The sequence below is a fragment of the Pleuronectes platessa genome, chromosome 15 (assembly GCF_947347685.1).
Source record: "Pleuronectes platessa chromosome 15, fPlePla1.1, whole genome shotgun sequence".
Classification (NCBI taxonomy): Eukaryota; Metazoa; Chordata; class Actinopteri; order Pleuronectiformes; family Pleuronectidae; genus Pleuronectes; species Pleuronectes platessa.
Genome location: NC_070640.1, coordinates 2,999,666 through 3,109,838, shown reverse-complemented (window position 1 = coordinate 3,109,838; position 110,173 = coordinate 2,999,666). Strand labels below are relative to the sequence as shown.

The window sequence follows — 110,173 nt, the reverse complement described above, 5'->3', positions numbered from 1 at the left end:
TGAGTGATGGGCAGAGATTGAATCAGAGGAGGCCTACGGGAAGGGTTTGCAGTTTCCCTAATTGGAAGCAGACCTCGGCCACGTTTTCCTGGTCTGTGTGAGCGGGCTCGGAGTCACCGGTGAACGTTAACCTGTGTTTATCAGACTTCAGTCACGCTGAGATAAAAGAGAATCGTGTTGTAGCTGCAGGACTGAGACACGGAGCTGAGTCACTGAGGACAGAAAGTGAGAAGAAAGGGAAAAGCAGATTCGTCCCGTCGAGTCTGGGCCACAACTCAAAATATTGTTTTAGATTAACTTTAAATAAAGATGGACGATATTTCTCTGCTTCTTCCCACTCTGTGAAAATGAAGTCATGATATCTCAGATACAGGTGCTGCCATCGTTTAGTGGAGCTCAACCAATCACGAGTCAGTCTCACCTGTCAATCATAATGTTTCACAGCATTTGTTATGATTAAATAATATGTATTAAAACCAAAGGTAGTCGAAGAATCAACATTTGAACAAAGTTGGATAAAAACGACCTAAAATGATAGAAACTTTCGTAATATACTGTATATAAATATAAAATGTTTTTAATGTGCTTTATTAATAAGGTTTATCATCAATCATAATGACTTGATAAGAAGAAGAAGAAGAAGAAGAAGAAGAAGAAGAAGAAGAAGAAGAAGAAGACCACAAAAGTAAGCAAGTAAAATATTAAATAAAAGATATTCAATTCAGTATATATAAATAATATAATATGTCAAGAAGACTTATTTTGGTTTTATGGGTCATAAATTAAAATAAGACACAACTCTTTTTTGTGGAATTGTTGTAATTTAGTGATGTGCTTGTTGGTTGTGTGTTGTTTTTGTCTTGATCTTCTTCTTGTGAAGTTAGAAAAAAATTAACGAAGCTCAGCCGATGATGGAAATAATTGAAGTGCTTGAACATTTCAGTGGATAAATATAATAACAATAGACCATCATGGATAACGTCTCTGTTTCCTTCAGATTACAACGTCTTCCATCTTTCTTGTGAGACTCAGATGATTTAAACATGTGAGTGATCGTGGTTCAGTCTCGTCTCTGGTTCGTTATCAGTGCAGATGGATGGAGGACGTCTGTGTGTGTTTGTGTGCGATCGCCCGTGCCTTGCTCCGCCGTCTCCAGAGAGCAGACAGTTCATCCCATCACTCATCCACGTTAATCCCAGTGCTCCCACACAAGCGCTCGCTCACCAGCCCCGTTCACCGCCAGGGACCATGGGAAAAGGTCAGAGGTCACAGTTTGTTTTCCGTGGCTACATGAAGTTTAATTCCCCGCTCACTCCATGTGGATCGTGGTTTTGTTGTTGTTTGTGCCACTCAGCACAACAACAACAGGAGGGCAGCGGGGGCGAAACGTGAAGCCCGACTCGGGACAATGGAATCGAACATCTTGCATCTGCTGTTTCTCCAGAAAAGAAATAACAGACATATTCCCTCCACTTGCTTTGAGGTCGCTCCAGTATCTTCCGTGGCTGAGAGCACAGGATGAGTCACTTTGGACTCGGGCTGTTTGTTTTATGAGCAAACTCTGGGACATGTGGCCGTGAGATAAACTTCATAATCTGCAGAATTTCCCTTTTTATTGTGCACACACACGCTGGAGAGTTTATTTATCCGCTGCGTTGATGTCAGCGTGTGATTAGGCTCAAGGAGAACGGGATCACGTTAGTTTGTCTGGCAGTCGAACAGGATTGTGAAAGTTTCTCTCTCCCAAGAAGGAGGCCTGAAGTTTTACTGCTGTTGAGAAGGGAGGGTTGATCCAATCTTCAAAAAAGTAAAAAGGTTTGGTTTTATTTGTTCAGATTGGAGAGTTCCAGCTCAGAATAATTCATCCAACATCAAGATTTTAAGAAATAGGAATAGAAAAGACTTTTATAACTTCTTTGATGCCATCACACGTTCTCATGTTCCCCAGAAATGACTTTATCGACCTCTTGTCCGTTCGTCCAACATCACAGAGTCAAACTTTGCATTTCTCCAGTTCCACGCCTGAAAATCTAGAACTTCTCCAGACTCAGCATCAAACAGTAGACGAACAAAGTTAGAAACTGGTTCTATGAAACCAAAACAGAGAAATAAACTGAGCAAACACATGACTTGAAACTAGAAGGTCTCAAACAAGTCCTCACACAACTCTAGTGCAGATATAAAGGAAGTGGTCTGAATAGGATTTGTTATTTGACTCAGTCCTAAACTGTGGAAAACAATGTTAAATGTATTTCACCCTTAACTACGTGTATCTGCTCAAGAGTATAAACGTAATAGTTTTATATAGAAACAGAAAATATGTCACATTTGTTTGTTAACCCTTCAAAGTAAATTTCACCTTCGTGGAACAGGTTTCTCCTCCTATTTATCATTCAGGCTTTCAACCGATAAGAATATTAAAAGCTGCTAGATTTACCTTTCTATTTGTAGGCGGCTGCATATATGAAAAAAAAACACCTAACCTCAAAAAAATTCTAACAAAAGGTTTCTCAGCTATTTCTTGTAGTATTAGGTGTCCTTAGTAACATACTAAAAGTTTACCAAAGTTTGACCACTAGAAAGTTGTAAATTTCAAGATGGCTTCCAAGATGGGCAGGAAGTCCTTGAAATATCCTAACTGCTTCATTTTTTTACCTAGCAAAGTAATCTTGGTGTCTAATCCCATGTTTTTTGGGTCTAGGAATTCATTGGACTTGTTTAAATTGCCCTGGCATAATTATATACCTATGGAATACATGATTTTATGAGATTACTAGGGCTGTAACGGTACACCAATCTCACAATTTGGTTTGTATCACAATGTTTGACCCACAGTTCGATACATAGGCCTACCTTAATGTTTTTTTTTGTGAAAACACTCACCCCATTGTTAACTTCAATGCAGAGACTGAGTTTGTGGGAAGAAAGGATGATTTCCTTTCCAGATCTTGCAACAAACAAGGACTTATCCATCTTATGACCGAGGAGCTGGAGAAGAAGGGCTGCTCTGTTATCAATGCTCCAGGTGACGCAGACGTGGACATTGTCAAAGCTGCAGTCGAGGCCTCAGAACATCAGCCCACAACCTTGATAGGGGAGGATACAGATTTACTAATTCTTCTCCTCTTCTATGCTGGGACGAAAAATAGAGGCCTCTATTTTCGTTCAGACAAGTCCAAAGCTACTAAGGTGTACAACATCAGTGAGATGAAACAAGTCCTGGATAGTGACTTGTGTTCCCAGTTGCTGTTTGTTCACGCCTTCACAGGATGTGATACAACTTCACGCATTTTTAGTGTTGGCAAACAGACAGCATTCCAGAAACTCGTGAATGGCGAGTCAACCATCCAGTCCTGTGCAAATGTGTTTCTGCTCAAACATCAAGCAAGGAATGTCATAGAGGACCATGGGACCAAGGCAATGGCAGTGTTGTTTGGCGGAAAGAGTAGCGATTCACTTGCCTCTTTGCGTTACAATCTTTTTAGCAAGAAAATCGCCACTGCCAAATCATTTGTTGGCCCAGAACGTCTGCCTCCAACTGAGTCCGCAACCAAATACCACTGCCAAAGGGTTTACTTCCAGATCATGGTGTGGATTGGAAAGGAAGGTGACCTGAACCCAGTGGATTGGGGATGGAAACTGGTGGACAACCGATTCCTGCCAGTTATGACTAGTAAGACTGCTGCCCCAGAAAGCCTCCTGCAGATGATACACTGTAATTGCACAACTGCCTGCAAAACACAACGGTGCAGTAGCAGGGCATATGGACTACCATGCATGCCTGCTTGTGGACCATGTCAAATTGGGAATTTTGAGAATCACTATAATCAACCTCAATGGGAGGAAGAGTGTGACGACTAATGGTGAATTAAGGTCACACTGCAAGGTGTATAAATAAGAAAAGTATTTAAAAAATATATAAAAAACAAAGGACAAAAAAAAATGCATTATAAAAAAGGTAAAATAAAAATAAAACACACAAAATGAAAAGGGGTTAGCGGTACTGAGCCTTCACGTGGCAGCCCTGTTTTGACTAATTTTACAGTACCACACAGTTCTTATTAGTTTAGTGTTTATTGGAATAAAAAAAATGGTTATGTACCACAGAAACCACCAACACAAGGCAAAACAATATGAAAAAAAAGAAATATGCAATTACTTAAGTGGAATTTGACTTATTTTTCGCATATATGCTTGTAACCAATTACTTTAATATATAAATGTACTTGTTTTCACTCATCTATCATGCAAATATGCTAATTAGAATATTAAATGGCCAAAACATGTATCAGGCACCAGTATTCCTGGTCTAGGAGGTTAACAAAGGAGTAATGGTCATTTTAAAGGACCTGACGGTGGCCATTTTGAAAATGGGGCCTTTCTTGGAGTCAAACTTTGGTAAACTTTTAGTATGTTTTTAAGTACATCTGATACTACTGTAAACCACTGAGAAACCTTTTGTTAGAATTTTTTTGAGGTCAAGTCATATTTGCAGCTGACTATTGGATCATAATTTACTCAATGATAAATATTTAAACTAAGATCGATGCAAAACAAAATCAATTTTCAAGTCTGTTCAGTAGTTTTTGTTCAAACCGTCCATTGAACATGAAGACGGGTGGAAACACAACCTCCTTGTTGGAGCTAATTGAAGCTTGATCACAGACAGAGACGCCTCAGATTTCAAACACACTGAGACGTCAGGTCTAAGAACTCATTGTGACTCGTCTCTGTGTGTCTAACCTGTGGGAAACTTCCTGATGGTTCCACTGAAATAAACCTTTGTTTTGTTGAGACTAGACTTTTCACACAAGAGGAGCCAGTGTCTGAGAAAGAACTGAGAAATAAATAAAGACCGATCCTGAGCTCTCTCTGACTAACGGCTGGAATTAAATCAAGTCAAGTCGAAGGAATGCTGCTCCGGCCCCTGTGATGAATGTGTCGGAGGAAACTCCTTCACACAGTCACAGCTACACCCGGCGTTTTCCTACACAGGGATCGGGAGGAACAACACAAGCTGTCTCCTGGTGAAACGCAGCAGAGAGGCGTCAAGAGCAGCTGGACGTGTTTGGTTTCTGAGAAAGTTTCCATCAGCGGTTTTCTATCGATGAGAACATAGCAGTAGAATCCAAAACATTCCATTTACAGCCCAGTGACGGCCCAGTGACAGGCCCAGTGACGGCCCAGTGACAGGCCAGTGACGGCCCAGTGACGGCCCAGTGACAGCTCAGACTTCTGCATCAGTTACTTCCATCTCCTGAAATATTTGACTGCAACAGGAAACGGTTGTTGCACCAGTGGATTGAATTCCCTGCTGTGCTTCGGCTGGAACACGAAATAAACGATAAGTGAAGAGAAAGTTAAACTTGAAGCTCGACCAGACTCAAGTAAAGTTCTGACCTTTCACCTCCATCCTGCAGAAGTCCAGTGGGATCAGAACGAGGGAGAGGTTGATGTTTATGTTGCTTGGGAAAGAGAAACCCCACAGAGAAGCATCAGGGCCCTCAGAGAGTAAACACCTCCGTCGAGGTTAATGCTCCGTCCCACAGCGTTAAAGAAAGTCAAAAATAAAACTCCTGCATCGGCCTGTTTATGCAGATTTTGCTCCATAATGTCCCATCGCTCCAAAAATGTCATGGAAAGTAGTTTGTGAGTAATCCTGCTGACAAACAGACCCATGAAAACACCAGAAGACTCAGAAGAGCACAAACCTCCATCAAGGCTTCTTAAATTCAGTCAAGATGCACCGAACTGTAAACACTCGCAAAATATGACAGATTTTCCCCATGACTTATTCTCTGGGAAGTTGATGGACCCCAATGTTAAAGAAAAATAAATCTGCAACCAACTTTCTTGAGTTCTTTCTTGGTTAATTTCCATAAGTTCTGTGGAAATTGATTCAGTAGTTTTTGAGTAATCCTGCTGACAAACAAACATTTAGGGAACTGATATTTCTATAAGTGTTTGCAGCTGGTTTGAATTTAATGAGACTGTTTGAGCCTCGGTGAAGATTAAGTTGTTTGAAACATTAGTTATGATTCAACGATGTGTTCATATTGATCTATGGATACAGATGAATTCATTGAGTGGTTCACATCCATGTCTAGATTCACGGAATGAGCTCCAGTGAGTATTCTCACAGTTTTACATAATATTTCTATTTAATTTAATTTGGATTCTGTTTCTATTCTTGCACGGTGACTTGTTTCCCCTGAGGGAGATGAATAAAGGTATTTTTTACTTTATCTTATCAGAATTCATCCTCTGGAGAACAGATTGTGTTGAATTCATTACTTTTAATTATTCTATTATACAGTATTTTAACTTTTTTGATCTGGAAAATGCAGATTAACTCTTAACTCAGATCCTGAAACACTGATGTGACACAGACTCTCTCCCCTCGTTTCTCAGGTGAGTCAGCAGAGCGGGCGGAGGCAAAGTGTGAAACCCTCTGGGACCCTGACACCATGATCTGAGTGGGGGGGGTGCAGGGCGGAGGGAGGCAGGATGGTAAGTCAGCACGCTCCTAAACAGAGCCACATGTTCTGTGGCCGATTCCAGCCAATCAGAGCCCGCCGGCCCCCAGGAGCCCACTGGATCACTTTCAACACGAGGAGAGAAAAGTGTTTGTGAGGAGCTGGACTCGACCAACGAGTGTGTGTGTATGTGTGTGTGTGTGTGTGTCTTTTTTTTTTTACAAGTGTGCAAAAATCCTACAACAGCACAGAGGCCAGTAAACATGAAACCTGGCTCACATGATCCTTATAACGCAATAAATATGTTTTTATATCTGCCAGTAGGAGCCAACATAAATTCCACAGCTCTTTTTGTCTGCCTGAGCAAATGTGAGGCCAAGTGTAAGTAGATATATAACACATGAACTGTGCGTCCAAAGAACAGCTCATGAAACTCTATAAACTCTGATGTATGTGTTTTCATAAACCAGTGTTATAGTTTGAGAGGTTTTTACAAGTTTGATCCCGAATGAAAAGGTTCTTTTACGCCTTAAATACTCAAAACACTCGATATCTGAGACTTAAATACAGATTTAAAAGGTTTTACATGGTTTTAAATGTTCTTAAAGAACAGCTAATATGTCTGTAATGAAAACATTGCACAGAGACCATGCAGTAATTATAATATTCTAGTGGAGAATTAACTTTTGGCTGACTGATGATTTCAGATCCAGGTATTGAAAGTTGAGTCTGGTTCCTTTCATAGTGAATATTATTGTTTTTGTCAGGAAAGTTTCCTCTAAAGACCGAAACCGAAGCTAAAACTTGATCCTGATAACAAAACGCATATTAACGTTCGATAAGGATGAAACCACAAACATTTTAGAGAATAACATCATCTTAAAGGCTTCAGGTAAATTTTGAGAACTTCCTTTAAAACCAGTAAACAAACAGACAGGTTCTACTGAGCCGATTTATTGTACAGATTAAATGATTCCTCTCAACAAGTCGTCTAGTTCGAAAAAGGTATAAAAGAAATGCATAGTTCAAACTCTCTATGCAAATTTATACGTGGTGACGTTTTCACAGCAAACTTTTTTGAACTCCAGAATATATATTACAAAAGAAAAAGAAAAACGGTACATTTCCTAACTCATTGTATTTTTTTTTTTACACTTCAAATGAGCAGTAACACATAATGTTGGACTCGATGATTCCTCCGGGACTCGCCTGGGGCTCTTCCGGCTCCAGCTTCTCTTTCTACCAAAACTTTAAATCCACCGTTACAAAGTTCATCTCATGATTTAAAACCTTCGATTCGTCCACAGAAGAAAAACCAACAGCTGAGACACTTTCTACAAAAATACATGTCGCCGAGTTTTCTGGGTGACATGATTTTTTTTAACGTGAATTGAAACACTGGACGACCTCCTGCTGGTGGAAAGTGTGTTTGTGGAATGTCATGATTTGACACTGCACCAAACAAATCATTTTACAAACGTGTGAATGTCTCACAAAGTCCTGTGAGGACCGAGGTGAACACTCTGGAACCAGCAGGTCGGTTCTGAGAGGATCTGTCCACCCGTCGGATTCCTTCCACCTCCCTCCCACATGTTTTACGAGCAGCACGTCTCGCTGCCAATACAAACCACATGTGCCGTTAGTTGTGGGGAGGAGGAAAAATAATACTAGGCTTATTATGAACAAATTCATATTTTACATGACTGATAACATTCTCGCAGAAAAAACAACCAGTGGGCGTTTGTCTGCCGGGTCCGAGGCCTCAGTCGAAGCTCGTCTCAAGTGGGGAGACACTAGGGCTGGTCGGGGGGGCTGGCGGCCGCGGCCTCGTCGTTGCTGCTGTCCACCTCCTGCTCCATGGGGCTGTCCTCCTCCAGCTGCTGGCTGGTGTAGTTGGTGATCTCCAGGAAGCCACTGGGCTCCACCACCACGTTGGACTGGCTGGAGTCCGGCAGGATGGAGTACTGAGGAATCACCTGCACGTGTTAGTCACATCAAGGCTTTCAGTCACGCTTCAGCTCGGTCAGACACAGACGTGTCAGTGAGCTGATCATCTACTATATGATTCTATATTCATAGATCTATAGATGGTAACTAAAGATGGACACCGCGTCTCCTATTCCTACAGAAGTGAAGACACAATATCCTGAATAAGAACGCGGCCATCTTGCTCTGATGACATCAATCACGAGTCAGTCTCAGCTGTCAATCAAGAGGTTTCCCCCCCCCCCCTTGTTGTTACATCAAACTTTCACTTGAACAAATATCAGTGTGAGAAGAACCACCTAAAATGACAGGAGCCATATTTGAGAAAAATGCACTTAACGTGTAATTTGACTTTTTAGTTTGGTTCATGACCCATCTGCTAACATGGAGGAGGCCGGGTTTATGACCTAAACTGCAGCCGGCCACCAGGGGGCGAATGACAAGCTTTGGCTTCACTTTTGTGAGCTGTCACATCGTTTAATTGGTTATTTGATGATATAAAAACATGATTGACAGCTGAGACTGACTCCTGATTGGTCGAGCAGCTGTGTCGGGGGCGGGACTTCGATGCCACACCTCCACCATCACCTTTGTGCAGACTCCGCCTCCAAATGATGCCAAAAGCACAAAATGGCAGCGTTCGTATCTGAGATATTTTAGTTCAGGAGGAAGTTGAGACACGTCGTCCATCTTTATTTACAGTCAAAGGTTCGATTTTATCCAACATGTTTTATTAGAGGCTGAAGATGCTCATGAAACGTTTGCTCTGTGACGAGCAGCAGATCCACACTGAAAGTATCTGGTAGGAAACTGAACACATTCTGTAAACTGAGCTCTGTAATTTATTGCCGATAATAAATATATTTATGTGATACACATCTCACCTCGATTACCTCCAGGTCGGCCTTGCTCCTCTGTGCCGTGAGGCCCGGCATGCAGCTGAACGGCTGCGTCTTGGCGTGGGAGTGATGCATGGCGGCGCCCGAGCTGCTGATGAACTGGCCCGAGTCCAGCGTGCCGGACACAGCCTGCACCGCCAGGGCTTTACCCAGAGGGCCGCAGTCGCTGGAGGAATCCACCACCATGGGCTCCGTGCTCGGGTCGATCTCCGCCTCCATCATCGAGATCTTCAGGATGTCGGACACCGAGGGCTTGACTCCCGGGGGCCCGGAGCTGGACTCGGGGACCAGTTTGGCGGTGGCCTCTGCACTGCTGAAGACCGGCGATGAGTGGTGGGAGCTGCCGAAGGTGATCTTGGTGACGGTGGCGCTCTGTGTGATGATCGGCTGCTGCGGGGAAGACAATTCAATGAGGATAAACAAGAGATATATCGTTAATCAACTGTCAAATTATTAAAAATATACAGTGACACAATATATTGATGTATAATACTGATCAGTATCAGAATAATAAGCTAATTAGCTCTTTAACCTATAAGAGGAGAGGAGATGATTCGAGGACAAGAAGCATGTTTCTTGTTTCTAAGTTTGAAAAGAAGGAAACTTCAGCAGCAGTTTTCTCCATAACCGGAGAACATATGTTTCCTTCTCCCTGAGGAGGACACAGGATTCATGGAGCAGATGTTTGTCGGAGCAAACAACTGAATTCATTTCAGTGACGTTTCCACTTCTCATGCTGTGATTAATTTACATCCACATGTCAGAGACGTGAACAATACAGTGCAAAACACTCAGGCTGCAACAGACAGTTGTTGCATTTATAGTTTTATTAAAACCATATATCAGTCAGTTGTTATTAATTGCTAAGTTTATTAAACAGTGATGAATGTTCCTCGTGCGGCTGCTGATATTAATGAATTTGTTATTTTGTCAAATCACAGAGATGGAGAGCAGAGCTGCAGCATGAGGTAACAACATTAATCTTAGGGTTTGTATCAAGGTGAATATGAAACATGTTCGATTGCCGTGTGTGCACCCACAGGGTTTAGTGGTACGACCGCTCACCTGACTGGACACCGTGCTGACAGGGTGGTGGGCCTGCAGTGGAGGAGGGTGGGACATGGGCGTGTGCAGGGGTCTGTGGTGGGACGTGGGCGCTTGCTGGAGCTTGGGGAGCTGCGGTGTCACCAGGAGCTTGGTCGGCGTGCTCGGGGTCGTGACCTTGGCTACTAACTGGGCGGGTGCAGGCAGCGGCCGGTCCTTAGGGCTCTGGGTTAGGGTCTGGGGTTTGGGCAGAGTCTGCTCTCGTAGCTTGGGGAGATTCTTGGTCAGAGGGGGGGTGGAGGGGAAGGCAGTGGAGGAGGAGGAGGAGGAGGGCTGGCTCATCTGAGGTTTGCTCTGCAGCTGAGGTGGCGGTGGTGGCGGCGGTGCCTTGGTGGAGGTGGAGGTGTGCCGGCTCTGATCAGCCTCTGCCTGGCTCACAGGCGGCGGCTGAGCACCTACTGAGCTGGAAGTCGGCTTCACGGGATCTGCTGCTGGTTGAGAGGAGCGGTAGAACAAGCCGGTCTGAGGGTCCAAGGTGTCACCCTCCAGATCCCCCACCTCCAACACAGCTTTACTCTCAGACGCCTGGAAGAGTCACAAAGACGCCGAGTGAGGGAGAGAACAGAGGGAGGAAAGTAACACCATGAGAACTTCAGGGCATCAAGATAAAACACTATTTGTTCACATTATCAAATATTTAAGGCTCCAGATAAATTTTGGACTGATTAACTTAGATATCTTAGAAAAGTCCCACAAGTTGTGTCAGGACAGATAAGGGATGTTCACATGGAGATTAAAAGGACAAGTTGTTGTAATAATCGATTGTTCAAAACCTGGTTTCTTTTTCACTTCTGCACAACTGTCTCTCGGATCGAGAGTTTCAATCAGCTGACTTACTCCTCAGCTTTGAATTGAAACTTCATCTTCCTGAACTCTGACCCTCACCATGTGGCTGACGTGTGAAGCTGCAGCTGCTGCGGAGACGGCGGCTGGTTTGAAGTTGTGATCCTCGCCAACTCTGCTGACTTTACCTGGGGGGGGGGGGGAATCACAGTCCAGCTGTCAGGTGATCTTCACGTTACGATACAAAGCAAACAAGAGAGAGCACGGTGTTGAAGGGTCCGTCATGTGACAGCAGGAGCAGTCGTACCTGTGGAGAGGAACTCGGTGCTGGGCTCGGCCTCTGAGGTGGAGGGTCTGGACGACTCGGCGCTCGGCCTCTTCTCCTGGGTCAGCTGGATGGGCACGGCCAGCTGGCTCAGGTCGATAGTGTGCTGCCGCAGTTTGGCCTCGCCCTTCTCCTTCACTATTAAATAATAATACAGCAGCAGTTCAGGTCAAATCCATAAATGATGACAAACGAAGCTCAGCAGTTTCTACTGTACTGTTCCTGTTAAGTTACCCTGCACCATGTGATCCCTTGTATTTCTATGGAGCAGTGTTTTTAACAGAGGAGTCACAGTCCTACCAAAGGTTCCACATAATTACACTGATCCCTGTGATGAATAAGACAGTGAACAAGAAGAGAGCTGCTGAGTAAACAAGAATGTGAACAATAGAAAAGGAGAAGGAAATGCATTAAAAGGATACGTCATATGAAATCTAATGAGAAACACGGCCACTCCAACAACATGCGTCTGCTTACAAAACAGACACGTTGCACTTTTCTATTTTTCAGAAAATGTTTCCCATTAAAGGAAATGAAGGGAGGATGCTCTCTGAGTCAATGGAAGACTTTTGATACGAAACATCTGTGCAGGAAATGATGCATTTATTTGTGAGTCCTTAAAAATGGCGATGTCGAAGGTGAATTATTGTAAATTAGTGACTAACAACTAAATCACTGTTAAATCTTCTACTCGAGGCAACAGTGTGAAACGGCTGATAAACGTCCAGATGTGTATTTATCAAGAAAACTGGTAAATGTGCATGAAGGAAATTAAAATAGAAACAACAATCTAGGGAAACTGGGAATCTTCTTAACAAAATATGATAAAAAATGTCAAGATAAATGATTAAATTAGGAATAAACACGTGACACATGATCCCGTGTTGAATACTTCTCTCTGTAGTTCAGGTAAATAAAAAGCTTTTTACTTGATAAGATATTTGAGTGGTTAACACAGAGAGATCACAAGGTGTTTTTAAGGTGGTTGACGATAACAAACGAGGAAAAACTTCCATTAGAATAACCGGATCTCTCACAATCATCTCTTCAGGGACTTTACATTCAGAATCGGTCTAAAAAACCCTCCCCACCCTTAAATACTCCACTCGGCTCTTATCTCTGCTCATCAAACCCAGTTCTACAGGTTAGTCACACAATGAGCTCAGTGTGAGAGTCACACGGGAAAAACACATTGTTTTTTGGACTTTGCTTGATGGCAGCTCGGCTGGAAACTAAAAGTGGACGGAGTGTTTACCCCTCGAGGCTCTGGAGCAATCTGCCCGATGAGATCAGGTCGGCTGATGCAGACAAACTTCTATCGGAGACACTTTTTCCTTTTACTTTAATCTAAAACAAATCTGATTTATCTTTTAATTCTGATGATTTAATGACTCCCTTGTTTTAATGGCTGCCTGGTCAAGCTATTTGTAATCTGATGTTTTAAAGTGCTGTATAAATAAAGATTATAAAAGGTGGTTTCCAAAAAACTTTTAAATATTATTTGCTAAAGGCTGAAGGGCTAAGATTACGAAGGCGTGTGATGTATGAGGGTATTTTTGACAGATTCGTACGCTGGTGAACAGAAGGAACCTCTGCTCGACTCTGCAGAGCTGCTGTCGTCATGTTCACAGGTGATAACCAACCCCCCCCCCCCCCCTCCCTGGTTTGTTTACATTGCAGGTGTTCCCCGACATAGAGAGCTCACCAGTAATTTGTTGCAGCTCCAGCAGAGCTTTGATGGTGGAAGTCGCTGACTGGGATTCCCCGCCTGTCACCTCCTGGTAGATGATAGTGGGGCCGGACTCCACCGACACTTCCTGCTCAGTCCACTCATGCTCCCTGGTGGAGAACAGCTGCACTACAGGCTGCATTTCTGAGGAATGACGGGAGAAAACGTTTACAGAGTGAATGTTCTCGTGAAGGCAAAAGAAAAACACAAGGCTACAACTAATTCATCTCTGATCGAGTGCCCCAGAGGAGGAGAAGGAGAAGAAGAGCAGGATACCTTGACCGCTGCCGTGTGAGGCCTCGCCTGCCGAGCTGCTCCTCTCCGTGAAGCTGGCGACCTCGTCCTTCGCGGACCCGTCCGAGCAGGAGGCCAGAACATGACCTGCTTCTGCAGCTCGGGTCGCCTGCTGCAGCGTCTCAGTGACCAGCTGCCGGGTCTGCTCGCTCACCACCGCCGTCTGGAAAACGGGCTTGGGCTTGATGAGAACCTGGAAAGAAAAAACAGAACGTGTTTGTAAAGCAGAATTGATATTTTTACAATATTCATTTCATACAAGATACAGGCTGTAATGTGATAAACGTCCAAATTCACAATCCCTGTGGTTGCAGCTGACTCAGGTTGACAGGAGGCGGCTTGTTAAAGCTGCTTTTATTCATAATTATAATACAATTTATGTTTATAGAACTGTACATGTAAACTGTGTCAATAGAACCAAGTCACTGATCTTAATTCCTCTTCATGACTGAACAGAAAAGTTGAATTCAGACTAAATATGACAATCAATAGATGAGTTTAACTTTAAAAACAATGACTCACTGTTTGTGAATGGACAAGAGGAAGTTAACGAGTGTAATAAAATACTACGATCTAATGTCACGAGGCTCGTTTGACGGCTACGACCTATTTTCATCCCTCAGCGAAAAACCACCTTGAAAGTAGCACGATGGAATTAACTTCCTGAAAACATATATCCTGATAAGTTCCGATTCCCTAAAAGAGTCAGAGAGAAACGCTGCAGGGAGAGAAGCCGATCGTCTGAGATATAAGAGTTTCTACGGAACCATTCATCTCCTTGTTAACTCTCCAAAAATAGAAATAAAAATCCCCAGGAAGTGAAGACACGTCTGTGGTTTCACTGCTCAGGACATTCACACCTGACCTGTAAATAAACCCTGGAATCGAACCCACTGACTTTTCTCTGCAGTGTTTTTCTCGCTTTGCTGAAAGTTGACGTGTGAAAATCTAAACTACCACAATTACTACAATCCAACGTCTTCTCTGTATCGACTTTAGAAGGTGGTGGTAGGTCAGTGTGGTGATTACAGCTTGTTGCTTTGTTTCAAACAGGTCAAAAATACTATTGAATTCCAGGTTTAATGTCAGAAACACGATCGAGTTGCAGGAGACCGACGCTCTACAGCTGTTTGACCTTCAGTCTGCTCAGTGCTCAGAGTCGACTCTCTCCCTGAATGAGGGAAGTAAAAGAGGAGGAAGAGGAAAGTTCAGCCAGTAGAACGGGGGATTTCTCTCCTTTGTGTCAACCTGATTGCATTTAATTACAAACTCTCACTTCTCTGGAAACCTTCTCGTGTGCAGGTGTCAACAGGTTCGTGACTGAATGTGCAGCTCACAGAACGAACCTCACGTCAGTCGCTCGTTCTCATTTTCACAGATTTCTACAGAGTTTCCCCTGCAACTGTAAAAATGATCTATAAGATAAACTCGTGTTTGGTTGCTTCAGTAAACAGAAGCGTCCGATTGGCTGGTGGAGATGTGTCACCTGCGTCTTGCCCTGCTGGCCGTAGACGATCTTGGTCGGGATGATCTTGGTGGCGGTGGCCTGGGATCCAGCGCTCAGGCCTTTGGGCTGGGTGACGATCATCTTGGTGATGGGTCTGGAGGCGGTGATGATCGCTGGCTTGGTCCCTTGAATGGCCTGTAGGCTCTTCTCCCCCTGCATCAAAGCAGAAACACACGTATGTCTCTGCAATGAAAGCAGTTACACAGCACATGTGGGATTTAGGTTTTCAAGGAATTTGGCGACACCAAGTGGTAGAATCAAAAACAACAGGGTGAAACATTTCCAACATAAGATCTTTACAAACAAATGATCACAACCTCTGAATCATTTTAAAAGATTATTTAACGTGTCAATTTTGAAATGCATTATGTAATTTTTGTCTGTAAAAAGATCTCAGATAAAACATCCTATTAAAAACCTACTTTTAACATTAAAATACTAATAGAAAAACTCAAATAAAGCATTGAAAGTTGCAGCTACATTAATTTTCTCTGTAAATATATGAAACTAAGGAGTTTCAATGAGATCTAGAAATGATAATAAACACACAACAATACAATTTCTTACAGAGAACTCCCTCATTCTAATGTTCATGCTGTAATTTGGAAAGAAGAACTGATGATGAATGAATAATCTGGACCAAAGCTCTTAAATATAAAGTTTGACTGACCCCAGCATTCAGAAGTGTGGTGACCACGTTCTTGCCCGGCAGCCCCTGGATGGTGGCTCCTTTTCCCGTCGTCTTCTGAACCACGATGACGTTGGGTTTGGACGTCATGGGGATGGTGGTGATCTTCGTGGTCGTGCCTGTGGAGGAGGGAAAACAACATTTCATTGAACCACAACACGTCGCAGGGAGCGGTGCAGATATCGAACTGTTACAGAACTGTGCCGAACTCACCGGACACGATGTTGCTGCTGATGATTTTCCCGCCCAGAGTGGCCAGCGACTTGGGTACCACGGTGATGATGCTGCCGCTGGTGGTCTTCACGTAGGTAGCCCCCCCACCAGCAGCTGATATTCTTGCTCCGATGTTGGTGCCGACAGTGGGTCGGGTGTAGGTTCCCTGGGAGGCTGTGTGCAGAGTGAGCCCAGGTGAGAATACAGTAGTGAAGCAGACTGGTTTTAAATGAAGGGGACTAGATTTGCATTTTGCCTATCACTTTTTACATCTTTTATCTTTTATATATTTTTATTCAGAAATGTTTATGTCGAAATAAATGTTACTTTGTATAGATATTGGAAAAAAGTGAGTAAATAAGAAGTAAACAGTGAGTAAATATATACTGGTTTTCTATTTTTCATTGCTTTCCTATGTATGTTGTATTTATTGCGTTTTTATGTTTCTATGTTAATTGTAAGCACCAATTACCAGAGCAAATTCCTTGTAGGTGTAAACCTACTTGGCAATAAAATACTTCTGATTCTGATTCTGATTCTGATTCTGATTCTGATTCTGATTCTGATTGGTTTCTCGGGGGGGGAGTGGACCGACCTGTGGGCTGAGTGACCAGCTTGGTGGTCATGATGGCTCCGTTGCTGCTGACCACCATGATGGGAGAGGAGCTGCTGCCGGACAGAGCCACTGACGAAGGCTTGGGCAGGATTTTACTGGGCTGAACCTGCTGGGTGATGATTTTCACTCCTGCACACAAACAACACAGTTAATTAGAGTTGTTTGTCCTAAGTTACTTAAATACAGAGCTATTACAGATTAGTCATTTAAAATAAAGTATCCTACATCCAGAGACTCAAAGAATAACCTGATATCTAGTTAGAAATAAAGAGAAATTGAAGTGGAAAGAAGGAACCATCATGTGATGCATCCTTACCGGACTCCTGTTTGATCTGGATGGTCGGCTTGGTTCCAGGTAAGGAGGAGGTGACCTGGGTCTGACCGATGCCGGCGACTCCTAGAGGTGAGCCCTGCTGCAGGTGTTTGGGGGAGTGCTGTTTGGTGAACTGGGCCAGGATCTGAGTGGGTGAGCCCACCAGTGTCTTGGGTGAAGGAAGTCGGGCTGACGCCACCTTCACTGCAGAAGAACCAGAACCTACGACAGTGAACACTGATAATGAGACATTAGAGACGGTAGGAAAAAGCTCATATTATGCATCTGTGCCTTCAAGTGAAAACAAATGAATATATAAAGTTTCAAATATGAAATGCAGGTTCTTGGAAACCGAACACGTATGTTGGACCTACATTGTGAGACCGTTGACATGACCACCGACGGACTGGAGGACACCACTGATGTCACGGCGACGGTGTTGGCGTTGCTGGAGGGGAACACCACCGTCTGTTTCTGCGTGGGCGCGGTCAGCATGGTGGAGGCGCCCAGCTTGGACAAGGCGGCGGCGTTGTGGGCGTGAGACTTGGACAGGATGTTGGGCACAAAGTTGGAGCTCGGGGAAGTCGTGACGATGATCACCTGAAGGATCAGAAAGACGTTAGAACTCTGGAGCAGCGTGAGAAACGTGAGCGAGCGGCGCGACTCACCTTCTGCGTAGTGGTGTTGGTGGTCTGGATGGTCGGCTTGGTGAAGGTGATCTTGACGGGGGACAGGTGAGGCGGCAGCGAGTTGGCGATGCTCTGCATGATGTTGCTCATCTTGGGGCTGCTGCCCATTGGCACCGTGATGCTCTTGGAAACCTGCGGAGAGATCTTGGAAACCTCCTTCAGCATCACCGGCGACGAGCTGGACGAGTTGGTTCGCCGGCGCTTGCGAGGCTTCTCGTCTTCATCAGAACAACTCACACCTGGGAGGGAAGGTGAAAGGTGAAAGATCAGGATGTGGCTGGGATGAAATAATGATGAAGGATTACTCTGTCTATTACTTTCTTGATTCATTTATTCATTATTTGGTTTATTCACCAAGAAAATAGTGAAATTGTCCATCACAGTCGCCAACAAGTCCAAAAACCAGGATTTAGAAATGTACTATAATTATTTAATAGTTAATTTCTATCTGGTCTATTTCCATTTAATATAAGACCTATTATGAAGTTGAGACTGACTTTTCACATAGACCGTGCTCCCACTGGGCAGCACCACCACGTTGGACGAGGGACTGGGAGGTCGTGGTGACTTCACCGCTACTCCCATCACGCCGCTGGTGGATGTAGCGTTGGTGGAGGTGCAGGTGGTGCTTGTGTAGGAGTAACATACGACCACTGCAGGGAAGGGAATGAAACATGTCATTTAAGGTCTAATCGGTTTCAAGATGCCCTTAGTCTAAAAAAAAGGTGTTTCTGACCCACCTTCTTTGTTTCCTGTTTCAGCCGGCAACAGAAGGGAGGCGTTCTGATTGGCCGTGGCGCTGGCTACCGCGTTAGCAGTGACAGTAAAAGCTGTTTGAGGGACCAGCCTCGGCAGCAAGGGAACGAGCCGGCGTCCTTCGATGGACCATTCAGACGAGCTGTTAGGACCGGACATGCTGAAAAGAGGTGACACAACATTTAGTTCCTACAAGTCGCAGCCCAGAGGGGATCAGAGATTCAATAAGATCAGATTTGTTGGAGTAAACACAGCCTGTTTATTCTGAAGAGACCGATAGAAACTAACTTTTACTATTAGAAAAATACACAAATGTTTAAACGAAATATCTTTACAAACCATATAAATATCTAAAAGAGCCGTTATCATGTTTTAACCCCTTTAGGATGAATCAAAAATACAGCAGTTAACCTTACTTATGAACATTTCCCAAATTACACAATACACTCTGAATGTTAATATTGTTTTCTTCTCTTCCCATTAACATCTGAACCTGCAGATAATCAGTCAATCATCTCAGAGCCCATCTGTGCAGTTAACGACCACTTGCAACTAAATCATCTGCACTAATGAGGAAGCTATTTAGAGTGTTTCATTAGCTCACTGAAATTACACAAGAATAGAATTAAACACACAAGATAATAAATCAACCTGCTCATTCAATGGGCTATTTTACATAATGTTATGCACATGATAAATGACCCTCAAACATCAGCTGTTTACTCACTGATAAGCAATTGTAGTGAGGCGTTCATCATTGACGGCCCGGCGGACTTCTGCACGATGGCGCTCAGTTGAGATTCTAGGAAGACGGTGGACAAAACAACATTAGTGTTTAAAATCTGAAGAAACTGTTCCTCTCACTCATCCAGTTTTAGAACACGTGGGGGAACCATTACCCGAGGATTTTAGTGAGTTCTCCTAGAAGATCCTTCTTCTCCTTGGTCAGGTCTCCCTGGGCTCTCAGTGCGCTGATGACCCCGGCGTAGGCCTCCAGCTCTGGAAACACAGAAACACACGTCAACCACCTCGTTCCTCAGGAGGAGAAGTGACGGTCAAATATATCTTTTCACAAATCAATGATCTTACCCAGTTTACGGAGAATTCTTTTGCACTCATCCCTGCCCAGGTCAAGGATGGTGGGCCATACCACTGGCATGGTACCAGTCAGCACTGGCTTCTCCAGCTGAATCATGGGCTGAGTGGAGAAACGACAATAATGCATTTATGAGCAAACGAGGTCCCATAAACCATCGTGCTGCTGGTGGTTTCTTCTCCGAGTCACAGGCTCTGGGTGTTTATCCTTAAGAGCCTCACGAGAGGAATGAACTCTGTGTTTTCTGAAGGGGGAACCTCGATGCATTTTAATTAAGTGCACTTGAAATTAATTGAATCTATTCCCCCATAAAGACGCTTTTCCCCCCAGTGAACTGCTCGGAGTAATTATTCGGCAAATCAGCATCAATTATGCAGCTTTTAAGCAAAACCTGAGTAAAGGACAAATGAAACCTTGTTATTACTTAATTCATGTATTGCAGCAGTCAGTCAGAAAAGACAAACTTCCTCACTGCATCCGTTTATGGTTTAATGTTCTGGTTGTTTCCAGCAACATGAACAAAGTCTTGCTCAGCTCTTCAGGCATTGGAAGCAGTGCAGAGGCCTGTTTATATAAGTTATATTCAGGTATGTGTGATTTTTTTAAGAATTAACTAAATATTAAAGAATGTATTTATATATAGCCATCATTTGTCCGTGCATCTCAGTCAGAAGCATAGTCTGTTGTTGATTTACTGTGAAGCACATTAAACCCTTTCAGTTCAGTACACTTCACTTGTACATTACAGTTAAGTTACTAGAAAATAACCATTCATCAAATGATAAAATGTCGCACTTGTGTCTAAATTGTAATTCCACCACACACTAAAATGTTTACTTTAATCATACACATTTAATTATTTAACCATTCAGTATTTATCTACGCTCTTACATTGGTGTTTGGTTAGAGTTGTCATTTTACAGTCATATACACAACTCTCACTTTATACTGGTAGTGTGCTGCACTGAGTTCTAACTGTCCCTGGACACTGCACTGATGTCATCATTGTTTACTTTCTTGTTTTTACTTAGAATTTAGTATTTTCACTTTTTTCTGCATGACAGTTATACGAGGCGACACAAACAACTCCTGGTAGTTGGATCAATTCATTGTTGTTGTTGTTGTTCTTTTTTACATAGGAATTGCTGACAGCAAGACAAACATTATATCAGCTGAAATACACCTAAAAGAATGATGTCAACTGAATTAATGAATCTGGATTAATGGATCAACTGGGTTTACTGGGTTTTCGCACTGACAGCACCGCCCACCACTGGACACCCCAGTAACTACAAAACACTGGAGCAGAGGACAAGGCCAAGCACACAATAATAAAAACATTTAGCTTAGATAACAACTGACAGAACGATGATCACAGACGATCCCAACCATCACAGACCTCGAGTGTGTTTCTAATGTTGTTCTGCTATTAGAGATCATGGAGAAAAACATTAGGATCATTTAATCTGGCTCTGGGGGGGTGGGGTGGGGGGGGATTGACGGATCGTTCATCAAATCCTCCCTCGTCCACGGAGCAGCGACCGCACACCGGTAAAACACCCAGAAAAGACGCGGATCCTCGGCCGAACGACGGACTAACGTCGTGTTTTGACGGATCCCGCAGAGAAAAGCCCTTCGCGATGGAGGGTGTTAGCATAGCACGGCTAAGCTAGCTGCGCCCCTGTGGAGCTACATCCATCTCTTACCATCTGTTGGCAGCGCAGCTTCAGGGTAAATCCGAGATCCACGCGAACATGGCTGGATCCGAGGAACCGAGGCGGGGGTAGGGACACGAGTCACGGCGGGGGAATGTGTCAGTGTCCGCCGAGGTGCACCAGTGTTTACGTTGTGTGTTAGCTTAGCTTCGGCTGCTAGCTCTGTGGATGGAGGGGCGTCTTCTTCCTCGTAAGAATGTCGGGGTGCGTACATACAGTGAGGACGCGGTGCTGCCACCCACATGCGGGCGAGCGAACTGCAGCTGGCCAAAGTTAAAGGTCCAGTGTGTCAGATTTAGTTGAAATTATTTATTGTTAGAAAATATAAATACATTTTCACTTATCATTTTAATTGTATGAATTTTTGTTTACTTTACTGTAGATTGGATCCTTTATATTTAAATACTTTATGTTTAAATCAGTAAATAGTAATATAAAATGTAATCTACACACAATTATATTCATATTGTGAAATTAATGAATGTAAATAGTCACAAAAAAATCATTTTCAACATATATAAAAAAATAAAATACCATTATCTATATTAATAGAAAATGTACCAGTCTACATAATGAATTATTTTACAAAGGTACTTTTTCATGTTAAATGTTGCACCTGTAATGACCGAGTTCATGTTAAATTGCTGATTTAACCTATAAATTGTAAATATTTGGTACTTTTTCCACCACCAGTCTAAGAGTTTTGTGATGTACGAGCAGCTCCTGAACGCAACAGGATGGAAGGTGGGTTTTCCTCCTGTTTTGAGTCTTTTGGGGTGAGAGAGAGAGGGAGAGCGAGAGAGAGAGAGGAGTGAGAGTGAGAGAGAGAGAGGTAGAGCGAGAGAGAGAGAGAGAGAGAGAGAGAGAGAGAGAGAGAGAGGAAGCATTTCCTTTTTCCTTTTGCATCACACTGGAAAACTCTTCATTAGAACGTGAATAAACGGAGCTGGAGGAGGATGCTTCAGAAACTCTGATCTGCGGAATAACTCCGGACGTCGCGTCAAAAACAACCGGACGGATAAAGTTCATCTCGGATCCTGCAGCCAGACTTTGACGTAACTTTCCCTCGGACACCAGGAACCGACTGAGACTCTTCATGGAGGATTTCCCCGAGGAGGAATAGAGATTTTTGAAAGACAATAATTCTGGATGTAAGAAAAGTTTTTGGGAAACATTTCCAGATGTGTTTTCTGGAGCAAACAGGAGCTGACTGATGAAATATACTCACACCCCAAAGAGGAAAAGAAAAGTTCTCTTCATTCCTTGGATTTAATATATATATCATTATCGTCCTTATAATAAACTTTCGATCAACTTGACTATTTCTGCTCCTCTGGGATTGTTTTATTCTAACAACCAGCTGAATAACGGTGTTCCATTGGATGTAAGGACTCGTTCACACCGGAGGCGACAGAATGAAGGAGCCGTTTTAATTAATAACAGCAGGATTTTATGGTGAACATGTTATTCAGGTGAAATCCTTGGAAACTCGTCAGGGAAGCCCAATGAGTGTCACACAGTCCACACTCACTGACAGGTAGGTGAAACTCGCCAAACTCCTTTAAACATCTTCTAATTTAAACTTATTTTGGTTGTTGGAAAGCACTATTAAGAAATATAACATGACATGAGCTACGCTGCTCTTTGATTGAGTCTTCTGGTAAATTCGGCATTAACTTTATTCAATATAAATCCCCAGGTCTCCACAAGTTAGTGAATCTAAGAGTTTAAAACTGGTTATAATAGCTGACCCTCCTCATGCTGCGCTGTGGGAGGAGACGATGGCGTCTGAGGATTCTACAGGATGTTAGAAGTTAGATTTGAGTAAATGTAAAAGTTTTTGATGCAGTTTATTTAGGCCGAAACAAGCACAAGCCTTTTATATTTCACCTGGGCCCTTGAAGTATGTCCTGTCTCTAATGTCTATCTGGTAAATTCAAGGCAAGTTCAAAACAACACGATTTCTCAATGGACTTCTGAAAAGTCTCCTATCTAAAAACTAAAAACGGGAGTGAACGTGATTTGTTTGTCTGCTCAGTGAAGGATTTGATTAAATTGCTGTGTTGACTTTCTGACGGTTGAAGGATCGTTATGCTCCAGTGTTAACATGTCTGTTAGTATTCAGTAAAACAGGCCTATGTCCTTTGCAGGATGGATCCTTCTGGAAGGAGGAAACTATGACACCTCCATATGTTTCACTGACATTAAAGTGCATCGTCTGTGATTGTAAACTGACAGTTTGTCTGTGAACCGTCTGCAGAATTATACATAAACTAGTTTAACATCACATTAACCAGAGCACATCAACAGAAACTTGATTCTATGATCAGATGAGTTTTATTTCCTGCAGAAAAAAAAGGAATAACGTTTATTTTGAGCCTAATCTTTATCTCATACTTTATAAGTCTTGGACCTCTGAATTTTATTGATACCAACCTGAAACACAATGGCCAGTTTCCCACATTAGACCCAACATGAGGTGGAAATGTTGTTGAAAGGTCAATTCCTGTATTTCAGCTTTTCAAATTCCATCCCAGGTAACTTGTGTGTATTTGTACAGTCAGTAATCAGTAATTTCCTTTGAGGAAACGCCAGAATAAAGGCACACACGACCGCCTCGGAAACTCAAACAAAGTCATTTGATTTCTCGACCTTCAGCCTGCAGACAGCAGCGACTCTGCTGCTCTTTAGAACAATTGGCCTCTTCTCTGTAGTTTGGATTCTCAGTAAGGTTTCTATCACGAATTCCACATTAAGGCTGTATAAGGTTTTACAATCATAAACAACAGAGGGACAGTCAGCCGATATAAAAACTTTATGTGGACCACAACTGGATGAGCTGGTGGCTTCTTTAACATAGAGACTGGGAACACTGGAAATCCACGAATGATTTTACACTGAATCACACAAAGGCAGAGAGCTTATTTCTTTTCAGGGTCATGGGCTCGAGCAGAGTTTCCAGAGACAGTCAGCGAGCGAAGGCTTTGCTCTCCGTTCAAACACAATGATGTCAAACCTGGCAACCTCCCTGAGAAGATAAGACTTCAGGAAACTGGCTCTGAATGTGGTTTGTCATGAAATGGCTCCATCAAGTGACTCCCCCCTGAAACCACTTAGGGAATATTTATATCTTTGGCGTAAAGATAAATCAAACACAGGTTCTTGATTACTGAGCATCAGAAGTGTTGTTTGGTGTGTTTCTCAGCTTTGGAGAGAAACAGGGTAACTGCTTAACCCACATGACTGGTTTCAATCTTCTCAGCTCCTTTAAAGGCCCAAAGCTATAAAAAGAAGACAGAAGAAAAATAATAAATGGTATAAATGTTTCTCAAAGAACGATTCTGTCATGGCACTGTCCCCCCTCCCCCCCCCCCCCCACCGATCGCTACTGTGCAGGCTCTGGCTCCAAATTACGTCATTGGTGCAAGATGGCAGCATTTGTGCAGCGTCTTGGTTTCATCTGTTATCTGGTCCTTCCCTGAGTCAGAGACATCTCTTCCAGCTCAGAGGAAAAAGACACAACCACTCTTCACTTTGCATCTCTCGGGTACTTCCTGGCGTCGCTGCTCTTTTATGACACGTTGAGTTTGTTTCATTATTCAAGCAACACTCTTGTCTGTGGATTTTAAAGTTGTTGCTGCAGCCTGGTCTGTAAAAAAAAAAAAAGGGGGGTCCAGTTTCCCGGAGCAACATTTGTACCGGCTCCAGAAGTGGGGAGGTCACATCTTGGACGCCGGTCAAGGGTTTCTCAGTGAGAAGAATTCGGGGTGAGCAGCCTGCTTGGTTTCTCCTAACGTTTGAGATATGTTACTGTCAGGATGTGACGACCCCCAGTGGGACATGTCCTCCTGTCGGCCTGCACTCAAGGGACGGACTGAATCCTCTGTCTTTCCTGAGGAACGCTGTGAATGTCCTGATGGTGGGACAGACAGTTCCCTGCAGGACGGGTCTCGGTAGACGGCTTTTAGACCCTTTAAAGGAAAACTATGTCTCGTTGGAACCTGGGTTTAATTTTACATCGGCCGTTGCTTTTATCGGTTCCAGTAACCTTGGATTCACGAAAGTAATCACTGAGATCTGGGAACTTGGACATGGCTGAAAATGGGTAAAGGACAAGACGAATGAAAAGTCTTAAACTACGAGGTTAGTTTGTTCAGAAACAGCTTCACAGTGTATGGACCGATCTGTAGCTGTGTTACCACGTCGTTTTTGCTGAGACATAATTGAGTGGTAGTTTTTTAAATGAAGTGAAACCTTCGAAAGATAATCTGTCAATCACTTTACTCAGGAATCGTCCTGATGTGTTGAGGTGATCGAAACTAGACACGGTTTGAAATGTGTTTTCCTTCTTTTCAGTGTTCACACATCTTCACCCGTCACTTTTCACTTGTTCAACTGAAAGCAACTCGTCAAGAAGAGACCGTCAAAGTGTTGTTATTCCCACTTTGCACGATTTGTTGCGTTGAGACTAAAGCAGCAGACGCAGGTTGAGGCTGTTCTTCAGGTGCAGATGTGACACATTCTGCTCCAGATGTGCGATGCATTCTGCTCGAAGTTTGACTGTAACGGAGAACCACACAGGTTGGCCTCCACTTTATTTTGCAATCTTTTTTTGTCCGTGACCTTCAAAAGTGCTTTACATTGATCACGTTCACACACTGATACACTTACTACAGCTGTAGCACATCATCGACCACTGACCCCCCCCCCACCCTTACACGTCAGGGCTGCACTTTACAGACTCAGGAACTTGTTTGGTGAGAAGCTCGTGTCAGCCCAGTGCTCAGATCTGTGATGTACAGTAAACTGTGAAATGAAGCTGAATGGCTGCAGGCGGTGGAGCAGCTCTTTGTCACACAGTTTTGCTGATCCTTGTGTTTTCCCGCCGGCCGGCCGGCCTGCTCGCCCACTGACCCCCGCACCCCCCCGCCCCCCCCTCCCACCTTGCCCGGGCTCTGACAGGAAGTGGTGACATCACTGCTGAACAATGTCTGTCCGGCCCACAGGCCACCGGGCCGTCGCAGCTCAGTGACAGGACAGTGCTGCTGGTGTCTCACATCACTGCAGCGCGGCTAATAACTAACCAGACAGAGCCAGGCTCACGTACCTGTGTTCACTCTGAGATCTGGTGTATTCTTGTGCTTTTGCTGCTCTGCTGGTGAGACGCCTCCTGGGCCTGAGATCCAACATGAAGCAACTGATGATACTTCTATAATTTAAAAGAGTTCATTAAAAAATACACAGAATCTACAAAGAGACTCAAAACTAGTGATGCAAAACACTGTTGTTCTAAACACTCGTGTGGTGTTTGCAAGAGTCTCACATGCGTGGAGCTGCTTGATTAGATAATTGGAGGGAATTAAATTTGAATTTGGATGTTTGTGGTGACGCTGCGGTCGGAGCCAAGTGACATCAGATGCAAACACACAAAGATTCATTCATGCAACAGACTTGGAAACATCTTTAAAAGAGAACTTAGGACATTTCTCTTTACTTCAACCGTTAACAAGATCTTTGTAATCTGTAATCATGTTCTTTTATACAAATAACATTTGACATGTTTTTATTTTTTTTAAGTTAATAATAAAGTTATATTTATTATATTCCTGCTGTATTCTCACGTGGGCTCACTCGGACATCATCCAGAGTTTTAATAGGGGGTTGGGAGGAAAGCAGCTTTACTTTAGATTCCACTGTGTCCACCAACTATTAAAAAACACAATAGTGGGCCACACTGTTGTTGATTGTGTGACATGTTCCTGTATCAACACACACATTGTACTTTAATTTAGACTCAGACGCATCATCCAGCTTCTGGAAAACCCAGAATGTGTTTCTCTCCACGGTTGAACAACTGTTTTAGGAATAAATTGCTAAAAAGATAAAACTGTGTATTTGTGACATGTTTTTAAATATTTACTGCCACACATCGCGTAGGGAGAGTGATCAGTTATTAACCGTTGGTTAAATCATGTTGAATTTTATTATATATCTTAATGTGTTCATGATAGACTCTGAGCTCCAGTGTATGTGGACTTTGAGCTTCCCTCCTTCTTGTTGGGCTTTTGTCTCCCGGCCTCTGGAGCCGAGTTCTTTGCTGTTATCTTCCCCGAGGAATTGTCTGGTATTTTTGGCATCTGGGGCCCAAGTGGATCGCTGCATGTTTTCTCTTTCCTTGTTTGATAACCGTGCACGACGGCAAGTTAAGAGAACCTGAGCAAATTAGCCAGCGGACATGTATCCCAGAATGAATTCAATAAGTTAATCAATAATTCCCTTTTAATCGCGGTGCCAGAAAAGTTCTCAAATGTGAACTTGTTTGTGAACCTTCGGTGACTCGAGAGTGGAGAACACAACAGAAAATAAAAGCATCAGATCTTAATGAGGTTTAAGATAATAGACAGTTTATAAAGATGGACGACATGACAGCTCCACCAAAAGTGAAGCCAAATCTTCTAGATCGCCCCCTGGTGGTGATCAACCCAGCCTCCTCCATGTTAGCAGATGGGTTTCTGTTAAATTACCTATTTGATGATTTGACAGCTGAGGCTGTGACTCTAGATTAAGTCATCGGTGCAAGACGGCAGTGATATCAGGGATATTAGAGCTCTTTGTACAATGGAAGGAAGTGGAGACGTGTCAGCCATCTTTATTTTTAGTCTATGACTCATTGGTATTGGTGTTTCTATGTCAGGTGATAAGTGACAAGAAGTTTCAGTGAGTTTCACAACGTGTTTGTGTTTTCTCACCGGGCATCAAAAACCACATTATGAATATCTTATTGAGATATTGCTATAGAGTTTCATAATTTGACTTACTAGTGAAAACATCTACTGATATTTGTGGTTATACTTTTTCTTTAATCATATCCTCATTACTATTGTATGGACGCTCCTGGATAATGAGAGGAGCCTCCGGGTCACCACTTTTAATTGTAAACGATGATCATAATATATTTTATATAAGAGTTTAGGATGTTTAAACACGTCAATAAAAGTTGACCTCAACTAGCAGAAGAAAAGTGAAGACGTGAATTCCTCTGACGTCACCAGATCGAGATGCCTTGTCATGACGCCATAGTTGTTGTATTTGCCCGTAAACTAAAAGTGAACTGATCAAATCTGCTGATTGCTGCATTAGTATCCAAACAAATTCATTTTTAACTCCTGTTTGCTGTTATCGTGTCACGTCACATAATTTAAAGCCTGGGGACTGTGAGTTACTTGCCTCTATGCACTGTGGAAGTTGTGAACATGTGTTTTTACTTCAATCAAAGCCGTTGATTCTGTCTATGTGAGGATTCAGCTGGTGTTTAGTGCCGATCTAAGCTCGAGCTATGAGTCACCGAATGGGTAAAAATTTGTATGACTTTTAAAATAGCTCCTGAAGGTCAGCAACTCTTATTTTATCAGCCTGAGTCATTCAGTGGGACGGTTTTATCCTGCACTGCAGATTTATCTAAAAAAAAGTTGTGAAAAAGGAAGTAAATATCTGGAGCTGATGCATTTCTCATTGTTATCCAGCACTTAGCTGCCACCCACTGAGCAGGATGCAGCCTGTCGTTGTCTCGCTGAAGTCTTATCAGCTGCTAATCTCCTCCAGCCACAGCGAGGGGGCCCCTGAGCGGGCCCCTGAGCGGGCCCTCAGAGAGCTGTCTCCCTGCGAAGCTGCTCCTCGACGTGATTTCACCCTTTTGTGACAGTTTTGTTGTGTCTAAGAGGGAAGAGTCGGGATCAGCTGTTTAGTCTGGATCTGTTTCTGTTTCCAGGAGCTCGACACAAAGCAGAATATTCTCATTTATCTCTTTATTTTCCTGAATCTGAAATCCCAGGACTTTGATTTATTTCATCGTTCCCTCTGCACCAGGAGGAGTTTGAGTTCTGTTCAGTCTCTGGGAGCGAAGCTGAAATATCCTCCTGTCTTCCCTCAAAGACACTCTTGTGCCTCCTCCTTCCTTCCTCCCCCCCTCCCCCCCCCTCCCCCCTCCTCTGTTTCTTTCCCAGCCTTCTCCCACAATCAGGAAACTGGAGCGGGGCCAAAACAACCCTGAGCCTCCGTTTCCGGGAATCTGTCCCACAAAGCCACAGTATAGTAAGTTAGCTCTGACGTGGGAGCCATTGTTAAAAGCCCAGGGCCCCCATTGTCCGAGGGAGGAACAGCAGCACAAACGAAACCCCCCTCTTGCGGAACACGTCGGAGCTGTTGAGGGGACGAGGACGGGGGGGGGGGGGGGGGACGTATTCTATTAATAAATGGACGAACACCATAAGGTTACGCTCCCATGAGGGGTTTTAAAAACCAAGGAGGAGACTGTACATGGAGACTTGTTGACGTCTGACTATTGACACTTGATTCAAACTTTATCATTTCACTTTGAGAACATGATTTTCAATCATATATTGTTCTCGACGGCTGTTTGGCCTGAAGACCAGATATTGATGTGACATGAATTTTATCTGTGACTTTATAATCTACGCACTTTTCTACGCATGTTTATTTTCATATCTACTATTATATGTGTATATTTTGTATTGCATGATTGGTTCAAAATGGATTGTGGTTATTCAACATGGCGACCCTGTGAAGTCAGAGGAAGACCATTTTCTCTCTTTTATGCATCTAAGACCAAATTCACCGAGTTTTGTTTCCGTCTTTGTTTGTTTGGTAGTTGGCAGGATTATGAAAAATACATACTTCCATTAAAATTTAGTGGAGACTTGGGACGTGACCCAAGGAAGAGTCAATTATATGTTTGGTGCAGATCCAGATCAGGGGGCGGATGCTGGATTGTTGTTGTTGGTTTGTTGTTGGACATTTTCCCTGATTTCTCTGGGAATATTTTGTGGATCTTGATGAAAGAAATCAGATTTATTTAGCTGAAATTCAGATACAAATCCAGTGAATTTAAATGTTTCCTTGTGTGTTCCTGTCAATATTCCAAAGGTTGTTACAAAACCTGATTTATAAAATATTTTAGCCCTAAAAACAAAGTCAATTTTCTTTATAGCTGTTTAAATGTATAAATTGAAACTCTCAAGATTCCCTCTCTACAAACATCTGACACCAATACCTTGTAAATACGTTTTGGATGTTTTCTCTACGTGTTCTCACGTTGGACCTCGTTTCTCTAGGACTCCAAACATTCTCAACAAGGAGCCCACAGACAAGAAGGCTAAGAATGACAAATCCCCCGTTTCCCTCAAACATGAATTTGACCCAACAGGTAAGAAACACAGTTTGTATTCTGTCTTTGTGTCTTTCTTTCATTGTGTCTTTTAATTTTCTGTTGAATTTCTTCTGTCGAACGCTTTTTAAATCCATGTTAACATTAATCTCACTGAGGTTTGTCTCATCTACATTTATAAATCATTGACTGGGCCTCAGTCTGGTGAGGTGGGGGAGAACAGAGGTGGTGTGGATGAAACCAGTTGTTAAGGTGGTTGCTTCTCGGGTTGAGGGGTCGACATTAATCCTTCCTGCCCTTTTCCTCACCCTGGAGTCTGGAGGCTCCTTCGAGAAGACGACCACTTATCCACTCAGATACGTCTTTGAAGATCGAGCCTGTGAGTCGCTGAGCTTCCTCAGCAACTCACAGGGAAAAACCTTGATGCTGCCGATCTTTGCAGATGGAATGACGTGAATGACTCAGAGTTTAGTGGCTGATTTCACAGCGTCTCGAGAGGCTTGGTCGATTTAAATGGCGCCTGCAACATGGTCATGGGATTTCTTTCTTGTGTGTGTGTGTTTGTTAATTGATTGATTGCATTTGTGTTGTGTCAGGGATGAAAGAGCATTTAGGTTTTCTTGAAGGGGACTTTTGTTTATTTCCTCTCGTGTTATATAAGTTTTCTTTTTTGTAAATATAAAAGTTCTGCAAACTTAAAAGGTGAGTGGGCCAGCTGTGTTTCAGACAGAGGCTGAAAAGAGGAGCTGCAGCAATGGACAGCCTGAGGACCATGATGTGCTTTCTGTAAATATCCGCATGTAAACCTTTTCAAGGAATAACTCCAATTTAAATTATAGATCTGAATATGAGCAGAATACGTCTCCTTTAAGCCGTTCTATAGATGTATCTATAGATTTTAGATTATAGAGAGGAAAGCAGCCTCGTACTGGTGATTCCAGTTTTCTTGGAAAGAGAACTGGCAGCTATTTAAAACCCTTTTCTCTCCCATTGTCCTCACTTGTCACTTCCTGTGTGGAGATATTTGACTCCAGCAGACGACCAGTATTCCAGATGTTCAGTGCCAGAACTTCTTTTTAGGAAAAATCCTGCAATCATCCGCTTAGATTCTTACTTTTGTTAATAATTGTTGTGAATTTGTCCGAACTACATGTGACATGTTAACAAATATATGCATTTGTTTTTATAAAATACACTATTTAATATTATGGTTATGTGTGGATCAACAACACAAACTCTCATTGTGAAGTTCTTCTTTTCGATGGTGTGTGAGTCAGGTCTTGTCCAGCGTTGCGTGATAATCCAGAGAGATGAAAATGGCTTCGGGCTGACGGTGAGCGGAGACAACCCTGTGTTTGTGCAGCTGGTCAAAGAAGGTAAGACACGCACATACACACACACACACACATACACAAAGACACACTTGTGGAACGTCTCTGACTCGACTCTCTCTCTCTCCCTCTTATAGATGGAGCTGCGATGCGAGCTGGTGTTCAGACCGGAGACAGGATCATTAAGGTGAGTCTGGGTCTGTAAACAGTTAAACGTGTTTATTTAAGGATATAGATTCATATTTTCATAGCTAAACGCTGCATTTTTATTAATGCTGAAAACTAATAGTAAGTTTTAGGTTAACATAATTAATAAGCGATAATAAAATGGTACTTTTTGAAAAAATAACTGGCAAGAATGTAAAAACTGTGGAATAGTAGATGACCTAGTAATCAACCTTGTGGAACGCCGTACTGTATTTGAACTGTGTTATTGTACCCAGCATGACCAGTACAGTTCTAAACACAAAATAATAATTTCACGATAAAATAATATAATTCTAAAAAGTTATGGTATGAAATTATACATTAAAGAATTTAATTTATTCTGTTTTCAATAATCCCACAATAACTAAATGAACTTTTTTACCCTTTAAAATTTATAATTTATATTCGTGACTTCATTTTTAAATTGGTGACAAATCTTTTATCTCCCGATGATTTTTCTCCTCAGGTCAACGGGACCTTAGTCACACATTCAAACCACATAGAGGTTGTAAAGCTGATCAAATGTGAGTATGCACTTCTCGTTGTAGCTGCATTTTTCTTACAGAAAGTTTCCAACCAAGAGCAATAAGTCCAAACTTCATATATCACTTGATACCATTTGTTTGGCTGCTCCAGAAATACAAGAAATACTGAGATTTCATTTCCTGAGAGATTCAGAATGATTCTTTCTCTTCTTCTCCCGGACTCCCTCTCTCCGGCAGCGGGTTCCTATGTGGCCCTCACGGTGCTGGGGAGGCCCCCGGGTCTCCCTCAGATCCCCCTGGAGGAGGAGGAAGAGGGTGAGGGGGACGAAGGGGCCGAGCTCGGTTCACCCTCGTCTCTGTCGGTGCCTCACTCCCCTTTGCTGTCAGGTGTGGAGCCGTGCAGCCCTCAGGAGCACAGCGCCTCCCCTCTGCCTGATGGGGTAAGGATTTAATAATAAATAAATAAATATATTAACTTCTTTACACATCTGTAATGTTATGAATAATGCTAAAAAATATTAGTGAACAAATTTAAAAATAAAGAAAACAAAAGCTAAAGTAAAACAACATAATAAGGATGTTAAAAGTGTTAAAGCAATATTAAAAATATAAGGAAATGTGATTTGTTTTGGGGGGAAATAAAAGCTTTTCATGAGTGAATTTGAACATGTTGTGTTTCTGTATTGAAGAGCTGTTGGTCTCAGTGTGAGTCTGTGCAGCAGCTCCAGTCTCATGTTGTCGTGCTGGATCTTTAACGGTCTCCACGATGTTGTTTTAAACTGTGATAAGCTTCATGATACCAGGAGCTTATCTCGCCGGTTCAGCCCACAGCTCGTTATTTTTCATTAGTCACGTCGTCTCAGTCCATTACTGCCAACTTGAACCAAATTGCACTGTGTCAACAATTCATCGTTTTGGTAACGGTGAACTTGTTGAACTAGAAACTCAAGTTTCATAAAATCAGGCATCTTGATTTTTCCGTTTTATTTATGACGATGGAGCTTTAGAGACATTTAAAGGAAAGAATAAGGAAGATTGTGAGAAGAAAATTATTATTTGTCATGAAAAAATTGTAGTTTTACAAAAAAAAATCATAATTTTACTAAATATACTTTTATGAGAATTAAGTTATTTTATGAAAATCTATGGGTTCTCCTTCCTTCTTATTCCCTATAATATGTGTTTCACTTTATCGTCATTATATTACAACTTTATTCTCAATTAATTTTTCTCCTCTATGAAGAGAAGGGCTCCGTTACTGTATGAGGTCATAATGTACATTTTTAGATGTGGATCTTGTTCCTCTTTCTTTCTTTCTCTTTCACTTCTCTGTTCACATGAATCTGTCTTCAAACATTTTCTCACGTTAGTCACAGGAACGTTGATTTCCTCTTCAGCTCAGACTCAGTGTTTCGTCGTTATCTCGTCTTTTAGGATGAGATCAGAACCACACACGACCACAAGATGGACAGTTTGAAGAAGATGCTGACCAGACAGCAGCTGGACTTGGAGGTACAAAGTCGATTGTTGTATTAACTGTATTTACGAAGGGGGTAATTACTTCAGCGCTCGCTCGTCTAGAGATTGTGGATTGTTTATATAAATTGTGTGTATAATTTGTCGTTCCCTCGGCTTCTCTCTGGGATGAACGACAGGTGATGGAGGAGGAGTGCAGCAGGAACCCCCGACCGAACCTGGTGAAGGAGGTGCAGGAGGCGAAGAAGCAGATCTCGCTGCTGCAGGAGCAGATCAGCAGAGGTTTACAGGCTGCGTCCAGGAGCGGTGAGGAGGCCGAGGAGGGGGGGGACAGTGGGTCTCTGCTCAGGGAAACCACCTCGTCCTCGTGGGGGGACGGCGTCAACGACAGGCTCCAGACAAACAGTCACTCTGTGAGTACAATGACACATCATAATTATCCCTTGTCCCATATCAGGGGCACTAATAAGTTGTTTAATAACGAGTCATTTGTCATATTTATTGTGTACAGAAAATGACAGACACCCTCCAGTTTTATCGTGATTAGAATTTGATCAGTTTACACATATACATGAGAAACAGATTTACATAGACATATATACAAATTTGAGGGAGAAGTTTTATCTGGCTGGTCTTCAATGGAACTGCTAGTTTGGATAATTTAATTCAAAAACAAAAGATATATATGTATATATACAAGTACAAAAAATATCTATGCTTATTTTCTTATTACCCTGTTAGACCCTGTTGTCTTACAAGGAATCATCATGGTTTATTTTAGGGCTTATAAATTTTTTGAAACTAAATTGTACACATTGTTGTTTTCTTTTTCGCCTACAATGGGCCTTTTATATTTTAATACTTTATATTGAAATACTTTATGTTTAAATACTTTATATTGAAATACTTTATATTTAGGAGCAGGTCCTCTCTATGGAGGGTTAGGGTTTTTTACAATAGCCCAGACTGCTAAAACTACGTGTATGACTTGATACCTTTTGTTGGGCTGCCACAGAAATACAAAAAATACTGAGATTTAAAAGAAATCTGTCATATTTATATATATTTAGGGGATATATATCTATGATTTTGTGTAGTTTAGTCCAGCTTTATTGAACCTAAGGAAACTGTTTGGCCTTGGCCGATGTCTACGCTCTACTTAGTGTCAGTAGCTCTAGTGTACCATGGATTAGATGCCTCTGTCCACTGGTGCGTTTTGTTAATAGTTTACTGTAGGAGTACCCACCATCTGATTGTTAATACAACAGGAAGTGCCTCTGAAAATATGAGTCACTCAGACGTCTATAAAAACAAATAACCTTTTATCACCACTTCTATAAATAAGGGTGAAATGGTCCTGGTCTGTGGTGGTTTCCCAGCATTCAGCACCAGACTAAACAATCAATTTGGCTTAATTGTGGTGTTTTTTCTGTCTGTGGGTTGACCTGTGTGTGTTTGTGTGTGTCTGTGTGTGTGTTTGTGTGTTTCTGGGTGTGTGTTAGTTGCTCAGCACTCCCCTCCCAGAGAGTCCCGGCAAAAGAGAGACGCCCTGTCAGAGCCCGGACATCGGCCGGAGAGAAGGACTCAACCTCTGCTTGTTGCCCGACACTGAGGATAACACTGACACTGTAAGACACACACACACACACACACACACACACACACACACACACACACACACACACAGACACACACACGAACACACACAGTTTGTGTGTCTCAATCTAACCCTCAATCTGTCCTGCAGGACTCCGTTGCCCAGTGCATTGTGGGTAGCCCTCCCTACCTCCTCCACCCCCAGATCATCGGGGCAGAAGACGACTACTTTGACTCTCAGCAGGAGCAGGTATCTATAATTCAGAAGATGCTGATGGATTAAATGGAGAAAAATTGAGAAAAACATAGAAACAATGATGTGGTTATTTAATTTATTCAAATTTTAATAGTAGATTAGTTGTTTTGAGCTTGTTTGGCCTCGTTGACATCTGGTCCTTTTCTCTGTTTCTCTCTCTCTCTTTCTCTCTCTGTGTCTCTCTCTCTCTCTCTCTCTGTGTCTCTCTCTCTCTCTCTGTGTCTGTCTCTCTCTGTGTCTGTCTCTGTCTCTCTCTCTCTGTGTCTGTCTCTGTCTCTCTCTCTCTCTCTCTCTCTCTCTCTCTCTCTCTCTCTCTCTCTCTCTCTCTCTCTCTCTCTCTCTCTCTCTCTCTCTCTGTGTCTCTCTCTCTCTCTCTCTCTCTCTCTCTCTCTCTCTCTCTCTCTCTCTCTCTCTCTCTCTGTGTTTCAGATTAACGGACAGTGCAGCTGTTTCCAGAGCATCGAGCTTCTGAAGACTCGGCCGGCTCACCTCGCTGTGTTCCTCCATCATGTGGTCTCCCAGTTCGACCCTTCACCTCTGGTACAACACGCACACACACACACACACACACACAGTATATAATACATGAAACAAGAATGACAGTAATATAAAACTCATAATTTGTGTGTTTTTCCTGTGATAGTTGTGTTACCTCTACGCTGACATGCACAAACAAACCAGCTCCAAAGAGAGTCGACGCTTCTTCATGGAGTTCCACTCGCTCTTCATGGACCGAACGGCGGTAAATTCACTCTCACCGTCAGTTTCCTCTCCTCACTGACCAAGTTTCTGAATCCTTGAATGATTTGTGCTGTTCTGTCTTTTGCAGAATCTGAAACTTCCAGTGCCGGAGACGATTGCAGCTGAACTGGGTATGAAAGAATATTAATATCTGATTTCTATCCTTGTTACACTGAGAATCAAAGGCTTACAATCACATCACATCTAAATCAACAGGCTTAGGATGCGTGATTGACGGGTGGGAGGGTTGATCCCATAATAAAGCTGCTTAAAGTTTGTTTGTGATTCAAGATTACACAAAAATTACTGAACGGATATCTACAAAACCTGGTGGAAGGATTTGATAGGAGTCAGGAAAGAGCTCATTCAATTTCAGTGCAGCTTGATTGTATTTAAAGGGACTTTTCGGCCTTGGCGGGAGTGTCTGTGCTCTGAGGGACATTCCAGTACTAGTTTGTTAGAGCTGCATTAAGTTATCCTGAGGTTGACTGTTTTTGGTTTGTGTGTTTGTGTCGGCGCAGAGAAGCGGAGGCTGGAGTTGATCCCAGAGGAGTTGTGTAAACAGTACACACAGCTGTTACAGGACTCGCTGCTGCCGGATCTGCACAAGAACCTGGACGACTTCAGGTAGAACCTCTCGATAGGAACCTCTCGATAGGAACCTCTCACAGGTCACGTTTCAGGAGGTGTCATCCCCATGTGCTGGAATCTGTGTGTTGTGTGTTTGTGTGCGCAGACAGAAGCGCAGTATGGGTCTGACTCTGGCCGAGGACGAACTGTCCAAGCTGGACGTCGACGGAGGGAAAGTTCAACAGGGTTTAGAGAAGGAATGTTCCTGTGCCGAACACATCATCTCCAAGATAGAGGACATCCTGTGAGTGTGTGAGCGCCTGTACGAAGACGAGTGAATATTCAGTTGTCAGAGTTATTGTGTGTGTCTGTGTGTGTGCTGACCTGCAGTTGTGTGTTGCAGGTTGACGTCACCGCCTTCAGAGGAGGAGAAGTGGTGAGAGGAGGGAGATTCCTTATCTTTCACATCAAGTGTTTCCGTTTCTATTCAGATATTTTAGATTGTGGAAAGCAGATGTAAGCAGTATCATGTACGTAAAATATAAAAAGTGTAATAATCATAAAACAACGATGTTCCACTGCTGCAGTCAGACGATGCAGTACGTGATTCTCACCTACATGAAGCACCTCGGGGTCAAAGTGAAGGAGCCGCGCGGACTTGAACACAAACGAGCACGAATCAACTTCCTGCCCAAGATCAAGGTGTGATGGCTTCTCCAGAAACGTGCACACACACCAATATGTCCAGTCGGCTATTTTAATTATCTAATAATCTTCATTTATATCTTTTTTTAACTATTATTTCTACTCTATGCAATTAAAATAAATAGGTGTTTAAATATGAATTGGATCTTGTTCTTCAATATGACAGACATTTGAGACAATGAACTGATTAAATCGATTAAATGCAAAAACAAAAATATAAATAAATGAATGTATCAGTTATTATTAGTCTTAAATCACAATTATCTTGAAGAAAAGCACATTTACCAGATCAAGTCTAATAACTGCTTTGAATTTCTTACAGTCTGATATATTTTAATATTTAAAACCTGTGTCATTCAAACAAACAGAGGAGCATCAAACCTGAGAAAGAAGGTGAGGAGAAGGTGAAGAAGCCCAGATTCCCCAACATCCTCGGTCCACCCAGACGCCTGAGCAGAGTGGATTCAACGTCAGGTGAAGATTAAACCTTATTTTACAATATCACAGAGAAGTCATATCTCAGATCCTTTGACGCCTTGTTTTATTGCAACTGTAATAAACCAGTAAAATCTTTTCCCTTTTAAGAAATTGCTCTAAGATCAGTCGCGTTTTCACTAGAGGCAGGAAAGAGGCAAATAGTCATATCTTATCATATCTAGTGTTTATGAGTGTGTACATACAGATATCAGTGCTGTGACTGTTGTGTGTGTGTGTGTGTGTGTGTGTTTGTGTGCAGTGGGTAAAGCCGTTGAGCTGAACAAGCAGCGGTCACCAAAGCAGCCCTCCCAGCCGGCCGTCTGCATCCCGGAGCAGCCGGACTCCTCCTCCTCCTCCTCCACCTCTTCCTCTGGACGGGTCCGTGGGAGTCTTCTCAGCGAGGGATCGGACGCTGGGCTCCATGTTTCACCTTCCACCACGTCCCCGAGTCACAGCTCGCCCTCGGCTCAGGCCTCGGACACCAGCGGACAGGACTCCGACTCCAGTGAGACATCTTCAGGGTTTTAAAACATGCCCAGATGAAATTTGTTTTTCTTCCATCTCAAATTCTAAAGAGACGAACTTCAAAATGTTTCCCAGGAAAGACGCACAGATAAAATCCTCATTTATTCCCCTCGTTGTCTCCAGATCTGTCTCCTTTCCCCGTCCAGCCCAGACTGGGCGAGGGTCTGCAGACTGGAGACCAGCAGGAGAGCGTCGCCAGTCCCACTCAGTTCGACTTCAGCCCCTCCAACCTGGAGCAGCTGCAGGAGGAGGAGCAGGAGACGTTCAGGTATTTACAGGATCTGCTTGTATTAGTCTCCGTCCATGAAGGACACAGGAGAGGGACTAAATCAAGGTGTGATGAGATATTTAAAAGTTGTCTACATGCTGAGCATCATTTTAATATTATCACACATCCATTTTAGAAATATTACAACAGAAAACCAGAAAGAAAACTGTGATGAACTATTAGTTTACCAGATTATTATATTTCATGTAGATGCATTGAGAACTCTACCTTAATCTACAAACTTAAGATCAACGATTCTAGAATCACATTGACATTATGATCATAAACATCTACCAGCATCTCACCACAACAGGAAAGTGCACATGTGATGGAAAACTGATCAAGACAATATTAATAATCACAATACATTATATTGCAATAATGATAAAGTCCTGTGCTTCCAATTGGATAGAACTGTAGAAGGCATATACTGCACATAGATACCACAACAAAAGAAAATAAATAACAACAGTATAACAAACCTTTATATTATAAACTGTAGGAGTGAATATTTTTCAGTATTTTAATGAAATATCAAGTATTTATACTGTAATCACATGTTCAGCTGGAATGAATCTAAAGAACACAACAGTTATTGTGATGTTGCAACTAATGGTAATTGTCCCCACAGATAATCTGCCAATTAATTTGGATTTAGTCAATAAACTGAAATAGATTAAGCATAAAGTGGTAACTTTATAAACAGTATACCATTGTGAAACATGGTGGCACTCGGTATTTCGTGTGGTAGTTCGATTCCGACCCGGCCCTTTGCTGTATGACTTTCTCCCCATTTCTAGATCAAAAATATCCAATTTATCAGAAATGCTAAGAAAATGTGCGCAGAAATGTTTTTACTCTCCACTGAGAGTCAGTGCGTGCGCAAAAGCCGACGCAGGAGTCATGACACGTGCGCACCGGTCGATTTTGTTCGCAGCACCTTGCGTACGATTGTGAATCAGAACGTTTCTAGAGCGCACGGACGCGTGTCCGCTCTCTGCGCGATTAGCGTTCTGCCACGCCTCCATTTCTCCATATAAGGACATGCGTTTGTCATGAAGCGAGCGGTGCGCAGAACAGTTGAAGTTTTGGGATACCGCGCAAAAAGGTAAAACACACAAGACTCGCACAGCAGCACAAGTTGCAGGTGGAAGGTGGAACACACAAGGGACGCACTTTTGTGTAGCGTGTCCTCCTTTGTGACGATGTTTAAGAAGAGTGTCACCTGGGCTGTGACACCTGGGGCGGTGGACGCTGCGTCCCGCACTGACCTGAGCACCGGAGCCGTGGACATGGCCCTTTGATGCACCGCGACGTGCATGAGGACTCCGCTGCTCCAGGATCAGATCTGACACCGGGTGAAGGACCGGTCGTCCTGAGCCTCTGTAGGAGTCTGGTTCCTCCTCTGACCTGCGCTCACTTTACACTTTAACAATTAACACCTGATGTTTGTGTTTGTTTGATTCGACACATGTTTCAAACCTGCTACACAACGAGAGACGTGACGTGACGCGCACAGTCTGGACATCAGGGTTAAAGTGACGCCCCCTTTATCAAGAAACATAAATATAAGTTCAGCAGGTTTTTGAAGAGATGATGAAAGGGCGTCAATTTCATAGGGTTTTAATAGATCTGGTCAACGCATCAGTAAATTACATTATTTCTGTCTATCAACAATTTTTATTTAAATAAATGGAGTTTTAATACACTATGCATTTAGTCAGAATGGTTTTTACATTCTGTAGGACAGCCGGGCCTTCAAAAATTGATTATTGAAATAACTCCAGAATAATAATTTAATGACATTAACAGCTGCTGCAGACTAATAACTGATCACACTGCGGGATAATGTGGCAGGAATTCTATTAAAATTCTGATGATTTCTCCTTAAAACCAGTGCTGGTAACAGCTTGTAACCCCCCCCGCCCCCCCGATCTCCCCCCTTCTGCCCCTTCATTAATCTTCTGCATTAAGCCCCTCTCCCTCTGTCTTGGCTCGGCAGTAGGATGGAGCAGCCGAGTGCGGCGGCCACTTCAACCGACACCCAGAGCGAGGAGGACCAGGGAGCTGAGGCGGAGTGTGAGGAGGACCCTCTGACCTGGCAGGCTCTGGTCAGCCGCGGCGTCCTGGACAGTCTGACGCCGCAGGAGATCAAACGGCAGGAGGTCATCAACGGTACGTCAGGAGATCACACGTGAAACCTCCAGCGGTCACGGTGTCTATTCGCTCACACGTGTTTGTCTGTTCTCCGTCAGAGCTGTTCTACACCGAGCGCGCCCACCTGCGGATGCTGAAGGTGCTGGACTGTGTTTTCTACAAGAGGCTGAACAGACACGGCGTCCTCCCCCCCGACGACATCAAACACATCTTTATTAACCTGCAGGAGATTATTCAGCTGCACGGTAACACACACACACAACTACACAATCATCGAATTCCACTGTACTAAATATAAAGTATATAATATATACATCACCAGATATAAGTCGTCAACCCTGCTCGAGGTTTATTTATCTGTGTAAATGCAATGTTTTTAATATAAGATGATAAATCTCTGTGTTCACACCACACACTGTAAATAAAGATGGACGACATGACCGCTCCCTAAAAGTGAAGCCACATGGCCTCTATCGCCCCCTCCTGGCTGGCTGCAGTATAGCTCATAAACCCTGCTTTCTCCATGTTGGCAAATGGGACATGCGCCATAGAAAATACTAAAATTTCACGTTTTTATTTGCACTCTACGATCGATCGGGACACTAATATCTTCTAATATCTGTGCTCCACAGTTTCCATAACAGAACAAATGACGGCCACCAGGAAGAGGAGCGAGACGTCGGTGATCGGTCAGATCGGAGACGACCTGCTGGCCTGGGTGAGACACGTTTCTGTTCAAATTCAAATCTAAATCACAGGCTGCAGTTTAATGTTAACTCCCATAACGCACAGATAACAACTTAAAGTCAAGCTGATTACAAAAGGATTTATCAGGCACTGTGTTTTACAGCAAAATCCTTTGTCGTGCAAGGGTTAAATTAGGATTATCAGATCCTAACTAAAAACCAAACCCGCTCTGATTATCAGAGAGAAGGACGGTGTTGTCTTTTCTTCTAATAAAGAAACTCTTCATGAAGATATTTCATTATTTATCTTCAGTTGCTTCTTTTGCACGTTGCTATTGTTTATCTCTGTTATTAGAAAATAACGGTCTGGATGTGTCTGAGCAAATTTAAGATTGTAAAGTACTTCCACTGGGATTTAGAGGGAAACATTTGAATAAAACACTGATAAGGCTGTTTCCAAAGTAGTATTAGTATGAATTCATTAAAAGCTGAACATGTTTCATAGTTTTCCACGTGGGCTGTTGAGATGTTGCCGATCAGATGAGGTAAATGTTTCACGTGTGTCGGTTCCAGTTCAGCGAGGACGAAGAGGAGAAGATCAAACGAGCGGTGGGAACGTTCTGCAGTAACCAACCTTCTGCTCTGGAGATCATCAAGAACAAAAAGAAGAAAGACCAGAGGTTCAACTTGTTCATGCAGGTCCGCACAAAGTGGATTTATTAAATACAAGGACGAGACTAGTTTAATAATGAGATTATGACATTTTGAAGTCTAATATCGTCTCTAAAACCTTGGTTATAACAGAACAACACTTTATATGTTATAATTATATATTTATGTGTTGAATCACCTGAGGACAATAGGTATGAAACTTCTGTAAACTAATGTAGAGCAGTTCTTATATTGATTGTTTGTATAAAGATTCTTAGAGGAGTTAATCTTAATTCTGCAAAAGTATATAAAAGACATATTTATCATATTATATGTTATATATTTCCCACCGTGTTGTCTTCAGGAAGCCGAGAGCAACCGTCTGTGTCGCAGGCTGCAGCTCAAAGACATCATCCCCGTTGAGATGCAGCGACTGACCAAGTACCCGCTGCTACTGGACAACATCGCCAAGTACACAGGTACAAACACAACAGAAAGTTTTTTTTTAATGTTGTGTAAGTACCAGAGTGGGTATTTCACAAAGGAGAATGATGGACGTTGGGTTTCTTCATCCCTGATTTCTTTGTTCTGCTTGTTTGTCCTCCCTCAGAGGACGGTGAGGAGAGGGAGAAGGTGAAGAAAGCTGGTGAATGTTGTAAAAAGATCCTGAACCACGTCAACCAGGCTGTGAAGGAGGCCGAGAACAAACAGGTACAGACACGAGAATCATCATAGAATGTCATATTTAAGTCTAAACTGCAGGTTTGGGGATTTGATTTATGTCCACATCATATGTTATGTTTCGTCATAGCATCAATTGGTGCACGGACATTCCTCGTCTTCATCGCTTCTGTCCAGAACCTTGTGTCAAACATGTTTGGATGTGCATGATCATCGTTCTGCTTACATCCAGTGTTTAAAACCACTTTGACGAGTTGTGTTCTGTCTGATCAGAGGCTGGAGGATTATCAGAGGAGGTTGGATCTCTCGTCTCTCAAGCAGAGTGAAAACCCCATGATCCTGGAGCTGAAGGTAAGAAACCAGCTGATGCTCTGAAGATAAAGAGAGTGAAGAAGCTTTTATTCAAAGATGTGGATGAGATGTTATAATGAATTATTCTTTTCCTGCAGAATCTGGACCTGACCAAGAGGAAGATGGTGCACGAGGGACCTCTCTCCTGGAAAGTCAATAAAGACAAGACCATCGGTACATAAACGCACCACAGCATAAAAATGTTTATTTAAAAAAAAAAAAAAGTTTTGCTTCACCGGCGTTTTACTTTCAGAGCTCTACACTATTCTGCTGGAGGACATTTTGGTTTTGCTGCAGAAACAGGACGAGCGTCTGATCCTCAAGTTCCACGGGAAGAATCCGGCCAGTGCCACCGACACCAAGAACATCTTCAGCCCCATCATCAAACTCAGCACTGTACTGGTTCGTCCTGTGGCTACTGGTGAGAACCAATAACACCGGTACCGTGTCAGATTGTGCAGACATTCATGTTCCCCAGAGGATAAATTCCCCAAACTAAGATTTTTGTTTTGTTTTCAGGTTGTCCGTGTCGTGATATGTCAAGAGTCTGAAATTTAAAACACACATTTCATGATCTTAACAGGATGAACGTTAACAACGTTTATCTTTAATATTCATCGTCAGGTTTTAATCCTTTATATGTCCCTGCGCTGGCGGCCCCTAGTGGCCTGGAGGTATTATGTTTCCGGATGGTCCGTCAGTCTCATTAATGTGAACACGATTTCTCAAAAACACCAGGATGGAATTTCTTAAAATTTTGGACAAATGTTCCCTTAGACTCACGGATTGACAGATTCGATTTAAGGGGTCAAAGGTCAAAGTCACTTCCTATGAGTTTTAAAAATGACCTAGACCGAAACCGCACTGGTTGCCAGATTCAGTATTTCACTTCTTTACATGCAAATCCATGTTTTTTGTGTAACACGTATCATATGAGAGTTACCACTGCTGCGTTCTGTTCTCACCAGACAACAAGTCGTTCTTCGTGCTCTCCATGTCGGACAACGGCGCTCAGATCTACGAGCTGATGGCTCAGACCGTGTCCGATCAGAGAATGTGAGTCTTTCACCACGAACACCACGACGTGAAGTCTGTTCTCTTTAGTTCTCATCCTGCTGTTTCACCTCCGATCCCTCAGGTGGCAGTGTCTGATCACGCAGTGTGCTGAGGCCATGAAGGACAAACCCCCCCACAGCGACTCAGCTCCAGCTCAGACCGAGTGAGTCCGGCGACGCAGACAGGTTTATTGTTGGGTCCGAGTATTTCATTGGTTCTAATGTGTGTGAGTGTGTTTCAGTGCCGAGCGAGATGCCATCGAGATCATCAACGGTGGAATGAACCAGTCGAGCAAAGAGTCCAACGGGTCAACGAGCTCAGGCAAGTCACGTTTCTATGTTTCTATTTCTATAACTATCAATTTGACAGTTTTTAGAAAATGTTTCCTCTGATGCACTTTATCTCATTTTGAATTCAAACCTCTGTATTCCAGAAAAAGATGCCGTCTCCTCTCCAGAGACTCAAACTCCACCGGTGACCATCGGCCCCTTTAACGGCCTGAAATCAGAGGATGAAGAGGAGGAGCTGGCTGCGGCCGACCGACAGGAGGAAGAGGAGGAGGATGAAGAGCTGGACGAAGCAGAACTAGAGGCCTTCCTGGACGGACAGCTGGCCGACAGACTGCATCAGGAGGGCTCGCGTCAGGGAATCGCCATTGAAAACCTGGAGGAGGACGAGTTCGGCGTTCCCCCGTCCAAAGCTGAAGACGCTCTCAGGACGTGTAGGTTCCACAGTGAAGGGCCAGTTCACCCAATCAGGATCTGGACGTGCAGATGGTGAAACATCCCATAATAACACGTTCCCTCCTGTTCTAGTGGCAGTGCTGAAGCAGGCGCTCTTCAACCACATGCTGAGCAGGGAGGCGGAGGAGGAGAAAGAGGAGACGGAGGAGTTGAAGCCCAGTGGGGCCCCCGGGTGTCAGCGGGGGGGCTCCCTGTCTGGGAGCCACGAGGGGCCGATGGGTGACGAGAGCCAGACGTCTTCAGGTTCTCCCCCGGACGACTCACAGCTCCCGTCTGAACTCACCGGCATGTCGGAGGCAACCGAACGCAACGGTGAACAGGATTTTCTGTCTGGATCTTTTCCTGATATAAGTTTAATTATCAATTGTATTTAATCCGCCTGCCCTGCGTCTCCATCCAGGTGGTTTTATGGTTCTGGACTTCGGCGCAGGCTCCGAGGAGAGCAGCACTGACGATGACGGGGGATTGGAAGGCGACGTGGGGATCGACATGAGGAAGCTGCTGTCCTCCTCCTCGCAGACAGGGGGCGGTGGTCCTAACCTCAGCCGGCAGCTTATGACTCACCTGCGCCTCCTACAGGCCGACCTGCAGCATCTGAAGGTATCGCACGAATTAGTCTGCGGCTGCGTTTACGAAACCTAGAAGTTTTCTATTCTTCTTTTAATTCAGTGATGTTTATTTACAAATGATATATCAAGCAAATCAAATTAGAAACTTGTAAGAAATGTTACGGTTAAATAGCCACAGTTCTACTTTTAGAATAGTTTGTTTTAATTCTAAGAAATCACAGAAATCATGTGAACAGATAAATACAACAAATCAAAGATATATAATTATTTTAAAGTGGCAGGAAAATCTTCAACCTGTTAAAGAAGCTGAAGCCAAATTTAAAAAGTAATAATTTGAACTAAACAGTGAACTCCGTTTTCACATAGCTAACCTTAAGTTTTCACTCCTCACTCACAGAGCTTAACACTAAATTCATCTGTTTGCAGAGTCACTGATTCATTATTATACAATTAGAAATTTCTGATGCCATGATTCCAAACCATGAGAATTTTTTTTTTTTTACACTTGTCTTCTGTCATATTTGACTTGTGTTGTGATGACGTGTTTCCAGGAGGTGGAGCTGAAATACAACGAGCTGCGACAAACACACAATGACACAACTACTGACTCGGACGACAACAACGGTTTGTCTCACTTCTCTCGGTCACCTGGAACCAACCACTGATTCACATCCACTCTAAACGTTTGTGTTGATCTTCGTTCCTGATGTTTTTCAGACGCGACCCAGTGACGATGGACTCGTCTCCCTCTCGTCCCCGTAGGAGCCAGGTCCACGTTCCTCCATGATCCCTCTCCTCCGGATCTCCAGCCTCTGAACACTTGAACAATGGAGGACTCGTGTGTCTCTGCTCCGGCTTCAGGCACACATGACAATCAGTGGATCATTTTTCACCATCAGCGTTGATCCAGGTTTTTTGCTCCTGAGACTTTGGATTCACCGGAGGACAATTCAGTCACTTTTTGCTTTAATAATAATCATCTACATAAGTTATCTTTAAACACTGGATGTATGAAAAGGAAAAGTGGAGGGTGTGAAGTCGCACAGATGCACATCAGAGGAGGAGAAGAGACTCTGACAGAAGGATCCTCTGATGTAGGACTCGGGAGCACTGCTGTAAGCTTGATGTAAATGTCTGTAATAAGAGATGAGCTGAACCTCACGCTACATATACGTTTAAACACACAATGCTTATTTTATACACACTTTAATATCTTCTCCACAAACTGATTGGGTTTCTAAAAATCAGCAAAATTCATATAATAAGTTCACCCCCCCCCCCCCCCCCCCCCCTCCCCAACTTCTCCACAGGTTTTTAACCTTTCTTAGTATGAAAATTTGAATTTAAAAGCTGGAATTTCACATTTGGCTGCAGCTTGTTGCAGACATTTTATTTTATTGATGAGTTTTTATTTGCCTTCACAGAAATGAACGGTATCTCCAACTTTTATGTTAATTTGAATGTTTCTTCATCAACCTGAAATGAGGGCGTTAAAAAAACGTGATAAGAGGCTCGTGCATGGAACAGTTTCATCTTCACTGTGAAGGGTTGAGCCTCATTTCTTTGGGGGAAGATTTCCAAAGAATAACTTGTCCCACTTGCAGTTATACTAACTGTTATTTGTTTAGTGGTCGTCTTATTAGTTTGTTTGCCTGAGCAGATAACGTACTAATACAATGTGGACTAGCCTCAGACTTGAAAGTGCCTGTTTGAATCTTCCCGTAGCACTTGAATGCATCATATGGAAAAAACGAACAACCATGGTCTAATGTTAAAATCACACGTCAAAGTTCAATGTTCCTGATTTCTCAAACTCAACATCTGTAATAATCTGTACAATAGTTCACAGGCCAATTCACTAGATTGAGTTCTGGACAAAATGTAAACAGACAAGTTTAAAAGAAGATACTAACCTAAGAAGTATATATATAAACAAAAAGGATTGTGTTGAACAGTTTATCATGTAAAATATAATGTACATTTATGACTATATGATATCAAATGTTTTGTGTCATTTCTTTAGACAATGCACTCATGTACAAACACTACGGAAGACGGGGAGGGGGGGGGGGGGAGTCTCCCTGCAGCTTTTATTTGCTTTACAAATGTTAAAGATGTAATCACGTTACTTTCACATTAGTTCACACGTTTGCTTTCTTTGGGAGTTTTATGACGGTTCTTTGGTGCAAAACAACTCAGCTCCTGTGACCATGGAATCAGTAAATTTAGAGTCAGTTAAAAACTTTTTTCTTTCTCTGCCACAAACTCAACACCACAGCTACACTTTCTCAAATTCTTCAGAAACTCCTGCTGCAGCACATATGATGCAACACACACACACACCACAAAAACACCTTAATAGAGTTTAAATAAATAACCAGTCAGGTTTATCTCTGCTTCAGAAAACGTGTGTTACTTGTTGACTGTGGTGGGGGTCACTGAAAGAAACTATAGCACCGTTAAGTTACATATGAGAAATGTGAACTATAGATGATAAATAAATGTTGGACCTTTGAGTTATTGAACGTGCACTTCAAACCGGGATGTGAAAAAGATTCAATTTAGCAATTCCATCAAAATATGTAGCCTGGGGGGGAAATATCTAAATGAAAAGATGTTCAAATATATCTGATAAATTATGATCTAATATTTGGGCATATATTTTTTAGAAATTGTTAAGCAAATTTATTTATATTCATGATTAATTTATGATTATTAATTGGTTTTAAGGACAAAACACCTTCAGGGTTGTGTTACAGTCCTGCTAATGATTCTGGATGTGGGCCTCTGAAGTTTAGAAAGCTCTGCTACAGGGAATACGAGTAATACCTCATCCAAGTTGAACTCTATGGAAGTCATAATTAAATCACTTCTAAATAAATAACTTTCTTCTGTCAAAACTCATATCTGCAGTGACGTGGGGATGACGAGACTTTTGAAAATCCAGAAGCAGAGCCTGTTCATTTGCATTGATTTTGAAAACCCTGACCACAAAATCATGTTCAGTGTAACTGTATTGAAGTTTTTACAGTTTATAGACGGTAAAGTCCAGTTTCTGGTTCATAATAAATGCTGATTGTTAAGTATTTAGCACCTTTCAAGCTGAAGAGGTTTGTGTATCAGATACATCTTCATTCCTTCAGTCGCTCGTATCCGTCCACTTTCTCTGTGTTGATTTCTTTGAGCTTGTGATTCTCTTTCCACCTTTTATACTTGGATCTGCTTTTCTTGAAGGCAAATCTGCCGATGTCCACCATGAACACCCAGGCCAGACCGTACATGACCACGCCTCCCAGCTTCATCACCAGCGAGGTCCTGGGGGACGTGAGCTCACAGTAAAACATCCACGTGCCGACCCCCACGCGCACGGTGGCGAACAGTAGAATGAACAGCAGGTCCACGGCGTCACCCAGCAGGCTGTCGTACAGGCCCAGCCGCCGGAGGAACCAGCGGCTCTGCAGCAGGGGATTGGTGACCTCGCTGCCCAGGACCACGGCGCAGGTTTCGCAGGCCGACACCCCGATGAGCAGGGCCAGCAGGATGCCCAGGATGCTGGCGGCGTGGTGGGCCAGCATGAGGGGGCCCTCGGTGCCGTAGAACACGCACCAGCCGATGTCGAAGAAGAAGTAGCCGAGGCAGACGGACAGGGCGAAGATCTGGAGCTCGGTGTTCTCCGTCCCTGGAAGAGAAGGGGGGTCAGATAAGAGAGTAGATGTTTGGGGGGGCCTCACATCAAACCATTAAAGTGAAGTGCAAACCTCCACCACCGTCTCATGCACATCAGACACACTCACGTCGTTCCAGTCTTCAACCAAACCTCACAAATAAAGAATGTTGTATTTCTTAAAACGACAATAAGCAGCTACAAGCAAGGGCTGGGGGGCCCCCTCTCAGGCAAATGACCCGTTCACCTACCCTGTGGCAACGCCCCTGCTCACACTCAGAATTCAGATGAGTAAAATAATTGGAGAAAGTGAAACAACAAAGTAAAAAATGTGTTGTATGTAAAATAAAATCAGAAGAATTTCCTTTGTCTTTCTTCAACTGCCGTCTTTGTCCACTATTGACATATTTTGAGGAGAAAACTATCAGATATGAGGAATTAACGAGTTTTGAAAAGATTCCCTTGAATAGAAATAAGGAATTATGATAAAGAGGATTGATTGATTTAATATCGCTGTGACTCCTGAAGCTTCTAAATGCATCTTAAAATACATCTCGCTAAACCTTTCTTAAATGCAAAAGCAAAGGTTAATAATATCAGGTTTAAACTAAGGGTTAAAACGTACACATATGTATATAAATACAAACTGTACATGAGTTTGCTTCACTCCACTGACCTGCGTGTGTGAAGGGCCAGGGTCCATCGATGAAGGCCACGTACGCCGTCAGCAGCACGATGACGACCCCGTGGGACAGAGTGACCAGACGACAGCTCCACTCGGGCCCCCGCCGGGCGAAGAGGAAGCGGAACAACAGGTAGAGACACAGCCAGCCAATCAGGCTGCAGCTCACCGTCAGCACGGCCATGGCGTCCTGCGAGGAGACGAAGGAGCTGACTTGTTAATCGTGCTTTGTCCTCGTGAGTCCGTTTCAATGTGGATTGAATTTCAGAATCAATTAAGGTCATATTGCTGCTTTAGACTAAAGGACAATTAGCAGATTGATTTATATTTGTAAGTGTTTTTTTTAAACTAAATTTCACATCTAATATTGACCCAGTTATAGACACAAGCTCAGCATTTACCCTAAAATCTATTTCTGTGTGATAAACACTACATGTGACATTCAAACCTTCAAACTAGAAGCTGTGAACATGTGATTAATACTTAATAAAACTCTGTGATAGAGTTATATACGCTGATATTTGTCAACTACTATCCTGTCCTCAGTGAGCAGCTACAAGTGGAGGCTGATGTATAAACACAGTTGTAATAATATCAAATTGAATTAATGGCAACGACTTTAACATTGAAAATACTTTAAAGTCTGTGTATAACTGCTTAAAACTACATTATAACGTTTTATAAACTAAATCCCACTGAATTCTAAATTGTGGGGTTAAAATAAAGTGTTAACCAATCAGAAACAAGCATGTCAGTTTAAAAAGGCTATTTTACTGATAAGTAAATAACAATTATATATATAAACGACTCTGATTCAAAACAATCACTGCTTTCGGTGGTTTTCTATTCTCATGTTCACAGGGTGGATTTATCCAGTTTCATTCAGTTCTAGTCCCACCGATTTTAAAAGTCTGGCCCTTTAAAATACACAACCTTCAGTAGCTCTGTGTTTTACCTCAACGCCTGGTCCTCTCAGTCGACCTCAAATTCAGGATTCATGTCTCAAATTCCCCCGACGATCGTCCACAGCCTCCATCCCCGTGTCTGTTCCTTCAAAGACAGTGAAAACAAACTCCATCAAAGTGTCTCAATCTGAGCATATATCAAAAGGACCACATGTTCGGGGATGACAGAAAAACCATGTGGAGGCGACGTTAGACAGTGAGTGGATCCTGCCCCCCCCCCCCCCCCCCCGCCTGGATCTCAGACCTGATCCTCTTAAAGGATTACTGTGTCCACTTCTCTGTGGATACCTGCTTTTAGATGGGACGGATGATACCAGGCTGTGGTACATTAAAATCAAACTAAAGTGTAGTTGGATCAAAAACGTCCTGATGTCCTTGAGTCTCTGCTCTGAGTACAAATCCCTCCTTTTGACTCAACAGGCTTTAAATCATAGTTAGAATAAACTTTATCCATCTACCACTCTTCTTTACACAGTCACAATGTAATGGACAGAAAGAAATGTAAAAGAAAATCAGTTAAAAACAAGAGAACAGTGACTAGGTCAGAAAGAAGAATAAAACTACACATGACAAAAAAACATTAATACAATCTTTAGAATGAAAACATGTTTTAAGACAACTTTTAAAAGACCCTGTCTGATCTGAATGATTTGACTGTTCCACAGATTGGTTGGTCTCACATGATTCAAGTTCAAACCAAATAAAAAGTAGATTGCACATTAAAAAACAATAAGAAAGTTGAAGAAAAAGCCACAAATGAGAATAGAAATAAAAAAAATACAATGAGACTAAACAAAATGCAGCAAAGAAACTAAAATTATAAGAAAAACTATTTAAAAGCTATAAAAAGTAAGAAATAATTAAGATTTATGATTCTAGAAGGCCGGCTCCTATCTTGTTTACTGTCTCGTGTCAGTTGTCAACAGTCAAAATCCCTGATGCAATGAAAATGAATAAAAATATGATAACAGTTAGTGCACATGAATCAGACGCCTGTTAGATTTGCAGTCTTTTGTGAACCCGACCACAAGAAACCTGATGATAGTTTGTTTTTAACATTATCTCTTCTTGTAAATATGTGATTTAGATTAAATTACTGTTCCTATTCTGAGATAAATAAACAGTTTCATATAAATGTAAAAGTTTCCTCCACAGTTTTGCTTTACAGACAGAGCAGTGTGTCTAACAGCCTGAATCGTACAAACAGGTGAAAGGTTTTCATGCTCAATGTACACGTGTGCATTTCACGTCCCTCGGCTGCTGTAGGTTAACGACCTGTGAGATTCTCACCTCACAGATCTGCAGCATTAACCCACTTCCACAGTGTCACTAATCTGACACCTCAGCAGATTATTGGCCACTTCAATCCAGCACACACACACACGCGTATAACTCCACCTACCGGTATGATGCAGTGCTTCTGTATGCTTTATACCATGTGTACTATATTTTTTTATCTTTGTATTTATTTTTATACTTTTATTACATTTTTCTATTCTCTGTAAATCAATGTGTTAAGTCCTCCAGGGCACTAGGTGGCGCCACATACTTCTCTACAGAGGAGGAACTGCAGAAGAACAGCTTTTTCTCTTCCGGGGTAAATATTGTTTTCAGGAAAATAAACACGCGACAATGTCACTGAATCACATTTGAACAGTTTCTTCTTGGTTCCTGCGTCGGTTCAGTTTGATTTTCATCCTGTGAAACTCATAACGACCTTGAGGGAGGAAGGTACGTTCCGCGACATCACGTGGGTCACAACACGAAGCGAAGCTAAACTCACCTTCCTGGCAATTTAATGTTCAACTGGGTTCTGTCAGAATATTTTTCTTACTTTGACATGTTTTATAAATTTTAACTGATTATGTGAAGCTCTTCTTCAATTCGGCTTTAATCACACAAACTACACGTCACTTGTTTTGCGTTCATTTCAATTTGTAACGGTCCTTTCACCTTCTAATCAGGACGTTGGTTCCAGTTTGAGTTAGCGAGCTTTAGCTTGGTAAACTAGGATATTATTAAAAATTAGATAACATTTAAAGCTATTGAAGACGTTAGCTACGCGCCGAATTTACATATATACCCGTAAAATACTCTAGAGTCTGTAGTTTCTCGGAATTTTATATTTAGTGTGATTTAAACTAAGCTTTCGTTAAACTGACGGTTAAAGTAAAGGGAATTTGGCTGCATGACAAAACGTGTTTATATCTGTTGTAAGTCAATGATTATGTCTGTTTAAGCTGAAATATACAACCAGATATATTTTCTAAAATCAATTGATTAATTAAATAGATTTTTCAGGATTATTCTACTTTATTGTTTAATTTAATGTTTAATTTCTTATTTACCTTGGTAATAATGCAATATAATGCCAGCAATCATCTATTTTAGTATTTTTCTTACCCCACTTTAACTTAATCTAATGATGAAGAATGATAAGAGTTTATGATAATGTACATTTTTATATATTTTATTTGAAAATCATAGAAATGACCTGTAATACATTCAATATATTTAAACCTGGCTCTTCATGTCATAAATATAGTAATGATTTAGTGTTTTTGTGGATTGCATGTTTCAGATCCTAACTTCAATCTGTCTCTTCTCTTTCCACAGAATGTCTCTTCCCTGTGTGCGTCTCTGCTCTCGACACATGACCACAGGACTCCAGGTCTGTGGTTATGCGACCGCCAGTAAAGCGTTCCGACCCCGGGAGAAGAGCAGCGGGGGTCCGGTGTTTCAGTACGTCGGGCAGCACAGGAAACCCAACCACAAGGTGTTCGTGTGGGGCTTCAGCTTCACCGGGGCTCTGGGCCTCCCCAGCTTCGTGGTGCCGGACAGCGGCAGGAAGAACCCACGGAAGTACCAGCTCACTCCGTATCGCCTGGACACCGCAGAGCAGGTGAAGACATGGCTCAGCTGGATGAAGCTTCTTACTTCATCATCTGATCAGGAACTACAGAGTCTGGTTTAGTCTCAGTACCTGCAGTTACTGGTGACCAGTTTAAAACAGAAGTTACTTGTGTTTGTGAGCAGTATTTGTCTTTTTATTCAAGTACAAGTATCGATACTGTCTTTGTTTTATCCAACTTAAATTACAAATAATAATACTACTGTAAACGTGTATAATATTTCACCCACAACCACAGTAATACTCGTTTTAATTGTGACAGAAATTCCTTTTGAAGGTCTAAACTCCTCTCCTGTTCTAGATCTCCTCGGCTGCTTGTGGTTACGGCTTCACCATCATCGCCTCCTCCACCAAAGACGCGTCCAAGCTCTGGGCGATGGGCCTGAACACGGACTCTCAGCTGGGCTTCCAACGCACGCAGCACAGCCGCCGTAAGGGAACCGGGACTGAGACACAGAAACACTTCACTCTGCTTAACCTGCTTCAAAAGTTATAGATAAGAGCTGCAGCAGTTTGTATTATCTCGTGTTTATATCAACATCCCAACACTTCCTCCCTCCCTGTCTGCAGATCGGAGTTACGACTACGTCCTGGAGCCGTCCCCTCTGGCTCTGCCTCTCGTCGAGCCTCTACAGACCAGAGTCATCCAGGTCGCCTGTGGCCGAGCTCACTCCCTGGTGCTCACGGATCAAGAGGGGGGTAAGAGACTCGCGCCTCCCACACCAGATGATTCATGACTAATAATTAAGCCACTGATAACTGACGGCTCTGTGTTTTCTCTCTCCCAAGTTTTCAGTATGGGCAACAACGCGTACGGCCAGTGTGGGAGGAGGATAGTGGAAGATGAAGTCTACGGGTGGGTCCTCAATCACGTCAGCACAGACTTGCTGCTGCTGAGTCACAGGTTTCATCAGGCAGCTTCTGATTCTGGTCACATCCTCCAGGAAATTGAAAGAATGTCTCAGGGAAAATGTCAATAAGTTCAATAGAGTGAAAACATTTCAGAATTTATGAGTTCTTCCTTAGTCTATTTCTCATTATCAAGTTTTGAAGCAATCTGTTAAGAAGACTTTGCATAATCCTGCTGAAAAACAAGCCAACAAACCAGTGTTTCTGATGAATGATTGAATGTATAGTTTACCTGTGAGCTGTACTCCTGTGAAAGCAAGAGGGATGTTAAAGGACGAGTGAAACGCAGAAGCATGTGACCTCCCTCCGAGATGCTGCCGACCTCGAATGATGGATTTGTTATTCCTCTTGTCTCGTGTTCCAACAGCGGCAGTCACATCATTCACAAGATGCAAGGCTTCGACAGCAGGGTCACCCAGGTGAGTGCAGCCTTTTCCTGAACATTGTTTTCACTGTAGCATGTCTCATCCCCATACTGTTACAGAACTTTGGATCCACAAATATACACATGCAGATTATTCACAGATACATTTAATTGATTACACAGATTACACTTCCTTGAACACGTTTGACCAGAACAATCTCCTGCTGTGTTCTTCATATGTGAAAGGGAAAAACACATTTTCTGCAGATTATGTGTGAAAATAGCTTTAAATTTACACTTGATGTAACTAAATGTGAGTCTAACCTCTCGGGTCTTTATCTGGTCACTGAAGATGCAGCTCTTTTCTTCCAGGTGGCGTGTGGGCAGGACCACAGCCTCTTCCTCACCGAGACTGGGAAGGTGTATGCGTGTGGATGGGGGGCAGACGGACAGACGGGTCAGTGCTCTTCTCAAAAAATACATTTTTTAAATTGGACACAGTCGGCTGCAGACAGTAGGATTTTAAAACTAGGGTAGAGAGTGAAGTGACGAATCAGACCCCTCCTCCACTTCACTTTTCCTCAAGTCCGTTTCCTCGTCTTCCAGGTTTGGGTCACCACAGCTGCAGCTCCGGTCCGATGGAGGTGGGGGGGGATCTGGCCGGTGTCGAGGTGCAGCAGGTCAACACGTATGGAGACTGCAGCCTGGCCGTGTCCAGGGACGGGCAGCTGTACGGCTGGGGCAACTCCGAGTACCTGCAGCTGGCCTCGGTCACGGAGGCCACACAGGTGAGGAGAGCTGACGTCCGGCTGGTTGAGGTGTCGACCACTTGAAGGATCACATTCTGTCTTCTGCAATGTTGTCCTACACGTGAGTCTGGCCTCTGAACGGATGCTGAGAGGGTTGTTTTACTCTTGACGGCTCAGTTAGGTTCTGTTTCCACCGGACACTCATCTGTCACAAGGTCCTTTCCAGGCTGCTCAGTTCACAGCACTCGTCAAATACTTCAGATCTGATGTTTCAACATTTTTATATAAAAGAAACCAGATGAAAAGATGGATTTGTTGTTCATGCATTCGGCTTTCGGGGTCAATACATCATATACAAGATAAATAATCCTGCAATGTTTGGGAATCCAAGACTACGTTGGCTGAGACGTCTCACTCGAGTTCATTAACGTGAGACACAACCACGAAGCCACAACAGGAGCACAAAGTTCACAAAGGAAGTGTGCGACTACGTATATGGACAAGGAAACAAGCAGAGTTACTTACTATTTGTGAAACAGAAACATGCACCTGTGCCATAATGCCTCAGATAAGTAGCATCACATTTTTAAGCTGCAACTGACTTGACTGGGTTTTCCCAAATGTGAAGAAGAAGAAGAAGAACAAACTCTTCATTCACACTTCTGTTGTGGCTTTTGTATTCCTGTTTTGCGTTGATGCACTTGTGTGCGACGTCTCGGCCACCGTACAAGACGGGAGCAGAAGAAAACTCCACCAGATATTCTCTCACTAAACTCTTCGTGTAAATCTTCGTGTTACAGATCAACTCTCCTCGGCGTCTTCCTCTGAAAGGCTGTGGGAAGGTGGTTCAGGCGGCGTGTGGCGGGACGCAGGTGGCTATTCTCAACGGTCAGTTTATACAAAGGCACATGAACACGTGTGCGTTAATGTAAACGTGCACTCCACATGTAAACAGACCTGAACTTCTCTGGGAGCCTGTTGCACATGTGTGGATCATGAAAACTTCACGTTTCTTTCTCCTTGTTTAGTTTAGAGTCTGGGACAGAGAGCAGACGTGTACTAGACCTGGATCTTTGACAGGAAGTCAGTGTTAAGATCTCAGAACTGGATTAATATGATCCACTTCCTCTGTGTCAGTGACGACTTGAGCAGCAGCACTTTGAATCAGCCGCAGCTTCCAGAGTCCTGAGAACGTTACAGCTGCAGGTCGAAACAGTTTTTCCAGAACTTAAGTTTCCTTAAAGTCAGTTTCCACTTTGGCATCAGACGTGTGACTCCACTCACTGACTCTTGATCCCAGTTCTGACTTCTCTTGTGTCTTTTTATTCTCATTACGAGTCCAGATGTCTCCCCTGAATATCCTGCTCCTTATATCGAGCTCTGTCTTTTATTTATTTGTTTTCCTCAGATAAGGGAGAGGTGTTTGTTTGGGGCTATGGGATTCTTGGAAAAGGACCACAGCTTTCAGAATCGTCGACCCCGGAGATGATTCCCCCGGCGCTGTTTGGACGCTCAGAGTTCAGCCCGTCAGTCGCCGTCACCACGATCCGATGTGGCCTCTCACATTTCGCTGCAGTAACGGGTGAGAACAAGTTCCTCAGGTCACTTTTACAGTTTCCTCAGAGACTTTATGTGAAGCTGCATAAAGTCAGATGAGATTTACTGATGCCAGATACTTGTTTATTATTTTCCCGCAAGGATAAAAGAACGAAACATAAATCTCATAAACCACAAAGTCCTTGAGTCTCATCCGGTCGGAGCTGTGAGGTGGAGCAGCTGTTTGTGGCTCTGAACCAAGAATCTGAACCGAGACTGAAAGTGGACGATGAAAACAGACGAGGAAAATCCTTTTAGCCAGTTTTTATTAGTCGGACTCTAAAGCAGCAAACAACATGAATATTAAACATCAAATTCTTAAAACCAATGTTCGGTCTTTTAGGTTTAGGCGATGGTGGAAAACAAGTAGAAGGACTGCACTCGAAGTATAATTGTACTTTGTGTACATTGCTATTTTATGGTATTTAATGCTCCTATTCTACTACATTTTAAAATACAATCCGTCATATATTTTGTTTTGTTCTTTGTCTCGTAGTTACTGGTTAAACCAGAGGTTCCCAAACTTCTCCGACCCTCAAAATAACCATCTGAGGACTTGAGACCCTCATGGTTGCTGCAGGTGGGTCAGGCATACAAAGAACTTTCTAATAATAGTAAACTATACAACTTTAACAGTGTATTTCTTTCTGAAAACGTCTCAGGATCCTCAGCTTGGGAACCACTGGGTTAAACAACAAGGATATTTAGTAGTAAGACATCTGCAGGAAAGTTATGAATCTGGGTTGTTGTTATTTCCTCCATCTCCATGTCCCATGTGACTCGTGAAGAGATGATGGTTCTAAAAAAGACAGAGCTCGTTCCCGGCTGCAGCTGCTCTGCGTCGAGGCTCAGCGGGCGCTCGCTCTCCCAGTGCGCTCGCTCTCCCAGTGCGCTCGCTCTCCCAGTGCGCTCGCTCTCCCAGCGCGCTCATGTTTGATGGTTTGCGTTGCAGATCGCGGCGAGCTCTTCGTCTGGGGGAAGAATGTGAGAGGCTGTCTGGGCATCGGGAGCAGAGACGACCAGTTCTTCCCGTGGAGAGTAAGATGACACCGTTTCAATATTAGTCCTGCAAGCAAAGAGAGAAACATGCAGAAATGTCTTCCTCCAGAGCTCATGTCTGAAAAACGTCTTTAGACACTTTCAGAAAACAAAGTGCAGCAAACTGCCTGTTCCTCCCCTGAGTTGTGTAATGTCTCTCTCAGGTGACTGTGCCGGGCTCGGTGGTGGATGTAGCCTGCGGTGTTGACCACATGGTGGCGCTGGTGAAGTCCCTCCTGTGAGCTCCTGCCCAGCAGCGGTGGAACAGGCTGGACGTTTGAGCCGACGGAGGGTTCTGCTGTGGGGACCTGGCGCCAGCTGCTCTCCACAGGGGACGGACCCTCGGTGGCTCCGTCCTGTGGTGACGTCCAGAGGCGAGTGGAGCTGTGGATTCCACAGGGTCAGCGACAGGGTTCACTTCATCCTGCATGAAGGTCACACGGGACAGGTCCTTATGAACAAATACAGCTGAGAGGAGGATTCCATTCACTCAGTCATTCACTCAGACACTTTTCAAACAGGAGTGTGAACAAATTTAAATTATTCTCTCGTTGCAGCTTCTTCAAATTTGTTTGTTTTTTCTCTGTTTGATGAAAACTGGAGTCGTAGAAAATAAAGACATTTTAAGACTTTAGGTTCTGGACGTGTTTTCACTACTTACTGAGATTTTATAGATTTAACTGCAGATAATTGAAACGACAAAATAAGTTTCAAATCACAGAATGAGTTCACCTCTGACCACAGACTGAAGACAATCACAAAATCACAACCTACATGATCTCAAAGCACTTTACATCCTAAGGTGTGATGTCATAGTGGGGTTGGCTTTGTGGCAGAAGGTGCAGAATGCCAGGATGTTGGCGGGGACCCCCATCAGGAGGGTGAGGATGTAGACAAAGAGCAACGGGCCTGTACAGCATCATGGTGGCTCGCAGCAGGGACACACTCACTGAGGCACTGGACGGAAGAAAGTAAATATCATCATTTATATTAACAGAGCTGGAATGCTCACAGTTTTTCAGAGATCATGTCATCTGAGGATCAATAATAGAGCTTAGGCGCAATCAGCAAATATTAAGATGTTTGGAACAAGTCAGAGGAAATGGAAAATTTACTTCTCAAGGAAATTCCTGTCAGGATAATGAAATAGCTTTTCTCAGATGTTTACAACGTCTCTGCTCGATGTCCTCGGCCAGGTCCTTCAGGTCCTTTAGAAAATATAAATCTATTAAAAAAATCCATAATCAAAACCAATAGTTTAGAGGAATAATTATGAATACCTTAATGAATAAAATAATGAACTATTCTGAATAAAATAACGCTCAATTTATTTTTTGACAAATAGAAATATGAAATGTCACCAGACCTTTTTTTTTATTAATTTTGAGGATCTGTGATCGTTGAGCTGCAACGATTCATAGACCAGTCGATCAACAGGAAATCTGAAAATATCTTTTATAATCAAATCATGTTTTCGGTCCCGTCTTGAGCAAAATACGAAATATCTGCAGGTTTCAGTTTTTTTTGTGTTTGGATTTGATGCTTTTCTTTGTCGTGTATGAAAATAAACTGTTGTTCAGACAAAACAAGACATTTGAAGATGTTATCTTTTTATTCACAATTTCACTGTAAAGATATTTTTACTTTATTGCATTTCGTAGACAAGATGATTCGGGAAATGGACAGCTTTCCATTTGTGTAACCGTGGACTGTTTTAAACAGTTTTACTTCCTGTCGGGTATTTTCAGGGTTTGTTAAAATAAGTCATGTCAGACTCATCCGACCTTTGACCTTTATAGTTTAGAGTAAATTAACCTTTTAAAGTGAAGCCGAATCATCTCGATCATCCCCTGGTGGCTGTTTGCAGTATAACACATCAACCCCACCTTCTCTGTGTTAGTGTCATGGATCAAACAAAAAAGTCAAAGTTCAAGTCGTATACATTTTGTCATTTTAGGTAACAATGGATGTTGACAGTAAAATGAGCCGAGTTACATTTTTGCAATCACTCGCGTCTGATGCAATTCTTTAGCAGTGGTGTTAATGTGCTTGTGTGACACCTCTCAGGCATCGTATATAAAGCTTGTAGCTATGTTAACTTGACCGACTTCTCATTGGTCGGTCAAGCTAAGGGGGCTGGAGTAAGGAAGCCTAATGCTGCCACACTGGACAAAGACAAAATGGATCAGTATCATGTGATAATTTAAAACGCATCATATTATATATATAGATAACTTATGGTTAAAATATAAATATTTTCCTCCCTATAATGTTAAATGTATATCGTTATAACATGATATTGTAAAAATGGATTTATAACATGAACAGTTTTTTTTACGTGAAATCTATCACACCAGGAGTCGTTTTTATGATATAACATGAAGGGTTTTAATGTTTTAACACTTTCTGCTTGGGTCAATCCAAGGAAAACTCTGCTAAGTAGTTAATTAGGTTTTGTTTAATCCTGCTAACAAACAAACTGCTGTTTGGAATTTAAATGGTTCTTCATCCTTCCACCATGTGTCGTGGTCCTGGAGTCTTTGCTTAATGCTGCTCACAAACAAACAGGTTTAAAACATAACCTGGTGAATATTGTGTCCAGAAGACACTAAGTGGACATTGAGTCTAGGTTCTGGTCAAAGTGACTTTCAGGTGAAGACAGAGCTTTAATTCCTCAGTGATTGTAGATGTGACAAACAGACACTGTGTGATTCCGTTTGAGCTTCCATATCCGGAGACCTTGTCAGGTGACACCAGTGGGCAGCACAGTGTGATTGTTGTTCTCTGTCTGGATGAAGCGCTGACTCACTGACTCGTAAAGGTTCGTCTGGTGTGTGGGTGAAGAGTTCCCTCTGTGACAAGTGATGCATCAGCAGGATCGGATGTTTTCCTTGGTGCACGTGGCTCCACTGGAGTCTTCACTTTGAGTCAGAGTGAGTGGGAGGCGAGAGGTGAGCGAACAGCAGTGAGCTGCAGGGAGGTTATGTAAGAAGAAAGATGATCATGATAAGAGAAACACTAACATGTGTGCTCCTCTGACCCTGCTCCTCACAGAGGCTGCAGCTGGAACTGCTGCTCCTCCTCCTACTCCTCCTCCTCTTCCTCCTCCTCCTCCTCCTCCTCCTCCTCCGAGAGGTGCAGAGGAGCACCAGGCCAGAAATACAATTTTTTTTTCATTCTGAATTTAGAGAATAAAGTCGTAGAATTGAGAGAATTTGTTTTCTAATTTTGCACATCGAGATGTTTAAATAAAGTGATAAAATAAGATAATAATTGTTTCAATTTGAAGTGGAACCATCTTGAAATTAGACTTAGAATATCAGATTTTGTTTGATTCTGAACTTTTTCATGACATTAAGAGTTTTATCTCAATATTTCCACTTTACTCTCCATATGCAAATCGTTCTTCCAAGTGGAAATGTAAAGGAGAACAGTTGAGAAGAAATTCCAAGTAAATCAGAGATTATTTCATTTTGCATATGGAGAATAAAGAAGAAATGAGAAGTCAGAAGTTGAAAAAGTTGTCCCAGGTTAATTCAAGCGATTACAATCCAATGGGCTGTGAGATTGACTGTGGTCATGGTCCCCAGAGGCTGCAGCCAGTCTCTCTCTAGCGCCACCCTGTGGACAACCTGTCAACCTTCATACAAGACGTGCCAAAGTCTAAAGTTGTGTTTCCTTTGGTTTTAATCAGGTGCAGGCTTCTTGTGTCTTTTCTCCATGAGTTCAGGTTTCGGTGGAAATGTCTCATATGTTCCCAGTGAATTCATTTTATTTAATCAAAATTATTAAACTGATAGATTTTACTCCTGTTGTGTGTATTTGCTTGTATGTGTATGAATATTTGTTTGTTTATGTACAATATGTATGTTTTAAATGCACATTTCATTATTTTCATCTCTTGTATAATCTTTGAATGTTGCACAGGTTTTGTGTTGACCCTGGAAAGCCCTTTACGCTCTACAAATTTAATAGTTATAATAATAATAATAATATGGTCATATTTGATTGATTGATGTGAAACCTTCATGTTTTAAATGTTATGACCATGAATAAACTTACAGGAATTAAACCCATCGATAATATCTTTGTGTAGTTTTATGTTTACGGGCAAATTCAAAGAAGTTTGACTGGATAATCGGATTCACATTTAATCTGGAAGCGCTGAAGAACAGTGATCAGAGAACATCAGGATCAAAGGAGTGTGACAGCTCCTAGTTGAGTACAGACACTTACAGGAACAAAACAAAAAAACTGAACACGTGTCAAGCTCAAAAAAGAAGCTTGTTTATTTATTTATTTTTTTTTTTCCACACAAGAAGCTCCAAATGAAAAGCTCTCAGACGTTTAGTCTTTGAAATGGAGTCAGAAGAAATGTCACCTCCTCGCGTGTTAACACTGATAAATATGAGCTCTGCTGATCGGTACCGGGCAGGAGAGCGGCTGCTGTTAGGTGCAAGGTGTCATGAAAGAATAAGAAACGAAAAAAAAACATCATCACCAAATGCTTAAGACCAACAGAAAACTCCCCATGTGGACAGAACCCCCCCCCCCTCCCTCCATTTTCACATCATGACAGCAGGCCTGTGGGGGTGAACCTGCATTAAAGTGCAGACTGGGTGGGGCGGGGGGGGGGGAGCAGCACCGACATTGACACCCCCCCCCCCTTCCCCTGTGTGAACCTTAGCTTATGCTTTGTCATTATTGTAGTACACTATCAAAGTGGCTCAGTAATTTTTTTTATCATGACTGATGCAAACATTTTTCATTATGGGATGTATCGTCAGGTTCTTACTGCGGATTCACACCGTGAGCAACTCGATCCATCTTTAAAAGAAGCGTTGAACTCTTTCACTGCTTTTTAAGTTGTGTTAATTATCTGTTGATGAACAATAAGAAATAGAGCCTGTAAAACAGAGAATATGGATTTTACGTTTGTTAGTGCTGAGATTAATGAGATGATTTGTTAGTTTCTGTGGAGGTTTCGCCTGTAGTTGTATTTTATATATTTAATTGGATCAAGCCAGGCGACGTTTCCCTGTTTTTTATGCTAAGTTAAGCATAAACAATTATTTATTTTTCATGTTCGACGTCATTGACCCGGGAGTTAACGCTGATTGAAAAGAAAAAGATGATTCACAGGTCAGAACATTCACAGCTGGTGTGATCCTCTCTTCTCTCTATCTGGATTTAATTTATTACAACGTAAAAGAGAAATGTTAAGTAAATTAAATCAAACATGCAACATTTCATTGATTATTATATTTTCCTACATTAAATAATCTTTTAATGAACTAATCAAGTGCAACTGTGCACAACCTGTGCTTTATCTTAGAATCAATTAAAACTCAATCATAGATAGATAAATAACAATCGATTTGTCTGTTTAAAACTTGCGTGGGTACATTCTGCAGATTCTGTGCTGACCAAGTTGCTCACAGTGCGAAAGAATCGAACTTACACGAGCACTAAAAGATGAATTTCTCATCGAGTTCATGATTCACTTCATGTTTCACCAGACGAGGCGACTGAATTTAACCTCTGAAGTCTGACAGTCTACTTTCTGTAATTAAAAACATGTCAGCAGCTAATAAAAGCAACAAAAAAAAAACAACAACAACCAAACAAACCATATAACGCTTGTCAACGCCCAAATTGTCTCCTTCAATTGCACACATGTAAAGTATTTTGACAAAGGCATCAAATCAGGCATCAAACATCTTGGCACTGAGAAAAATGACCTGTGGAAAAACAAAAACAAAACCAAACCAAAAAAGAAATTGAGAACTTGAGATATACACACACATGTGTATATATATATATATATATATATGTGTATATATCTCGTTCTTTTTTTTCAGAGTACATTCGTCATCCTTCCATCAGAGGAATTTTGTAACTAATACAGTATGGTGCTCACGAGGGTCAGGGAGTGGGAATAAGCAGCTTTAGAGAGGAAAAGAAAGTCAGTCGGGTAAAAACTAAAACTACCAGAGCAGTGGAGGAGAAACGAAGAAGGAGTGAGGGTCAAGAAACCCATAAAATGATCCAGTAACAAAAAGGCATCACCCCCATCACACTGTCAGAAAGAAAAAGCAACTAACTCCACCCTCACTCTGTGCTTACACCATCTTCCTTCTCGCGGAGCCCGTCCTCAGTCCTCCGCCGGTACGCTCTTGGCACTTTTTGGACATGATACACGTTTGAACTAAGTGACTTGTGAAAACGCTCGGTTCTCTCGTGGTTTCTCTCACTGCGCCGCGCTCTCTGTGCGCAGAGCTCCGATCACACTTTGGATGTTTTCTTCAGGAACCTGGAGGAAAGCAGGAGACATTTTAACTCGTAGAGCAACTTGTAGCTGTGTCCTCAGAGGCGCTGTGTAAATTATCTTTATAATGGTTTTTGTTGTTATTGGAATGTCTTGTATTCAGGGTTCATACACATTTTGACCAATGGATTTCCATGACTTTTCCATAACTTTAAACCATATTTCCATGACCGAACATTTTGTGAAATCTCGGTGTATACGCAAAGAAAGGGACAAAATGTAGTATTTAAACTAACAATGAGAATTCCAAGGCATACAGTATACCTTAAATGACACAAACCCAAATATGCCTGCTTATATTTTGAGCATATTTCTTCATAAGCATATGAATTATTTAAAACTCTAAATAACGAATTTCCATGACTTTTCCAAAACTTTTGGGATTACATTTTCTCCATGACTTTTCATTTTAAAATTCATGACTTTTCCAGGTTTTCCATGACCGTAGGAACCCTGTGTATTGCATGTCTCTTACCAGGGCGTGGTCGAACTTGAAGGTGCTAATGTAGTACGCTGGAATGTCGGCTGTTGCCAGTGGTTCTGATATCTGAGCCACGATGCCGCACTCGTCTGCAGAAAGACAAAATAAAAGACAGATTTACCAATCACTAGTATTTATTAATTATTTTCTGGGCTGATTTGGTTTCACCTAACCAACCTTCTCGTAAAGAATTGGAAAGTTTGCTCACCGAAGCCTAGAGGTTGACCCCCGATTCGAACCATTTTCCAAAGTTCACCAGAAGCACTGGTGAAGAGCACGTTGTTTGGAAACCTGGAAGAAAACAGAGAGGAAATGAAAAGGGTCAAAAAAGATTGTTTTGCTTTAATTTAAGATGCAATAAAGTTTTTTAAAATAATGCAATGTTCAGGGAAAGGTGAACGATTTGCAATGAAATCTTTAAGATGTCAAATATTTATATTAGATGTCTCTTTCTGCTTCAGAGGCTGAGAAGTTTATATAAACTCTTCAGAAAACACTCAGGCTTTAGTGCTGAGGGTTTAAAGTGTGTTTTTATTCTGTGTCCTCGTGGGTTAAACCAGGTCTTTGTTTCTCTGTGGTTAACAAACCTCAGAAACAGAGTGTGGACGACTTCAAGCTAACTATCAACCGTTCACACACAAGAGGAGCAGCAGGGAAACTCTGTCCCACTCTGAGAATAATAAGAATCAACTGGGTGACCTATTCCTTTAAGGCAACACATTAGATCTTACACAAACAACGCTGACCCACATGCTGCTCTATCAAAATATTAACTTCATTTCATAAAAAGTTTGGTCCAATTACTGTTTCACCTCCAAATGCCTTTAAGTCACGCCTGACCCATTTTGAAAAGGGGACCCCTCATTTGTGAATGGACGATGAGATGTGCTAATGGAGGAGCGACCACATGGGGTCTGCAGCTGCTCTGGTTCCTTATAGCCGCTCTGCTTAATGAGACTCTACTGTGAAAAAGAGCGGGACGCAGCGGAGGAGAAATGAGTCCGACTGAAACCCGCTGTGACGCCCGACTGCTCCGTTATCGCTCCCTTAAAACAACAATCATACATTTGTTCCCCCGCATAAACATTAAGTCCCAGTTCAGCCTCGAGGAAACCACGTCTTGAGAGGACGAGCTTGGTTAATGACCCGGCAGCGTTATGAAGATGCTGGTTTCCTGATCTGAACCTTTGAGTCGTCTGCTCGTCCATGACCAGGGAGATGTAGCCCTCGATCAGCGAGAAGGAGAAGAAGCGGATGTGGCTGGAGTCTTCGCTCGAGGCTCCGGGCTCTTTGGGCCTGAGGAGGAAAGGACACAGCTCAGTGGGACTAGAAATCACATGTTTGTCGGACCAGCTTCACTTAAAAGGTTGTGTTGGTGAGTTGCCTGAGTGCACCAGGAGTTTTCAGAAGAGATTCACTACTTAGGCAGAGAGAGGCCAGAAGTTAGGGAACGAGTCACCGACAAGGATATCTGACCCGAGCCCTAAGACAGGCATACACGCTGCAATGATAGAAATGGAAAAGACAAAAGGTTGCAGCATGACCCACAGGTTGTGTCCCAACTCTCCACAACGTTTCACTGAAATCGGTTTAGGAGTTTCTGATATTTTTGTTGAGTGTCAAAGGGCCGAGGTGGATTAGAGATCGATAAATCTGCCCTCAGTCACATCAGTGGACTCGAAGCACTGTGACGCGTGACCACAGCAACACAAGGAACCAGGCTTCTCCAGGAAATCATGCTGTTGTTGTTGTTTGGATGGTGCAGGGCACGACCGGAACACACACAGACACACACACAACCACAAATCTGCAGCCAGAGGCAGAAGCTGCGGTTCTTTGTTTATGTAACTTGTGCAACAAACATCGAAGTAAACAACACAAACATGTTGTTGAGGGCGTTTAAATAAATCAAAGGATTCAAATCTTACATAAGTTTTAATTCTACTGGATCTCACGTCATAAATAATTAAATTATATCGTAAAGTTTGCACAGTTACGTTTTTTTCTTAAGAATAACACACACAACCCCAAATTTGCCCAAAAAATAAAGTTAGAAAAGAGGTGACATACGACAGCTTTATCCAATCAGAAGCTGCAGATTCACCAGTAAACGTGTCGTGCTGCCTTCAGAGGAAAGCAGGGATCTAAAGAAGTGAGAGAACCGAGTGTCCGTCCTGCTTTAACCACATCAGACATCAAACGTGAACCCAGAGTTTGATCAGGAAAGATTAAGGAGGTCAAGAGGATAACTTTTCATGGGAAAACAGATGTGAAGGCGATGAGTTTCCTTGAATTTGTATTTCAGAGAATAAAAGGCTGAAAACCAACATGAATGGATTTCTTTCATTGTTGTTCCTCTGAGACTAAATCTTCTCTCCAACAACTCAGTCATTCAAACTAAACAGATAAGTGAGTTCTTAAAAACGTTTTCATCTTCAGCTAAGAGACGAATACGACACAATTAAAAGTCCTTTTGTGTGTTGAAGTGAGACGAGCAGGTTCTTACCCTCCAGAGTAGAACATGACGTCCATGAGCAGGGTGGCTACAGAGGGCAGAGTGTCGGGGTCCAGGCTGGTCACACAGAACATGTTGCTGGGACTAGATAGAGGGTGAATGATGGGACGGGGAACTGGAGAACAAAGAACTAAGATTAAAAACACGAAGCATGGAAACTTCTAAGCTATGTTTCAAGTTTGAACTTTGTCTGGTTGTTCACTGGTCCCAGGTTTATTACAGCAGCTGCAAAGCTTTGGACCAGTTTCCCTTTTATAATTAAATGTTCTCTTCCAAAGACACATTTCATTTTCAGCCCTTTATTTGATTCATGTTCTTCTCTTTATCACTTTGGTGGAAACTGTGGCTGTTTGCTTCACGATGAGTGAGAGTCTACAACAGTTATTGCCAAGGTCAAAAGATTAGTTTAGTTACAAAGATAAGTTTGCTATTTGCTTTCGATTATGGTTTCAACTTGAAACTGTTTGGTTCACAGCTTCTACACCTTTTCACTTCCACTGTTGAATGAACACAAAACTCTATCACGATGCATTTCTAAATTCAAGATGACATTCAGTTTCTTGCACCTTTGAGTTATAAACTCTTCTGTTTTAGCATCTTTACTGTGACACAGATATTTGAGCTGCATGGATTGAGGTTCAGTTTGAGTTGTGTCCTGCTTTTCATAATTAGTTTCCATAGAAAAAAAACACACAAATGCACATTCACACTGTACCTAGTTTAGGTTTTACAAATCCATTGGAGACTCCCAGATTGTGCGCGGCCACAGTCTCTCCGTTGACCACCCGCAGCAACGTGAACTCGGAAGACAGCGTGTGCATGACCATCGGCAGGTCTCGCTCTCGAACCTGACCACGGGGATAACAGAATAAAACACGTTTAAAAATATATAATAATAATAATACAATGTGTTAACACTTTACAGCAATGATAAAGATCTTGAGAACATTGTTTTCACCCTTGTGTGTGTGCGTGTGTGTCTGTGTGTGTGTGTAGCTGCTCCGAGCGGCTTCCCTCAGTCCAGAAACTTAATGCTCCGTCTAAATGAGTGCATTCATCATTGGGGTCAGCTTTACCGCTTTATGTAACACAAAGGATCATGGGAATAATAAAAAAACAACCCCACACATCTTAAGCTGCTCTGTCTCCTGCTCTGTCTCCTGCTCTGTCTCCTGCTCTGTCTCCTGCTCTGTCTCCTGCTCTGTCTCCTGCTCTGTCTCCTGCTCTGTAACACAACCCCACACAGTGGGAGACCTAATGGGTGTGAACCCAGCAGAGCTTCGCCTCTTTTAAAAAAAAATCTGATACCACCACTCATAAGGATTGTGGGTGGGAGCAGCCGGCTCAGAGACGGGACTATGATACCTGGAATTCCAGAAAGAGGCTGAGCTGCTGATCCCCTTTATGTAACAGATTATCAACGTCCACACAGGTTTTTTTTTTTTATGCTTTCTTTCGTTTTCATAAACATGCCAGAGCCGCTCAGCAGACCTTGTTTTTCCACTGGAACAAGGCAATAAAAAAAAGAATCCCAGTAGCAAGAAGTGCTTCGGTATGGGAGAGGATTTCTTCCTAAATCAAAAGGAAGCGGGGGGGGGGGGGGGGGGGGGAGGTGCATTAGATCCGAGGTTATTGCTTTTTTCACGTCAGACATTCGGACACAAACAATTGTGTTGCCAGTTGTTGTATAATAGTTACGTAATGTGGCTTTTAAAGCTTTTCCTCTCAACCACACTTAAACACACACACACACACAAACACACAATTAACCTGCAAACACAAAACCACTTCCCTTTCCTTTCATTCAATATATTTACATTAGTAATTAAGTGACTCAATGTACGTACTGTATATAAATCTATATATTACTGATTGTTTACTCTCCTGCAGCTTAAACAACAGCTTCACATTAAAAGCATTCAACCGGTGAAAACCAAGGAGGCTTTTATTGTGAAGCAGCGATAAGAAAATCTAATTTTCAATTTCATCCATTACACAGGTTTTCACTGAGCATACAGATAAATACACTTGATGCTAATAAAAACAAATATTTCCATTACGACTGAAATTAGATTTGTATTCCCTGGTTTTATTCCATTTAAGTGTCTTTTTTTATCTTCTATCCGTTTTACTTTTTAAATCTATGGTGCATTTAACTGTATTTTACTTTCATATTTCATCTAAAATCTTTTTATGTCTCCGACATACAAAAAACTGTATTTAGAGATGGATGAGGGCCCCCAAAGGTTAAGCCAAAACATCTCAATGTCCCCCTGGTGGCTGGAGGTAGTATAGGTCATAAACCCTTGCTCCCCCATGTTAGTGGACAGGATATGGGCCAAACTACAAAGTACACAAAAATACAATCTTTTAAGTTTTCCATTATTTTAGGTAGTCCTTATCAAACTGATTTATGAGAAGGGGTCGTGTTTCAGATAAGTTCGGTTTGAATCAGTTATTTGAAGATTTACCAATTATCATCCACACTCACCAAAATAAAGTCCGTCTGATACGTCGACAGCATGAAAACAGAGATGTTGTGGTCGGCCAGCGGTGCGATGACCGATTTGGCGATTTTGGTGACACCGATGGGTTGCGAGTTGGAGGCGTTGCCCCCCCCTGACACCACATTGAGGGCCAACCACGTGGCATCAGCCACGCTGATGTGCTCCGACTGAGGCAGTTCTGGCAACAGACAGACAACAAAGCAAATACACTTTGAGAAGAGGTGATTTCTGCTGATATTGGATTAACTGAAGTAAAAACACACAAAGTACACAGTGGCAGTGACACAAACTTGTATTTGTAATGAACCTAAGTGAGTTAAACTGAAGCCAAACTGTTGATTCTAGTTGTTTGAATATTAAATGTCTGCAAACTCTGCTTTCAGAGGTTAAGTTGATTGAAAAAATAATCAGCAGAATGATCAAAGAATGAAAAATAATTGTTAGCTGATACAGATAAGGAAACTAATTCAGTTTTTAATAATATTCTTATAGCCTCGTACTTAGTTTACCTCAATTATCCCTTATAAATAATGTATGTCCATATTCGGTTTCTTTTTCAAAGTTGAATAAATGCTTCATAGTTAAGTTTGAATAGAAAACGGGCACAGACCCACTCAGAGCCGGTCACCAGTAGAAAATACCTGAGACCAGTTACGCAGCAAACAGCCTGTGGTCTCCGGGGTAACCTGGAACAGGGTGTGTAAGTGTAATGACATGGATTCAGTCACTCGGCCGACCACAAAGCACCGCTCGGCCTCACGTCCATAATGACAAAGAGTGCTCAAACATTGGCAGAAGAAGATACGTGGAACCGGAGAGAATCAGAGATTACACAACGTGATCTCTTCTTCCTGCCCCCCCGATCTATGGTTGTCACAGTGACTCTAAAGACCTGCAGAGCGAGGGCTCACCTTTAAAACCTTCCTCGTCCACGATGATGGTGTAGTCCTCCGGAGTCTCCGTCAAACTGAAGAACTTGCATCTGGAAGGGAGGGAGAGAAAGAGAGAGGGGGGTCAAATATATGAATTCATGATTTAAAATATATATATATATACATATGCAAGTTACGTCACAGGAAAGTCCATAAATTGTATATAAAGATGGACGACATTTATGTATGATATGGACGCTGCCATCTTGTGCTGATGACGTCATTTTAAACTATAGTTTGTTCAATAGTGATGAGGTGTGCGTCTGTGATAGAGGGTTTTTTATAGCTTCAGAATCCCTCTGCTAAATCACAACAGACCCATTAAATTCAATCAGGCTGCAACAAATTACACACACTTATATTTATCACTCCCCTAAATGTGCCTGTTTTTTTTTTTCATCAGGAACCATTAATTATTTATATGAAAATGGTAAAAAAAGAAAAAGAAATCCCTAAGCCGGTCCCCAGTTTTTGTGTAATCTTGCTTATAAACAAATAAACAAACCAAAAAACTATATTGAGTATTTTGTGTATTTTCGATACAATGGGAGGAAGCTGAGATACGTTGTTATTATGTATAAACAGTGAATTGCCACTATACACGAATGATTTCATATCAGTACCAAAACACAGGTTTCAGATTTCCAATGGTGTTGAACAATTTCAAATTACATCCACTGTTTCCTTTTCAAATGACAGAATCCATTTTGTTTAAGACCCTTTTCTAAAACACTGTATCACAATTATCCTTGTGAGTGTGAGTGTGCATGTGTGTGTGCGTGTCTCAGGCTGTTTGACAAGATTACATTTACCAAAACAAAAATGCTCTGTGGCCGTTTGGGATATTGTTTTGTTTTTCAGCTCGACATCATGTCCAGCCGACTTTCTGAGGCACAGTGCAGAGCAGCGCGCTGGAAAAACACTGAACAACACTCCTGTGATAATCACATTCTTTACAGGCCGGGCCGTTGAATGCTCGCACTTCATATTTGGCTGAAAGGTGTGAAGAGCGACGGGCTAATAACAGAAAGACTCCGAGCAGAGCTCTCTATGGGAACAGCAGCGTTTTCTCTTGGAATTAAATGAGCTGTCAAGTGTCACTTTGACTCCCAGTGTGTTTTTTGTAAAGCGAGGACATTGGGATGACGAGAGACGGATCTTTTTGTCTTGTGCCCGGGCTGATAATACTCCTCTAATCACGATTATGTCATTATGAGCAATGCACGATGACTTACTTTGACAACGTCCACCCAGAGGAAAAATGAAACAGCAAATCACAGCATATGAGTCTTTGTTGGGTGGAGATCACGGAGCAGTTACAGGGAGTATTTAGAAAAGTTCATTACATTAACTTCCACTAGGTTGATCGTCAGCAGAAAAATTAAAAAAGTCATTAAAAACTTCTACAGAAAACTAATTATGGCTGAAAGTTGTTGATGTGAGTTAACAAGGCGAAGTTTTCTCAAATGTAATTTCATGTTTCTTCAGATCTTAATACTATTATAATAAAGATAAGGGGGGAGGGACAGCTGTATACATCCAGGGCAGTGAGTATCAAAAGCATGGAAAGTTAGAATAACATAATTATTCGTGTTGTTATATAATAACTGTTATTACTAATAGTAGTATTAGCATATATTATTTTATTTTATGTACATGCAATGTCATAAAATAAGCTACGAAGACAGTAGCTTAAATGAGGCAACAATTCACTATCAGAGTCTTTGTGTTCCTCTTGACATTTTGTCAGGAAAAATTGATATAGACCTTTGTGTTATGGGATAATTTCAGGTACGTCTCATGTCCAGACTTCGGTACATGTCTGAAACCAGCTTTAGAAAAATTCCGACGTCTTTGCTCAATCCTAAATTCCCACGACGAGCTGAAATTGATCTAACGCCCACGTGTTCCACTAAATACCCAACATAACTAAATCGTGGCCTTAACACAACTCAAGTGAAATTCAATTGCTTGAAAGAAAGTGTTTTAGACCAACAGTCGAACGATAATCGTTGTAGCTCGATCATTCTCCAGTGCCGACACAGCATTGTGGAAATAAGTCCGGCTATTCGAGACTAAACTGAAGGGAACTGGACTTGGTTGGTGAGACCAAGAGGATTTAACCTTTGTGGGTTCATAATCAAACCCATAAGGGTCACCAGTTCGTCCTGGCTGTTGCAACACCAGTTGTTAGAGTCATTGGCATCACCTGAGGACAACAATCATTCAAACACAACACCGGTGGGTCGATTTCACCTGAAGGACGAAAGGCTCGGTTGAGGAAACAGCCAGTGTGTTTGAGATATGAACTCACTTTCTCAGGCTGATGTTAATAATTAGACCAAAGAGAACTGTACATGTCTGTAAATGTCTGTTCTCATTTCTCCGTCTGGACTATTTCAACGAGAGTTCCCTGAGGCGGAGAACGGCAGTGAATGAACTTTACTGTGTAGGATTCAAGTTTGTCAGATGTGGTTGAGATAGAGATGGACACACACACAGAAACACACACACACACACACACACACACAGACAGAAACACACACACACACACACAGAAACACACACACACACACAGACAGAAACACACACACACACACAGACAGAAACACACACACACACACAGACAGAAACACACACACACACACAGACAGAAACACACACACACACACACACACACACACACACACACACACACACACACACACACTACATTGGCATATTACATTCCCTAGTCCCTAACCTTAACCATTCAAACAAAAGGCCTAACCCTAATTCTAACCTCACACTCAAACAGACCTTGGTAAAAGTGAGGACCGGTCAAAATGTCCTCACTTGTAGGGTCTGTGGTTAAAAGGGTCCTCACAAAGGAATAAGTACAGGAACCAACACACACACACACAATGTCACTTACACACACACACACACATTCATGCACACTCTCACGCACGCAAACACGTGCACACACACACAGCTACAAAATGAAACACACAAACAAGGATGGGCCTGGACACCGGTGACACACTCTCAGAACCAGACTGCGTTGGGAAAACTGCAGATTTAAGACTCAACACGGGCTCAGGACCGCGGCTGCAGCTCGGTCGAGTCCCGCTAACCCCCCCACCGCAGACACACGGGTCCCCGCGACCCTCCGGCATCAGTTTACATGCGATGTGAACCCCATGGGAGGGGGGAGAGACATGGAGAGCAAGCGAGGGGACAGCGGAGGGATCCGACATGTCAGCCCCGGGTAGGGGGGTGGGGGGGAATTACGTACCGTGTCCTGGAGGCGAGGAAGGCGAGTTTGATTAACGCGTGCGTGCAGACCTGGATCCCCTCCTTCTCTATGCTCGCCACTTTCAGGCTGTGCTCTAGAATGTGCAGCTCCATCTTTTCCGTCTTCTCATTGGAAGGAGCGACTAGGACGAGAGAGCTCGGTGCCTGGACATGAGATGCATCAATAAATAAATAAATACACACACTCACTCACACACACGCACACAACACGCACACACGCGGGCTGCAGGCGTTTGAAAGAGAGAAAGAAAAGAGGGAGGAAGAAAGAAAGCAAAGAGGTGAAGGGGAGAAAACGGAGCCGCTGTCAAAGCTGCGACGGAAACAAGCCGGCTTCCGGGCAGGGGGTTTTCAGAATAAAGCTACGGGGGCCGAGGGAGATCATAGCCCTGAGAATTGGGAACAACACAAGCAAATTTAAGGGAAAACACGTTCAAATCAAGAAAACAGACACAAATAGGAGGAACACATACAAGTAGAAAAAATACACATGCAAATTAAGTAAACGTCAAAGTTCTCAAACACATGCAAATAGAAAAAAAACACATGCAAATCAGCAAAACATGCAAATTGAAAAACCACATACAAATTAAGAAAACATCTAATTATTAAAACACGTGCAAATAAAATAAACACGTTCAAATCAAGAAGACATTTGCAAATAGAAAAGAAACACCTACAATTAAGAATATAACTTCATCACTTTGACAATATGTGAGCTGCAAAAAGTCTCTTTGACCGCTGGTCAGACAAAGCAAGAATGTAGAGATCAGGCAATAAAGAATTGCGGTGGATTTATTCTTTATGTAAAACAATAAATATATAAACTGATATAAGGTTACACAGTGAAACCAAATTCATGTCTTTGGATAGAAAGTATTTTTTATTGTGGTTATGCATAGTTCTAATAATGTACTAGCAAGTATAACTAAGTTAAGTTAATATAATGAAGTTGTAGATTGGATATTAGGATTTATTACCTCAGTAGTTGCATCTTAATTATTTTAAAAGGAATAATTTTACTCTAACATCATCATCAACCTCCCAGTGCCTTTATTTTGAAGAGAACCCCTGCGAGTGGAAGTGAGTGTGTGCGCAGCTGCCTGCAGCTTGTGGGATCTGCTCAGTGTTGGTCCCCATGTTTGCTCTCCTGCTGGAAGAGTTAGCAGCTGGTCCCAGTGAAACAAACAACTTGCCATTCAACCGAGGGGGGCGGGTCTGCAGTGGAGCCAGGCATCATGGGAAATGTGGTTTTCCTGGGGATTGGTCCATAACGTGCATTGTGCTCCACACTGGATGTGAGGTTAAAGGTTAAATCGGCTGCACTCTGGTTTATTTACATCAACTCAGGGATGGATATTTTTTCTGTGGCTAAAAATGACAGCTGTTATTTTTATACATGCACCGTTCCACTTAGACGTCCCAGTTTATCATACTGGAAAAACAATATGCACTGACATGCAGCCACTGTTTCAAAACAAAATCAACTCCATCCAGATTAGTGTTATAGCTCTGCATCAGAAGCCATCTTCATCCATTCTATCTCACCTGAAATCACTTATGTGGTCTCGCTCTTGTCTACAGGAAGCCGACTGTTCACCTTTCAGTTGCTTGGTTACAGCAGAAGTCAGAGCAGGGATTTCACTTCTTGGCCGGTGGTAAAATGGGAACCAGCATGTTTTTAAAAGATGTTACGGTTAAATGCACGGTAATTGGCATCCTGTTGTATTTCCAGTGCATGTGTGAAATGTCACCTCCAGCTGTGAGGCCGCGGCGGAAATGTGTTTTCAAAGTTTTGCAGGGTGTGATTAAGTCAGACTAAACTAATAATCTCACTTTCCACCTACGTCCAGGAACATGTTTCATTATTAAATGTGGCAGAGGAGGATCTCTTCACCTTTATTCCTCTCATCTTTATTTCAGTAGTGCATGTTCTGAAATAAAGATCCATACACTTCCCAAAAGTGAAGCCGAAGCGTCCTGATCGCCCTCTAGTGGCAGGCTGCAATATAGATCATAAACCCCACCTCCTCCATGTTAGCAGATGGGACATGGACCAAAGTAGAAAGGTCTAAATACCGTGGCTCCATCCCTCTATCATTATGGCACACTGTCTCCAGTGTATGGGAGTATAGTGGGAAGAAGTGGAGACACATTGTCTATGGTTCAATTAAACCCTCCAGTAATTTGTGTGCATTGTGCTTGATGGAAATGTGAGACGACAGAGTACATACAGTGATCTCAGGAGGCTGAGGGGCCCTATCGGTATATTTTTACCCTGGTGCCCCATAATAGGTTCATTCAGCCATGGATGACTCATATCGAGCTTCGTCTCCTGGGCTCTGCTGTGCATGTGGTAACAACGTATCACACACAAATGTGAAAGAGCTTATGCAGTACTAGCAGCAGTTATTCGGGTTAAAGACGTCAGTGTCTTCCTGCCCATCGTGTGTGGAGCATTTTGGGCCTGAGGAAGAAGCCGTGCAGCAACCTTTAATCCCTTCTTCCAAATCTCTAGCCGACAGCGAGCCATCTTGAAGTGCTTTCTAATCCTGGTTTGAAACTTGACACGCAACATCCTGAATATCACCAGACTTCTGCTCCTCGGCATCTCTCCCTCCGACAGACACTTCAAATGTGTTTGTTTCAGATAAACATAGAACCACTGCTCCTCTTTCCTTCTTCCAACCACAGGCTACATGTCTGCATTTCACCTGAGAGTCTTAAACCACAAGTATATTCCCGTCTAAATAAATAAAAAAAGCCTCACAGAGGCACTGTGGTGTTAATTGTCTGTAGCTGAGGGCCTCTGGTGCTGCAGTATTTCCAGCCAACACTCTACATGTAAGTGCAGGAACATTTAGCTGTTAACAGCCCACAAAACAAAGTATTAATTAGACCAACAGAGACGGGGGCTCCGCGGCCACAACACAGAGATAATTGTATTAAAAGTGTTTCCCTTGTGATGGGGTTCCTATTGAACTGTTAATCTTCACAAGGAAATCTGAAAGCAAATATATCCCCAGACAAATAAATACACAAACAATGTAATAAGGACATTAACTGTTCACAGTTTAATACCAGTGAGGAATTCCAAGAGAGAATTTCTCATTATGTTTTATGTTTATATATGATGACAGATGATCTAATAGTTGTAAATTACATTTTTTCCCTGTGATTTCCTTTAATAGTGTTATTCAATCAGGATAATAAACTGTAAAAGGTATGTGTTGACGCTTCAGGACTATTATGGTAATATTTCTGTTACATTGTTATTTCTGCGGGTGCAAAGGAGAATGGAAATGTTGAATTAAAAAAAGTTAAAACAACCTCACCAAGAGAAGTTATTCAGATGTTCTGGGATTTCTTTTCATTTGCTAACATGGAGTAGATTTTTAACCTACACTGCAGCCAGCCACCAGATGGCGATCAAAACACTTTGGCTTCTGTTTTGGGAGTTGTTGTGTCGTCCATCTTTATATAAGGTCAGTGGGAGCCGCCATGTACGAGTCCTCGACCAATCACAAGTCAGTCTCAGCTGCCAATCATTACTACTTAACACCAATCCTATCAGAAACATTAACTCTAAGAACGACCTCAAATGACAGTCACTATCTTAAAGAAACATTAATTTGACCCAGCATCATGTTCCATCCACTAACATGGAGGAGGCTGAGTTTATTATATATATATCTATATACAGTCCCTGTTTAATTTATTTCCATCTCCATACTTAGAAGTGGGTCTTTAAAACCTTTGTGCCAGTAAGTGAAAGGAATTGAACCTCAAACCATTTATCCCTTCAATTAAGTAGTGGCCCCTTTGTGCCTCAGTGTTCAGCCATTACCTGCTGTCCATTAAGTTTCCTCCATATGTCAAGTCACTCATGGCTTTTCTCTCCGCTCCACAGGAGCCGTGAAGGTTCCTGTTCACTTCTCCTCTTTAGTCTTCAGCTGAAAGGAGAATAAAAAACACTGGACACACACGGCGAAGGCGAAGGTGAACCGCCGGGCGTCACAGAGAGGAAAGGTCGTTTGTTTTTACCAGATCTCAGTGTTTTCCCCTCTAGCTCTTTTCCCTTCCCTCAGTTTCCTTTCTTTGTTAAAAGTCCATTTCAAATTGATTGTGAAGCTTGTTCCATTTTCGTTTTAACTTCCTCCCGGTCACATCAAATGTCTCTCCAGGAACTCGTGTCCCGCGCCTGTTTCTCTCGTCTCAACGTGACCAATCATACAATTGGAGGCCATTTTGGAGATAACAGCCCACAGTTTTAACAAGTTCCTCCTCGCAGGCAATCCCGGTGTTATACAAACCAAAAGCAACTGAAGTGGTTGTGTGAAATCAGTAATTGGATGCTGGCTCCACTGGTTGACCTTCAGAGAACTCTGTTTTAAATACAGTCCACAACTCTGCAGACTATTCCTCAGGAAATGACCCATAATTATTTGTAGTGGGATGTTAAAACCATAATAACAATATTAAATGGATTGTCATAGTGTAAGGACAACAAAGAAGGTATTAAATAAAACAAATTAAATAAACCGATAATAGAAAATGAAATTTTCACACCTCAGCCGAGGTTGGTGCTCCCTCACATTCCTCACACCTGGTGCATGATGGGAAACGTGTGCAGTGGATTTCGAGCTGTAATTACACTTCGATTAGTTTCAGGCTCAAACGCTGCTTGAAACTCTGCAGCTTCAAATCTTCACTATATTCAAACCTAAATAAAAGCTCTACTCACATTACTTACCTGGTGCTAAATGCTGGATGGATGTGTCATCACATAATTGGCTGTATATGAATTTCACTTCAGAGGATAAATTCATCAGTTTTAGTCATAAGCTGTAAATAAGATAAGATGGATGACGTGTCTCCACTGTCCAGAAATGAAGCCAGAAACTATGTTGTCCATCTTTAATTACAGTCTAAGGACCAAACTGTAAAAAACACACATTAAGAGAAACCGATCACAATGAGGACAGAAAAACCAGTGTGTTCTTGTTCTTTGATCCGTTTTAAAATCAGGTTCCTTCACATTTGATTTTACAACGAGTTTGAACTCACGGACGTGTTTTCAGTCGCCCACAGAAACCCTCTCTGGTTGTGTGCCGTGTAAGAGATGCTTCTCACGGATTGCTTTTGACTAACTTGTGTTTATTTGCTTGTTCCTGTTCTGAGTGCTGACACTTGTGCGAAGATGTTTTTCCTCTGAATTGTGTGAGTGGATAAATAGAAAAAGATAAGAGCCCGATAAGGAGAGAATCTCTGCTCTTTGATTCCAAAAGCCGACGGAAAGGTCTGACAGGAATGGTTCTCGTTTCATTTGCATGGAAAATATCTCAGTGGGACGTCACATATTTGAAGCCATTAATCGTAAAATATGAAAAATTAGAGAGTCAACCATCAAACTGGAAATCCTGCGGGTGGAGTTCGGATCTCCCTGTGAGGAGGAGAATTATCGCAGGAGGAGGTGGAGAGGAGGTGCAGTGAATTAAACCATGCTGAGATGACAGCCAAAGGCAGCAGAGCAGCAGAGCATTTTTAAATTCTGGCAGCAGCACGATGATTGCTTTTACTGAAAAGAGGGAGCCATGGATCTTAAAAGAAGAATTACAGAAGCTGCAGCTGATAGCTGACTGTGTGAGAAGTTGACAGATTGGGTCAAATCTATACGTGCAGCATAATCTATACGAGGCTCAGGTGAGATTCATTTGAATGCTGCACAAAGATACTAAAGCAACGTTCACGCTCCATTTGCACATCGTAGATATAGATGGAGGAACAAAGCTCTCAGCTGCAGGCTGTAGGAGAAGAAGCATTCAGTGCATTGTTTGTTTCAGGTCGGAGCAGCCCAGTCAAACATATAAACCCCAACACCTTGAAATACCTTCTGGGATCTTTGTGAAAAGACGGTCAAGCACCATTTATTGGTCAGAAACTGATGAGTCGGATGTTTTCCCTTTCTCACAAATACTCCCGACTTCCAGCAGACTGATTTCCTGCAGCTTCCAGACCCTGAGCCACTGTAGTCTCCTAGCCCACTCAGCACTTTTCAAGATACAGTTGTCCTGAGGTGCACAAAAGAGCTTCACACATCAGCGACCACCAGCAGCAAGAGATAAGAGGATTTGCGATGACTCTGGTACACAAAAACTCTGCTAATAGCATAAAGAAACTGCACATAGACACACAAACACACACACAGGGTTTACAAACTTGGCTGCTTTGTGATGCTTTGTACCAAAGGATGTAAAAGACTGAGGAAACTGATGAAGACTTTATTCAATGGCCCTGAAGCCATGTTTGCTCCTGTTGTAGAGTAAAATGTTCTCAAATTGGTATAAAATTAAGAAAAATCATGATTTATAATATTCCCAATATGTTGCTCTGTTACGGCGTAGTGCTCCAGGGGTCATCTCTAGATTCCTGGTTCGAAGCCCAGCTCGGCGTCTTTCTTTGTCTCCCTGTGTGTGCGTGGGTTTTCTGGGTTCCTGCGGCTTCAGACATTTTGATCAGGAGTTAATTATGTTAATTGGAGACTTTAAATTGACCGTGGGCGTGTGGATGGTTGTTTATTTCCCTGAGTAACTCTCCAACTTGACCAGGGTGGATCCAAACCGCTCGCCCAATGTCAGCTGGGTTGACTCCTCCCCAACCCTCTAACAAGAAGCTGTATAGATAAAGGATGGATGTTACATGTATTTCATTACATCCCCACACAGTTTGAATTTGACTCAAATTACTATTCACTAAGTTTTGTTATATTTAAACTAAGAAAATTCTTAATAAAAATAGATTTCCACAAAAGAAAACAATTCTGAGAAATGTCACCAGTTCTCAAAACTACTCATCTTACTTCTGGAGATTTGCTTTTGCAGAGGTTCACCTGGGAGGGTTTTCTTGCACTGAGTAAATACCGATATCGGCCACCTGCTTATGAGCCGAGCATTAGTTTTGTGTTTGCTCCGTCTATCCTGTGTGTGTCTGAGTCATCTGACATTTTCCAGAAATGATATAATCAGGGGCTGAGAGTCAGAGGTTTGCCCTTTGTTCAAGGATTATAAACCTCCATATGCTCCAATCGGGGACTTAATGAGATATTTGAGGGGTGAGATATTTTCATTTCTGAATCAAGAAGAAATGAGCCCGAGCACTGTGAAAGCACCGAGTGAATTATGAATGCATTCCGCACACGTTCAGGTTCTGTGCTGCTGCTCGGTGTCAGTTAAGAGGCAGCAGAGCCAGACAGAGGCATGAAACATGGAGGACAGGGGTAAGCTGTAATCTCCTCCTCGTGACCCAGATGAAATCCAGAGAACGACCCCGGGTGTTGGCAGGACGCGGAGCGAGTCTTAGAAGTACCCCCCTCCACCAGTGCACACAACTGGGATCTGTGCAAACACTGTTCCTCATGGTCCACTGGACTTTGTACACTCTCAAAGAACAGAAAATACCAAGGCCTGTCCCCTCAACCCACAGGTTACATAAGCACCAAGAACAACTGAAATAGAAACAAGTAGAATAATATAACATAAAATCAATGTTGTAACTTCAGACTGGACTTCTGAGGTGATGTGGACAGATGTGTTTTTTCTGTTTCCCCATTTGAATTAATGTTTTGTTCATTTGATCCAGTTTCCTATGGCTTAGGACACATATAAACTACATTACCCATCAACCTCAGCTGCTGTTGCTGTAGATATGAAGCCGGTTCGATGATGATGAATCATTCAGATTTCGTCATAAATGCAGAAGTCACGCCTGACTCCAAAATTTGAAACTCAAGCTTTTCAGTTTTTCAACCTCAGTTTGTGACATTCTTTCCAAAATGAAACCTGCTCTTTATTTACACAATCTTCTGTCTTTATCCAAATCGAAGAATAATTTATATTAAATAATGGTTTAATGTTAATGGTTTTGTATTTATATAGAGCTTTTCTAGTCTTGATGACCACTCAAAGCACTTTACAGTACAGTTTTACATTCACCCATTCACACACACATTCACACAGAGCATCTATTCGCAGCACTTTGTCATTCTATGGGGGGGGCCATTCGGGGTTCAGCATCTTGCCCAAGGACACTTCGGCATGCAGATGTGTCAGACTGGGGATCGAACTGCCGACCTTCAGGTTGGAGGACGACCACTCTACCCCTCAGCCACAGCAACCCAAATAGAGTTCTATAAGTTTTTCAAATAAACCAGGAGAGGTATGAAGCTGTGACTCTTTTTTATGTCAATTTAAAAAAAAAAGATTTGGATTTCCAATTTAAATGTTAATGGCAGTTATGAATTGGTCGCTCGTCTCTCTAGTGCGGCCTTATGGCTTCAGTACATGGTGTGTGTGGTTAGTGCCTTTGCCATGGTCACACTTGGCCCGTGTCCTCTTAATTGCTGCATCTGTCTTGTCGCGCACTGTAATGGTTTTTTTCCTGTAGCTACAGTTCAGATCCATCGAGTCCAAAAGGCCGCTCGTTCGTCATTTCATGCATTTTCCATTTGTCGGACAGACGGCGGCTGAAAGCTCGAATTTCCTCATTTTCCTCAGTGAAATACATCACAAGTTCAAAATGTGCTAAAATATACTTCTGACTGGGGGAAGTAAATGGGTTTTTTCTCTACAGCTCTGTATAGATCCATGGAAATGTCCTTTCAATAAGCTGTCAGACAATTTACCGCCGTCTCCACTGAGAGCACAAGAATAACTGTGCATTTCTGCTTTTCACTGGTAAAGTTGGCTGCAGTGTTTATAGAGCAGACGTCTGGAAATACTTGCAGCGATGATGTTTGCAGGTTTGTGATGAGCTGGCCCTTGATTTTATGCCAAGTCATTAAATGTATGAAGGGATGAGCAATGATATGGAATTGAAAAGTGGGAGGAAGAACAAAAGTGTCCGAGTAAAACTTTTTCTGCTCAGTACTTCTGTTTATCTTTTCCCAAAGTCCTTCCACGAAAAACATGAGATAAAGTAAATTACGAAGCCTCGTGTCAGCGCGAAGGTTAATTACCAAGTCTGGTCCAAATTCCTTCCTCTTTTAACTCTGCTTTCATCTCCACCATCTTTACATGCCCAAGTCTTATTTGTTCACTTTTAGCTTTGCACCCAACAGAATTGTACGCAGTGAATGATGTTGTCCATCACCAAGTCACCTACCACATCGTCATTTATCATGATCAAATACAGATCGATTGAATGTTGACTAACTGTAGTTAAAGTTCAACTAGCTATTATAAAGCATAGTTCCACCTTTTGAAGTGGGAGTGAGGTCCTTGAAAACCAGTTTGTACAGATTACTGCTATCAGACCATATGAGGCCATTAGCACCTGAGAGTTGCTGATGGAGAATTCAGACTCCTTCACTGTCGGGTGATAACGAGCTGCATTAGGTGACGAGGGCACAAAGAAACACAGACAGTCACACAGCTAATTGATTTCTCTTTGCTTCCCTGCACCTGAATCAGTGCCCGGCAGCCCGGTGGGTTTTCTGCAGGAGTAAGAAGCAGCGGAGTGAGATCTGAATCTTCTTGAATTGTGAAACGTCCCTTCAGGGAAACACCACCTGGAACACGGTGTGTCTTTAAATTGGCCACGTGCCGTTAAGCAGAGTTCTGAAGAGGAACTGCTCTCGTTTCAAAACAGAAGTTAAAATACTTTCTGGTGGAACTCGATACCTATACAGACTATATGATATTTAACACAGTCAGTATTGAAACAGTACTTTGGATATAATTACCTTCAGTCAAGTTATGTGTAGGAAAACCCTGGGAGTCACTTTGCTATAGTACTCTGATACTAATCTGTATAATGTCTCTATAATTGTATTATATATTGTTCATTGTTTTATATATTATATATTTATCATACTGGAGGGATAATGTGCTTCTTGTGATCCCCGTATAGAACTAATTATTACTTTATAGTACATAAAATAGAATATATAATATATACATAAACAAAAAACATTCTTTGGCATACTGCACTTGCTGCTGTAACATTGTAAATCTCCCTGTTGTGTCTAATGAAATATTATTTTATCTAATCTAACACAACGTTTTGTGTCAGAAATTAATGGTTAAACAATAAATCCATCACACTGACATTTGGGATATGAAGAGAAGTTTCTCAGCAGCTGTCGGCTGGATTGTCATGAAAGTACGAACATGCTCCCTCAGGATGAATTGTAATATCATAAGTTATTCTTGAGATTCACCTTCAGGTCAAATGTTAATTTTGAAAAGGCTCTGTTGTGAAACTCAGATGTTTGACATGGTGAAATGTTAAAGAGAGAACTCACTTCAGGGATGTCTTCCATCAGAGTGCCGCTCTGCGTAGGGATAAATTAATTATCTAAATTAATTCTTTTGATACTCCACGGTGAGTCATCTGAAAAGATTATAATGATTTTTTAAAAAGCACCAAAGATGAAATCTCCCTTGCAACACAGAGGCTTGAACTTGCGTGATCACACTGGCCCAGCAGTGGGAGTAAACCCAGCAGTAATGAAGCTTCCCGTTGCTTCCCAGTCAAAATATAGAGCACTGGTGTCACTGAGCAGCCAGGAACCCCCCGCTGTTAGCAGCCACAATTAGCACGGACCCTGGTCTGACCTACACAACTTGCACAACTTTAACGAGACTAATAATCTGATCTTTACCTTCAGCTTTACACCGTGTCTCAGTTATTATCACCTCAGTGTGCAGAGATAACTGACCCTCTAACGGGAAATATAAAAAAATATCAAAGAAGTGTCTCGACCATTAAGTTTAAGGGCAGATCTAGAATTTCCTAAGAGATATGTTTCATGGCTCTTGATGAAAAGAACGGTATTTTTAAAGGGTCTGATTTGTATGAGTGTCGGCTATTTGGCTGCACATTACAAATCTGCTTCAGGTGAATTTAGATGTGGTTTGATGAGGAGACTCTTGAGGTATCTTGTGTTTCATTTGTATTACATCTCATTATCTTGTATGTGTGCTTTCAAATTTGGGCTAATTGTGGTTTTCTCCTAAATGCAGGAGCATCTCCAGGGACCCGGGTAAAGGGATCTGTGGGGCCTCACGTTGAACCAAAGAAAACCCTCCTCAAGAAACATGATATTACAGATGTTCTTCAGCCAAACTCATAAAATAACAAAGCTTTTTGCAGAAACCTGGCAACACGAGGCCTCGTCAGGTCGTTTCAGACCGAAACAAGTCAAAGAATTAAAGGGGGTCCCCTCAAAATTGGCGCTGCTGTGGATCAGCTGTGCAACGACCCTGCACACGTCAAAGTTGTGTAGATGTTTTGTCCAGTTGCATGTTTTCTAAAGTTTAAAAATCATTGCAAGGAAGTTATATCCAAACAGTTTCTAATCAATGACGTCTGTAGGCATTGTTTCGAAAGCGTGTGTGGTGCAAAAAATGCAGAAACAGAAACAAGGAGCGGCACGATAACTTGTCCATTTGGCATAGGACTAAAATATAATTTGGGACAATAATTTATAGTCATACATTCAACGAACCGGAATAATGCAAACAAGTGCCTGAGTGTTAGAAAGGAAACAAAACAACAGAGGAGAGATTTTTTTTCGTTTACAACAAGTCACGCTTCCAGATAATCAATACAGCAGCCAAACAGGCAACGCGATAGTGTCCAAAGGTACAAAAATGTTGTCCAGAAGAAAAGACTGACTTATAGCATAATCTTAGAGCATCCACAGTCGTATGTGTGTGTGTGTGTGTGTTTTTTTTTTTTTATACAGAAAACAGTATCAAACATTAGGCAAAGTCATCTCGTGACAAAACCAGGAACATATGCATGCAGATATGTTTTTTTTTTCTTTCTCCTTTTGTTTTCATAATGTTGAGCTTGCATACAAAGGCAGACATTTTACAAAATCAAAACCACATGTCGGTTGTAATCATTACATATTCCACAGAGAGAGAGAGAGAGGGGAGGGGGGGGGGGGGGGGGGGGTCTGATGTGGTTGAAGAGGCTGTTTAACACTTTGAGGAGGAAACGGGGATTGTGAGGCCGGACGTGATGCTGGGAAACATTCTGCTGTTGAAGGTGTCACATGTCAAAATCACATTTTCTTTAAAATGAGTGTAATAGTTCAAATGGGCTGATTGAAAGAATCCGCTCAGCTGTGATTAGACCTCGTAAAGTCACTGAGGCTGTTTTCAGACGTGAACATGGAACATGGAGTGAGGAGTGGGAGGTTAAATATTAATTAAGCTGCAGAAGTCTTGTTTTTTTTCATTTACAGCACCGGTGTCGACCGTTATCACCTAAAGATCTGGAATCTCCACTTCTTTGTCTGCGTTTCTTCCGTCTCACGTCAGCTGCCTGTAAACAGTCGACCATATTCTCTGCTCTAAGGTTGCGTACTCGCTCCCGTCACACATACATGGCCAAGGAGCATTTTGCATTAAAAAGAGGATCTGCATTTGTCGTGCATTCATTCCATTCCAGTAGGTGGAATGTTTGTATCTTGTGCATGGTCACAGATTTTGGGCTACATGCGAACATCAGCTTTGGTGCTGGTGGCTTAACCTAGCAGACATGAGTGGATGATGTCACAAAAGCCGAAGCAAACCCCCAGCGGCCTGGTGGACACGGATACTATGAACTTGCCTTTGGAAACATCATCAACAGGCCCTATCGCTCGCTGTCAGACATTTTCTGGTTATTTTACTCAGGAGCGGGAAGGAAAACTTCCAGAAACTGTCTGGAGTAACCGACTCAGACACATTTTTCTTCTCACATTCAGGCCCTCCAGAAGGTTACAGGAAAATGTTCATGTCTGAGAGCAGACTTACTGTGACGTGATGCCAAAAAAGCTGTTAGCTGAATTTCAGGAAACCTACATGATTTGTGTGTGTGTTTTTGTGTTACCAGTCAGTGCACGCCACGTTGGGAATTTACAAGAAACGTGGGTTTTGCAGGGGACATGCAGAAAATGTTAAACTGCAGAATCGAACTCATAACATCACAAATACATGGCATGCATCCCAGCCTACTGGTCCTCGAGGGCAACTTAGGAGAAGAGTTTTCAGTTCTGTTTCAAGACTGCACAGGGACTCAGGGCGTTTAGACTTTAACATAAAATATTAAACAAAGTCAAAAAAAACATAGATAATTAAACAGGGTTGGAGCAATCGAAGTAAAACTTTAGTTATCTGGAGTTTTTGAGTGACAAAGTCTGTAGTTTGCTTCCGGGCTCAGAGTTCAACCAGATGTGTTTCCAGATGTTACTCAGAGGGTTCACTGTGGAATAGAAAGGGTTAAACATGTACATTCTGTTTTTATACATTTACCGTGGAGCTGCTTTTACGATAAAAAACAAAACAATCGAAAATAACAAATAAAACGTGTGCAGCAACATTGTAACAATATACGTACACGGCTAGTATTTTAAAAACTCCTCCCTTCTCGCCTCGTTGTGGCAAAGCTTTGCATCGCACGACGTTAGCGTGTTCGCCCGTTCAGCAGCAGACTTTAACTTCAGCGAGAGTAGGCTGTTGTAAACAATACATGCTTTTATTGATAGTATTTTCCTCTTTTTTTTTCTTCGCATATTTGACGTAAACTTTTTTTTCGCGTTTGAATTTTTTGCCCTTTTTTGACATTCGGGCAGGATCGTTTTTTTCATCCAGCTTTAAAATCCTTCCTGCGAGTCTTTGTTGGAAACTCGTGTCCTGTAATGTAAACAATAAGATGCACGTACATCGTTAGGAGCTGCCCAATCACGTGGCGCCTTCACTGCGCGTCCCCCCCCCCCCCCCCCCCCCCCCATTCACAATTATCAGCTGCATATGAAATCCACTTTCAAACCCATAACCTTCCTCACATCCTGAATAAACGGCCACTCTGACACCATTATGCTCTCATTGCGCTCCTTCAGTTGTCGGTCGGATCCAATCGGACTGAGTGGCACTCTGCTGACGCCCTGCGAGCCGGCCCTCCACTCGCCCTTGAGCTTTCAGCTGTTCTTTCAAGCGTTCACTCTGAAGACGTCTGTAGGAATCACTCCTGACCACAGACACACACAGGAGGCAGGGGGCTGATTGGATACGACGCCGCGGCCTCGTCCCCGTGTTACATCCCCCAGTTGGACTCGCTGTTCAAAATGCATATATCAGACCGAGCCGTTCATTTTGCATTTGCACTGCAAATAAGGAACCCGGCGTTTTGTGACCTGGAAACGACGAAGGAATGAGATCAACACTGATCAGATCAGTAAGTATTAAAGTGGGTGGTGCCTATCGGTCTGTTTGATATACTGACTCTATGATAGGATTTGGATGTGAATATGCAGAATTCGTTTGTGAGGGACAAGATCTTTTAGGGCCTGAATCTTCTGGTTTGACTCATTAGGTCTGAGCAGGATTTGGTTGCCCGCAGGTAAACAGAGGAGAGAGAAACACCTGGCTAAGTGCAGAGAGCTGTAAATAGAGAGGAGCCAACGTTGTCTGGAACTAAAACTCCAATCTTGTGTTTCACTTTGCCAGTTGGACTGTAAACAATGCACCTGGTACAGAAGACAGAGCTTGTGTTAATTAGCCAATCGGACGTTAGCCAATGGGCTCCGAGATTGGGCTGATGTTTGTGATGTCATGAATATTCGCTGCAAGAAGCCTCGGGCAGGAAAAGTTCAGGTAAAGTTGTTTTTTTGCATTGGTTTAGTAAGTTGATCAAACTTATTTAAACGACCAACCTTCATGTCCTCTTACCCATAAAGCTTTGCATGTTGAGGTTGTGTTGTGTTGTTGTCGTTGGGTTATGGCAGCTTGTTCCTAACTGGAATGTTAAAATATCCTGTTTTTATGTTTTAGCTGATTTGTGTCTGATACCCATCTATCTCCTTCGAGTTTCCATTTGTCTGTTAGTTAGTTAGCAAGATTACGCAAAAACTATATAACGGATATAACATGAAATTTGTTGGAGCACTGGCAAAGATAGAATCCCTCAAATGATGATGGAGTGGATCCAGGACTGTTTTTTGATTCCCTAACATTTTGTGATAGTGAGTTTTGTTAATTTCAGATCCATTTAGGTTCTTTTCCACTTTCATTAACGTGCCATTCTTGTTTCCTTTGTTCTCACTGGACAATAAATCATAATCTCGCAGCTGCGTCTTTTTCCCTTGAAGATAACATTCATATCTGCAAAAGTTGACGGATGAAGTTGTGTGTCCATCGTCTTGTGTGTCTTGTGTGTCTGTCGAGGAGGATCAGAGACTGAAACACTCCGGATGCATAAAAACCAAACTTCTCATTCTGCGTGGGAGACGCCTACGTGACGGGTGAGGGACGGCAGGACACGCACCCCCCAACACTTTTACAATCGTATCATTAAAGTGCAACATCTTCAAATATGTGGGTTATTAATGTATAATTCATCTGCTCCTACACAACACTAAATATTAGTGTCAAGCAGACTGAAGGTGGGAGGTTGAATTGAGAAGATAAAATCTGTTCCTCTAAACTTTTCTGCATAATTTCCGCAGGATGAAATTTCGCTACATGCTTTGTTAAGAGACTCGTTTACTTCCTGTCTCCTGCAGCTCGGCTTCAATTCACGCGACAGAGTGAAGGCGTTTATTGTGCTGCTCCAGGGACTGTTGATAATCTAATTGAATAAAAGGAATCTGCTCATTTTAATATCACTGATCATACGATAAAATCAGGATTATGAAACTTAGAATCTGAAATCAAATTAAAGATCAGCCGGCAAAATCCTATTGTACATGTAAGAGCATTTTGGATATGTCTAATTTGAGCCCTGTTGAGAGGAAGTATTCATATTCCCACAGACGTGTCGCTGTGGCCGAATCCGAATCCAGAGAAGAAGAGTGAGGAAGATGAAGTCCGATCTGGTGCAGCCGGGGCGGAGGAGGAAGGACAGGATGATGATGAGTCTTCAGTCATTTAAAGAACCAGGTAGCTCATTGGTCAGCGTGTGCCAGCGCTCAATTTTCTTGTCCTTGTTTTTGAGGCAGTCGAACCAGTGTTTGAGCCTCTCTCCGTTTGCATTGATACCCAGAGACACACCACCTGAGAGACAGAGGACAGGGTCAAATGCATGACATATAAATCATAGAAATATTATGGTGTCTTCATAACTGCACAAAACAGCTGAATACAGGGAGGAAACTGAAGATCATTGATTATATCCAAACAGAAAATGTCTGTGATTTTACTCTTCACGAAAAATTAACATGGCCACTGTTTCCATTATCACCAGAATAACCTCAACAAGGAGATTTCACAAAATAAAGTTATGTGAATATATGAATAATAACTAACTTTTGTTATAAACCTACAGATGAAGCCAGTTAGAAGAGGAGCCACAACTTGATTACCTGGTTTCTAATAAGTTAAATAACAAGTTTATAAGAATCACATTGTTTTAACTGAACATTTATCACTAACAAACTGTTAAATACTTTGTCAGTGCACCATCTTCCTAAATCCCTAAAAGGAGGAGCCACACCTTTATTACCTGGTTACTAATAACTTTAATAACAAGTTTATTTATCACAAACAAACTGTTAAATACATTGTCAGTACACCATCTTCCTAAACTCCTTAAAAAATCCTAATCCCAGGAAAAACAAAACACACGTCACACACATTTGAATTTTCTTTCTCACCTATGAAATCGTTGGACTTCCCGATGTCGTAGTCCCACACCGTCACCTCCAGGGTCTTTTTGGTGAGGTCTGCATATTTGATGTCATAAGAGAACTCCTGCGGAGAAGAGAACAAGAGCTGCAGTTCTTCCTCCTCCCACGTCTAATAACAAATACTCATCTCACCGTGGAGAACAACGTCTACACAAGGTTTAACATGTTGTTGAACATGTTGAACGTAAGAGTCGATTGTGCTTCACCTCCTTCACAACAAAAAAACACTTCTTCTGCAAGCTGCCGGGTTTGCATAGTAAAAATTATGAACGCCGAACGCAATTACCCTGTTTTATTTCCTGCTGCAATGTATTCACATTACTCTGAGCGCCTCGTTGAGTTTTAATGTTTCATCGCTGCCTCACTCAGAATAACGCTGAGGCTGATGCTGGTGCCAGTCGCTGCCTGCGCTCACTCTCAGGAAGTCATTTCCCTCATCGTCAGACATTTAGCTCGTCCTATTAGAACACACTCACATCAGCTCGTTCAGTGAACCGCACAACGAGGTAATAACATGTGAGCAGAGTGACGGTGCAATCGATGAAGTCCACTGTCCGGTAAACGAGGGGTTTATTATTCTGCATCACGACGTTCGGTTCAATCGAGGTTCGCTGCTCCACCTCTGTGAAATCAATGGCCGACCCCCCCCCCCCCCCCTTCCCCCGCTAGCCTCCGACAGAAAGGCCGGAAGGTGATGGAGGAATACGGGCGCAAAAAATGTCACAGGAAATGTCAAGCCGCTGGCCTGCGTGCGTGTTTGGCCGCAGCCGTCCGTTCATATACAGGTGCACCCCCCCCCCCCCTCGAGCCGAGTTCCCCCGCGGCAGAAAGAACCGAGAGGCCGGCTCAGCCTCAGAGAACACATTTGGCATCGTTCTGCAAAAACCGGGGTGGCTCGGTCCCTCAGGGGAACAAACGCGTTTCTGATTTCAACAGTGTTTACAATCAATGGTTTCTGTGAGAGAGGAGGCGTTCGGCTGCGAGGGCTCAGCTGCTCTGGCGGCTGGTAGACGCTGGAAGACTCCGAAGAGTTGAGGGGAAGCGATGGAGTGGCTGGTAATTCCAGCGTTTTAGAATCTAGCAATTATGTGGGATTGTCTCCATGAGCAAGAATCACACGCTGTAATTTTACCCCTCGACGATGAAAAAATATTGATTAGTGCAGCTTTAAAAGCTCCTTAGAAGTAAAGTTTTACTCTCATATACTAAACATGCCTAACATCCATTCATCTTTCCATTCATCCATCTATCTATCCATCTATAAACCCATCTATCTAACTAACTCTCTATCTATCTATAAATCCATCCATATCCTCATTTTCATCCATCTATCTATCAATATATCTATCCATCTATCTTAATATTTATCCATCCACTTATGAACAAAAACAGTTTAACACATAAGTGTGTGTGTGTGTTTGTGTGTGTGTGTGTGTGTGTGTGTGTGTGTGTTGATTAAGAAATCACAGTTTGTCCTCAGGGTCTTTGACGACAGATCATTGTTCAGTCGCTCTACAATCTCATCTCTATCTTCATTCTGTCAGTTTCTCACTTGTTTTCAAGGATGTTGCATCAAAATGTTTCAGCATTAATCTTTAGTGAGACGCATCAAAGATTCACAGGAGGAAGAGGAGGAGGAGGAGGAGGAGGAGGAGGAGGAGGAGGAGGAGGAGGAGCAGCTTCACACGTCTTCTAATGATGGATTAAGAAACCAGACCTGCTCCTGAAGGGTCAGGGTCACGGCGGTCGAGCGGCACATACACACGTCAGACGAACACTCCACACGAAGCGAAAAGCAGAAAGAAACACATGAATAAAAAGGTTTGTACCTCGTTGAACTCGGGGTTGAGCGTCTTCTTCTTCACAAGCGTCTTGTGCTTTGACTTTTTGTTCTCGTCCGGCTTCAGGTACCTGGAGGAGCAGAGAGGGAGGAGCACTCATCAGAGACTCGTCCCTGAGCTGAACACTGTCATCACGTCTCATCTCTGTGGAGACACTGAGGTGAGATGGGGAAACTAACTGAAACCTTCATGTGAAAGCAGCTGCTATTTAGTTCTGTCCTCCAGAGGGTGCTGTGGAGCTGCCCTACATTCGACCACACTGCTGCATGTCATTGCACACGCGTGCTCCCATGTTCACATAGATCCACATGTGCTTTCAGCTAAAACCCAGATGCAGCCGTGTCTTCACCTCTGAGCTCACTTTCCCTCCTGCAGGATTAATGATACGTATTTAGTTTAACTGGATAATCTGATTTGTTGTTGTATTTTCTATAAGATTAGAGTTAAATAAATGTTTTTGTGATGCATCACAGCAGCAGATCTCCAGCATGAAGTTCACATAAAAGCTTCACGTTAAATTTGGTTATTATGAGGCTTTATGGGTTTGGTCTGATTGAATTTTATTATCTTTACAGAGCTACTTCCTGGGTTTCTGTTCTTGTGCTCCTGCTTTCATCCCAGATATTTGTGAGGCATTTTAAATCAAACTGCACCCACATGTCAAAACTAAAGCAGTTCGAGCAACAGTCCTGCAATAACCCCAAATCTAATGATGTTCAGTGTTTATTTAAACTGTTTGTGAGTTTAGACTCATTTATTGTCCTTTTGAGGCTTATTATTGTGTTATAGTAAAAGTTGTTTATAATCGTCTCACAAGATGTGAGATGCAATCCAACATTCCAAGTTTTTAAATGAACATTTCTGCATTTAAACTCTGTTGCCAGTTTATTAGGTACATCAAAGCAAATGCACTCGTATACAACAGTCCTTTAATTACTGGTTTCACGTTATACTGAGAGATTTAAGATGATTTATTTACACACTACAATATAAATTCACTGTTCAGCCTCCAGAATGATGGTAAATTAATCCAAAACCTCTCAAAACAGCTGTATTAATAAATACTTACAGTACTGTACTTATAAATATCAGTGCCTGAAATGTGTTCATCATAATCCATGAACGAATGGAAGAAAGAATGGAGAAATCACTGAAAATGTGAATTACTTTCTCACAATAGTAATAAATATAAAGTAAGTAATGAAAAATTCCTAGATCTGCTGTTTTGTCAAGATCCAAAATTGAATGAGTTTCTTTCTTGGCCTTTGTCCCATCACTCCTCAAAGTCTTGTTGAAATGCAGTCAGTAGCTTTTGCTTAATTCTGCTGATAACAAACAAATGTAGAGGGGCAAAAACGAAACCTCTACGGTGGAGGTATAACCAAACCTGAGCATCATGGGTTGTTGTATTACAATGCATTATCTTTGGCTGTGTGTACCTAATAAACTGACACCTGAGTGCACGTTGTTGAATATGCAACAGAGGTGAATCCATCCGGAGGGTTTATTGTTGCTGGTTATGATCGACTGCGGTCGGGAGTGAGTCAGTGCTGCTGCTGCTCTGGGAGCCGACACTCTGTACATACGTGTTAATGAGACTGTGCTCGTGTGGACCTTTGTTTCAGCTTCGCCTTCATGATCGACGCAGGAGGTGGTTTGCACTTTACGTCTCAACCCCCGAGGGCTCGATCTTGTTTGGCGTCTCAAACAATTTGAACCAATAATGCTCGTTCTGGCTTCGTACATTTCAATCGCATCCGTCTTTTCCTGTTTTCTTGCTCACCGGACCCACAAAGGCTTCAATTTCCCAGGGTAACGTGCAGGCGTCCAGGGAGGTGGCTAAGTGGGTTATTGCTCACAAACCTACCCAGGGGGCAGAGGGGGCTGGCATCGTTGTTGATGAGGATATTGCAGGGAACCTAATTGTTGTCGTGTAATGGGACAAGTGACCCTCGGGCGAAAACAAAGCCGAGAGTGAAAGTCCTGATGCAAACAATGCTCCTGTTCAATATAATGGTTCTGAAAATGTTATTCATCTGTTGGCTGCTGCAGCTTTTCAGCCCCTGCTATTATTATTTCTTTTCTTTAAAAATATCCCTGACGTCTACGTGTGATGAAAATCGCTCGTAATTGACGACAGGAGCCATTAACGAGGGCATTTACACTGTCGCTGCTCGCGGTGAACTCCACTTCCTGCTCCGCTAATGCACACCTGCCTCCCACCTTCGGTTTACAGGCAACACAACAGAGCAGGAAACACTTCTCTCTGTTCAGGTGACAGCTGCGACCCGATGCATCAGATAGCCAATCAAGTCAATCTTACATATACGTTCCCTTTATTCCCTCTCACACGAAGCCAGTGGGTAAATCCCTTATCTGCCGGCGTGTCCTTCAGGCTTCAGGCAGATTTTCTCAACCTCGAACCGTCGGGGAAAAAAAATTGTTAGCCCGGCGCCGCTCTCCTCTCTCCTCTCTCTCCGACAACGAGTGGCTCTTTTGTTCTCGAGGTGTGCACAGCGGAGTCGGAAATTAATTGCACTTTCATTGCTCAGCCAGATGAAAGACTGGGGAAATGTTCAGGTGTGATAAATAGGACTCTCCTTCAAATTGCAGCCCCGCGGTCGGCCTCTTGTGCTGTGTGTCTTGCAGCTGATAATCACAGGCAGACGGTTCTGCTTATTGCTAGAACGTCAGAGCTGCCTGCTAATCCATCTCCACTGCTGGATGTGCATCGTACATCCACTAAAAATAAGGTTTATATGATGAGCATCCGGCGTTAGGAGGAGGAACAACAGGGACCGATGGACATGTTCCTTCAGGTGGAGTCAACATATGTACGATGTAAATCCACAAGTGTCAAGGTCTGAGTCCGAAATCACTCACTAATCACGATATAGTGAGTTCGTCATTGTTTCCCACAATGCATCGTGAGAAGTACTGCACAACCGATGGTCAGTAACCGAGACCAATATAGACCATCATGCATTGCGCTCGCGTCGGAGAGACAAGAGGAGAGAGAGCAGCGCGAACAACACGACCTGTCGTTAAGTTTCTACATTTAAAGATGATCATGCAATTTGTTTTAAGATTGATGTTTGTCGATTGACGTTGGGCCGTGAAATTAAAGTTGTCAACTCGTTGATTAAACATCAGGAGCAGGTAAACGAAAGATGTTCAGCGAGTTATTCCAACAATTCAATGTGATATGATAAACATGAAGCACGGACATGGATAACCAGCTCCTGTACTACTCTGCTCACTCCATGAGTTAAAGTGCAAACCTTTACCGTCAGACACCAAAGAACTCTTCAGTCCACATGGTTCTTTAGTTTCCGAGGTAAACAGTTTCTTCTCCCATCAGCTTTGCAACAAATGCACATGTGCACAGCCGCGTGCACGAGGAGGCTCGGGCCGTGACTCGAATGTTCGACAGCGAATTAAAAATAATGAATGAATATTGAATAAATTCTGCTATAATTGAAAGGGTTCGTTGGCATGAATCATGTTTATCCAATAAAATATGAAATGAAACAATGTTTTCATGGATGTTTAGTATTCTTAACTGGTATTTTAAATGGACTTTTATCTTTATCTTATTATAATCAAACTGTAAAGCAGATACAGGTGAGGACAGGAGGGTGTGGGTCACTTCAGCTAGGATCCTGCAGCAGAGATATGAGCAAGAGGCTGCGAGGGGCCTCACGGTGAAGGAGAGTGAGTCACACGGTGAAGAGGAAGAGGAGGAGGTTTCAGAACATGAGGATAATGTAGAAATAAATTCCACGGTGTGAAAGAGAATTTGAAGATGAACTTGACTCAGCGCATTCACCAGAAAAGAAACTCTTCCTTCGGCTGACTGGCTCTCGATGCACGCTCCGAGTCGAGCTTCAAACACACAACGTGTGAAGGACATGAATGTGTCTGTGTGTGTGTCTGTGTTGTGTGTGTCATTTCTTTTTACGTTTTACATATTCCTGACAGAAAATGAGCGAAGGACGAGGAGATTCAGGTTTAAAAATGTTCCCCGGTATCAGGGACACTCAGACAGTCAGAGTCTTTATATTTCCTACTTCCCTTAAACGCAGCACAACGTTTGTTTTTTACCAAGAAGCAGTAAATACAAAGGATACATCCAAATATAAAACAACACTGCTACCACAAGGTGGCACTACTATGATGAAGAAGACAAAAGAACTGTGTATACGGCATAGATCAAAAAATAATAATCAATTGATGATGTGGTAGAAATGAGGTCATCGTGACATCACTGTGAAATCAGAGAATTATGTCATACAGCTTTGTTTTATCTTTTTCAGCCAATAAGATCAGAGACACGATCTCCAGATTAGATAAACCAATCATTTTTCACTTTATCGTATAAATTAGGTTTTTCAAAAGTATTAGCATCGCCCCTATAATACTTTCCATTGTTGTTAGTTTAAAGTCTGTGTTTGTAATACTGACGTTTTGACGTAGGGGTCGGAGAAGCCGTTGGCGTCCATGGCGGCGAGGTGAGCGCAGCGTATGATGCCCACCACCAGGCAGGACTTCACCGTGTTGTACTTGAGAGAAATCATGATGCGTCCTCGCTCCTCCAGGGACTTGTCTTCTGTCTTGTTGACCTGCAGAAAAAGAAAAACAAGGTTCAGGGATAATAATCGTCACCACGCAATTCTCATCATCGTCTTTGTCAGATAACCAAAGCTCTAAATTTCAGAATTGCTATTAATCCGTGTTGACAAGGGAATCGTCACCTGGAAATGTTCTCTCAGTGTCAATCATGAAGTTTTATTTAACTTCTTTGAAATCCCAGTATCTCTCATCCTGTCAAGATTTTGTGAGAGTGGGTCGGTGTCATTAAAAGTCTGAGACGTAACTGTGTGTCCTGAAAATCAGCCCAACACTGATTGGCTGATTTATGTCATCTCCGCTGTAGATGGTGAGTTAATAGCCTCATCAAATTCATTTGCCACGTTCTTCAGAGACAAGATAAACATCTGAAGTAACACATGACCTGTGTGACAAGTGTGTGTGTGTGTGTGTGTGTGTGTGACTTCACTGACTCAGAATCAGGCGTTTAGGTCCCAACTGATGAATCCAAACATTCTGCTCTGATTGGATGATTCAAACTCAAATTCAACACTAAGTACTCTGTAGTCATTACTACGTTATTACATGATCACTCAGTAATTATTATTACATTAGTCCAGAGTAATCATATTCATTAGTACACCATTAAAGGGTACTCAGTATTCAATACAACAATATTTAATATATATAATTTTATACAGTACTCATATTTCATAAAAGATCATTAATCACTTATTACACAAGTACTCAGTATTCATTCAATGGTAAATGCCTGTGACGGTACACGGTATTCATTACTACATGTTTCCATGACGACATTATTCCTGAAGTACTCAGCAGTTATAAGTACACAGAGAATTTAAGTAATTATTATTTTATTTTTTACAAACTCTATTCGTTCTCAGTGCTCAGTAGTCATTACTACACACACACACAGACACACACACACACTCACATATACACTCACACACTAAAACATCCATTTAAACTTGTGGGGTCCAGCAGTGTGGTCTCAGCCATCAGTCCCCACAAGTGGTTTTCGATGGTCGGACCCCACGAGTGTAGTGAAACAAGGTCACACTCACACACTCAGGCTGAGTCAGAATGAAAACAATACGAGAAACGCTGTCGCAGCTGGTAACCAGGCAGAGCAAATTGATTTCTTTTCTTTCTACACAGTTGCAGAACTATTCATGGACTCACACTCACAGTCTGTTGGTTTCATGCATTCTTCTCCTTCAGCTGCACACAAACAGAGCAAAGCTTTCACTCCGGAGGCTCAGACATCTGGACCCGGGGATGGACTCTGGGATTTCAGGGCCCAGGGACAAAGAAACTAGTCTGAATAACAACCTCTCACCATCAGAACCATGTTCACCTCATGTGTTTATACTTGAGGGCAGTGTGATGGAAATGAATCTCAACAAAAAATCCAATAAAAAATCAAATCTCTCCTTGGAAACAGTACTTAAGCAGTCAACTTTCCTCTTGTCTCCAAGAAATTATGTTTTCAAATAACCCGCAGCAGTAGGAACATTAATCGTAGGCTGGATTTTCTGTATTAACCCCCCCCCCCACACACAATATTTCCCTTATTTTTCTAAGTGCGGTGAGAGTCTATAAAAACAACCATAAAACCGTTGAATGATGCCGTAATCACTTCAAATGGACGTGGCACTGAGAGACTGGATGTATTTGCAGAAAATGAACATGTTGCTCGAGAACATTTCATACACAAATTAACTCCTAACCTCGTTATGTTAATAGACAATGTAAAATGGTTGCAATTAGGATTCTGCAGAACGTGTTTGCTCGGGGACAGAGTCGCACACGGAAGTGCAGGATGTGGACGTCGGGGGGGGAAACAGAGTTGATGACACAGATCAGAGTTTGGATCTCGAGTCCCGGGTTCAGGCCCTTCTATCTTGATCCTAGTTTTAATGAAACCGCGTGATGGTTGGAAATTGTCGCCTACAAAGACGAATCGCTCAGGCGATTGAAAAGTTGAGGGAATTAAACGGTTGCTCATCAACTGCAGGAACAACTTCTCCATCCATCCAGCCATGTTTCCTGCTGTGTACATTCTGTAGCAGGCGAGTTCAAGGCGAGAGAAGAGGAAAAACAAAGAAATGCAAGGGAAAGATGGATTTACCTTATTAACCTTGGCACATTAAATTAGATACCCGTGTGCACCACCCGTGTCCCCTAAGTAGCCAAGAGGATAAACACCGGTGTCCATCCACATCACTGACACCCGATAATCAATCAGTCATCAGTGCTTCTCCTCACACTCTCATTACCATTGTGCTTTTGTCTCAAAGTTCTCCTCAGAGAAAAACCACTCTCTTCAGAGTTCGACTTTCCACAGAAAAGCAGCTCAGTCCCTTGAGAGCTATTTGAGCTTTTTTTTCTTCTATGCCCAGTGAGTTAGAAATGCAATTTACCAGCAACACTCCCACAGCTGCTGATTGGGTTAATATGCAACGGCCTTTCCCACACCTCAGCATTTACTGCCAACCACATATACAGTACAAGACCATCAGCAGAGCAAATGCACGGAGGCTTAACAACTTCCAGCTTATCGAGGGCTTCATGAAAGTGCACGGACCGGAGGGAAAGTGGGAATTAGCAAAGTGAGTTCTTTCAATTTGGTTTGTGCCATTTCAAAAGGATATTCATTAGACTTTTTTCTTTCTCGTTTATGACAAAGTGCAAACTGCTTCGCACTTTATAAAGTTAAACCTCAGAGAGAAGAAAGTCAAATTGGCTTTTTTCCCCCCCACATGTACATTCACAAAGTTATAATTCATGGCAAGAAATACTACTTAAGAATCCTTCATTTATTTAAGTCTGATGTAGAATGAAACGTGGCGTTAGCTTCAGTTTTGGCGAGCTGTCTTGTTGTCTTGATGTACAGTCTATAGTCAGTACCATAGAGTAGGTAGAGACCCAAGACAGAGTATATATCGACAAGAATATGTATATATCGGTTATATATGCACCGAATATGCAGTTTGGCATAACAAAGTTGGTATAATAATCTCTGTTAAGTGATAAAATCCGAGTATTCTTCAAGTTATTGCAGGTTTTTGCAGAAATTTTGCTAAATGTTGTGCAGCAACTAATACAACCTTCCGCCAGATGGTAAAATAAAACCAAAAAAAACACTTTTTCTCAATGCAATTGTAATTATGCAAGTCCTTCTATTTGTAGTTCATTAACAAATCTTAATTATACACCCATGTACATGGTTGGAGAGCTACTTTATATGATTTGACGAGCGGCAAGCTGCTGTTTGAAATAATCACGGGCTGCAAGCTGTTGTCTTCGGCACTAATCACTGACATCCCAAAACATCCTTGATATTCACCAACAAAATGAGAATAATGAAATGAGGAAGGAAAACAGGCAGAAGAAAAGCCCCTGCGGACACAGACTTCTGTCTCCTCCAGGGTTCCACAAGCTGTGCAGCCGAGTCCTCAGCAGGATACTAATCACATATCACCAGAGAACCCGACGCTCTCCGCATGAATCACAGATGACTTTTTCAGGAAGTCTTTCTGGACCTGTGGACTCGTCGTCAATTATCATGTGACGTGCCAACAACGTGTCTCAGGCGCCGCCTCGGTTTTACTGTCGGATCGATTTAGACCTGTCTCTTCTTCTGCTGTTTATCCGTGTTCAGGACAAACCTCTCTGTTGTCGGTGTCTCGCTGTCGGGCCTTTAACAACATGCACTCTGGGAAGTCTGTGACAAAGCAGGAGGCTGACAGGAATACAAGAGTATCGAGATAGAAAGTTTAGCGAGGGAGGAAGTAGAGAAACCTCAGGCTGCCCGGGTGGTTATCGGCGCACCTGACAAGTGCCGACGTCTGTACAGCACTCACTGTCGTTACTTCTATTTGTACTCACAAACCCTCCGTTGAGCCCAGCTAGCCTTCCTTCACTCACTGTGCACGTTGGCATATAAATAATACCAACATCAGAACGATGTTTCCAACGATCACATCATAAATCTCAGATGTAAACCCATGTCTGCAGCAGCATGGCGTCACCTCCTCACAGACTATATAAGGTCTGTCCAATCTACCTCCTTCTATTAGTTTCATTTTCCTTCTTCCATCAATTTGCTCAAACATAAAATCAACTTACATGAGCAAACACCGGACTGCGCCGCACTGTTTACTTTACATTCTCCAGCTAATTGAACCATTGCCTGGGGGACAACTCGATTAAGATGGGCCAGAGGATGTCCATTAATTGGATTTAATGCACAGTACAACCGGACACCTCTGATGTGACCGTCTGAACATCGCTCCGGATAAATGCAGCAGAACTCCACAGCGTTGCAACAAAGCAACACAACACAATAATATTCCAAGGGTATTGAATTGGTTCCAGGTATTACTCAGGCCCCCGGGGGTTGGGGGGGGGGGGGGGGGGTTACCAGGGAATCTGAGTTATTACCAGGAACAAAGTCTGGTAATATCCCAGTATAAAGGGGAATTTGGATTTGACTGGTTCAGGCGGCTGAGCCAGGAATCAAATCACATGTTTGGCTCGACTGCAGCAATGAGGCCAGTCCAGTGACAGTGACTGAGTGATGGGGCTCCACCATCGGTCAGTCAAATGTCAGAGTTATACACTTTAAAAAATGCATCACCGTTTTTATGTCTATATCTGGTGACCACACAGCTCTGGAGTATTCAAATGCCTAAAAGTTGAAGTTTTGAAAAAGCTTCTAGCTCCCTTTTAGTTTGAAATGTCTGAATGGGCAGAAATGGAGACATTTGGGTCCGAGTGAAAGACTTTCATTAAGTGCTGCAACGACCTCACCTCTGACAAAACAGAGTAGAAAACCATGACATGGAACAAAGGTCCTGTGCCACAACATGACTTGAACTTATTGAAACAATGCGTGGGCAGTTCAGGACACGAGGCTCTAAATCGGTGTTGTCGGAAGCTGAGACAACAACGCATCTCCTGCCAACGTCCTGGTCGGGTCGCCGGGATCACCTCTAAACGAACAGTGGGGCTCCGACTGTTCTGCTGATACGAGAGAAGAGGCTGCAGCTTCCAACAAACATGTCCCACACAGAGAGGACAGGAAAGAACCGCTGCTCCGATAATGAGGAGGCAAAATCAGATAAAGAGAAGCTGGCTGGCGTTTTTTTATTTTCAAATAAAACAAGAATAAAAGTCGTGAGCTTTAGGCCTCTAGGTGCCGTGATGGTTATTACAGCCCATAATACACACATACATCACATGGAGGAAACAACACAGGGGCAATCCCCCCCCCCCCCCTCTTTTGTTGGCAGAGACCAAAAACTGAGGATTCTCCAGATGAATGCTAATGCTGCTGTGTAATGTGTAAACTAACTTTTTCTGCTGCTACCAATTGGTCAATAGCTTTTTTTAATGTAGGTGCATTCTTATGCAGATAGTCATTATGATAGAGAATACTCAAAAACTGCGTCCGGACCTAAAACACCAAGAACAAGTATCTCTGTTTGTTTTTTGAGTGGAGAAACGTTTCCACAGCGGGAGTCCACAAAAAGATTGGCTCTTGCCCCGAGAGGCTAATTCATCGTCAAACAATAGCTGAACGACTCAGAGATCGGTGTGCAAACGGATTTATAATAATGGGACTGGGATGAATTTCAACTCTCATTAGTTTCCCATTTTTCCTCATCCCTTTACCTTGAATGGACTCATTTAATGGTGGAAGAAAGGCTCAGTTCTAATTATCTTTAAATAAAATCTTCTTGGAGCCGTAAGTTTCTGTATTTCACAAGTTTCATTGCTCATTAATGTTTGTGTCCATCGACCCACCGCCCCAGCAAAATTAACATCTTTCATTCCCTAATATTGAACTACTCTGTGCTAAATATTTTGTGAAAACTCCATGTTACAAGAACACATCCCCACCATCTGCCCATGAGCAACACCGCTGCTGGAGCTCGGCCTCCACGCGGGAGAAAGCAGCATCCTCTAAACATTGCCTTGTGTCCACCGTGATGAGCCAAAATGCCGTCCAGAGTAAAAATTAAAGCTGCCATTTTCCAAAATGGCAGCAGGGTGGGTGACAAATTTGTAATCATCCCTGACTGTGAAGCCTCTCATTGTCCAGCCGAGCCGCGGGAGCAGAGAAATGCATCGCGCAGAGACACTGATCCAGGATTCGTTGCCAGATGAGGCTCCGGGCTCTCGCACCGCTCAGACCCTGTCGTCGTCCTCTGGTGCCAAACGCTGGAGGCTGATCCAGAGTCTGAGCTGGCAGACGCAGCCATGAGATAGACACGGGTGGGTGGTCACCACGTTAGAAAGGACACAGCTGTCCAGGAACCTCAGGAAAACATACAAACACCTCCTCTGATATGTGTAAACGTTTCATACTTCTGGTTATAGTGTTGGAACCACGATCATCAACACATCATCCACATATAGTGATTTATTCTGTTGGGGGAATTTGCCTCCGACCGGTCACAAGAACATGACGGAGTTTCCTCGTACCCAGAGCGGGAGATTTGCAGATTTGAAATGACGAAGTTTAAAATATAAAGAATGGGGTATGGGGTATATAATAAAGTGTATGTAGGTGTGAATGTGAGAATGAATGGTTGTTTGTCTTTCTATGCTGGTCCTGCGAGACGCTGCTGATCTGTCCAGGTTGTACCTCTCGCCCAATGGGATCTGCTCCAGCTCCCGTGAAAGGATAAGCTCCATCGATAATAGATGGAAGGAGAATTTACTGATTAGAAATGTGGTGGAAATTCAGAATTTTAGCATTTGGTTGAATATATTCCAGCCTGTGACACGTCTGGTCCAAAGCCTGACTGTCCAGAACTGTCAATGAGGCAGGAGCTGCTAGCTGCTGGACGACAGGATTAAATGGTCTCTGCTCTATTCCCCTCAAGCACAGCAAAGCACCATCCTGTGTTGGGGTAAGAACTCCTTATCCACTGCTTCAGGAGCGAGCGGAGCAGAACGCCTCCCGCCTTCAGCTACGTGACCAGCAGCAGTCCAGGCTTCACTTCGCCTCCGAGCGTTTCTGTGTGAAAACATCCAAACTGTGATGTTCAGCCTCCATCACCAGACATGTGACGGTCCAAACCAAGCTTCAGTGAAACAGAGCAGACACAAAGTCCCTGAGAAACCTGCTATTGATTCAGACTGAGACGTCGCTGCATGTTGCAACAGTCTGAAACCTCATTTCATTATTTAAACCCAAATAAAGAGCAGTATAAGAATTGAAGAGCAGGAGTTGAATAGTTGCAGATAATGATCTCTTGTTTGCAGCTTGAATTCCCAAACTGTGCTTGTTTCAGTCACTCCTGCTATATAGCTGCTATATATACATTGTATTATAGTGTATAAGATGTGGTATAATGTACAAAATGCACATATTTGTCGCTATATTCTTATACAAAACAAAAGTTCTGTATTTCTGATTCGAGCAGGTTCTACCTTAAATTAACTGCAATACGCGTTCTGTGTAGTTTTCTAACATTACGACCACAGAAAGTACTTTTCTTTACAAGTCACCTTCATCCACTGATGTACACATGCAATGCTTTTTGCGAGGATGTATGACGAGCCACGGGAGGAGCCGGGGATCGAACCGAGCCCGAACTACCCCCTGATCCACAGCCGTCCTATTCGAATAACAGATACACACTAGTAAACAGTCAAATTACCTCGACTGATGTATTATTATAAGTCCGATGCCGTCTCCCAAACACAGCCAGAGACAAACGTGTTGCTTTTTAGCATCTATTTATTCATAACAGGTGAAAACATAAACTCACAAAAACCCTAAGCTTTCTGCTGGCGTGGCCACTGAGCTCTGTCGTGTCAACTGGTGTCTTTCTCTCAAGAGAGTCTCCCAAGTGTCTCTCGTGTGCGTCCGTCTCATGTCCCCCCCCCCCCCCCCCTCCGCCCTTGGGGCAGCCTGCCTTCTGAATCCAGGGAGAGTTGATTGACAGACTAGTTTCCCCTCTCACCTCTCGTTCACCTGGAGGAGGAGCGGACGTCACTATGTCTGAATAAAGTGTTGAACCAGCAGCTGGTTTACACAACAGCTACACAACTCCCTGTAAATAACCCAGAGAAATCCCCCAACGTGCTCAACCTCGTGTCGGGTCGATAACACAAACCAGCTCTTCACAGTGGAAAGTTCAGCCACACACATCGTGTAATCTACTCTCTGAGGTTTTCTCTGTGTGAAAGTACTTCAACACGGCTTGTGAATTATTTATCAAATGTGAAACGGTGAAAAGTACAAACTGCTTTATCGTCTGGTTGTGATTTTATCCAAAGAAAAGAATCAGGGCTGAGACTGTGGCTGATTCGCTCTTCAATCACTGAATGACAAACCACGAGCAGCACACACATTTCAAATATGATCGTTTACAAAGCATGTACTTAAATTAAATAAGCCTTGACGAGACCAAGGCGTAGACTGGTGGCTGCCCAGTTTCATACCAGTTTTGCTGGAGCATATTTTGTGTTTTCTGATATTTCACACTCCCACGTGGAGAACAAAGCATACGAGCAGAGCAGCAGGAATGTGTCTCTCCAGGAAACTGGACGCTCCTGAATTGCCCCGTGTGATTCTTTTCAAAGCACAGAGTGTGGAGGCACGTTCATATTCAATTACAGTTCGATGACTCTTCACTCCCATGCGCTCAAAACTCATAATCCACTCCCGCTTCAGAGGCGAGGGTTCAAAACCCAGCGTGCCGCTCCGCCATGTGGTCTAAATGAAATCCTGATGGACGCTGTCGTTACCTGGTTCAGTTAAACAGACACCGGGCCTGGTTGTGACAGACAGAGTCGTCAGCTTCATGTTTACAGAACGTGTGTTTATCTTCTGTTGAGCAGCACAAGGAACAACTGCACTGAATTTAGAATCGCTGCAGAATTCTGAGTCAGTTCACGGTTTCATGCTTCAACACTTCAACTCTTCAATTACTGTTCTGACATGAATCTGTGGCTCTGAAGAATAAATTAATTATCAGTTGGAAAAATTGAGGAATGTGGTCGTAAACTTATGTAAAATTTGTTATTTACATGATTTTATAAAGAAAAGACAAGTCAAACAAGCAGTCGGGTCAATTTGCTTTGTTAGAAAATATCAGTACAATGATAATAAATATCTGTTATGCTGATCATATTATGGATAATTTAATTTACATGAAGGTGGAAAGATTAGAAATATCATTTATTTTGTTTAACTGAAAATAACAGCTACACAGGAAGGTCAGAGAGAAAAACAACTCTATTATTTGTAATTCAAATTGTATTCTGAAAATAAATCAATTAAATAAATCTCAATTAATTTGATTGGGTATATATTAAAATAGTGTAATGATTGTGCTCCATAATAATATAATATAATATAATATATTTTTAACATAATATAATGTATAGCGTAGTGCCATATCTATATTGTATGTTATACTATAATGTCGGATAGTACAAAATGGTATAATGTTAAGTATTGTGTAGTATGATACAGTATTGTATAAACAATATATACAAGAGTATAGTATATAGTATACTATACGGATATGTGCAATGTATAGTAAAGTGCTTTCCAGTACTGAGAGGAATATGTCGTGAAGATAAAATTAATCTAATGTAATAAATGTGTCAGGGATTATATAATTATATACATTTGTCAAAGCCCAGTTTGATTATGCAGTTTGAAACCCTCGCACCCTTCAGTGTGTGCGTGGCCCAGTGGACTTACAGGTAACTGCTTCTCCAGGCAGTTGTTGAAATTTTTGATTTGGTTGGGCTTCAGCTTCTTGAGAGGGATTCTCGTTTCCCCGATGAACTCGTTGTGGCGGAATTTGTCCTCATCACACACCGAAATCCTGAGAGGGGGAGGAGAGGAGGAGAGGAACAGAGTGAGAGGAGGAGGAGAGGAACAGAGGGAGAGGAGGAGAACAAATAAATGAAGCGTGGCTGGGGTTAAGGTCTCTGTCGCTGAGAGGCGGCTTTAAAACTGAAAAATCCTGTCATCTTCCACCTGGAGCTCATCATCCTCCATCACAGCGACTCACTTATCAGATCATTCTCCACATCGAGGAACAAACCCCAGCACTTCTGCACAGACGGAGTTCATAACAGTTTGGTCAGAGTCGATCAATCAACAACTGATGGAATAATTAAGCTTTATGAAGCAATCAGTCGTGTTAAAGAACCTAAAGATGCTAGAATGAGAAACTTCTACTGGAACAAACAGTCTCAAGCTGGGCTCAGCTTATTTACTTAATTACTCCGTGCATGGCAGCGTCCTGTGTAAACATCACTGTATATTCATCAGTTTGATTTTTCAATCAATAAAAAAATACACATATTCATTTAAACTCAGAACCACTGAGGACTCAGGGACATGCAGTGCACTGGTGTTAGGTTTGACTTTCCAGACAGGAGATCTATATTCATCTCCCACATTTCATTACATTTATAATGAAAGTCAATTATCGGTGGTGGCGGCGCTCTCTGCGGACGCTCTGTATGTTTTCACCAAACGCCGACAGCGGCCCGGGAGCGAGGAGCCGCGGTCCTGACATGACTCGACTCACAATCATCACCACGTCGCTACACAACTGGACAAACACTGTTTGTTACACGAAGGTCGTCACGTGAAAGAGAAACATGAAAACAACACAATGTTCAATCAGTGAATCAGATCACATCTAAACTTAAGATATGACTCATTCCAGTTGGTCCCATGTGATTTAGTGTACATGCATATTTGTGGTTTCGTATGTGAGAGTTGCAAAGTACTGTTTGATTTTAATCATGAATTTTAAACGTGGGGTATTTGCTTGTTTTGAATTGGTGGAAGTGTTTTAATCATTGGTTCATTGGGCAGCTTTTTGGAAGGTATGAGGGCAAAATGTGTGAGATATCCAAAGATATCAGAGTTGACAGAAGAGCTGCACGTGCTACGACTACACACAACATCAGTATTTAACAAAGTGAGATCACAAGTCAACAAACTGATGAAGTCGCCAAATCAACAGTGATTCTGAGACAGTGAGACGCAGCTCCTTCTTTCCGGCTCATGATCTGTGAGTAAAATGGTTTAAAATAAACAAATAAACAAATTGGTGTCAGATTGTAAATAATAATTTGTCTTTTCTGATGAATTGATGAGCACTTGTGCGTCTGCTGTGGATCACACGGGGGTGTGAACGTGCACGGAGACGGATGAACATCCACTTTGGCAGCAGAGCTTGAAAAGTTAATTAAACCTCAGGACAGAATCGTGTTGGATGATTGTACGAGGCTTCAACACGAGGAGGCTTCATTCACTGTTTCCTACAGACACACACTCCACACTTCATTGTGCGTTCGAGGAGGCAAAGTGAGACTTTGGGACATTGAAGGATCATTTTGTGTTATTGTTGTCGTCAGTTGTGTTGTGTGACGATTCCAAACAAATGACTGGTATTGACTAGAAACGGCCCGACAGCCAATTAGTGCCGTTTTTGCCAAAGCAACAGTTTTTCTACACAGACATGAAATAAAACTGTTGGAGGTTAAAATGGTCGTTTGTCTGAAGCACCTCTGGATTTATTTCTCTCAAAAGAGAAGAAACTTTCATCACTTTAACTTTTTACTGCATCTAAAACTATATCCACAGAAACTACAGGCAAACATGACTTCTCCTTCTTCCTTTCCTTATCCTTTCAACCATCCTTCCCTCTATTCTTTTCTTTCTTTCAATTAGTATCAGTTCCTCTTCTTTTGATTCTTTTATTCTTATCCTCAATTTATTTCGTCCCCATAATGTCTTCCTTTGTTTCTTTCACCTACTCCCCCGTCCTCCCTTCCTCCCTCCCTCCCCTCCTTCATTTTCGTATTACTAATGGTCTTCCTTTGCTCCCACTTTCATTCCTTTCATTTCCTTCCTTTCCTTCTATTGTTCTTATTACCCTCCTTCCTTCCTTCCTCCACTTTGTTTTGACACCTACTCTTTATTTCTCTATTTCCCGCTTTCACCCTTTTCCTTTTAATTACACTTCCTTCCAATCGGTTTCTTATTTTTCCAATTTCTTTCCTTTTATACTTTCACTCCCATTTCCTTTATTCTTTTTGTCTTCCCATGCTCTCCCACTTATATTCCTTTAATTGCCTTCCTTCCTCCCTCCCTCCCTCCCTCCTTTTCTCCCTCCCTCCCTCCCTCTCCTTACCTGAGTGTCTTGCGGA

The 110,173-nt window shown here is 42.4% G+C and overlaps 6 protein-coding genes across 10 annotated transcripts in view; 2 read left to right on the top strand and 4 right to left on the bottom strand.

Annotated features, from left to right (window-relative positions):
* Positions 1-7,414: 7,414 nt before the first annotated feature.
* On the bottom strand, positions 7,415-21,387 carry emsy (EMSY transcriptional repressor, BRCA2 interacting). 3 transcript variants are annotated; one of them, XM_053442264.1, is made up of 20 exons: positions 21,181-21,387; positions 19,468-19,576; positions 19,278-19,377; positions 19,106-19,180; positions 18,363-18,538; positions 18,120-18,275; positions 17,602-17,861; positions 17,308-17,533; positions 16,937-17,155; positions 16,600-16,749; positions 16,005-16,178; positions 15,774-15,910; positions 15,083-15,286; positions 13,579-13,789; positions 13,279-13,446; positions 11,556-11,711; positions 11,351-11,436; positions 10,427-10,990; positions 9,347-9,751; positions 7,415-8,440 (listed from the first exon to the last, which is right to left on the bottom strand). In XM_053442264.1, the coding sequence occupies exons 1-20, from the start codon at positions 21,181-21,183 to the stop codon at positions 8,270-8,272; spliced, it is 3,750 nt and encodes a 1,249-aa protein (XP_053298239.1). In that variant the 5' UTR covers positions 21,184-21,387; the 3' UTR covers positions 7,415-8,269. The 3 variants fall into 3 exon arrangements, with proteins under 3 accessions (XP_053298239.1, XP_053298241.1, XP_053298240.1); XM_053442266.1 differs by having other exon boundaries at positions 15,083-15,256; XM_053442265.1 differs by having other exon boundaries at positions 16,937-17,137.
* Positions 21,388-22,015: 628 nt separating this feature from the next.
* arhgef12b (Rho guanine nucleotide exchange factor (GEF) 12b) lies at positions 22,016-47,183 on the top strand. Of its 2 annotated transcripts, none has more exons than XM_053441421.1 (37): positions 22,016-22,726; positions 30,321-30,412; positions 31,651-31,749; positions 31,842-31,891; positions 32,378-32,435; positions 32,634-32,836; positions 33,831-33,908; positions 34,052-34,285; positions 35,375-35,500; positions 35,620-35,718; positions 36,154-36,264; positions 36,368-36,466; positions 36,554-36,596; positions 36,987-37,092; positions 37,202-37,339; positions 37,439-37,471; positions 37,623-37,737; positions 38,109-38,214; positions 38,477-38,722; positions 38,866-39,010; positions 41,016-41,185; positions 41,266-41,412; positions 41,800-41,885; positions 42,427-42,552; positions 42,869-42,983; positions 43,115-43,215; positions 43,459-43,536; positions 43,635-43,710; positions 43,790-43,957; positions 44,505-44,592; positions 44,675-44,755; positions 44,834-44,913; positions 45,026-45,313; positions 45,408-45,647; positions 45,736-45,935; positions 46,456-46,528; positions 46,622-47,183. In XM_053441421.1, the coding sequence occupies exons 1-37, from the start codon at positions 22,695-22,697 to the stop codon at positions 46,633-46,635; spliced, it is 4,344 nt and encodes a 1,447-aa protein (XP_053297396.1). In that variant the 5' UTR covers positions 22,016-22,694; the 3' UTR covers positions 46,636-47,183. The 2 variants fall into 2 exon arrangements, with proteins under 2 accessions (XP_053297396.1, XP_053297394.1); XM_053441419.1 differs by having other exon boundaries at positions 41,013-41,185.
* A 1,852-nt stretch (positions 47,184-49,035) lies between these two features.
* On the bottom strand, positions 49,036-50,434 carry tlcd5b (TLC domain containing 5b). The gene is made up of 2 exons (XM_053441987.1): positions 50,245-50,434; positions 49,036-49,583 (listed from the first exon to the last, which is right to left on the bottom strand). The coding sequence occupies exons 1-2, from the start codon at positions 50,432-50,434 to the stop codon at positions 49,036-49,038; spliced, it is 738 nt and encodes a 245-aa protein (XP_053297962.1).
* A 2,367-nt stretch (positions 50,435-52,801) lies between these two features.
* rcc1l (RCC1 like) lies at positions 52,802-59,414 on the top strand. 2 transcript variants are annotated; one of them, XM_053441692.1, is made up of 12 exons: positions 52,802-52,946; positions 53,832-54,117; positions 54,428-54,557; positions 54,697-54,825; positions 54,916-54,982; positions 55,403-55,454; positions 55,772-55,856; positions 56,006-56,187; positions 56,949-57,036; positions 57,557-57,730; positions 58,697-58,782; positions 58,947-59,414. In XM_053441692.1, the coding sequence occupies exons 2-12, from the start codon at positions 53,833-53,835 to the stop codon at positions 59,022-59,024; spliced, it is 1,356 nt and encodes a 451-aa protein (XP_053297667.1). In that variant the 5' UTR covers positions 52,802-52,946; position 53,832; the 3' UTR covers positions 59,025-59,414. The 2 variants fall into 2 exon arrangements, with proteins under 2 accessions (XP_053297667.1, XP_053297668.1); XM_053441693.1 differs by having other exon boundaries at positions 57,557-57,749.
* Positions 59,415-63,047: 3,633 nt separating this feature from the next.
* castor2 (cytosolic arginine sensor for mTORC1 subunit 2) lies at positions 63,048-75,197 on the bottom strand. Its single transcript, XM_053441691.1, has 9 exons — positions 74,823-75,197; positions 71,525-71,595; positions 70,598-70,791; positions 68,822-68,954; positions 68,098-68,221; positions 66,777-66,887; positions 65,800-65,882; positions 65,586-65,680; positions 63,048-65,095 (listed from the first exon to the last, which is right to left on the bottom strand). Exons 1-9 carry the CDS (start codon positions 74,933-74,935, stop codon positions 65,033-65,035), a joined length of 987 nt encoding a protein of 328 aa, XP_053297666.1. The 5' UTR covers positions 74,936-75,197; the 3' UTR covers positions 63,048-65,032.
* Positions 75,198-90,083: 14,886 nt separating this feature from the next.
* The window catches only part of doc2b (double C2-like domains, beta), an 87,508-nt gene continuing 67,418 nt past the window's right edge, over positions 90,084-110,173 (bottom strand). Inside the window, exons 4-9 of the mRNA XM_053441220.1 lie at positions 110,158-110,173; positions 107,700-107,826; positions 97,820-97,977; positions 93,344-93,425; positions 91,482-91,578; positions 90,084-90,882 (exon numbers count right to left, since the gene is read on the bottom strand). The exon at positions 110,158-110,173 is cut by the window's right edge and continues 94 nt beyond it. Coding sequence (XP_053297195.1) covers positions 90,749-90,882; positions 91,482-91,578; positions 93,344-93,425; positions 97,820-97,977; positions 107,700-107,826; positions 110,158-110,173 — 614 coding nt within the window. The 3' untranslated portion in view covers positions 90,084-90,748. The remainder of the gene's footprint in view (positions 90,883-91,481; positions 91,579-93,343; positions 93,426-97,819; positions 97,978-107,699; positions 107,827-110,157) is intronic.

What these genes read in the sequence shown, in the direction of transcription:
- tlcd5b (XM_053441987.1), bottom strand. Translation starts at nt 50,434, where the DNA reads ATGGCCGTGCTGACGGTGAGCTGCAGCCTGATTGGCTGGCTGTGTCTC. An exon ending in CTGGCCCTTCACACACGCAG is followed by an intron (nt 49,584 to 50,244) that starts GTCAGTGGAGTG and finishes CTTCTCTTCCAG; the next exon opens with GGACGGAGAACACCGAGCTC.
- rcc1l (XM_053441692.1), top strand. Translation starts at nt 53,833, where the DNA reads ATGTCTCTTCCCTGTGTGCGTCTCTGCTCTCGACACATGACCACAGGA. An exon ending in GGGGGCAGACGGACAGACGG is followed by an intron (nt 55,857 to 56,005) that starts GTCAGTGCTCTT and finishes CTCGTCTTCCAG; the next exon opens with GTTTGGGTCACCACAGCTGC. An exon ending in GCAGGTGGCTATTCTCAACG is followed by an intron (nt 57,037 to 57,556) that starts GTCAGTTTATAC and finishes TGTTTTCCTCAG; the next exon opens with ATAAGGGAGAGGTGTTTGTT.
- arhgef12b (XM_053441419.1), top strand. Translation starts at nt 22,695, where the DNA reads ATGAGTGTCACACAGTCCACACTCACTGACAG. An exon ending in CTGAGGATAACACTGACACT is followed by an intron (nt 35,501 to 35,619) that starts GTAAGACACACA and finishes TCTGTCCTGCAG; the next exon opens with GACTCCGTTGCCCAGTGCAT. An exon ending in CAACGGGTCAACGAGCTCAG is followed by an intron (nt 44,914 to 45,025) that starts GCAAGTCACGTT and finishes TCTGTATTCCAG; the next exon opens with AAAAAGATGCCGTCTCCTCT.
- castor2 (XM_053441691.1), bottom strand. Translation starts at nt 74,935, where the DNA reads ATGGAGCTGCACATTCTAGAGCACAGCCTGAAAGTGGCGAGCATAGAG. An exon ending in ATTTGTAAAACCTAAACTAG is followed by an intron (nt 68,222 to 68,821) that starts GTACAGTGTGAA and finishes TTTGTTCTCCAG; the next exon opens with TTCCCCGTCCCATCATTCAC. An exon ending in TCAAGTTCGACCACGCCCTG is followed by an intron (nt 65,096 to 65,585) that starts GTAAGAGACATG and finishes GCTTTCCTCCAG; the next exon opens with GTTCCTGAAGAAAACATCCA.
- emsy (XM_053442264.1), bottom strand. An exon ending in GAACTCACTAAAATCCTCGG is followed by an intron (nt 19,181 to 19,277) that starts GTAATGGTTCCC and finishes CCGTCTTCCTAG; the next exon opens with AATCTCAACTGAGCGCCATC. An exon ending in GGAGCTGCAACAAATTACTG is followed by an intron (nt 11,712 to 13,278) that starts GTGAGCTCTCTA and finishes ATTATTTAATAG; the next exon opens with TGAAGGAGAAGGGCGAGGCC.